The 121,896-nt window shown below is 42.8% G+C and overlaps 1 protein-coding gene across 1 annotated transcript; it reads left to right on the top strand.

Moving 5' to 3' along the window:
- The first annotated feature begins 816 nt into the window (after window positions 1–816).
- On the top strand, window positions 817–88,675 carry LOC124804174 (divergent protein kinase domain 2A). Its single transcript, XM_047264732.1, has 4 exons — window positions 817–1,710; window positions 24,018–24,318; window positions 62,928–63,055; window positions 87,800–88,675. The coding sequence occupies exons 1-4, from the start codon at window positions 1,102–1,104 to the stop codon at window positions 88,007–88,009; spliced, it is 1,248 nt and encodes a 415-aa protein (XP_047120688.1). The 5' UTR covers window positions 817–1,101; the 3' UTR covers window positions 88,010–88,675.
- The last annotated feature ends 33,221 nt before the right edge of the window (window positions 88,676–121,896 follow it).

Below are 121,896 nucleotides of genomic sequence, written 5' to 3'. Positions count from 1 at the left end.
TTTGTATGTGACCCTGTGATAGCTGGTATAGGTATTATTTACTTTGCTTCAGTTTGTCATCTACAATTTTAGTTCATTAAAGTTGCAATGAAAATCTGAACTCATTACCGTCGTCTTTCGTAGAACATCCGTTTCCTGGTTTCCATATTCGGAAGTCATTTTGTTGCTGACTGTGATTATTCTAACAGGGTATCAAATGCACTAGAAACAAAATCCGTTTCATATTGCATACCAGGTGTAAAATATTAAAATCGGAATGACGAATTTCCTATCAATGACAGTATGCATGCTGCGCTGAAACATATTACTTGGGTCACAAACTGGTGTTATGAAGAAGTTTGCAGTAGCTAAAGTAAGAAAAAAGTTGGGAAGTATTATTAATTTTTACGAGAATTTTGATTATTGTGCCTGTATCTTGGGCAAATTTGGCGATATAAGCTTTTACTATTGGCCTATGTTTCAGGACACAAACTGCAACTATATTTTTCCATTATCCAAAGGAAAGTCATTTTACCATAAACATACAATAACTAAAGCACAAGTGCAGCACACAGGAGACTACTGTACTACTGCTCAGTAAGTTTACGCTGTCTGCCACAGGAAAGCACTGCGAACCACAGTCTTATGTTAGACTGTGCTACGAACTGCAAATTCAAGGCCAGTCGAGAGCAACCGATCGCCTCACACGATCGGCACTAAGATTTGCTGTTCATAGGCACAAGTCCTTCTTTGGCGTCACATAAATAAACTTCATTGGGTGTCACTTTTTCATTTGCATGTTTACATTGATGTTTACTTTAAGTGAGCAATGTTTTGAATGAATATTTTTCTATTATTGACCTTGCTTAACATAATAGAGATCAAAATTTGTCTACAATAGATTCCAATCCGCACTAATGAAGTACCCCAATTAAAAAAAAACACGCTTTTGGGGTGCCAAAATCACCTTGGTATCTTGATACGCATAAACCAAACACGAAAGCAGCGTACCCAACAGTAACGTTCATTTACGAGTTTTGTGAGTTCTGTTTAATATGACATGCCCTGGAAAACTTTCATATAAAATATGTGTAATAAGACTAATGTGTCTGTTCCAACCGGATGCATGTGATGTATGTAACAGTCAGAAGGAAAAAATTGAAGTCATGTGTTTGTGTGATTGTGATACTTCTAATTTTCAGACTGATTGCTAGATATGTCCTCTCGAAGAATATCAGAGAACTTGCAGACCTAGGAAAGTGCCCTGCATGTTACGGGGTTGATTTGTGCCCGATTGTGTTGGGAGATGGCATTAAATTAATCAATTTTGATAGTCTAGCGTCGGTGATTAATATTATAGGATATAAGAACGTATGGTTTGGAACGTATAAAAACGCAAAGATTGTGGTTAAGAAGTTGGGTAGCGATTGGGAACTAGAACAACTTGATAATAAACTTTGTGGAAACGAGGGGCGTAATTGCAACGTCACTAGTTCCGTTTCTCATGTCACCAATCTATCAGTGATTGAAAATTATATGAAGAGGCTCACAAGTCGTGAGGGTTCAGTGAATGACGTTCTGTCAGGTGATTTTTATGTATGTCCAACAACATCTGGTGTTAACAGGCTGTTACAGCATGTAAAATTAAGGAATGAAGCTACAGATACAAAGACATTTCTACAAAATGTATGGACAATTATGCATATAAACCCAGAACCTCTCATCCTTCAGGTACGGTTGGCGTTCCAAGTACCTATTTTTACTAAGTAAACAGATAGTACGTTATACACTCAGTGCAAGAGGTGTTTTGCTGAATATAACATAAATCTATGATATGAATACACTTTTTATGAGTCATTTTCCTAGAAAATATGGTTTGTTGTGTTTGCATGGCAGTGCGAGTTAGAGTTGTATGGAAAAGTTACAAGGATACATACAATCAGACTTAGCTAAGTCTGCCTCCAGCAACATTGGAGTGTTAATGTAGGTACACTTATGAGCTTACTATACATAATGACCTGTCATAGAAAGTAACCACCGAGCTCAATGACTTGCAATGTAGGGCCAATTTAGAGATAAGCTTGTACAATATTGTAATTTTTGACACATTCTGGCAACTAAGATGATTTAGTTTCTTGGCCAGAATTGTGAATTGAGTGTACCTAGAGCTTGCTTTTTTCTTTTCTTTTTTTTTTTTTAATTTTAAGTGATGCCGGGAATAAGCATTATAAAATTATCTTTCATGATGAAGGACACTACTCGCTAGTTGGCAGACTCCACATTGTAACGAGATTTGCCTAGTATTAATGTAAACTGAGTCTGGTAATTTATGAACAGTTATCTTCCCATCTCACAGCAAGCAGCTCATCAAAGTAGTTTGTTGCGAACTTAATGTTGTCTCCAAATCAATTCTGAAAAAAAATTATGCATGTTTAATTTTGGAGCACACACAAATCTTTGAAGCCATGTTTCTCTTTCAGCAGAATAAGTTTTTCCATGATGTTGTCTGCTAATGATTGTCAGTTACTGAAGTGTGACTTTCTAATTGTTTTATTTTAATGTGTTAGCTGGAAGCCCTAGCTATTGCTACAACTGTCAGTTATCATAACAGAAGAAACTGCATGTCAAAATATATTTATGAATCATGTAGGTTTCTTTCTGTGTACTGTTGTTTTTTTGTATGTTATTTTCATAGGTTGAAAATGAAAACCCAGACTGTCACATAAATGTGAAAATCGTGTACAGTCACATAAAACCACACACTGACCGAATGTTGTTAATGTGGGGTCAACAGAAGCATCCGATTCCACTTGTCTGCATTGGCACATGACGTAATGGTGTGGTATGTGACGTCATTATGACAGGGAGTTTTTGAGTTGGTTTTGTTTGTAGATGCCGTATTGTATTTGATGGTGCCCTCTGATGGTGGATGTGGACATGCTGAGTAACATTTTTGATATTGGCTGTCCACACAATAAAAGATATAAGTGTGAAATACACTGCTGGCCATTAAAGTTGCAACACTATAAAAATCCAATGGAATGTACAAATGTCAGTGTACTACATGCTTTAGATGTGTAAGGGCAGTATTTCAGTGCAACTGCATGATGTAGGGAGGAGTAACATTGTGTACATTTTGTATACAAGGCATAGTGCCCTGAGCTTCTCATTCACAAATCACATTTGAATATTTGTTGCTTTTGAGAAGATCATGTGATTCTCATGCAAGAAGGAGAAATGCTTATTATCAAGTGTCCGAATTTGGAGTGAGGCAGCATTGTAGCCTATTAATACTGTGGTTTATCGTTACACAGTATTACTGCTCATATTGGCTAGGATCTCTTGACTATCGTGCAAGTATGGAAGCAGTGGGTTCAGCATCAAGCAGGACCTCAGTGGCTCTGTGTGCCTAGCACCTGGGTTGTCAGGCAGTTTGGATTGCAGGATCATACTTGAGTTTGCAACTGAGGTTCTTTTTAGCATGACAAATATACACACAGACTATGCGATGACATCTGAAGCACCATGAAATCTCAATGTGGCAATCATTGTTGTGGTTTCCCTTGTCATGGTAGGAGAGAGACATGCCAACAATGCTGTGCTCACTGATAACGCTGGATACAGAAGTGGCATCATGTCATCTTTCCAGCCAAGTCACAGTTCTGCATACAGTATCACAATTGTTGCATCTATGTATGGAGACTCTGAAGAGAATGAATGTTGATGGATTGCATTCATCATTGTCGTAAGGGCCTTGCATATGGTGTGATAGTACGGGCTGTCAGTGGATACACAACGTGATCAGTTCTGGTCCACACAGCCATTAATTTGGGCAGTAGACATTACATTTATGATATGTTAAGGCCAGGTGCTGTACCCTATTTCAATATCTCCATGACGTTATCTTTCAAAAAGGTAACGCAAGACTGCCTGTTGCCCTTGCTGTCTGTCCCACATTTATACAGAGAGAGTCTCCAAATTTTTCATCCAGTGAAAACATCTGGACACGGTTTACCAAGATATTGGCTTGCCACCACTTGGCAGACACTGTGATTGATAAACTGTGGCACAGAGTGGAATCAGCATGGAATGACATATCCATATCTTTTATCCAAGCTCAGTTCAACTCATGATCCACCATATTAGAACCACTGTTGCTGCCAGAATTGGCAGCTCTGTGTACCAAATTTCGCATAACCAAACCACCTACACATTTAAAAATGTATTCTTCGTACTATACTGTATGCACGTACAATTAAGGAAGTACCGTTTTTTACTATTCTTGTGTATATAAATGAAGAGGTGTAAGGAATCTGTACAAATATGAGATAGGATTTGCAATGCAGATGAAGTACCAGCCGTGAAGTAGAGATTCATATATAGGTGCTTACTTACAACACTATCATTTGATGTATACTCCCAAGAAGTTAATCAAGTAAGAAATAATTGTGACATTTGGGTGGAATGAAAATAATGGGAGATAGTGTATGCAAACCACATATTGTGGAGAACATGGCATTTATCGCTGATAGGTAAAGAGATCTAACAAATATCTGGTGGGAAAAGAGTCTATCCTTAATGTGGAGTATTGTCTTGAAGTAAATAAGGAAGATATCAAGATATCTGTAATGACTGGAATGAGACAAGTGCTGATATAGTTCCACATAGGGAATAGCTGCTCAATATGGATAATTCCAGATATCTTGAAAGCAATGTATGAGCAAAAGGGTACAGCCTGATACATGTGGCATGCAGAACAAATCATGTTAAGACAGCTACAAACAAAAAGTAATAGTCCTCTCGCCTCAAACATTGTCATCATCGGGATAAGGAAACAGTTTATTGAGATTTTTATATGGAGTCTGTTTTCTTTTATAAATGTGCACAACTGGAGCAGAGGGAAAGAGAAGAACCAGTGCTTTCAAGATGCAGTACTTCTGCCAGGTGCTTAGCATACAACATGGGCATGACCAGAGTTATTGATGAACAGCCTTTGGAAAACCAGTAAGGCAAGCTTACCTTTTGTGTGGATAGTATCCTTCAGCATGGGAGTCTATTACTGACCATATTAGAATGTTCTCTAGATGGCCCGTATACAAGTTGAAGACTGAAAATGATGTTTGGGGTGATTCTGTAAGGACTTTGAAATGTTTAAAATTCTTACAAACTTATTCTTATGTCTTACAGGACTACTCGTGAAATAATAGGAAAATAGATTCAGTTTTGACTCTTAATAAGCTAGTACATAACGCACTAGCAACAGTTAAAGCAGAGATGGCTGCCTTTACTGGTCCCACACTTGCTTGCTGCATGTTTGGTTTGATGAATCATAGTTTGTAATAAATGTGTGACATAATTTTCATACTAAGTATGGTAGAGATCTTCCCAGTAAGCCTACCATTTATGAATGGCAGAAATGTGTCATTGAGATCAGCTGCTCGGTAAGCCATAAAATTACTTATATCAATCAAATGGGTCTGATGACATTGTAGTGCAAGTAAGGCAAAGCTTTGTCAACAGTCCTACAAAATAGACCTAGAGTGCTGTCTGTGAGCTAGGCATTGCATGTGGGACTGTTTGGCATGAGCTACAAAGACCTTTGTATCTCATACCGTACAAATTAACAATAGTGCAAGAACTAAAGACACTGATAGGATAGGTCATAAGGATTTTTCAGATAGGTCATAAGGATTTTTCTGGGGAAACGTTACATCATTTGGATAAAGACAAAAATTTCACTGGAAACATTATCCTTAGTTTTGAGTTGACATTTAACTTAAGTAGTAAGTTAATAAACAAAACTGTAAGCCTTGAGGAGTAAAAATCCACAACAAAACATGGAAAATATTTGTGACAGCCAAAAATTTAGTGTCTTTTGTGCATTGAGCAAGAGCAAAGTCTATGGCCCTTTCTTTTCCAAGAAAAAAACAGTCAACAGAATAGTGTACTTAGACATGCTGGAAAACTTTTTAAGTGTGCTGACTGATGAGGCCAAGAACACCATGTACACTTCTTGCAAGATAAGGCACTGCTGCACTATTTCAGTGTCATCTGGGACTTTCTCATTAATTGCTTTCCAAATAAATGGGCTGTTTGAGGTACGCTGATTCCTTGGCCTCACGTTCACCAGACCTGACACCTCTTGTTCTATTTTTTCTTGTGGGAATTCATCAAAGATACTGTACTTGTACCACCCTTACCAGCTTGTGTAATAGATCTTGGGACAAGAATCTATGCTGCAACGAAACAAGTTATGCCTGACATGCTGCAGTAAATTTGGGAAGAAATTGACTACAGGTATGATATGTGCCGTATAATCAATGGAAGTGTCATTCAGTCTGTTTTGCAACAAGTTAAAAAAACTTAAATCATTGAAATATTGCTTTAAACCAAGAGATGTCCTTTATTAAACAGTGGGTGTCGAATGAGATGATGATGATGGTGATACATATATTACAAACTGGAAAATTTATGAACTTCCTAAAATAAGACAAACTATATAACTCACAATGTGTATTTAAAACAAATCCTAACAAAGAGATAGAGGGGCTGGCCAGTACTTACCTCAGCTCAGTACAGCCGATAGATACACAAAACAGAACTGAAAATTTACGTTCCTAGCTTTCGGAACTTTGTTCCTTCATCAGGGAGGAGAGAGGGGAAAGAAAGGGAAGAAGGGAAAGTGGATTCAGTTATTCGCAACCCAGGTTGTGAAGCAACAGGGAAAGGAAAACAGGTAGGGTAGCAAGGATGGAGGCATGGTTGTCAGAGGGAAGCCAAAGATATTCTGCTGTAAGTACTGTGCCAGCTTCAAACCAAAGAGGATGCATACAGAAGGAAAGAGGTATATAGTATAAAGATAAACACAACTATGTAGGATGAAAAAATGTGTGAATGGCTAAAGAGGAAAGGGAAAGAGGAGAAGACTGAAGAATAATGGGAGTGAGGTTGTTTAACGTAGGTTCAGTCCAGGGGGATGGCGGGATGAAAGGATGTGTTGGAGTGCAAGTTCCCATCTCTGCAGTTCCGAGGGACTGGTGTTGGGTGGGAGAAGCCAAATGGCACATACGGTGTAGCAGGTTCCTAGGTCCCTAGAATTATGCTGGAGGGCATGCTCTGCTACTGGGTATTGGACATCTCCTAGGCGGACAGTTCATCTGTGTCCGTTCATGTGCTCAGCCAATTTAGTTGTTGTCATACCGATGTACAAGTCTGTGCAGTGCAGGCATGTCAGCTGATAAATGACATGTGTCGTTTCACATGTGGCCCTGCCTTGAATTGTGTATATTTTACCAGTAGCGGGGCTGGAGTAGAGACATCTGTTCTATCAAAAGGCTTAACCTTTAGCCTCATGCCTAAATTCAACCGCACTGCCCTGGTTAAAGATCACCTCTCATTCACCCGGAACCTCAACTGGCTCCTCTCATTCACCTGGAACCTCAACTGGAAATATCACTTCACTACCCAAACACAGCCCCCAAATACTAGACCCAGTGTTGAACCCTGTCTAGAACAGCTCCGACCGCCTTCTCAAAGGGATCCTCCTCCCCTCCCCCAAAACCATCCCTTGCAGACATTTCAGGAATTCCTCAAATCCAGTGTTGCCTCCCAGTCCTTCTTGAAAAATATCCCGACAACCCCCAACATCACCCCAACTGAATCCCGTGCTATTAAGGAGCTGAAAACAGACCGCTCTATTGTCATCCTCCTGGCGGATAAAGCCTCCACAACTGTGGTACTTGACCGTGTGGAGTATGTGGCAGAAGGACTGCGTCAACTCTCCGACACCTCAACCTACAAAGCTGTTACCCAGGATCCCATTCCCTCCATCCAGACTGAGCTGCAGAAAATCCTAAAAATCCAAGGTCCCTCACAAGGCCTCACAGCGGCTTCCATAGACCTACTTGCTGCACCTGAGCCACGTACCCCTATCTTCTACCTATTACCCAAAATCCACAAAGAGAACCATCCTGGCCGTCCCATTGTAGCAGGCTTCAAAGCCCCAACAGTATGTATCTCAGCTCTGGTAGACCAACACCTCCAACCTATCGCCCGCAGACTCCCATCCTACATCAAAGACACAAACCACTTCCTAGAACGCCTCAAATCCATTCCCACTCCTCTCCCACCTGAAACCTTTCTTGTCACCATAGATGCTACATCCCTTTACACAAACATCCCATATACCCATGGTCTCTCTGCCCTTGAGCACTACCTGTCCCAACGCCCACTCGAAGATCTTCCAAAAACCTCATTCCTTATCACACTTACCAACTTCATCCTCACCCATAATTACTTCACTTTTGAAGGCCAGATCTACAAACAATTCAGGGGAATGGCCATGGGAACCAGGATGGCTCCGTCCTATGCCAACCTCTTCATGGGCTGCATGGAGGAGGCTTTCCTGAAGACCCAACAGCTGCTTCCCCTGCCCTGGTATAGGTTTATAGATGACATCTTTGTGGTCTGGACTCATGGTGAAGAAACACTCCTTAATTTCCTCCATAACCTCAACTCCTTTTCGAATCTGAATTTCACCTGGTCCTTCTCCAAAATCCAAGCCACCTTCCTGGATGTTGACCTTCATCTTGTTGAAGCTCACATCCACACCTCTGTCCATATCAAACCCACAAACAAACAACAGTACCTTCACTTTGATAGCTGCCATCCATTCCACATCAAACACTCCCTTCCCTACAGCCTAGGTATTCGTGGCAAACGTATCTGCTCCAGTGACGAATCCCTCAACAATTACACCAATAACCTGACCAGTGCTTTCCTCTCCCGCAACTATCCTGCAGACCTTGTCCACAAACAGATCTCCTGAGCAATACATTCCTCCCCGTCCAACAACAATGTTCCTACCCCCAGACCACACAGAAGCATCCCCCTTATCACCCAATATTATCCTGGCCTCGAATACATCAACAAATTACTCCGCCAGGGATATGACTTTCTCAAGTCACCCCTGAAATGAGATCATCCCTTGACAAAATTCTCCCCACACCACCCAGAGTTGCCTTTCGTGGCCCCCCTAACCTCCGTAACATCCTTGTCAAACCCTACAATATTCCCAGACTACCTTCTCTACCCAGCGATTCCTACCCCTGTAACTGACCCCGCTGCAAAACCTGCCCCATGCATCCCCCCACAACCACCTACTCCAGCCCCACTACTGGTAAAACATACACAATTCAAGGCAGGGCAACATGTGAAACAACACACGTCATTTATCAACTGACATGACTGCACTGCACAGCCTTTTACATTGGTATGACAACAACTAAACTGGCTGAGCACATGAACGGACACAGACGAACTGTCCGCCTAGGAGATGTCCAATACCCAGTAGCAGAGCATGCCCTCCAGCATAATTCTAGGGACCTAGGAACCTGCTACACTGTATATGCCATTTGGCTTCTCCCACCCAACACCAGTCCCTCGGAACTGCAGAGATGGGAACTTGCACTCCAACACATCCCTTCATCCCGCCATCCCCCTGGACTGAACCTACGTTAAACAACCTCACTCCCATTTACTCTTCAGTCTTCTCCTCTTTCCCTTTCCTCTTTAGCCATTCACACATCTTTTCATCCTACATAGTTGTGTTTATCTTTATACTATATACCTCTTTACTTCTGTATGCATCCTCTTTGGTTTGAAGCTGGCACAGTACTTACAGTAGAATATCTTTGGCTTCCTTCTGACAACCATGCCTCCATCCTTGCTACCCTACCTGTTTTCCTTTCCCTGTTGTGTCATAACCTGGGTTGTGAGTAACTGAATCCACTTTCCCTTCTTCCCTTTCTTTCCCGTCTCTCCTCCCTGATGAAGGAACAAAGTTCCGTAAGCTAGGAACGTAAATTTTCTGTTCTGTTCTGTGTATCTATCGGCTGTACTGAGCTGAGGTAAGTACTGGCCAGCCCCTCTATTTCTTTGTTAGTATATGTTTCACATCTTTATATGACATTTTCCATTAATCATTTTACTGTGTATTTAAACACACATTTATTTAAACTGGAGCAGTGATTTTGTGTTTATGAGTCTCCTCAAATATTACTAACCGAAAAAATCGTTTTGGGACATTATTTTAATTGCCAGAGATTCAAGAACTGGTATCTCTTAGCTTTTCTGCATTTGTTCATAGATCCCATGGGCTAGGGATGCTTGTTTTTCTCTACAGTTTGGAACTGACCAGCTGATCTTGTTAAATACACATAAAGTAGGTTTTCAGGAAGATTCACAATGTATGCTGAATGTTGATGCCAAAAGTCTACCAATCTTGTGTAAGTATTAGAGACTTCCTGGTGATGTGAAGTATTCCCCAGAAATATGAAATGAGAAATAATCTACATCTGTTGGTTCTCTAAACTTTCTCAATAGTCTTCCCCACATGTAGCATATCCATAATACTTGTGTGTTGGTTGAACATACTGGTAAGAGATCTAGCAGCACATCTTGGAACTGCTTCATTGTCTTCCTTTAATCTGGCCTGGTGGAGATCCCAAACATTTGAGCAGTAATCAAGAATAGGTGGCTTGAGTGTTCCATATGCGGTCTCCTTTATAGATAAGCTACTGTTTCACAGAATTCTTCCAGTTATCTGACGTCAATCAATTGTTTTCCCTCCAGCCGACTGTAAGTGCTCGTTCCATTTCATGTCACCTTGCTACATTATGCTTAGATAATAATCAACATGACTGTGTCGAACTACACACCACTAATACTGTATTTGCACATTGTAAGCTTGTTTTCTCCGTTCAGCTGAATTTATTTTGATTTTCCAACAAGCTGTCATTCACAACACCAAATAGAAATCCTGTCAGTGTCACCCTGTATTCTCCCACAGCCATTTAAAGACAACATTACCCTGTACACTACCTCATTACCAGCAAACAGCTGCAGAGTGATGTGTGATAATGTGAAAAGTGCTTCCAGGAGCCAATATTTATCACAGAAGAGCTGTGAGTGAGAAGAAGGGGAGGACCCAAGAGAATACCCATGTTTGAGTTAAAGGCCAGTCTTACTGCAGGGTTGATTCTCTAAAAGGCCTCTTTAAGCAGTTTTGAGAGTTGCATGGAACTCTCAAAAACTGGCAGTTAATTGGGTAATCCTCCCTGGTATTGGATATAGTAACATGTTTCTGTACTCTGAAGTTATTCTTCCACATTAATCAATGAAGTTATTCTTCCAGTACAAAAAAAAACTTAGAGATTCAGAAGGGTACTCCCTGCTGGGGTTCTTGTAAAATAAATCCCTTTTTAGTAGATGAATGTTGCAGCTTATTCAGTATGCATAGTGATTAGTCAATAAAACATTTGTATTAGACTGTGGAACTATGAGTTAGCTACAGGATCTGTTACTGGGAGGGACAAACTTGGTAACACAGTTTGGGTAAGTGAACTACTATACAATGAGATGACAGAAGTCATGGGATAGCAATATGCACGTACACTATGTGATCAAAGGTATCCGGACAGTTGGCTGAAAATGACTCACAAGTTCGTGGCGCCCTCCATCAGTAATTCTGGAATTCAGTATCGTGTTGGCTCACCCTTAGCTTTGATGACAGCTTCCACTCTCATAGGGATACGTTCAATCAGGTACTGGAAGGTTTCTTGGGGAATTGTAGCCCATTATTCACGGAGTGCTGCACTGAGGAGAGGTATCAATGTCAGTCGGCGAGGCCTGACGGGAAGTCGGCATTCCAAAACATCCCAAAGGTGATCTATAGAATTCAGGTCAGGACTCTGTGCAGGCCAGTCCATTACAGTGATGTTATTGTCATGTAACCACTCCTCCACAAGCTGTGCATTATGAACAGGTGCTCGATCATGTTGAAAGATCAATCGCCATCCCCGAATTGCCCTTCAGCAGTGGGAAGCAAGAAGGTGCTTAAAACATCAATGTAGGCCTGTGCTGTGATAGTGCCATGCAAAACAACAAGGGGTGCAAGCCCCCTCCATGGAAAACATGATCACACCACCGCCTCTGAATTTGTACTGTTGGCACTACACACGCTGGCAGATGATGTCCACCGGGCTTTTGCCATACCCACACCCTGCCATCGGATCTTCACATTGTGTAACGTGATTTGTCACTCCACACAAAGTTTTTCCACTGTTCAATCATCCAATGTTTACGCTCCTTACACCAAGTGAGGCATCGTTTGGCATTTGCCAGCATGATGTGCGGCTTATGAGCAACCACTCGATTATGAAATCCAAGTTTTCTCACCTCCCACCTAACTGTCATTGTACTTGCAGTGGATCCTGATGGAGTTTGGAATTCCTGTGTGATGGTCTGGATAGATGTCTGCCTATTACAAATTACGATCCTCTTCAACTGTCGGCGGTCTCTGTCAGTCAACAGACGAGGTCGGCCTGTACGCTTTAGTGCTGCCCGTGTTCCTTCAAGTTTCCACTTCGCTATCACATCGGAAACAGTGGACCTAGGGATGTTTAGGAGTGTGGAACTCTTGCGTACAGACGTATGACACAAGTGACACCCAATCACCTGACCATGTTCAAAGTCCGTGAGTTTCGCGGAGCACTACAATCTGCTCTCTCATGTTGTCTAATGACTACTGAGGTCGCTGACATGGAGTACCTGGCAGTAGGTGGCAGTACAATGCAGTTAATATAAAAAACTTATGTTTTTGCGAGTATCCAGATACTTTTGATCATATAGTGTATATAGATGGGGGTAGTATCGTGGCACACAAGGTATAAAAGGACAGTGCGCTGGCAGAGCTGTCATTTGTAATCAGGTGATTCATATGAAAATGTTTTTGACATGATTATGGCCGCATGACAGGAATTAACAGACTTTGAATGTGGAATGGTAGAATGAGCTAGACGCATGGAACGTTCCATTTTGGAAATCATTAGGGAACTCAATATTCTGCTGTGCACAGTGTCAAGAATGTGCCAAGAATACTAAATGTCAGGCATTACCTGCACCGTGGCAACACAGCAGCTTATGGCCTTCACTTAGTGACCAGGAGCATCAGTATTTGTGTAGAGTTTCCAGTGCTAACAGACAAGCAACACTGTGTGAAATAACTGCATGAATCAATGTGGAACATTTGACAAATGTATCAGTTAGGACTGTGCAGTGAAATTTGGTGTTAATGGGCTAGGCAGCTAATGACCGATGTGAGTACCTCTGCCAACTGTACGACATTGCCTCCAGTGCCTCTCCTGGGCTCATGACTAATATTGGTTGGACCCTTGATGACTGGAAAACCATGGCCTGGTCAGATGAGTCCTTATTTCATTTGGTAAGGGCTGATGGTAAGGCTTAAGTGTGGCAAAGACCCCACAAAGGCATGGACCCAAGCACTGTGCAAGCTGGTGGTGGCTCCATAATGGTGTGGGCTGTGTTTACCTGGAAAGAACTGGGTCCTTTGGTCCAACTGAACTGATTATTGACTGGAAATGTTTAAGTTCAGCTGCTTGGAGACCATTTGTAGCCATTAAAAGACATAATGGAATTTTTATTTATGACAATCTGCCATATCACCGTGCCACAATTGCTTGTGATTGATTTGAAGAACTTTCTGGACAATTTGAGTGAATAATTTGGCCATCCAGATTGCCTGACATGAATTCCATCAAATGCTTAAGGGATATAATTGAGAGTTCAGTTTGTGCACAAAATGCTGCACTGGCAACACTTGCAATTATGGATGGCTATAGAGGCAGTATGACTCAATATTTCTACAGAGGACTTCCAAAGACTTGTTGTGTCCATGCCACATCAAGTTGCTGCATTATGCCAGACAAAAGGAAGTCCCATTACTTTTGTCACCTTAGTATATTACTTAGGTCTAAGTAGACTGTTGTATATCCAAGCTTTGAAAACAAACAAAATGCTCATCATTCCACTAATATTTGCTTATTACAAACCATTTTTTGTCTTATTGTGCTATCATCAACTAGTGTCTACAAAAGACACTAGTATGCAGGGAACCACATCTTGGAAACTAAAGATATCACCAAAACACAATATTTTTTCATGCCGTAAGGTATAAAATGTCAAATGGAGTGGTCAGTTCTCATAATGGATATTATGAAATACCGGGTGATCAAAAAGTCAGTATAAATTTGAAAACTGAATAAATCACGGAATAATGTAGATAGAGAGGTACAAATTGACACACATGCTTGGAATGACATGGGGTTTTATTAGAACCAAAAAAAATACAAAAGTTCAAAAAATGTCCAACAGATGGCACTTCATCTGATCAGAATAGCAATAATTAGCATAACAAAGTAAGACAAAGCAAAGATGATGTTTTTTACAGGATATGCTCAATATGTCCACCATCATTCCTCAACAATAGCTGTAGTCGAGGAATAATGTTGTTAACAGCACTGTAAAGCATGTCCGGAGTTATGGTGAGGCATTGGCGTCAGATGTTGTCTTTCAGCATCCCTAGAGATGTCATTCGATCACGATACACTTGCGACTTCAGGTAACCCCAAAGCCAATAATCAAATGGACTGAGGTCTGGGGACCTGGGAGGCCAAGCACGATGAAAGGGGTGGCTAAGCACACGATCATCACCAAATGACGCACGCAAGAGATCTTTCACACATCTAGCAATATGGGGTGGAGTGCCATCCTGCTTAAACATCGTACGTTCCAGCAGGTGTTTATCAGCCAGGCTGGGGATGATGCGATTCTGTAACATATCGGCGTACCTCTCACCCATCATGGTAGCAGTCACTGACGTTTTGCTGTCCAGCACCATCTGTCAGACATTTTGTGAACATTTTTTTTTAAATAAAACCCCATGTAATTCCAAGCATGTGTGTCAATTTTTACCTCTCTATCTACATTATTCCGTGGTTTATTAAGTTTTCAAATTTATACTGACTTTTTGATCACCTGGTATGTTATGATAGTTAGTGGGTTAGTGTGGTACAGCTGCAATGTAAATAGTTGTCAAAGTATCTGTAACACATTTCAGTACAAATATCACAAGGGCTCTAATTGCTAATATTACATACACAAGAATTGTTATTGTTCTTTTATCATCATCCTGTGTAATATGTACCAATCTATATCTTCCCAGTGTAAAACAACATTGGTCCAATCTGAAATATCAGTGTCACTGGATATTCCCTCTATATGCAGAACATTTATACACAGAGCCACCCCACCCCCCCACCCCTTCCCCGTGCAGGTCCAGGGATAAGAATAGGCCCGAGGTATTCCTGCCTGTCATAAGAGGCGACTAAAAGGAGTCTCACATGTTTCGGCCTTTATGTGATGGTCTCCTGTAGGGTTTGACCTCCATTCTTCAAAATTTTTCCGAAGAGCAAGCCAGTTGGGGAAGGGTGCCTTACATGGCGCATCATGTCCATCATGCCTTGAGATCTGTAGCCCGCTTTCTCGTCATTGTATTGCAGTCCCGCTCATTCTCCATCTCTTGGGCGAGGACACCTTCCTGGGTGCGTTTTGTACCATGCACTATGCAGTGTCACTTTCTGTGCCGACGATGACCAAGGACTTGTTTGCACCTCATATCCAGCATGGTAGCCAGTCCGTTGTGGTGGGGCCGCTATGTAACCTGTTAGTTGTAGCCCCCTGACAACGCAGGGATTGCTCTGCTGATGACTGTGCCGTTAACTCCCCATGTATGCCAAGGAGTAGGTGCCTGTCACCCTGGGGCATTGGGACTCCCGGCAATGTCCATTCTGCCAGGTGGCCTTTGATGCGGTTTGGTGGCGCCCGTGGGGTCGGCCCCTGGTCAGTGTGGGTGACATCAGGGAAGATGACGTGCAATAAAGCATACCATGTCATCACTTGCTGGTGATCAAACACCAGCAGTCCTAAGTGTTCTAAGTCTTAGTACAATGCAAGGAAGTACGGCCCTAAATCATTCCCCTCCCTGGCCACACCATGGGAGGAACGCCAGGCTAAGGATGACAGTGAACCTTACTCACTCCGGTACCTCGTATGTACGAGAACTGTTGGGGACTCCTTTGTTTCGATGAAGCCACAGTTTTTTGTAGACCATTTAGAGGACAAGTTTGGGGAGGTGGAGGGCTTGTCCAAAATGCAGTCACGGTCACTCTTGATAAAAACAGCATCCTCTGCCCAGTCACAGGCATTACTCGCTTGTGACAATCTGGGGGATGTTTCCATAACCATCACGCCCCATAAGAGCTTAAATATGGTCCAGGGTATTATATTCTGCAGGGACCTTCTTTTGCAGTATGATGAGCTGCACGCCAGCTTAGAGCGACGAGGCGCATCCATCGGGGTCTGAGGAACATTCAGGTTGTTACTTGTGCCTTCATTTTGGCCTTCGAGGCTGACACATTGCCCAAAAAGGTCAAGGTGATGGTCTACCGCTGTGATGTAAAGCCATATATCCCTCCCTCTATGCGGTGCTTTAAGTGCTGGAAGTTCGGCCATACGTCTTCCCGCTGTACTTCCAGCATTACATGTCGAGATTGTGGACATCTGTGTCAACTGTGCAGAGCATAATTCCCCTGTTCCCCAGACTGCAGGATCTTACAGTGCGAAAGGAAAATCATGGGATACAAGACCATGGACCGACTGACCTACACTGAGGCTAAGTGGAAATATGAGGGTCTACATCCTGTGGCTATGACCTTCTCTTACACCGCCGCTACAAGAACACTTGTAGCCCCATCTGTCCTGCGAATTCCGGTCGGCTCTCCAAGCCAGAAGACTATACCTGTCCCCTTGATGGTGGGGGGGCACTTCCCTCCCTGTTGCTCCTGCACCACCTACCTTGGGAGCACTGTCCCCCCAACCATCGGGGACACCAGTCCCCACTTCTCAGCCAGAGAAGCATAAGTCTTCTTTGGCTCCTCTCGCTAGGAAGGGGTCCCTTTGGTCACTCTCTTCCCAGGTTTCTGCTGGTGGGAAAGATGACTCCCGCCAGTGGCTGAAGTGCCCAAAAGTAGCTGGTCGTAAGGCTTCATGATCATCCTCAGTCTCGCAGTCTCGGAGACTGAATCAGTTAAGCCCTTCCAGCCATAGTAACCCAAGGAGCACCAAGAGAAATCCAAAAAGAAGACCCCAAAACCAAGGGACCTTTGGTGGCACCCACACCACCACTACCTACAAGCTTTGCTTCTGAGGATGAGGTGCAGATTCTGGCATCTGCTGAGGACCTAGATCTTGCCGGATCCTCAGACACCATGGATACAGACTGCTCAGGAAATAAATTGGTGGTAGTAGGTGACTGTGAGGTGTAAACTGCCTCATTGGATGTTCCCTGCCTTCCCAGCCTCACGATCATGTCATCCTCCAGTGGAATTGCAGCGGTTTTTTCCACCACCTGGATGAGCTACAGCAACTTTGAGCTTTACACCTGCTTTATGCATTTGTCCTCCAGGAAACCTGGTTCCCGCCAATGCGGAACCCTGCCCTCTGCTGCTATAAGGCATATTACAGGAACCGTAGCGACTATAATCGAGTGCCAGGTGGATTTTGTGTCTATGTCCTGAACTCAGTATGCAGTGAACATGTGCCACTTCAAACTTCTCTTGAAGCTGTGGCTGTCAGGGGAAGGATGACACAGGAAATAACTGTCTGCAATGTATATCTTCCTCCAGATGGTGAATGCATTGGCTGCACTGTTTGACCACTCCCTAAACCTTTCCTACTTTTGGGGGATTTTAACGCCCATAACCCCTTATGGAGTGGCATCGTGCTTACTGGCCGAGGCAGAGATGTCGAAAATTTACTGTCACAACTTGACCTCTGCCTCTTAAAGACAGGTGCCCCTACACATTTCAGTGTGGCACATGGCACATATTTGGCCAGTGATCTTTCAGTTTGCAGTCCTGGCCTTCTCCCATCTATCCACTGGAGAGCAAATGACATCACTTCCCCTTCTTCCTGTCACTGCCCTGGCATCAGGCACATGGACGCCTCCCCAGATGGGCTTTAACCAAGGTGGACTGGGAACCCTTCACCTCTGCTGTCACCGTTGAATCTCCCCCACACGGTAACATCGATGTGTTGGTTGAGCAGGTGACTACAACTACCGTTTCTGTGGCAGAAAACGCAATCCCTCACTCTTTAGGGTGCCCACGGTGAAAGGCAGTCCCTTGGTGGTCACCGGAAGTCACTGAAGCAATTAAGGAATGTCAGCAAGCACTATAGTGGCACCCTTCCCTGGAGCACCTCATTGCCTTTAAGCGGCTCTGTGCCTGCGTTTGCCATCTTGTCAAACGACGGAAGCAGGAATGTTGGGAGAGATACGTCTTGACCATTGGGTGCCATACGTCACCTTCCCAAGTCTGGGCAAGGATCAAACGTTTTTTTGCGTACCAGATCCCAACAGGTGTCCCTGGTGTTAACATAAATGGCGTGTTACCTACTGACGAAAAAGGGATTGCTGAGCACTATGCTCGAGCCTCTGCATTCGAGAATTACTCCCCAGCCTTTCGCACTCTCAATTGGTGGCTGGAAGGGAAAGTGATTTCGTTCACTACAGGCCACAGTGACTCCTATAATGCCCCATTTACAGAGTGGGAGCTTCTCAGTGCCCTGGCACATTGCCCCGACACAGCTCCTGGGCCACATCGGATCCACAGTCAGATGATTAAACATCTCGCATCTGACTACAAGTGACATCTCTTCATCATCTTCAACTGGATCTGGTGTGACGGTGTCTTTCCATCGCAATGGTGGGAGAGCACCATCATTCCGGTGCTCAAACCTGATAAAAACACGCTTGATATGGATAGCTATTGGCCCATTAGCCTCACCAAAGTTCTTTGTATGCTGCTGGAATGTATGGTGTTTCAGCAGTTGGGTTGGCTCCATGTCAGGGCAGCTTCCGCCAGAGTCGTTCTACCACTGATAATCTTGTGACCCTCGAGTCTGCCATAAATGTCAACACCTGGTTGCCGTCTTTTAAGATTTACGAAAAGCGTATGACACGACCTGGGGACATCATATCCTTGCCACATTATACGAGTGGGGTCTCTGAGGCCCACTCCCAATTTTTATACAAAATTTCCTTTTGCTTCATACTTTCTGTGTCCAAGTTGGTGCCTCCCATAGTTCCATCCATATCCAGGAGAATGGAGTCCCGCAGGGCTCCGTACTGAGTGTCTCTCTCTATTGTTACTGGCCATTAATGGTCTAGCGGCAGCTGTAGGGCCATCTGTCTCGCCTTCTTTGTATGCGGATGACTTCTGCATTTCTTACTGCTCCTCCAGTACTGGTTTTGCTGAGCAGTGCGTACAGGGAACCATTCACAAGGTGGAGTCATGGGCTCTATCCCACGGCATCCAGCTTTCAGCTGTGAAGTCGTGTGTCATGCACTTCTGTCAGCATTGTACTGTTCATCCGGAACCAGAACTTTACCTTACTGGTGATCCATTCACTGTAGTGGAGGCATATTGATTCTTAGGATTGGTTTCTGATTCCCGATTGACTTGGCTTCCTCATCTTCGTCAGCTTAAGCGGAAATGCTGGCAGCATCTCAATGCCCTCTGCTGCCTGGGCAACACCAACCGGGGTGCAGATCACTCTATGCTACTGCAGCTCTACAGAGCCCTTGTTCAATCCTGCCTTGGCTATGGGAGTGTGGTTTATGGTTTGGCAACACTCTTGGTGTTGCGTTTACTTGACCCAGTGCACCAGTGTGGCATTCGCCTAGCAACAGGTTAACAGGTTGTCCTGGAATGAGCCTGGTGACCAGTGTCCTGGTGGAGGCTGGAGTCCCTCCATTGAATGTTAGGCATGCACAACTGCTTGCCAGGTCCATTGCACATGTTCATAGTTGTCCTTTCCCCAACTGTGGCAGCCCATCTCCCGCATTGGCGGCCCAGGTCAGGGCTAATGATTGCGGTTCGTGTGCGATCCCTTCTGTCTGAACTGGAGTGCTTCCCTTCACCACCTATACTTGAGGTCCATTCATGTACATGTCCATGGTGTACACCTAGGTCCCGACTTCGCCTGGACCTTTCACATGGCCCTCAGTTAACCCTGCGACTCTCTGCTGTCACTTCCTCTCGATTCTCGACATGTACTGGGACCATGAAGTGGTTTACACTGATGGTTCGAAGGTGTGATGGTCAGATTGGCTTTGCCTATGTTCATGGAGGACATATAGAACAGCACTCCTTGCCTGATGGCTGCACTGTTTTCACTGCAGAGCTGGTGACCATATTTCATGCTCGTGAGCAAATCCGCCCTTGCCCAGGTGAGTCATTTCTCCTGTGTACTGACTCTTTGAGCAGCCTACAAGCTATCAGTCAATGCTACCCTCATCATCCTTTGGTAGCAACCATCCAGGAGTTCATCTATGCCCTGGAATGGTCCAGTCGTTCACTGGTGTTTGTCTGGACCCCAGGTCACATCTGAATCCCAGGTAACGAACTTGCCGACAGGCTGGCCAAACAGGAGACATGGAAACCGCTTCTGGAGACGGGCATTTCTGGACCTAGCCTGTGTTCCGACTTATTCTGCAGGGTTTTTCGGCTTTGGGAGACGGAATGGCATAACAGTACGCACAACAAACTGTGTGTCATGAAGGAGATTACGAATGTATGGAAGTCTTCCATGCAGGCCTCTCGCAGGGAATTAGTTGTCCTCTGCTGGCTCCGCATTGGCCATGCTTGGGCAACCCACGGTTACCTCCTGCTCCTTGAAGACCCACGTCAGTGTCAGTGTGGCGCCACCCATGTCAGTGTCAGTGTGGCGCCCGGTTGACAGTGGCCCATCTTCTGGTGCACTGTCCCACTTTGACTGCCCAGCGATGGAATCTTGGGTTACCGGACTCGTTGCTGCTAAATTTATCTGACAACGCCTTATTGGCTGATTTAGTTTTACGTTTTATTCATGAGGGTGGGGTTTTTTATCATTTGATCTAAGTTTTAGCGCATGTCCTTTATCCTCCACCCTAAAAGCACTAGGGTGGAGGTTTTAATGTGTTGCAGAGTGGCTGACTTCTCCTTTTTATTCTCATAGTCAGCCAGCACCAGTCATCTGATTTGTTGTTTTACTCTCTTCATCCCATTTCTTGCGTTTCTGTGGTTTTCTTGTCCCCCTTTTGTCCATTTACACGTTTGAATTTTTTTTTCTTGGGTGAATTTGCATGATGCCACTCCATTGATTGCCTCTTCATTTCTGGTGAAAAGTGATGGAGCCATGTTTCATCACCTGTCACAATTTTACCAAGAAATTCATCTCCACAATTCTCATACTGTTGCAAAAGTTCGCTGCATAACATTTTTCTTGTTCCTTTGTGAGCTACTGTCAATATCCTGGGAACCCATCTGGCACAAACCTTTTTTAATGCCAACACTTACAGTATTCTGCAAACACTTTCTTCCCCTATCCCAACATAGCATGACAATTCGTTCACTGTGATGCATCTGTCAGCTGTCACCAATTTGTTAACTCTCAGCACATTGTCTGGAGTGTGAGCTGTACGAGGCCTGCTGCTACGAGGACAATCCTCAATATTGCCATGCCTGCTTTCATCACGTAACCTACTGGCCCACCGACTAACTGTACTGCGATCAACAGCAGCATCTCCATACATCTTTTTCAACCGCTTGTGGATGTTTCCCACTGTCTCATTTTCACAGCACAGGAATTCTATGACAGTACATTGCTGTTGAGGAATGTCAAGTGTAGCAGACATCTTGAAGACATGCTGTGATGGCGCCACTCGTGGGAACAGGTTGAACTAAGTTTGAAAACAAGCAGGAAGGATGTATCTACACACTGTAAAACTTTCACACATGCAGAATGAAAACTGTATTTTTACAAAAATAGTGTGCATTTGTTTTGGAGTGACCCTCGTAGTAAGCACAAAAACAGAGTTTTGTGTGAGAACCATTGCTTACCATAGCAACTGCATCAGATGCATATAAATCTAGAGGTTAAGCAGTCATGAAGAATAATACCTGTGATTAATCATCCAACCACATAATGTTTTTATACATATATAATTAATACCTAAACAAAGGTAACATGATAACTGCTACTTAGCACAGTTTTCTTCTCATCTAAATTTTTTATTTAGCATTTCATATGTAAGTGTAAAAACACATTTCATGTGTAGTACAGTATAAAAACATGCTGCAGTTGTTTAATCAGCCAAGACACATCACCCCTATTTTTTGGTAGTGGTTATATTGGGAGAACTGTTACTGATAAGTTTTCAACATGTGAGAGGGCATTGATACTTATGTAGGAGGTCAGGATGCTTATGTGGATTCCATAAGGTCAAGGCCACTGCTAAAAAAGAAATCAGTATATCCAAGTTTGTGTCTGTTCCTGGCAAAAATTTTCAGTTCCGATTTCAGAAGCAAAAAGATACAGTTACTGTGTTAATTAATGATTATTATGTAAATGTTTGATTCTGTGTGGTGTAAGTGGGTACTATGAGACCTCATATTTAATATTTTTTCTTTGAATATTTTGAGGCCAAACTGCTCTTCAGTTTGTGCAACTTGTTTGTTAAGGTTTTTGAAGCCAGTGCTACAAGGGAAAAATCAGAACACTGTGCTGATGAACTACAGGATATAAAGGCAATTACAATTAAACTTTCGCTACTTGAGGGACTGCCGCCCTGCCCCCCCCCCCTCCCCCCCCCCTCCACATGAAAAACAAGCAAGTGACCTTGGGACAATGAAACTTTGTATAAACATTTTTCAAGACATGCAAAAGAGAAATAATGAAAAGACCATTAAAAGAAACTAATTTTAATTTCCATATTTGTTAACGACATACCTTGTTTACGTACCAGTCTACAAATGTTGTTCATTGTGATGACCATCTGCATGACAGCTTGGAACTTCTCTAGAGATTACTCTACTGCTGCTGGAAACATCTCAGGTGGGATGTTGGCTACCTCCTTCGCCATGTTAATCTTCAACCTCCAATGTGTGTTAGTGCCCTTTTGGTAAAACCTGTCCTTCAGGTAAACCCGTAACCATTAAATCACACAGGTTCAAATCAGGTGATCTTGGTGTCTACACAGTTCGGAATGATCAGCCAGTGATGCAGTTTTCTCGACCTCATGTTTTATGGAGTAATTGAGTGACCTCACAAGCAATGTGGGGTGGAGCACCATTGTGCATCAAAACAGCTGAGTTCAAAGCACTCTCTCCATATAGCAGAGATAACATGTTGGTGAAGCAAATCACAGTAACATGTACAATTCATGCTGCTTGCCCTTGGTCCTTGGCCCAAGTTCCTCCTATGACACTGTACTATTACTGGTGCCTAACAGCAAGTCATGATACTAACACTACTAATGATGCAAATCCTACAGCACACATTCTAAACATAATTCCAAAAAGTTGGGTACCCATACAGTAAACAGTTTTCCATCTACATTGGTTCCATGAGTGAAAGTTTAGTTATAACCACACTGTTTTTAGTTCCATTTAAGCATTCATGTTATAGCTTCATAGCATATATACAAAATTAATTTATTTACATAAGACTGCTAGCAATACAAATTATTGATGTAAAAAATGTTCTGCATCTGTTAAATATTTTGCTATCTCCCAGAAATCCAAGAGCAAGAAAAGTTTGTTCAAAATTTGTGCAGAGAACTTCTGCTTTAAAGCATCATGTATACTGTGAACGACATTAATTGTTCACTTTATTTCTATCTACAGTTAGTTTCATTGCATCCTTCAAAATATAGCTTTGCTGATTTAAAGTTACAAGTTAAAAAACATTGTATGAATTCCTTATTCCATTTACAAATGGAAGATAGAAAGAATATAAACTTTTGATTCATGTGTAGGCCTGTAAGAGGTAGTGAATTGTCACAAGTTTAGTCTGTGGAATACTGCATCACAATCTTAACTTCTCTCTGAAAAATTAATTTTTAAAATTTTTATTTTTTTAGACGGTCAGTGTCTTGCTTTGAACACCTATAAATTGAGATCTTTTGACATTTCTGTAATTCACTTTTGTGAGCCAGGCTGGCCTTTTTTGTATGATCTTCAGATTTGTTCCAATAAATGGTTTTTCATTGCCTGTCTCTCTCATGCTTTCTGTTTCAGATCCTACCAAAGGAAGATGGTTGGCCAGTTCCATTTTATTATGGTGCCTGTGGCAGGCTCATAATAGAAGAATATGCTGGAGAAACATTAACAACATATTACACAAAACCGTGGTTAGAAAGGGCAAAACTTGCTCAAAAGCTTCTTGTTGCTGCCAAGAAGTTAACAAATGACCACCCAGGTTTCAGATTTTATCTGACAGATGTCTCACCTGACAACATTGCAGTAGATGCCAGTGGTAGTGTATACTTCATTGACTTGGAAGATGTAATCATTGTGGACAGGAATATTCCAGACCATGGTACGTACAGTACTGAACATTTCTTCTAGTGAATATTTATGATGCCACAAGTTAAATAATGTTACAATATTATGACAAGGGTAGATTACTACTGCTGTATAGAGGAGATATTGAGTTGCTGATGGGCACAACAGAAGGACTGTTGTGCTTGTCTGTGACTCAACATCTCCTCTATATGGCATGTATAAATCTATCCTTGTTATAATATTGTCATTAGTCCATCCGGGATTTTCCATTGTTTAAATAAAGTGAATAATTTAGAAGCAAGAGAGACCACCCATCCATTAGCAGAAGTGTTGAATTGTCAGCAGGCACACACACAAGGGAAAGAAAGCTCAAAAGCTTTCTGATTAAATCCTCTGATGAATCCCCCCCCCCCCCCCCCCCACACACACATAACACACATTTGACAAAATGAATTTTTTTTAATGGCGTCTATTTGGCCAAAGATAAGCCCAAAAATTTCACTGTTAAAAGAATAATAATCTTCACTTCAAGCATTAGGCCATTTTTTTGTCATTTGCATGTTATGGTACTCATCGCTTCCTTGGTCTTCCTTGACATCTTGACAACCAGCTTAAATGTTACTATCTGGAGTGGTAATCTTTCTCCACTCATTCTATTAAGATGTTCATTCCAATTTCTTCTACAGACATCAAAAAAAGTTTTGCATCACCTAGGTTCTGAGAGTTCCGGAACTTGTACAGAAAATTGGAATAGAGATCAACATAAACCTCATTTCTGCACTTTTTATTGCTCATGAAAACCACACATTGCATGTTGTACCACCATGCAGTGCGACCTTCAGAGGTGGTGGTCCAGATTGCTGTACACACTGGTACTTCTAATATGCACAGCATGTCCTCTTCCATTGATGCATGTATGTAATTGTCATGGCATACCATCCACAAGTTAATCAAAGCACAGTTGGTTCAGATTTTCCCACTCCTCAATGGCAATTCAGCATAGATCCCTCAGAGTGGTTTGTGGGTCACGTCATCCATAAACATCCCTTTTCAATCTATCCCAGGCATGTTTGATAGTCGAGTGATGTCATTATCCTGAAGGTAGTCATTCATGATGGAGGCGCAAATTGTTGTCCATGAAGACGGATGCCTCGCCAATATGCTGCTGATATGGTTGCACTATCAATCGGAGGACGGCACTCATGTATTGTACAGCCGTTACAGCGACTTCCATGACCGCCAGCGGCATTCGCTGGCCCCCACTTAATGCCACCCCAAAACAGCAGGGAACTTCCACCTTGCTCCACTGTCTAAGGCATTCAGCCTGCCCGGGTTGCTTCCAAACATGTCTCTGCCGATTGTCTGGTTGAAGGCATATGTGACACTCATCGGTGAAGAAAACGTGATGCCAATCCTGAGTGGTCCATTCGGCATGTTGTTGGGCCCATCTGTACTGCACTGCATGGTGTCGTGGTTGCAAAGATGGACGTCAGGAGTGAAGTTGCGCATCATATGTGGTGACGTTGCTGTCAGGGTTCCTCCAAGCCATAATGCTTAGGTAGCAGTCATCCACTGCAGTAGTAGCCCTTGGGCAACTTGAGTAAGGCATGTCATCGATAGTTCCTGTCTCTCTCTCTGTATCTCCTCCATGTACAAGCAACATTGCTTTGGTTCACTCCGAGACACCTGGACACTTCCCTTGTTGAGAGCCTTTCCTGGCACAAAGTAACAACGTAGATGCGATCAAACTGCAGTACTGACCGTCTAGTCATGGTTGAACTACAGACAACACGAGCCGTGTACCTCTTTCCTGGTGGAACGACTGGAACTGATCGGCTGTCAGACCTGCTCCGTCTAATAGGCGCTGCTCATGCATGGTTGTTTACATCTTTGGGTGGGTTTACTGACATCTCTGAACAGTCAGAGGGACTGTCTCTGTGATACAGTGTCCACAGTCAATGTCTATCTTCCCGAGTTCTGGGAACCGGGATAATGCAAAACTTTTTTGATGTGCGTATTTAGTTGGGGATGTTAAATATAGTCAGCTCTTCCATAATTTCCAAATTTCTAAATCTGTCAGCTCTTGTGCATCCCTTTACTGCTCCTAGAAACTTCATCTCTATTGCCCGTATGCAACTTTCTTGACATTTACTTATAATCCATGATTCACTTCCATAAAAAGCATTGGAACTGCAATTGTCTTATAAAATTTCAGTCTTCTTTCTTTCCTAATTTTATTTGTTAGAAATCTGTTTGTTGTTTCACATGTATTCCCATACTTTGCTAATTTCTTCCGTATGTCTTCATCATACTTATAAGTGATGTCACAACACACATAATTAAAATGTTTGACCTATTCTACTCTACTGTTGATCACAATTTTTATCTGTAGAGGATATTTCCCTTTGAAAGCCATTTAACTTTGTCTTCTGTTCTGAAAGCATCAAGTGGTATTCACGAACCTTACCTAATAAAATTATTCCCTTTGTGAGCCACCTTCATAATGTACCAGCAGTGTGGCATTGTTTTCTTATAAAAGACAATTCAAGTCGGAATTGCTATTAATCTTAATTCCCCTGTTAAAAATCTCCTTCCATTTCCGAATTGCATCATCTATTTAGATGTTAACAAGTGTCAGTGAAATGCTACACTCTCATCTTACTACTTTGTTAGTTGCTAGAGACTGTGTTTGAGTGACATTTATATCTAAAATTACAGTCGAATGTTTGTACAGGCTTTTTAAAATGTTTATTGTGTGTTGAAGATATCTTCTTTTCCACATAATTCTCAGCAGTTTCTGTTTATCAACATTATGGAATGCCTTAATAAAATCAATGAACACTAAACAGGTTTTTGAGTATTCATTTTATTATAAATATTGCATCTGTTGTCGATCTGCCCCACTGAAATCCCTTCATTCTTCACCTAATAAACTCTCAGCTATAATCTTTAACCTATTATTCACTATTCTTGCATAAACTTTGCATGCAGTGTCAAATAATCTGATTCCTCTATAGTTCTTACAGCTATTGCAGCTCCTTTTTCAAATAGTGGTATCACCTTTGCTTGTGACCAAGCTTTTGGAATCGCTCTCTTTCTCCAGCATGTATTAAATAAATGTAGTAATCTCTTTTGTAGTAAGATGCCTCCATATTTTAGTAATTCAGCATTTATACTGTCCATACCAGTAGCTTTTCTGTGTGCGTTTTTTTGAGTTGAGGGCTTCCCTTAATTCATTCATACATAAGTCGTTTATATGTCCTATTTCAAATTCATCTTCTATGTTCCCTGTGGAGTAATTTTCTTCATATCACAAGTTCTTGTAATATTCTATCCGTTTTGCTTGTTGGATGTTACTTATTTGAGCAACTTCTTTTTCTGTTTGATGTAGGATTTTCATTGTTTTATAACCTGTAATAGAGCTATAATAAGCTGTAATAGAACTAGATAATAATTGATTTTAAGAATCAACCACAATTTGACAATTAAAGGAAATACTATTGGTTAATAAACTAATCTTAAGCAACTGGGTTCAGTGGCCCATTGAAAAACGTGTAGAATGTGTACAACTATGACAGTACAACAAATGACACTGCAAGTTACGTAGATGGCAACAAGGTTCAATTCTGTGTGGTGATTATAACATATTGCATAAAACCATAACTCTGGTTATTTGAAAAATAATAAGTATTAGCCCCCCCCCCCCATGAACCATGGTGGGGAGGCTTGCGTGCCTCAGCGATACAGATGCCCGTACCGTAGATGCAACCACCACGGAGGGGTATCTGTTGAGAGGTCAGACAAACATGTGGTTCCTGAAGAGGGGCAGCAACCTTTTCAGTAGTTGCAGGGGCAACAGTCTGGATGATTGACTGATCTGGCCTTGCAACACTAACTAAAACGGCCTTGCTGTGCTGGTACTGTGAACGGCTGAAAGCAAGGGGAAACTACAGCCGTAATTTTTCCCGAGGGCATTCAGCTTTACTGTATGGTTTAATGATGATGGCATCCTCTTGGGTAAAATATTCTGGAGGTAAAATAGTCCCCCATTTGGATCTCTGGGTGGGGACTACTCAAGAGGACGTCGTTATCAGGAGAAAGAAAACTGGCGTTCTACGGATCGGAGTGTGGAATGTCAGATCCCTTAATCGGGCAGGTAGGTTAAAAAATTTAAAAAGGGAAATGGATAGGTTGAAGTTAGATATAGTGGGAATTAATGAAGTTCGGTGGCAGAAGGAACAAGACTTTTGGTCAGGTGAATACAGGGTTATAAATACAAAATCAAATAGGGGTAATGCAGGAGTAGGTTTAATAATGAATAAAAAAATTGGAGTGCGGGTAAGCTACTACCAACAGCATAGTGAATGCATTATTGTGGCCAAGATAGACACAAAGCCAATGCCTACTACAGTAGTACAAGTTTATATGCCAACTGTTGTTGTTGTTGTGGTCTTCAGTCCTGAGACTGGTTCGATGCAGCTCTCCATGCTACTCTATCCTGTGCAAGCTTTTTCATCTCCCAGTACCTGCTGCAACCTAGTCAGGTTGTGCCACAAACTTCTCTTCTCCCCAATCCTATTTAATACTTCATCATTAGTAATGTGATCTACCCATCTAATCTTCAGCATTCCTCTGTAGCACCACATTTTGAAAGCTTCTATTCTCTTCTTGTCCAAACTATTTATCGTCCATGTTTCACTTCCATACATGGCTACACTCCATACGAATACTTTCAGAAATGACTTCCTGACACTTAAATCAATACTGGATGTTAACAAATTTCTCTTCTTCAGAAACGCTTTCCTTGCCATTGCCAGCCTACATTTTATATCCTCTCTACTTCGACCATCATCAGTTTTTTTGCTCCCCAAATGGCAAAACTCCTTTACTACTTTAAGTGCCTCATTTCCTAATCTAATTCCCTCAGCATCACCCGACTTAATTAGACTACATTCCATTATCCTTGTTTTGCTTTTGTTGATGTTCATCTTATATCCTCCTTTCAAGACACTGTCCATTCCATTCAACTGCTCTTCCAAGTCCTTTGCTGTCTCTGACAGAATTACAATGTCATCGGCGAACCTCAAAGTTTTTATTTCTTCTCCCTGAATTTTAATACCTACTCCGAATTTTTCTTTTGTTTCCTTTACTGCTTGCTCAATATACAGATTGAACAACATCGGGGAGAGGCTACAACCCTGTCTTACTCCCTTCCCAACCACTGCTTCCCTTTCATGTCCCTCGACTCTTATAACTGCCATCTGGTTTCTGTACAAATTGTAAAAAGCCTTTCGCTCCCTGTATTTTACCCCTGCCACCTTTAGAATTTGAAAGAGAGTATTCCAGTCAACATTGTCAAAAGCTTTCTCTAAGTCTACAAATGCTAGAAACGTAGGTTTGCCTTTCCTTAATCTTTCTTCTAAGATAAGTCGTAGGGTCAGTATTGCCTCACGTGTTCCAGTGTTTCTACGGAATCCAAACTGATCTTCCCCGAGGTTGGCTTCTACTAGTTTTTCCATTCGTCTGTAAAGAATTCATGTTAGTATTTTGCAGCTGTGACTTATTAAGCTGATAGTTCGGTAATTTTCACATCTGTCAACACCTGCTTTCTTTGGGATTGGAATTATTATATTCTTCTTGAAGTCTGAGGGTATTTCGCCTGTTTCATACATCTTGCTCACCAGATGGTAGAGTTTTGTCAGGACTGGCTCTCCCACGGCCGTCAGTAGTTCCAATGGAATATTGTCTACTCCGGGGGCCTTGTTTCGACTCAGGTCTTTCAGTGCTCTGTCAAACTCTTCACGCAGTATCATATCTCCCATTTCATCTTCATCTACATCCTCTTCCATTTCCATAATATTGTCCTCAAGTACATCACCCTTGTATAGACCCTCTATATACTCCTTCGACCTTTCTGCTTTCCCTTCTTTGCTTAGAACTGGGTTTCCATCTGAGCTCTTGATATTCATACAAGTCGTTCTCTTATCTCCAAAGGTCTCTTTAATTTTCCTGTAGGCAGTATCTATCTTACCCCTAGTGAGATAGGCCTCTACATCCTTACATTTGTCCTCTAGCCATCCATGCTTAGCCATTTTGCACTTCCTGTCGATCTCATTTTTGAGACGTTTGTATTCCTTTTTGCCTGTTTCACTTACTGCATTTTTATATTTTCTCCTTTCATCAATTAAATTCAATATTTCTTCTGTTACCCAAGGATTTCTACTAGCCCTCGTCTTTCTACCTACTTGATCCTCTACTGCCTTCACTACTTCATCCCTCAAAGCTACTCATTCTTCTTCTACTGTATTTATTTCCCCCATTCCTGTCAATTGCTCCCTTATGCTCTCCCTGAATCTCTGTACAATCTCTGGTTCTTTTAGTTTATCCAGGTCCCATCTCCTTAAATTCCCACCTTTTTGCAGTTTCTTCAGTTTTAATCTACAGGTCATAACCAATAGATTGTGGTCAGAGTCCATATCTGCCCCTGGAAATGTCTTACAATTTAAAACCTGGTTCCTAAATCTCTGTCTTACCATTATATAATCTATCTGATACCTTTTAGTATCTCCAGGGTTCTTCCATGTATACAACCTTCTTTCATGATTCTTAAACCAAGTGTTAGTTATGATTATGTTGTGCTCTGTGCAAAATTCTACCAGGCGGCTTCCTCTTTCATTTCTGTCCCCCAATCCATATTCACCTACTATGTTTCCTTCTCTCCCTTTTCCTACACTCGAATTCCAGTCACCCATGACTATTAAATTTTCGTCTCCCTTCACAATCTGAATAATTTCTTTTATTTCATCATACATTTCTTCAATTTCTTCATCATCTGCAGAGCTAGTTGGCATATAAACTTGTACTACTGTAGTAGGTGTGAGCTTCGTATCTATCTTGGCCACAATAATGTGTTCACTATGCTGTTTGTAGTAGCTTACCCGCATTCCTATTTTCCTATTCATTATTAAACCTACTCCTGCATTACCCCTATTTGATTTTGTGTTTATAACCCTGTAGTCACCTGACCAGAAGTCTTGTTCCTCCTGCCACCGAACTTCACTAATTCCCACTATATCTAACTTCAACCTATCCATTTCCCTTTTTAAATTTTCTAACCTACCTGCCCGATTAAGGGATCTGACATTCCACGCTCCGATTCGTAGAACGCCAGTTTTCTTTCTCCTGATTACGACATCCTCTTGAGTAGTCCCCGCCCGGAGATCCGAATGGGGGACTATTTTACCTCCGGAATATTTTACCCAAGAGGACGCCATCATCATGTAATCATACAGTAAAGCTGCATGCCCTCGGGAAAAATTACGGCTGTAGTTTCCCCTTGCTTTCAGCCGTTCGCAGTACCAGCACAGCAAGGCCGTTTTGGTTATTGTTGCAAGGCCAGATCAGTCAATCATCCAGACTGTTGCCCTTGCAACTACTGAAAAGGCTGCTGCCCCTCTTCAGGAACCACACGTTTGTCTGTCCTCTCAACAGATACCCCTCCGTTGTGGTTGCACCTATGGTACGGCTATCTGTATCGCCGAGGCACGCAAGCCTCCCCACCAACGGCAAGGTCTGCAAATGATGAAGAAATTGATGAAATGTATGATGAGATAAAAGAAATTATTCAGGTAGTGAAGGGAGACGAAAATTTAATAGTCATGGGTGACTGGAATTCGAGAGTAGGAAAAGGGAGAGAATGAAACATAGTGGGTGAATATGGATTGGGGGAGAGAAATGAAAGAGGAAGCCATCTGGTAGAATTTTGCACAGAGCATAACTTAATCATAGCTAAAACTTGGTTCAAGAATCATAAAAGAAGGTTGTATACATGGAAGAATCCTGGAGATACTAGAAGGTATCAGATAGATTATATAATGGTAAGACAGAGATTTAGGAACCAGGTTTTAAATTGTAAGACATTTCCAGGGACAGATGTGGACTCTGACCACAATCTATTGGTTATGAACTGTAGATTAAATCTGAAGAAACTGCAAAAAGGTGGGAATTTAAGGAGATGGGACCTGGATAAACTGAAAGAACCAGAGGTTGTACAGAGTTTCAGGGAGAGCATAAGGGAACAATTGACAGGAATGGGGGAAAGAAATACAGTAGAAGAAGAATGGGTAGCTCTGAGGGATGAAGTAGTGAAGGCAGCAGAGGATCAAGTAGGTAAAAAGACGAGGGCTAGTAGAAATCCTTGGGTAACAGAAGAAATATTGATTTTTATTGACGAAAGGAGAAAATATAAAAATGCAGTAAATGAAGCAGGCAAAAAGGAATACAAAGTCTCAAAAATGAGATCGACAGGAAGTGCAAAATGGCTAAGCAGGGATGGCTAGAGGACAAATGTAAGGATGTAGAGGCTTATCTCACTAGGGGTAAGATAGATGCTGCCTACAGGAAAATTAAAGAGACCTTTGGATAAAAGAGAGCCACTTGTATGAATATCAAGAGCTCAGATGGAAACCCAGTCCTAAGCAAAGAAGGGAAAGCAGAAAGGTGGAAGGAGTATATAGAGGGTCTATAGAAGGACGATGTACTTGAGGACAATATTATGGAAATGGTAGAGGATGTAGATGAAGATGAAATGGGAGATACAATACTGCGTGAAGAGTTTGACAGAGCACTGAAATACTTGAGTCGAAACAAGGTCCCGGGAGTAGACAACATTCCATTGGAACTACTGACGGCCTTGAGAAAGCCAGTCCTGACAAAACTCTATCATCTGGTGAGCAAGATGTATGAGACAGGTGAAATACCCTCAGACTTCAAGAAGAACATAATAATTCCAATCCCAAAGAAAGCAGGTGTTGACAGATGTGAACATTATTGAACTATCAGTTTAATAAGTCACAGCTGCAAAATACTAACACAAATTCTTTACAGATGAATGGAAACACTGGTAGAAGCCGACCTCGGCGAAGATCAGTTTGGATTCCGCAGAAATGTTGGAACACGTGAGGCAATACTGACCCTACGACTTATCTTAGAAAATGGATTAAGGAAAGGCAAACCTACATTTCTAGCATTTGTAGACTTAGAGAAAGCTTTTGACAATGCTGACTGGAATACTCTCTTTCAAATTCTAAAGGTGGCAGGGGTAAAATACAGGGAGCGAAAGGCTATTTACAATTTGTACAGAAACCAGATGGCAGTTATAAGAGTCGAGGGGCATGAAAGGGAAGCAGAGGTTGGGAAGGGAGTGAGACAGGGTTGTAGCCTGTCCCCGATGTTATTCAATCTGTATACTGAGCAAGCAGTAAAGGAAACAAAAGAAAAATTCGGAGTAGGTATTAAAGTCCATGGAGAAGAAATAAAAACATTGTAATTCTGTCAGAGACAGCAAAGGACTTGGAAGAGCAGTTGAATGGAATGGACAGTGTCTTGAAAGGAGGATATAAGATGAACATCAACAAAAGCAAAACGAGGATAATGGAATGTAGTCGAATTAAGTCGGGTGATGCTGAGGGAATTAGATTAGGAAATGAGACACTTAAAGTAGTAAAGGAGTTTTGCTATTTGGGGTGCAAAATAACTGATGATGATCGAAGTAGAGAGGATATAAAATGTAGACTGGCAATGGCAAGAAAGGCGTTTCTGAAGAAGAAAAATTTGTTAACATCGAGTATAGATTTAAATGTCAGGAAGTCATTTGTGAAACTATTTGTATGGAGTGTAGCCATGTATGGAAGTGAAACATGGACAAAAAATAGTTTTGACAAGAAGAGAATAGAAGCTTTCAAAATGTGGTGCTACAGAAGAATGCTGAAGATTAGATGGGTAGATCACATAACTGATGAGGAGGTATTGAATAGAATTGGGGAGAAGAGGAGTTTGTGACATAACCTGACTAGAAGAAGGGATCGGTTGGTAGGACATGTTCTGAGGCATCAAGGGATCACAAATTTAGCATTGGAGGGCAGCGTGGAGGGTAAAATTCATAGAGGGACACCAAGAGATGAATACACTAAGCAGATTCAGAAGGATGTAGGTTGTAGTAAGTACTGGGAGATGAAGAAGCTTGCACAGGATAGAGTAGCATGGAGAGCTGCATCAAACCACTCTCAGAACTGAAGACAACAACAAACAACAAGTATTAGGTTTCATCAAACAACAATTACAGTCACTACTGTACCAATTTGGACCAGTGCCTATTACAAGGACATCCTGAAAAGTAATGTCTCTGAATATTTTATTCTATTCTCAATATTAGTTGAGGTATTATATGTCAAGCATATTACTTAGTAGACTTTCCTGCTTTGCTGACGTAAGTTGCAACCCTCTGCCTATAGAGGACTCTGAATTGTAGTGTGTATTGTGGTGGTGTATAACATAACTATGTTGGTGCATGAGAGACCCTCAGGAAACTGAAATCACGAACTCAAATAGTTCACCCACATATGGAGCACCCTCTCCTTTAGCATGAAAATGCCAGACCACACACGAGCTCTGCAACGGCTGCAACAATCCGAAAACTTGGCTTCACTGTCATTGATCATCCTCCATAAACTCACAACTTGGCTCAGTCCAATTTTTTGTCTGTTTCCAAAACTTAAAGAACACCTTTGAGGACTTCACTTTGATAATGATGTAGTGGTGCAACCAGCAGTGAGGTTGTGGCTCTGTAAACGAAGTCAGACATCTTATAGTGATTGTATATACAAACTGGTTTCTTTTTGGGAGAAATGTGTTTGTTTCCAAGGTAAACTATGTTGAGAAATAAATATGTAGACATGAAGAATAAAGATGTGGAATGTTAATAAACTTTGTTTTATTTAAAAAAAAAAACTTTAAAAGGTTAAACGTAAAAAATTCGAAGGCCTTACTTACCAGCACACTCATGTATATTGTGTCTGAGCATGCCACAACGCTAGCTATACTAAACTAGTGACACTTAAAAAACTCTTCAGACTGCAACAAGAAAATTTCCAATGAGTACCTCAGAATTATCATTATGTACAATAGCTGTATACCAACCCACACTGGGAAGATTAAAATTTTAGTTACCCAGAAAGCTAAATAATTTTAAATTGTACCCCATAAAGTTAGTGATGAACAGAATTCCACTTATTTTCTAACCTATCTTGGTTAGCCAATAAAAGAGAACAATATTCGAAACAGTAACAATTGCAAAACACTCCTTAAAAGACCTGGTGTTTCAAAATGAATATCGAGGTTTTAAGGCTATTTAGTATTTATTGCATTCAACTTAAAATTATAAATAATACATTAAATGAAAGAGCAACTCGAACAGTTTTGTTTGTGTACCTGTGTTCATGCACATGCACTGTTTCCCATGTTTTCCATGCCAACTTTGCAATTGTGATGTTGCTGCATGACAACGAGGATTATCTGGACCTTGTCAGCTTCAGTGATGAACTGACATTTCACGTAAATGGAAATGTGAATTCACATAATGTGCATGTCAGGAGTCAGCAAATCTCCATGAGAAGGTATAGTTGCAACCAGACTCCCTAAATTGAAGGTGTTTGTGCCATATCCCAGTAGGAAGTTCATGTGCCTTCCTTTTTCAGTGAAGCAACTGTAACTGCTGTTTCTTATCTTTATGTACTAGAACATGGCTCTTTCCTCAGATGGAAGAAACTTAACCTCAGAACTTTATTTGCCAGCAAGGTGGTGTGCCACCTCACTGACATAACTCAGTACACTATTGATTAAACAACATTGTAGCCAACCACAACATTGGCCGCAAGGGGATGGGTGACAACAAGTTCTGCATGACCTCCATGTTCACCTTATCTGATGACACATGATTTTTACCTTTGTTGATTCATAAAGTACCATGTGCTTGTGCCTCCACTGCCGGCTTATCTACCTGACTTAAGAAACAGAATTGAAGCAGTTGTTACAACAATTACTCCATACATGCTAATAAAGTTTTGGGAAGAACTCACCTTGACTTGATGTGAGTCGTGTAATGACTAGTCCTCACGCTGATAATTCGTAAGAAAAACTGTGAGTTGCTCTTTCATTTGATGTATTATTTATATTTGTAATTTGAATGTAATAAATGCTACTAAGCCTCAAAACTCTAATATTCATTTTGAAACACCGGTTACAAATATCAGTAAATACATTAAATATCATAGTTAAACTTATGTAGGTTAAAGACTTGTTAGTCTTGGTGACTTGCACATTAAGACCAACTACACACACTGATAAGATGTTCATAAATACAATTCAGACTGTTAAACTAATTGCATGAGTAACTGCCAATGAGAAAATGAAGATGTTGCCTGTATACTCTGTATCAATAACATTTTTAAATGAGTAATAGAATTCTCAAAGTAAATTCAAATGCGGTTACTGAAGTCATGAACTGGAGAAGACAGCACTCCAGTACTGTTTAGTTAAGTCAAGCACTTTAAGTCTCAGAAGAATCATAGCAATAAATTTCATGTTTCTTGTTCTGCCATAGCTTCATAAGGAAACATATCCACTCCTGGATGTTTAGCCATGCTGATGTAATCTATGATGGTATTGTATCCTTGTCAGTCAATGCTGGCTGGCAGTAGGGACTCATATCAGTGCTGCTGAACAACCAAGTCCTGGAACAGTATGCAGGTTGGAGCACAACTATGACACACTTCTTGTAGCCACCTCAGCTAACCCAGGATCACATCACAAGTGCTTGCAGAACCATGCTGCTCCGTGGCTCACAACATACTGCCTTCTCCCTACCTGCTCCTGACATCGCTTGTTCAATGGCCTACAGGTGGCATCACAGCCATGAGCCAAAGATCCTCATTGTAACTTGAGTGTGCCTACAGTTGGTACATACATCCCCCCCCCCTCCCCCTCCCAATCCTAGAGCTGTGGACCAGTAGCTATAGAAGTTCCCTTTTTTCAGTCTTAAGTCTTCTGCCATGATTGCCATATGCCAACCTTTTTATCTCAGAGTAGAACTACAACCTACATCGTCAATTATCTTCTGGATGTATTCCAGTCTTTGTCTTCCTTTACAGTTTTAATCCTCTACAGCTCCCTCTAGGAGCTAGATAGTAAAAAAAGAAATTTATACTAATTAACAAGTCTGTCACTCACTGGTTTTGACCTGGGTAAGGTGAAATCTCACAGTACACTTCCATTCAGAATCAAATAATAGTAAGCTGACAGGGGTCAGGAAAGCTACTACCTACTGCATTAAAACAGGGTAAAAGCTTCTTAATGGTTTTGTCAACAGTTTTATTTGTGACCCCCAGTGTATCTCCAACTTGATAAGTACTGGGCTGTTGGCCTCTGTTACATCTTGTATTTCATACCTATGAGCTTTCCTAGTATTATTTTTCACTTTTTTCCCTCTGGGCAACCAATTACTGTGACAATATCAATTCAGGCAACATGTTCTTGATGGAAACCATAAGTTACCCATTGGAGTCAGAACCTTAGAATCATAGAAGAGCTCTTTTCCTGTCAACAAAGGAAAATTAAGGGGAAAATATGTTGTAGTTACAAACTTTTTCATACTGCTATGTGGGAATACCCTTAACAATGAACTAAAACTCCTAACTGGTGGGGTGTGAGCATTGGCATAGTGGTGGGGGGAGGAGGGGGGGGGGGGGGGAGGGACATTCATTTGAAGAACAATATTTTGTGCCTTCCTCAAATAACTTGAAAACCATGGCTCCTAGTGAAGATATTTTGCAAAGTACAAAATTAAACTACATTAAATTTTCTATTTTTTCTGGAAGACCAATATTTTATACATTGCAGGAGATGGAAAACTCAAAGATTATGAAAAATATTGTTTTAATGGTATAAAATTAATGTTTATCTTTAAATGAAGTGGGTTAAAAATCAATATTAGCTGTGTATATCATGTAAAAATGCAGTAAAGCCATATTAAGGGATAAATTGTGTTCTGCGGGTGTAACAGGGTGAAGGGGGGGATTGTAGAGTAGAAGCACATGGTAAGGTAGGTCGTCAGATTGTATTCACGCACTTCCTTCCTTCATAGGTCTGAAAACTGAAGATTGAACCGATGATTCCCCATTTTATTTACCCCACTCTGTCACAAGAAGCAACTACAGGGTGTTTCACAGAGTTATACCAACCCTCCACTGCGTGCCATAGGAAGCACTGGAAATGCAGTGTGCCTGGGCATGGTCAATTCCCACAAAATGCATTAACACTACATGTAAGATAGATATACAAGGTATGACCTCAAAGTAAGTTCTGTTTGATTATATGAAACAAACAAACTACTTTTCTACATAGCTCCTGAAATTTTGTAGGCACTTGTCATAGCATGGCACAAGTTTTTGTATGCCTTCTTCATAGAAGGTTGCTGCCTGTGTATTCAACCATGTGGTAACATGTTCTTTCAGCTCGTCATTATCATTGAATTGTTGACCATCAAGGACAGATTTTAGATGTAAGAAGAAATGAAAGTTGCAAGGAGCGAGGTCCGTGCTGTACAGAGGATGATCAAACGTGTCCCAGTGAAATTCCCATAAGAGTTGTTTGATCATGTTCGTCGTGTGAGGTCGGGCATTGTCGTGAAAAAAAACAACACCTTTTGACATTAATCCTCGGCGCTTCTTCTGTATTGCGTGGCACAATTTCTTAATGGTCTCGCTGTAACCATGTGTATTGATTGTTTGGCCTTGTGGTAAGAAATCAATCAGCAAAATGCCTTTTCCGTCCCAAAAAAACAGTGCACATGACTTTTTGAAGTGTCAAGATTTGCTTAGGCTTAACCTTCATTGGGGATGAAGTATGCCTCCATTCCTTTGTTTGCCATTTTGTTTCAGGGGTGTCGTACGATACCCAAGTTTCATCCCCCATGACTATCTGAGAAAGAAAACCATTGCCTTCTGCAATGTAGCATGTCAAAAACGGAAGTGCACTGCCCATCTGTTGTTTTTTGTGTTGTTCAGTAAGAATTCTGGGTACCCAACACAAGCAAATTTTTCAAAATTTCAGATTTTCAGTAACAATTTCATGAATTGGTGATCGTGAGATTTGCAGAACTTCCATAGCAAGGGCACTAAGCGTAAATGTATGGTTGTGCTTAATCTTCTCTTCAGTTGTGTGAACCAGTTCATCAGTAACCCCAGACAGGCGTCCACTTCATTCTTCATCGTGCACTTGATCATGTCCTTCATTGAACAGTCTGACACATCTTCTAACTGTTGAATCACTCATAGCATTTTGTCCATAAACCTCGCAGATTTGTCGATGAATTTCCTTTGGTTTAACTTTCTTTGCATTTAGAAAACGAATCACAGATCTGATTTCACACACAGCGGCATTTTCAATTATGGCTAGCATTATAAAGAAGCACTACAAAGCACACATCAGCAGCAGCGATCTGAAAATAGAGTATATGTCTTCTCTAACGCTGCCACAAACACAAATAGAAATGGAACTTACTTTGTGGACGACCCTCGTATACTAATAATGCTAATACAGGTAACGCATATGGATAGAATCTGCATAAATCTCTGCACACAATTCTACCCCACCAGAGGGGAAATTTATTCTTAGTCATTCTGTATGACAGATATAGGAAACTCAACTCCATCCACTTTGAGTGCTGCTAGATTTTCAGTTTATGAGCAGATTATGCCTTCCTGGCATTTGCTTTCCAGTTCTCTTGTGTGAGTGTACAAAATAACTTCATTGTGCTTGTGTTTATATAGTGGAGTTATTTTCAGTTTATTGCATGAGTAATTTTTACAGGTGTTAAGTGAGATGATATGTAAAATATGTTCCCGTAAACAATAGCTGAGGAATGTTTAGTTTGGAAGTGTGATGCTGGTAGCAAGGACATCCTCAGTATATCTTCCAAGATGTGTGTGAACAAACCTGATGGAATGTTCAAGTCTAGAATGTTAATTTGCTGCCTTACTTATGTTGAAATATCTAAAGATCTATAAAAAAAATGTACTTGTCCTACCTCTGTTGGAGTGGCATGCAGTTTAAGCTGCTGGGTCTCTTTAGATGTTGGGAGAGTTAAGGCTGGGATGATGCTTTTGATACCCCTCACGCTGTGAAAAGTATTCCGGACAGTCGTAGTGGAGACAATGAAATTGGCATTGTTAAATACATTTGACAGCTTGTTACAGTTGGGACAGGCTCATCTGTGTGGTTTACAGCTGACTCTTCCAGCTGTTGAGCTTTTTTACATAATAGCTGTAGTAACACTGTTCAAGTTTACGTAGCACTTCACTTAGCATAGACCGGGGCTGTGTCCTAGGCATACCTGATGTTAACTGACTGGGCACGGCCCGTGCTGCCTGAGTTGTTGTTGTTGTTGTTGTTGTTGTTACACCGGCAGAGGTTGCGTCCGATTTCTCGCGTGCCCTCTTGTGGACGGGACTCTACTTGCGGCAACTACCGTCCATGACGCGCCGTGCTGATGTGCGCCTCCCGCGACCTTTCTGGTGGCTACTGCACTCCTCCTCCCCTCCTTCGGGAGGGGGGGGGGGTGAAGCCACTGCGATCCACTGCATTGGAAGGTGGAGCGTCGGGCAGGAGCGATGACCTCCAGATCCATTGGAAGGCCGGAGTTGAGGGGACCTGCCAACCCTCGAGCCGGAACCTTCGAATATGGCTGGAAGTGACCCACACGAAGAGGCCCCCATCGTCCCACCACCGGAGCCTGGGACAGAACGGGTGACAAGCTGTCGAACTCCGGATCCTGTTCCACCTCGGAAGGGGCAAGACCCAGTGGCAGGGACAATGGGGAAGGGACGACCACAGGTGAACCAGCCTCCTGAGAAACCGGGCCTGCGAGGGGGGCCGGCTCTCGCTGGGGCATCTCGAATGATGGCGATGCCGGTGCTGGAGCTACTGGAGGCTGCCAAGGCTGAGAACCATCGCAGTGCGGCAGAGTCACAGCGGGGAGAGGCGGTAATGGCCCCCTGAGAAATCAACACGGGTGCTGGCAATGGGGAAGCCGGTGTCCGAGAGGTCGGAGGGTGGGTGCCCAAACGTGGACGTAGCTGATTTTGGTGACGACGTACCACCCGCTCCCCCGCCTGCAAGGTATAGAGCCGGTGGCCATTTCGGCGCAGGACCACCGCCGGTATCCAACATGGATTGTGACCAAACCCACGGGCCCAGGCCAACATACCTAGTGGAAAGCCAGGTACTCCATTTTGCGAAGACTGGCGAGGACCAGGCTGGAGGAGGTGCAGCAGAGTCCTAGGTTGGCGCCCATGGAGGAGCTCTGCGGGGCTGCGTTCTCCCATTGGTGTGGTCCGGTATACCGTCAGGAAAAACGTCAATGCTTCCTCCACAGGAAATTCGTGCACATACTTTTTCATCTGTGTCTTAAATGTGCACACCATGCACTCGGCTTCCCCATTCGATTGTGGATGGAAGGGGGGAGAGCAAACGTGCTGAATACCGAAGCGCCTACAAAAATCCTGGAAGGTCTGCGAAATAAACTGCGGTCCATTATCTGAGACCAGGGTGATTGGCAGAGCTTCCACAGAAAAGATTTTTGCTAGTGCCTGGATTGCAACTTCTGAAGTGGTTGAGGAGCAGCGAACCACATATGGGAATCGGGAATAAGCGTCAATGACAATGAGCCAAAAGCCATTGAGAAACGGGCCCGCAAAATCAATGTGAACACGTTCCCATGCTTGGGTTGCCGGCGGCCATGAAGAGAATGCTGCCCTGGGAGATGCCTGTTGGCTCGCACACTGGGAACAGGCAGCCGCCAAGTGCTCAATTTCTCTGTCAATACCGGGCCAGTACACATGTCTCCAAGCCAAGGTTTTAGTACGGGAAACACCCAGTGCCCCGCATGTAATAACGTGAGGACCTCCCTTCATAAACTTGCAGGAACAACCACGCGAGGAGCTGTATCATCGGTAGCCAGAAGGAGAACTCCTTCCAAGACTGAGAGGCGGTCTCGTAGAATAAAATAATTACGAAGAGGGTCCGAGGCCTGGCCTGGATGGCGGGATGACCATCCCTGCTGAATGAGGCGAACTACTTACCGGAGAACTGGGTCAGCTGCCGTTTCCCTGGCGACTCGAGAACTAGTGATCGGGAAGCCATCAACCGCTCTCGATCAAACATAGGATCCGGGCCCACCGGAAGATGGGAAAGAGCGTCAGCGTTGGCATGCTGTCCGGCAGGGCGAAAATGAATGTCATAATGGTACTTAGAGAGGAACAAGGCCCAGTGCTGCAGTCTGTGGGCCGCCCTATCCGGAATCTGAGAGGCAGGGCCAAATAACAATATTAACGGCTTATGGTCAGTGATTAACTGAAACTTCGTGCCATACAAGAAAGGGTGAAACTTGGTAACAGTGTAGACAATGGCCAAAGCCTCTCTTTCCACTTGGGAGTAATGGGTCTGCGCTGGACTAAGAGTTTTGGACGCAAACGCCAGTGGTTGCTCAGAACCATCTGCGCTGCGATGGGCCAGGACCGCCTCCACCCCATACTGCGAAGCATCTGTAGCCAGGACCAATGGCTTATGGGGGTCAAAAGTAGCCAAACAAGGCGCTGACGTGAGGAGGCCCTTCAACGAGGTGAATGCTCGCTCGCATGCAGGCGACCAATCAAAAGGAACACCCTTGCACAGAAGGCAGTACAGGGAGCGGGCTATGGTGGAAGCCCTGGGAATGAACTGGTGGTAATAGGCTATCTTGCCTAAAAAAGCTTGTAACTCTTTCAGCGAAGTGGGCCAAGGAAGGTCAACGATATCTTGGACCAAACTTCCTAGTGGCTGGATGCCGTGCTGAGAGATGGTGTAGCCCACATACTCAATGGACGGTTGGAAGAAGTTTGACTTATGCAGGTTGCAACACAAGCCCACAGACCTGAATTTGAGAAAAAGGGTGCGAAGGTTGTGCAAGTGTTCCTTCATGCTATGGCATGTGACAATTATGTCATCCAGGTAATTAATAAAATGAGGGATTGTCGACGTGACGTGCTCAAGATAACGCTGGAATATCGCCGGGGCACTGGATATTCCGAAGGCCAACCGCTGGTATTGGTAAAGGCCAAACGGGGTGTTGATGACCGCCAGCCGTTTGGAGTCCTCCTCAAGTGGTATCTGATGATAAGCCTCCGAAAGATCGATTTTCGAAAAATATTGGCCTCCTGCCACGGAAGAGAACAATTCATCAGCACGAGGCAAAGGATAGGTGTCCACCACCAATTGGGAATTAATGGTGGCCTTGAAATCGCCACAAAGACGTAATTTTCCCGAGGGCTTCCTTACAATAACGAGGGGTGAAGCCCACTCACTAGAAGAAATGGGAAGAACGACCCCTAGCGCTGTCAGCCGGTCTAGCTCTTCCTTTACCTGAGGGTGGATAGCCAAGGGGATCTGCCTCACGCGTAGAAAACGCGGGCAGGCCGACGCCTTCAACGTTAAGTGAGCTTCAAAATCTGAAACACGCCCCAGGCCCTCCTCAAAGATATCTGGAAAGTCTGAGATCAAAGATTCCAATGATTGATAGGGAACATCTTCGGAGACCAACTGTATGGTGTCTGCGATAGAAAAACTGAAAGCTTGAAAGGCATCCAGGCGAAAAAGGTTAGCGGAGCTTGCATCACTGACAACAATAAAAGTAATACGCCGAGTGACTGATTTGTAAGTCATGTCGGTAGTGAATTGACCCAATAGGGGAATGAACTGTTTACCATAACCACGTAGACGCAGGTAAACTGGCGCCAATGGGGGAAATCCAAGGTCGGAATAAGTTTGTGCATTCAACAACGAAACTGCCATGCCCATATCTACTTGCAGTTGTAACCGGCGTGACCGAACGAACACATCGATAAAGAGTTTGCATGCCGATGCGTCGGGAGCCTGGCCCGATGAAACTTCCTGAATGTCAACTTCCATGTCCTCTGTACCTGCTTCCTTCGATTCTTTTGAGGCTGAGTGGCAAACTTTAGCAATGTGACCTTTTTTTATTACATTTGCGACAAACGGCCCAATGCTGGGGGCACTCTGACTGATCATGATGTTTATAGCACGATGCACAGGATGGAAACAGGGGCCGGCGGCTGGAATTCTGTTTATGCGCCATGCGGGAGCGGCCGTAACGGCCGGATTGTACCGCTCGCACGTCGTCCACCCCGGACACAGTGGACGCGGATGCGCCGCCCTGAACCGCCGCGACGTTGCACCACGCTTCCAGCTGTTGACCTGCGGCGTGAGAGACTTCATACGATTGAGCAATGGACAGGACTTTCTCAAGGGAAGGGTCTTCTAACTGCAGGGCCTGTTGCCGAACCTCCCTATCAGGGGCCGAACGAACAATGACGTTGCGTACCATAACGTGGGCATACGACTCTCGCGAATGCTCCGTGACAAAATGACACTAAGACTAAGACCGTGCAGGGTAGCGGCCCACGCCCAGTAAGACTGATGGGGCTGTTTCTTGCATTGATAGAACTCGACCCTAGCTGCCACAACATGCGTGCGGCGGCGATAATATGAAGACAGCAATGAACACAATGCGTCGAAAGACAAGGACGAGGGTTCCTGCAATGGCACTAGCTGCCGCAAAACTTGATACAGCGAGGGAGATATCCAAGACAAGAAGAGAGCATGACATACCTCCGCATTGGCAACATGAAACGCCTGGAAATGCTGCTGAAGGCAATGTTCATATGCGTCCCAATCCTCTGCCGTCTCGTCATACGGGGGAAAGGGAGGAGGGCATGGCGCTGGAGCAGACTGCGTGGAGAGCAACGCCGGAAGCACTTGTTTCATGGTGGTCATGAGCTCCTTCTGCTGCTCAACCAAAACTCGCACTAAATCCTCCATGCCGTGGAGAAGCTGCGAAACCGGAACAACGACGCAACACGCAAAAGAATGACCCTACTCGTCGCAAGTTGTGTAGTAACACTGTTCAAGTTTACGTAGCACTTCACTTAGCATAGACAGGGACTGTGTCCTAGGCATGCCCGATGTTAACTGACGGGGCCCGTGCTGCATGAGTTGTTGTTGTTGTTGTTACGTCAGCAGAGGTCACGTCCGAATTCTCGCATGCCCTCTGGTGGACCAGACTCTACTTGTGGCAACTACCGTCCGTGACGCGCCGTGCTGATGTGCACCTCCCGTGATCTTTCTGGTGGCTACTGCAATAGCTTACTTCATAAACTGAAAGAAACTCAACTATATGACCATAAATTCAGTGAAATTATTTTGTCTATTCACATAAGAGAAATGGACAGGAAATTTTGGGAAGTATAGTCTGTCTTCAAAACAAAAAGCAAGCAGCACTCAAGGGGGAGGAATTTTCCATTCCCGGAAGAATGCTACAGAAGCCTTACAGTGTAGAGCAGGATGCAGAGATTAATGAGATTCTGTGCACATGCATTTCTTGTGTTAGTGTTATTAGTAATTCATGCGTGTGTTCCATATAGTGCTAATGCATTTAGTGGAAAATCCCGTAAGTGTGTCTGTGCACTGTGTCACCAGTGATTAATAAGGTGCACCATGGGGACACCCTATAGTTGTTTCTTGTGATGTAGCGGGATAAATAAAATGGTGAATCACCTGCTTGAACTTCAGTCTGCAGACCAATGCAGGAGGGAAGTGGACGAACACAATCCAGAACTGTACTTCACATTGTTTTTCTAACCCACACATGGCCCCTTTCATCCTGTAACATCTGTGGAACATAATTTATCCATCAATATGGCTCTGCTGCACTTAGATGTGGTACACACCTTTCATATTTGCTTTTAACCCACTTCATTTAAAGATGAAAATTAATTTTATGCCATTAAAACAATATTTGTAATAATTTGCAATTTTTCTGTCCCCTGCAAGATGAAAACTATTAGTCCCAGAGAAAAAAATAAATAGGATCTTTTTTGTAGGAAATTTAATGTACTTTTAATTTCATACTTGACAAATTCCTGTTGGGAGCAGCGGTTTTTGAATTATTTAGAAAAAAAGAAAAACAAAAATAAAAAGTTATTTAAATACTCCACACCCTCCAACACTCACACCCCACCGGTCTGGATTTGTATGTGTTCTTCAGGACACCCTCTCTTAGCACTGTGCAAAAAATTTGCAGCTACATGATTCCCCCTCCCATCAACATCTTTAGGTCTTCGTTGAGTGGACTACGCAGCAGACATGAATTGGTGACTTTCATGTCTTGCTGTGTTGAAGGCTAAAATCAACCATGTTTACTAGACTTTTTTGCTTTGAATGGTCATTTCCCTCATATGCATGGCTATTGACCATTCCTCCTGGAACATCCTACTGAAACCCTTGCTAGGTCTTGACAGCAGTATTTGAGTGGGAAGCTATGTTTTATCCCTTTTGTGATACTTAAACAACCTCTAATTACAACATCCAAGTCAGGTACCATAACCAACAACCATCAAAGTCAGTTAAGTGACACAACAATTGCTGCTTGCAAGGCTTAAGGTTATATGTGTGTCCCAACATACTTAGAAATGTGACCCTGGTCAACTTCATATAAGCTGAGTACAAACAACTAAATACAACAGGTGAGCTACTTTAACCAATGTAAGTTATATCGGGCTCTAGGCCCACTACAATTCAGAACTGTCTTAAGGCCCTGAAACATGAATTACAAATAACAATGACTGACAGGCTACAAAAGAAAAACAATCACAGCAACACTAACAATACAGCAGTTGTCATCTCCAGCTGGATACCCCAGTGGCTGCCCTACTGAACAACTTCAAAAGCCAGTGTCCCGCCAGGTAAACCGAATCTGGAGACCCACTGAAGCACAAACAATTGCTCAAACTTAGTGATAAAACAAAAAAAATATGAGCACCAACACCTAGCAATGTATTACAAAACATTGTTGAACCAGGCCCATTCAGTTCCAGACATGCTGCAATATAACTAAAAGCAACTTCACCCTATTACTATCCAAGACTTGATTCAAATTGTCCCAATGTTCCTCCACAGTCTCACTATACACAACCAGGTCATCAAGTCAGAGTCCTAGAATTCTTAAGTAAGGGGATCTGATAATAATCTGATTCAAGTCAGTTACTGTTAACACCATAGCACCCTTGAGCCAAGCAAAACACAAATGGAGATCAGGAACTGGAACAGATCCAAAAATTAACTTCCTGTAATCTACAACAGGTGTTGAGTCTGCTTCTGGCTTAGGAGCTAAAAATATCGGTGCTGTTGAAGTTGATTTTGACAGTGTATATCTTGTTATAACATCTTACCAATGTGCACCTATTAAAGTAATTTTCTCTAAGTGGTGATAATCAATACAAGGCAATCCTAACAGAAACTTAAATCTGTAAGCTCTATTTTATATATCGAAAGCAAAGTGATTCCTATTCTGCGGTCAATACATCACTAAAGTGTATGCATAGTTTAAGAATTTGAAGCCTCTGCTGATTACTCAAATGCTCCAAGTCCTTCAGTGACAAATCACTTATTGATGTTGGCCCCATCCACCTCTGGAATATTTCCTTTCATCAGCTTATTTTCACCACCATCATTTTCACACAGTGGAAACCTGAGATTCTGAGCAAACCTGAAATAATTACTAACTGATCTTCCTTATAACATCCAAACCAATAATAAAGGGAGTTGACAAATTAGTTATTACCCTACTTTAAACTTCCATGAAAAGTGTTGTATTCTCAAAGAGACAAGCAACAGCCATCTGATTTCAATCTGTGTGTCGTTAGGTACTTCTTTGTACCTTGATTCATTTTTGCTTTTTTTCCATTTCCAACTACTACTGTTTCTGCTACTCCACCCCTGATCCAACATCTTTACGATGCTGCCAGAATCCACTAACCCACAAGCTGGCTCAGGTGAAGCTATTTAAGCTGCCTCCACTTCATGGTTGTAATTGACCCAGTTCTAGGCACAAGACACTCTCACCCTGGTTAACTCTATCTGTTAGAAGATAAACTGCTCTTGAAGACCTTGCTCATATCCATAATGCAAATGGATGAGCTCCTGCATGGCTTTATGTGGTATGGGTCCCTTGCATATCCTCTAATGAAAATTGTGCAGTGTTTCACCTTGGATAATGGCATTTTGCTCCTTTCCCAGCAAGCCACCATTTACCTCGTGTTTCCTAGTTGTAACAACACTTCTTGTATAATGTTTAAGGCTGCATCCTTGTCTTCCAGTTTATCCAAAAAATATAGAAACTTAACTGACTTTGGAATGGATCCTATTAAAAACTCACCCACTACCTGTAAAGAAGCTTGAAGCAGGTCCGATAATTTACTGAAGTGACCAGTCCCAGTACTCCAAACTGTTTTTTCTACTGAAACCTCCTTATCTTTGGTGCCTAAATTAGAAGTAGCGAACCACAAGGACTATGTAAAACACTTCTCTTGCACCTCCACCAACTGTGATCTAATAGATGTAGTAGCACTGGTCACTAACAACAAATCCTTAATTTGGTTCATACAATGTTCCAGCTTTGCACCAAGGTTTCAAACTTGACATGCAGACGGCACACTATTAACCAAAAGATTCTTTCAAATATAAAACTCTTCTATTGCCTTATCTATGATAGGAAGTGCAGATTTGATCTCTTTTTCCTTCTTGGGCAAAGTTAGCGGTAGCTTTGATCCGACTTCCTTCATCTGCTCCAACTCTGAGACAGTTCCCTGGGGCTTCACCACTTTAATCCTCTAATCCTCCTGATGGAGATAACTAGGGCACCAAAGAATCTTGGTCATATATCTTGTAAATCTGACTGACTTGATACATTATACAAAACTATTCAATTGTAGCATCTAGGCATAACACTGATAACCCAGTAAGCACACTCTGCTTTGTAACATTTGAAACCTCTGCTTGGTCCTATGAGCAATACTTGAGTGGAAGGTTGTGATACTTAAACAACCTCTAGTTACAACATCCAAGTCAGGTACTATAGCCAACAACCATCTAAGGCATTTAAGCAACACACCAATTGCTGCTTGCATGGCTTAATCTTATATGTGTTTCCCAACATACTCAGAAATGTAACCCTGGTCAACTTCGTATAAGCTGAGGACCAACTAAATATAACGAGTGAGCTGCTTCAACCAATGTATGTTATATCGGGCCTTAGCTCCATTACGATTCAGAAATGCCTCAGGCCCCTAAACATGAACTGCAAATAACAACCACTGACAGGTTAAAAGAGAGAAACAATCACAGCAACTCTAATACTACAACAGACTTCATCTCCAGCTGGATACCCCAGTGGCTGTCATACTTAACAACTTCAAAAGCCAGTGACCCCCAGATAAACCTAATCTGGAGACACACTGAAGCACAAACATCTCTCAAACTCAGTGATAAAACAAAAAATATGAGGACCAAAGCCTAGCGATGTATTACAAAACTTTGATGAACTAACCCCACTCAGTGTCAGATGTGCTGCAATATAACCAAAAGCAGTGTCACCCTTTTACTATTTACTAACACACAACTTGCGGAAGTACTTGCAACCAAAGAGAAGCCCCTTCAGTGGACATGCTTATCTGTAAATCGAACCTGTTCCTTATGAATATTACCAACAATAGACTAGTACACTGTAAAATGACAAGGATATGTAACCAGAACACCAGACACCAAACTTAATAAATGTCAAGCTAACCAGCACAGCACTTAAAACCACATAAATATTTAAATAACAAGTAGGGCAATGCTAACCACAGGTCATCAAATGAATTCCTCTCAAGGAGAAATATGCAACCACAACAACATACTGCCAAGAGCGAAAGATTTGCAGTCCCTGCTCATATTCCTTAACAACAGCTAACACCAGCAAAAAAAAAAAAAAAAAAAATACAACATCATTGAACTTGCAACAATTGACAGGTGGAAGCTAATGAAGTAATCGATGATTCTAACTATGCAGTTCTTCAAAGGACATTGACCAACAAAGAACATAAAAAAATGAAAGCATTCATAGCGGGTCTCAAAGCTAACAATGTGTCGGTGGTCCACTACATACACTACTGAAAATTCTATGTCCGACTCACTGCCTGCTTGCCGGGCTGCTGCCAGCACTGCCCTGGCTAATACTGGAGGATACTGCTCACTTTCCTGGTATTGCACCCACAGTGTGTCTTTTAAATTACACTCTGTGAAGCCAAAAGAAAAACTTATGGGAAGTGCATATGGCACACTGTATGTTGGGAAATCATCATTAGAGTTGGGGGGAGGTTCAAGGAAATTCAGTATCACACCCAACTAAAACAGCCAAGCAAAGAAGCTGCCTGTGATGTAATCAAATGAGGTATGGCAAGTCTAATGCTCATCACAGGGGTGTAACAGGCAATACAAGTTGCAGTCAGCTGTAAAAAGATGTGTGATACCTTAAAGTCAGATTGCCCACAAAGATTACTGCTTGGCGCACCTGAGGTGGGCAACTAAGTCAGTCATTGATAAAATCTTGTTGGGTTGACAGCCAAGTCAATCTGCCGTTCTCCAATAATGTTTCAGCAAATTTCTTACTTGCAATCTTCAGGCAAAGTGTCGGTTCATGTCTCATCCGGGTCTTTATAGCCACTAGATCATCCTCGGTGCTGGTTGGGCCAATCAGGCTTGAGTGGAATTGGTGAAGTAGCACATGGCGGGGAAGAGCTGCAGGTGCCGGGTCTGGGCATCTTGTTTCGGTGTGGCCTTTTTATTTCATCAGCTGCCACCGTTCTGCCTCCATTGGTACATTCTTGTTGTATTCTTGCTAATGTTGTGTCCGACGCGGTGCTGATATGGAAGCTGCTAACCCGGTTGACCAGGTTATCATTGACTTGTATCTCCACTGCCTGTTTAATTATAGAGTCCCAGAAATCTTTTGCTCTACACAGCATCTTGGTTCGTTCAGATTGAAACACGTGTTCTTCACTGAGGCTGGCTCCGCTACCACGGATTTTTCCTTTTGTCCGAGGCAAATGCTTCTCACATGTTCAGAGATGCATTGTGTGCTGCAATGCTGCCTCTGTCTGATATATTGTTTTCCACATTCACAGAAAATGCTGTAGACACCTGATGTTCTTAGACCCAAGTTGTCCTTCGTTGAGGGCAGCATATTCTTGATTTTTGCTGGAGGATGGAAGATGATTTTGATCTCGTTCTTCTCCAATACTCTGGCAATCTTTGCCTTAGGCGGCCCCATGTGTGGGAGGATCACCAGGCCCTTGTTGTCCTCTTCTTTCTGAAGGTCCTCCTCCTTCTTCTTGCTCATCTTGAGAGTGTGTCTAATCTGCCTTTCAATGTAGCTATTCTTCTGGAATGTTTTCATCAGATGCTGCATCTCATCAGGTGCTGCATCTCAGTAGGTAGACCATTCTTGTTGCATATGTCACGAGCTCTGTGGATAAGGGTACTAAGGACGGGTTTCTGTTTTTCTGGATGACGGAAGCTGTTGGCGGTGAGGTATAGGTCTGTGTGTGTTTACTTTCGGTAGACTGAGTGTCCCAGGGTGCCGTCCATTTCTGTCTTAATTAGGATATTGAGGAAGGTTAGGCACCCATTTTCTTCTAATTGCATTGCAAACTTGATGTTCTCACGTATGCCGTTCAGTCGGTTGAGAAATTCTTTTAGGATGTCCTCACTGTTTGGTCAGACCTCGAAAGTATTGTCCAAGACCAATAAAAGACCTTCAGTTTAAGGCGTGCTTTTTCCAAGACGATATCAAAGTATTCAGTGTACAGGTCGGGATACGTGGTGCGAGTGAGGATCCCGTAGCGATTCTGTCCATCTCTTGATAAAACTTGCCCCCGCACTGGAAATACGTGGTCGTGAGGGCACAGTAGAATAATTCCACTGTGTCTTCATCAAAATGATTCTCGAGTAGTTTCGAGGAGCCCTCCAGCGGTACCCTTGTGAAGAGAGATGTGACGCCAAAGCTGACTGTAATATCATTGTTTGGGGAGAAGGACCCTACAACAGCTGTGACTAGGAAGACCAATTGGTCTTCTCAAGAACTCAGGTCTGGACCAGGACCTGGTAAAAAGGTTTTACCCCAGAGCTCGGGTTCCACCACGTTTATACTGGCTGCCCAAGATACACCAGAGGAAGGTACCACTACGCCTGATAGTATACACAATAATTCTCCTACATATGGTATAGCCAAACACCTGGCACAACTACTCAAACTTCTTGTGGGTGAATCTCCTCACCACATCAAGAATTCCACGGAGTTTGTTAAGACATTCGAGGAGTGATGTTTTTGATGTCACATCCCTTTTCATGAGGGTACCAGTACAGGACTCTTTGAAACTACTTGAGAATCATTTTAATGAAGACACAGTGGAATTATTCCTCCGTGGACTCACAACTATGTATTTCCAGTGTTACCGACAGGTTGATGGAATCGCTACGGGATCCCCACTGGTGCCACGTATGACCGATGTGTACACGGAATACTTCAAAGACATTGCTTTGGAAACAGTGTGCTTTAAACCAGAGGTCCTTTATAGGTATGTGGATGATACTTTCTCAGCCTGGTTACACAGGGAGGAGCCCTAAAAAAATTTCTCAACTATCTGAACAGCATACACCAGAACATCAAGTTCACAATGTAATCAGAAGAAAATGGGTGCTTACCCTTCCTCGACATCCTAATAAAGAAGAAAATGGATGACACACAGAGACTTGTACCTCAATATCAATAGCTGCAATCACCCAGCCCAATGGAAATCCGTGCCCACTACCCTTGTCCACAGAGCTCACGATATATGCGACAAGGACAGTCTAGCTACTGAGATGCAGCAACTGAAGAAAACCTTCCAGAAGAATGGCTACACTCAAACACAGACCAGAAGCACTCTCAAGAGGAGCAAGAAGAAGGAGGACCTTCAGGAAGAAGAGGATGACAATGCCCTGGCATTCCTCCCGTACACGGAGCCACCCGTGGCAAAGATTGTCAGGGTACCGGAGATGAACAAAATCAAAGCCATCTTCTGTCTTCGAGCAAAAACCAGGAATACGTTGCACTCGATGAAGGGCAGCTTGGGTCTAAGCACATCAGGTGTCTACAGCATTTCCTATGAATGTGGAAAACAATATATTGGGCAGATGCAGTGTTGCATCACACAATATGTCTCTGAACACTTGAGAAGCCTTTGCCTCAGACAAAAGGAAAAATCCGTGGTAGCAGAGCACAGCCTCAGTGAAGAACACACGTTTCAATTTGAACGAACCAAGACGCTATATATAGCGAAAGGTTTCTCAGACTCTATTATTAAACAGACATTGGAGCTATGAGCCAATGATAATCTGGTCAACCGGGTTAGCAGCTTCCAACTCAGCACCACATGGGACACGACATTAGCAAGAATACGATGAGAGCACACTGATGGAGGCAGGATGCCGAGATCTGGCACCTGCGGCTGCCCCCTACAATGCGCCGCCATGCTGATTCTGCTCACGCCTGAGTGGCCCAACCAGTGCCAATGATACAGAGAAGCCCGTGGTCCAGCAGCTATAAAGGCCTAGTTGAGATGTGAACTGGACACTTCGCCTGAAGATGGCAAGTAAGAAACTTGCAGAAACATTGCTGGAGAATGACGCATTGACTCGGCAGTCAACCCAAGAGATTTTATCATCAGGATTTGCTGAGAAACACTGCCTTCTCATATAATTATGTCAGTCATTAAAATATGCTGTACAAAATATAATTTTTAACTTTCCTAGAATCCCAGGAACATATCATCAAAATGTGTTATGGTTTTCTTGATTCATTTCTGAAATACAGCTTTTCCCCTTGTTACCCAAATATCCATCCTACATTTAATATTTCTTAATTTCTTTTCATACTTACTATTTCCAGATTTTTTAAATTTTTTTCATGAAACATATTGTAGTAACTGTGTGTTGATGCGCACACGTTATCAACTGCGGTACTAGTAACCACTTCATCTCCTTCCAGTGAAACATTTATCCATCTGGTTAAGAGCTGCCTACAAGGAGAAAAGTATTGCTTCTTAGTCTGGGAGTAAATAATATGTTATTTTGCTAATTTCTTCATATGTGGGTACACATTCTCAATGTAATTTCTGAATAGTGGAACCATTGGGAAAAAAGCCAATGGAGCCAAGTTCTGTTTGCAAGATGATATTTATTGCACCACGTATGTATATGACATTACTGGCAAGTTTCGACTGTGACAATCACACTACACACATCAACAGTGCAAATGCATTTGAAAATGGCCACAGTAAATTCATCTCGTGTAGTAGAATTTGTCAGCCTAAGATGGTTTTTCTAAAAATGGTTGTTCACTGAGAAATTTTATTTTGCATTTTTTGACTGCTACAGAAAGATGTGGCACGACTGTTGTTTTGAAATGGTTGGTCTGGTAATCCCATTGGACATACTAATAGATCAATCAACATGATTATATGTATGTCGGGAATTATGCATTCATTCGTTGAGGTCACTAGGTGTGTTGGGGATGGGTAGGTCTGCAGCCAGCAGGTCACACAGCAAAACACTGGGCTGCCATGGACTGCCATGGCTCTCACTTCTCACCATCAACCAGTGTTTACAGCAAACTCTCTGGTGTGTCTATTCATGATGCTGCTCTACATGGTTTCCTCCTTGACTGTGATTTGGTCGTGTTACCTACTGTCTACATTTTGACTAGCATACAGACTTGCTTGTCAGACTAATGCAGTACTGTCTTCACTCATTGCTCAATTGAAGCTGCGCTTTCAGTGAATGGACCCGAGAGTCTGATTCATCTTTGAGTGCTTTCCAGTCTAATCTACAAACAGTGTTCTCCTGCACTGACATGTGAATCATTCAGTAAACTTCCAGAGTACTGTATCAGCCAAGAGTAGAAAATGCAAGATTATGTTTTGTTGTGGAAAATCGTATGCAGAAACAGTAATCTGTGAAATGGTGATTAGAGTACCACTCAACAGGGAAGTGTGTGTTCAAGCATTACAGCAATCAGATCCTTCTTTAACTGAAGTTTTGCATGTTACTAGGGTGTTCAAGAGTTCTCAAGCAGCTCAGGCTTCCATTTTCACAGACTGAGAGATATCAGAACTATTATCTTGATCGGCAACTACGGCTCCCTCTCAATTGACCAAGACTCAAACCCAGTGTTTAATGGCTTTTCCAGCCGGCCTCAGTAAAAATGTTGGAGATTGCTCAGTTGTCCAGATTGTTTTTCATTACATGCTGGATGTAATTGTACCCATTATAACGATGTCTGTCAACAATGTTTTCACCATTGTTGAATCGGAGATGTTTGTCAGAGCTGGCCGTGTATTTGAGGGTGCCAATGCAAATAAACAACACCCAAGAGTCAAGGGGAGGATCTCACCATCTTATACTATCAGCATCGGCTTGATTATTAAATGGAGGGCGTCTCTATCCTTAAAACCAGGTAGTTCTGGAATCAATCTCTAACCAAGTGACTAGCACCATTCCTTTCATTGTGGTGGCAGAACCCCTAGTGGAAAATAGATGCATGTACAGCCTTCGAATTTTCTGTCCAGTACTTGATCCAGGGAATTCAGAATGCTATTCCAAAGTGGAGTCCTTGTGTCTCCAGGATGCTCCCTTTTTCACTCCAGAACAGACAATAAGTTTTAATTTTTTCACCCACTTTACATTAGAAGAGTCAGCAGTACTGAAATTTTTCAAAGCCTGTACTTTTATGGATGGATGGCCTTAAGCCAATGTCAAATAATGTGGCAACAATTTTCCATATTTCTGTACCAATGGATGTCAAGAACAAGCTGGTTTTTATGGACAAGGTTATATATTATTCTGAATTTAACTGCCAAATTGCAACGATAGCCCACCCACTGAATCGGTCGCGGAGAAAAGGAGAATTCGCTATTGAAGGAGCCATATGAACTCTTCTCACTGATAATGGACCACATTTTGCATCCACTGATTTTCAGTGATTTTGCACCTGGAATGGAAGTTTCACCTCCCTTTAGTCAAACATTTTATGTGAACATTTAAAGCACAGATGGAAAAACCATTGACATTAATTTTTCCTCTTATCAGGTGGCACTAATCCATTATTGAATCCCAGGGGAAGTTTTGTATGGATGCTCTCATCATTCATTGTTATATCTGCTGCAGCCACCATCAGTGCAAGAAGAAGAAGAAGAAGAAGAAGAAGAAGAAGAAGCTAAATCTTTTAAGTTTGGTATCCCCATCTGGGCATGCACATTTGGGCATATGAGGCATCCTTCACTGGCACTGGAAGAATGATGTCCCAGGCAGTGAGGACCAGGCTTTCCTGGTTCTCCAACTGTGCCCATCACCCCTATTGATCTGGATCTGGATCAGTTTGCACTGAGTCTGATGTCCCACCCACCAGGCATTAGAGTGGCCTCTCTACAGTTGCCAGCACCCAAAGCCACACCCTAGCCTTCACAGTAGGCTACACTGTGGACATTTCATCATCCCAAGCTCTGATCAGGATAGTTCTGGGGGAGGGATCTTGTAAAGCCACCAGAAATATTGATTGATATACTTATGGCAATGGCAAACCACCTCCGCTAGGACCTTGCCTAGTTGGTGGTGTGTGTCTCCCGCATCGTCCCCTACGCTCCTCAGAGTATGGGACCTCATCATCATGATCATGCATACATCTGACGAGATTGCTAGGCATGCCATGAAAGGATACATCCACCACCACCACCAGAGCAATGCCAGAATACCCATAGTAGGTTTAAGGGCTCTCACGGATTGTCGTGGCTCTCACTTATCACATACAGCTGATATTTACCACAAGCTCTCTGGTTTAGCTATTGATGATGACCACATGCAGTGTGGTTTTTTCCTGGACTTATTGTTACAGACCATCAATGTTTTGGTTAGTTGACAAACTTGCCTGTCCACCTAATGTCGTACTCCTTCACTAATTGCATGACCAAAAGTTGTTTTTTCAGTGAAGAGAGCAATGTAACTTGAATACACTGATTGCTTGGTTTCTATCCAAGTGCTTCCTAGTGCTCTTCTGGACTAACATGTGAGTCATTGAACAAACAGCCAGAGTACTGCATTGACCAAAAGGTATCCACCTCTAAAAGTCTTTGGTTGGTTGGTTGACTGATTGGAGGAGGGGACCAAATAGGAAGGTCATCAGTCCCATGATCTAAGGTGGCAGAAACCAAGGTAGCAACAACACAAATAGCACAGTTCAGTCAAGGAAAAGGAAAAATGTCCAAATAAAGAAGTAAAAGGAACTTTGGAGCAGCAGGAAGAGGAAAGAACAGGAGGGGGTGGGGGGGGGGGGGTGGGGAAAACAGTGAGAATAAGGGCACCCCAGAAACACTACACATGTTGGGACACCAGTACCACCACACCATAGCATGATCATGACACAACGGGGACAACACCAGGGAAAGAAGACGTAAGAAAAGGGTAAACAAAATGGCACAAAAGACCAGACAAAATGTTGGGTAAAAGGGGGGGAGGGGATTACGCAGCCAGTGAGGAGGCAGGGGTAAGGCCTCCATAACCAATGTCAACACTAACTGAGGGGTTTCAATTCCAGAGGGAAATTCAAGGACTTAAACCTGGGAGGCCAAACCACTTTCGCAAAGAAAACCAAGAACAGACATAACCATGCACAGATCATCTGTTAACACCTGGGAAAAGGAAGATGGGAGTGCATATTTAGTAAGAAGGGCCAAAAGGCGGGGGCAGTCCCGCAAAATATGAATCACTGTGGGAGGGGCCTGCAACTACAAAGGGGCGCAGCTCATTGCAGAGTGAAAAACGATAGGTCAACCTAGTATGGCTGATGCAAAGATGGCAGAGGATGGCAGATTCACACTGGGAGAGGCAGAAGGAAGAACATCACATGGTGGGAGACTCCTTCATTGTGTGAAGTTTATTAGATGGGGGTAGCATCCCAAGAGTTGACCCATGATTGAGCAAACAGGGATTTGACATAAAGCCGCAAATCTGCACCTGCAGGGGTCGTGGAGAACCTTGGGTAGGTAGTAGCCCCCCAGCCCCAGCCAGATGATCAGCAAGTTCATGAGATGCCTACGTGGCCAGGAACCTATAGGAAATCAACCAAATAAGCAGCATTGCCAAGACTGGTGAGTAGGTCATGGCTAGCAGAGACTGAGGGATAGCAGAAGAAACACCAAGTGACTCATTGAGTCTGTACATAACAAAACTCTGTGAAGCGGAGGGCCCAATAGATGGCCATCAGTTCTGCAGGTAACATCCCACACATGGAGGCAAGAGGTGGTGTTCTGTGTCAGCATAAGACATGAAGGTATATCCCTCATGATCATCGGATTTAGAGTTGTTGCTGTAAAAAGGCAATTGCATCCTGAAACTCCTGTAAGAGTGGGCAGAACAAACAAGAGAACCCAATTGGAGCGATAGAGCCTTTCAGACCGTGGAAGAGATCTGGGGTCAGGGAATTAACCTACTGGGGGTGGTTGGGAGAGAACATGTGGAAGAGGCGGAAATCATGGTGGAGAGACACGAGGTGGAGCCCAACCAGTAAATTCACCCGAGGATGGGCAGCGTGCTGGCAACATCCTGAAGCCCTGAAAAGAATAGAATGAGAGGGGTGAGCAGGGGAATAGTGGATAGTGAAGGCATAGGAATCCATGAGCTAAGACTGCCAAACTGATAGGAGAGGGATCACACTGTCAACCAGAAGACTATCAACAAGGCTAGTGCAAAAGGCACCAGTGGCTGAATGGATACCTTGACGGTGAACCGGGTCCAAAGGAGCAGCATGAAACTTGACAACCATAGTCTATATGGGACAGTACTAATGCCTGATAAAGGCAGAGAAGTGTTGAATGACCCATGCTCCAAGGTTTGGACAAGGAAGCAGACATTGAGTTTATGAAAACTACCAACCTTCAGATGATGGATATGGGGCAATCAAGTAAGCTTATAGTCAAAAAGAAGATGTGAGAAACGGAACTGGGGGACCATGGTCAGTTATTGGGCATAGAGGTAAAGCTGCAGATCAGGATGCACCGTGGTAATTGAAAACTGTGTGAGAGTTTCCACATGGAAGTTCGCTGGATGACTCCCTGCAGCTGTTGTTCCACAGAGGCCACCAAGTGGGAGCTAACCCATATACAGAAATCATCTACATGCAGAGGCCACAAGTCTGTTAATAGGGATGAGAAAAAGTACGTCTTAATACAGAGCCCTGTGGAATGTCATTCTCATTGGTCTGTGGGGGCTGACAACAGTGCCAACCTGAACTCTGAACGACCAGTGGGACAGGAGCTGGCTAATAAAGATGGGGAGGGGGGAAATAGTACATCCAGGGGCACTGGAGGGGGGGGGGGGGGCTTTTCCTGGGACTTGTGTTTCTTCTTCTTTTCTTTCATAGGTCAAGGAGGGCAGGGCATGGAGGGAGAGCAGGCTTTTGCAAGACCCGGAACTGAAAGAGAGTGGGTGATCTTGGGGCACATGGACTGTGGGTCTCATGACCAAGTTGTGGTAGCAGAGTTTCACCATGGGAAACACCTTGGGGAGCCCCATCACTGGTGGGTGCTGAGAGGGACACTACTCCGGCAGGGAGGGGGGGGGGGGAGGCGGCAGCACTTGAAGGCAAGGGCGTGGGAACCACAGGGGAGGGGAAGAGGAGAGGGGAATGGGACTGGGGTAAGGAGAAGGGAGGAGGGGCAGAGGATGTAACAGAGGCAAAGTTAGATGTCATCGACACAGGGTGAAGTCTATCATATCTCAGATGAGCCTCGTTGTAGAATAAACAATCAAAGGCCTTATACTGCTGTGTCTTCTTTTCTTTCTTATAAAGCAGGCAATCTGTCGAGCATGGAGAGTGACAGTCATGACAATTGACACACACAGAAAACAGGGACTCCGCTCATGGAGTGGATGTACACATTCACCAGATAGAGAGTCCACCGCACAATGGGAAGACATAAATCCAAAATGCAAGCACCGAAAACGTCTATTCGGTGGTGGAACATGCAGCTTCACATCACACTGATAACTCATAACCTTGACCATCTCCAGGAGTGTGACTCCCTCAGATGCCAATCTAAAGGTGCTGGTATCGGTGCGACTGTCCTTACAACTTTTCTGGACATTCCGAACAAAATGCTTCTTCGTTCCAGATTGGCTTGGACTTCCTCATCAGCTTGAAGGATGAGATCCCTATGAAAAATGACTCTGAACCATATTCAAAGACTGATGAGGAGTAATGGTCACTGGGACATTGCCAAGATGGTCACAAGCATGAAGGGCTGCAGATTGGGTAGCAGGAGCAGTTTTGATCATCAGTGAATCCTATGGCATCTTACTTACTCTACTCTGCCAAACTTGTCTTCAATATTTTTCACAAAAAAATAATGGCTTGGTGGCAGTGAAAGTGTCCCTGTGAGCCTTGTGAAGACCAAGTAGCAGGGAAAGTGTTTCATCTGAAGCCGGTGAGCCTGGCTCTCCCCTCGGAGCGTAGCCAGGGAAGGGAAGGCTGCAGCATTATAAAAAGCAGCACGATCCATTACCGGCTGAAGAGATGGCCGTAGAAGAATGGCCAGTGTTTTGGAGATTAATATGTTTCATAGGCTCAGCATCCATCTTATTATACCACCAGTTTGATAAGGGGCTCTCCTCATGGGTGCCTCTAAGCCATAGCAAGGGCCGTTTGGCACGACGGCCATTGCCAGGATTTCCAACATCTCCGAATGACAAGCAATCACTCCTAGGCATACATGAAGAGGCAACAGCTCAAGTACCAGAAGTGTGATCTCTATGTTGTCAGGGGGCTCAGCCAGATGGGTGCATATCGGCCCCACTACATAGACTGGTTACATGTGCTGGTGACCTAGCAGGGTGGAAGGGGCCGATGATGGCTAAGAAAGAGGGGAAGGAGGGGGGTGGGGGGTGGTGGAGGAATCCGCACTGTAGATGCCAGGGAGGTCTTCTTTGAATGGATGACACTAAGGGGAGAAAATTTAGAAGTGGAATTCAAATCCCAATGGAGGAACAAAACCCCAAAAAGGAAGGATGAAAAGTATAAGGCTAGGGGAATGAAACCAGAAGCAATACAAGAAACCAGGTGGATAGCCAAGTCGACATATCTACATCTACATCTACGTGGATACTCTGCAAATCTCATTTAAGTGCCTGGCAGAGGGTTCATCAAACCACCTTCACAATTCTTTATTATCCAATCTCATATAGGGCGCAGAGAGAACAAATACCCATATCTTATGGTGATCACTTCTCCCTATGTAGGTCAGTGTCAACAAAATATTTTTGCATTTGGGGGAGAAAGTTGGTGATTGGAATTTCTTGAGAAGATTTTGTCACAACGAAAAATGCCTTTCTCTTAATGATGTTCAGCCCGAATCCTGTATCATTTCAGTGACACTCTTTCCATATTTCGCGATAATACAAAACATGCTGCCCTTCTTTGAACTTTTCCAATGTACTTCACCAGTCCTATATGGTAAGGATCCCACACCATGCAGCAATATTCTAAAAGAGGATGGACAAACGTAGCGTAGGCAGTCTTCTCAGTAGATCTGTTACACTAAGTGTTCTGCCAATAAAACGAAGCCTTTGGTTAGCCTTCCCCACAACATTTTCTTTGTGTTCCTTCCAATTTGAGTTGTTCGTAATTGTAATTTCTAGGTATTTAGTTGAATTTACGGCCTTTAGATTTGACTGCTTTATCGACATAAGTAAGAACACCGTAGAGAGGATGGAGGGGGCATAGGGAAGGAAAAAGGAAAGGAAGGAAGGGGCACGGGGAAGGAAATGCAGCCCGAGAAGGAAGAATTGGTGGGCTGCAATAGCTTGGGGACCCGTGAGCATCATGCATGAATTCACATAAAACCGTGAGACCCCTGGGGGGAGAAGTCTCTCGTTTTGCATATTTCCGCAAGAGTCAGGAACTATCACTGTTTGTGATTTATTTTGATATGATTTGTGTTTAATAAAATGTGTATTGTTAAAGAAGCAAACTTGCAGCAGGTGGATTATTACAAGACCAGCTGTAAAATTGAATGTTTGTGTATGGAAACATTTTTTGCAGAAAGGGTCTTGTGACTAAATAGTGTGCATCTGTAGAGTGTAATCCTGCCTGCTGTGATACTTGTAATAGAATATTAAAATGTTGTACGTGATTGAAAGCTGCTCCCCCCCTCCCCCCCTTTAGCTAACTTGTAAACAGCCATTTAGTTGAGACATATTTCCTGGCAGACTTGAATGTGTAGTAGCATTACCCATCTATTCACAAACCCGTCTGTAAACCAAGTTAAAGTAAGCATATCACTTATAACTGAAGAACCATTTCCCATCTTTCAGTCCTCTTTTTTTTATGAGTACTTGTTAACAATGACCAAACAAAGGCAGACAAAAATGTGTAAATACCATGCAACAGAAGATTTACAGCCACCACTAAGCTGACAGTCTCACTAGCTTTTGGTGTCAGGTGTTCCTTTGTCCACTGAAAGAGAGAAGAAATGTGCTCCTTTGTCCATTGAAAGAGAGAGAAAAGGGTTAAGACGAATTGGAGCATCACTGTGAAAGTTTTGAGAATTTATAAGGTTGTCACTTGTGGTTGCAGTTCCAAGAAACATATACAGTAGCAGCATCCAGAATAACCGTGATGCAGTTTCCACAATTTTGTCATTTTTTGAATTAGTTGGTAAACACATTTATTGGAAAAATTAAATAAAAGTTTAACATATAGTAATTGAAGCAGTCTGTCTTCTTTTACAGAAAAGCCAATTTCTTGGACATCTCAACATGTGAGTGAACTGTATGAATGCGCAAGTTGTTTCACTTTTTCACGGAGTGAAATTTGCAACCATCATATCAGTGATCATAATTTGTATGCTGTTTGCCAGGTAAGGTATATTAAATAATATGTTCTTTCTATTCATTTGTGATATGTGAAAAGTGATTTTACTGTGTTTCATTAATTATGGAAATAATAGTATTTTGTATATGGATGAGTTTATCTGTTGAGTATACTGTGCTTTGGAGTAGAAGTCACAGTGGATTTAAGCCTCCTGTAATCCACATTTATCTGTACTGAGATTAGTGCATTCTATTTTCAAATAGAAGTGACATTAGATGTAAGCATCATGTTTTTATTATAGTATAGCTATAATATGGAGCATTAGAAGCCAGAATTCACAACATGATTCAACATTGGAAAACACAAGTTGTTAACAGTGTTTCACTGAGCTGGTGTTACAAATTATTATAGTATAGCTATAATATGGAGCATTAGAAGCCAGAATTCACAACATGATTCAACATTGGAAAACACAAGTTGTTAACAGTGTTTCACTGAGCTGGTGTTACAAATATGCATAAAGACAAGATGGCTAACATGTTAAGCTGAAGTTCAGAGTATAAAGAACCTGTATGAGTTATGATCTAAATCAAGCATTGAATATATTGCAATAAAATATATGGCGCTGGAAAGAAGAAAAGCCACAGTGACATCAAAGTCATTAGAGACAGACCACTGCTTCAGTTGGACAAGTATGAGGAAGATGTAGTATCTACAGTCCTGTTGCAAATAACAAAGTACACATAACAGTGACTGGGCACTGGAGAGTATGCTCACGTGGAGAGAAACAATGGGGGAAACATTGTGCAAGGACCTTCATATGCAACATACCCCAGTGGCCATGGTGTAAGTGAGCAAGAATGGGACCAGAGATACAAGAAGCCCAGAGTTGTCTGAGTTGGTACTAAGGAGAAGAGTGCTGTTGACTACCACCAGCAGATGACAGAGGAGGAAAGAGCTACTGAGCTAACTAGACTCCATGGTGGGCACGTGCAGAGGCCAATCATTGCACACAGAATCAACCACTTGTTGGAGCCTGGGATCTTGACGGATGGCCTACACGACATGATGAGTTGTCACAGGAAGCTTATCCACAGTGTACTGCAAGTGAGGATTGATCTGGAAATGACAACTTTAGCTTCTTCAAAGGATGGGTTGGATCGTACGGCTGACAATGGTAAAGGTGGATGGATGGATGGATGGTGTACATGATGACTAAAGGCTTGTTTTTATCTGAGACTAAGTGAGTTGAGTGGCTGTCTACATTTTGGAGTCATAGGGAGAGGCTGTTCAGTGTTTCTGTGAGCTAAGACAACTCAAAGCCCATATTAAGAAGCATCAATTGCCAGAACAAGATGTTTGCTTGATGTGAAGATATTGAGGTACTGCAGTGACTTTAGCGACACCTTTATGTGGGCAGACACTCTGTTGCAGGGTGCTCATCAAACATAAGAAACATCCTTTTTTTTCACAACTCATTCAAAATATGAGTTATGTCCACTGTGTTAGGAAGAAATTTTAAATAAAACTGACTTTGTCCAGAAATGATTGGAGTTCCTTCAGGTTATGCAGTTTAGGGAGGTTATTGATTGTTGCTGCATGGTTCTTCATAGGATTGATGCTATCCTTCAAAAGAAGGTGGCCAAAATATTTAGTTTCTGTCTGAAGAACTTTTAGTTTTGCAGACTGCATATAAGGCCTGGCAATTGCAATAATCTGAAGGTTAGTGATATGTTGTTGCCATGAGGAATCCTTGACAATGATGTTATCAAGATGGTTTGCTCAGTATTAACTGTTCCAAAAATCTCTAGAAAGTGGTGCATGCACTTGCAGTGCCAAACAACAGCTGTGTATAATGGTACAACCCAAAGTGTGTGTTGATGACCGTTACTGTTTGAGGATTGAGAGCGGAAGTTGCAGGTGTGCCTCTGCCAAGTCAGTTTTTGACAAACACTTACCACTTACCAAATGCTTGAGTATTTCTTCTGGGTAGGGAATGTGGTAGATATCCACCACTGACTGGATGTTAATGGTAGACGTAAAATTCTTGCACAAACAAAGTGTCCCCATAGGCTTTCAGATAACAACCAGAGACATAGCCCACTGTTTGTAAGGAACAGCTTCAACAATACCCAGGCCAACCACCTACCCAATTGTTCCTAAACACTGGCCGAGAGAACAAACAGAATAGGCTGAGCATGACAAATTTGGGGACAGCTGTTGGTTTAAGGGTGATGATTGCCTCGTAGTCCTTCATGTGGGCCTTGTAGCCCTTTACAGCACCCAATACAGGTGTAAACAAGACCCAGTCTGATGGCAGATGTCATCTAATGCCTAGAATGGTATGGAGTCAGAAATAAGATGCAGAGCATTCTGAATTTGACATCTGAAAACTGTGAGTCCATCAATATCAAAATATGTTTTCAGATATCACACTTACGGTGGCCAGAATATGTAACTGCCCACACAACATGCTCATACTCAACATTGATTGTGAACTGGCCTTGAACAAGAATCAGCTGATTGCTGTAACTGATCAAATGATGAACAGTGGAGGGGAGAGAATGGTGACCCCAGTACTGATCAGAAAATGGAATGGCTGTTTCCAAATTGGCAGTGTAATATAAATCTTGCTGGGAACTCTGGGCTCCTAGATGAGCACCAGTATGACACTATGAACCTCCAAGTACTCCATGACCAAGGACTCGCCATGTGGGAAGCCATGACAGACAAACATCACATGGCTTTGTTTATGGCAAGTGGCACACCACACACACCAATGTGGGTAGCGACAATGGGTGTTTGTTTGGAAACAATCAGGATATCAGAGAAAACTATGTTGGGAAGAGCCACAATCCCACAGTGAATGGTGCAAACAGAAGGAAACAGCAAGGGTGTTTGATGAATTATACTGTTGCTGTGGTACCGAACACATCGCTGCTACTCCCACTATGTCCACAACCTGTTTAGTTGCAGTCTGTGACACTTTGAACACCTGAGTGAAAGTTAGGATCTTCTTGCTGTGGGGTCATGCAAACATAATGCCTCCCAATGCATCTCTTTGTTTGGAGCAGAACAGGCAAAGATGTTGCATATCAGAGTGTCAGCATAGTACTTAACAATGAGCACACCTAAATCTGCGCTTCTGACTTAACCTTGGACATCGGCTTCCCATGCCAGACATAATAGCCCAGTTTCTGTTGTCATAGTGAATGTCCATTTGGGTTCAAAATGGTTCAAATGGCTGTGAGCACTATGGGACTTAACATCTGAGGTCATCAGTCCCTTAGAACTTGGAACTACTTAAACCTAATTAACCTAAGGACATCACACACATCCATGCCCGAGGCAGGATTCGAACCTGCGACCGTAGCAGTCACGCGGTTCCGGACTGAAGCGCCTAGAGCCGCTCGGCCACTGCGGCTGGCCTGTCCATTTGGGAAGTCACATTGTGGATTTGCTTATGGTAATAATCATCGAGCAACTCACACATTTCAGAAAATGACAATACCTCAAGATCTGTTAATAGAGTGAGTTTGTGAAGCAAATGAAGTGCTTCATACTCAGTGCAAGACAAGAAAGTTGTATCCTCTACCTGAAATGGCACATAATCTGCTGCAAATGCCACTTGTACAGGTCTCCTTCTTCCTTCACCTCTTGGAATGATGAAGAAGGTGGGGCATTGGTGATTGTCCCAAGGGTAGATGCAGAAGGACTGTGGCACTCTGCAAAGACGCAAGCAACTGACAGAGCATGCTATTGTCACCATTCAAGTTGCTGCTTTTGTAACAACTGAACCAATGCCAGACCCAGTGTACTTATGTAACATGCTAGAAACAAAATGACCTTATCACCAGAAACTGTAGTACATACAGTCTTATTGCATATAAAAAAAGTACACAGTGAATATAACTGCAGTGATTGAGCACCAGAGACTACACACACATGGACAGAAACAGTGGGAAAAACAGTCCGAGCCAAGTCTGGTAACAAGCAAGTTCATTATAACATATCACTGAACAATCCTAACTGGCATGTAGAACCTTTACAGAGTGTGAAAAATGTAAGAGAGGGCGGGCCATATTACTGGTGTGCGGCCATCCCTGCTCGGCCAGTGTTCGTGCTCGTAGCAAGTGATGCAGACAGACCTTTCATTTTGTTCTCTCACTATTGGCACTACATGTGAACTCTGTGGGTGTGATGGCTGCAGCATAAGTGGACGCACCACAGAAGAAAACCAGTATTTCCTTTACTGAAGGTACTATCTCAGCACGTTTCAGAAGTCATTCGGGATAGCAGGGCAAATCTGTATCAAGTTATTTGGCTGGCGATTGGAAAACCAATCCTCTCAGATATAATTTAAGTGTATTAACTATTTTTTTTGTTCAATATGTCTTGCAGCCTTTGTGTAGTTGATAAATGACATTATGAAGAAGAACAGGCCGGTCGGAGTGGCCGAGCGGTTCTAGGCGCTTCAGTCTGGAGCCACGTGACTGCTACGGTCGTAAATTCAAATCCTGCCCTGGGCATGGTTGTGTGTGATGTCCTTAGGTTAGTTAGGTTTAAGTAGTTTTAAGTTCTAGGGGACTGATGACCTCAGATGTTAAGTCCCATAGAGCTCAGAGCTATTTTGAAGAAGGACATGGCTGCTTGCTTCTTATATTTGTATTTCTCTTAACTATTATTGAGGTACACACTCATTGTAAGTAATCATACATTTTATTTTTATGCTTTAATAGAATTTTTATGGAAAGTTCTGATAATTTAATCTGCTTTCCAGCATGTCTTCGTATTGGTGTGAATGAGGCTAATTGTGTTTTATAATAGCCTCATTCATAGCAAAATGATGATGTACATAGCACAATTAACCTCATTCATACCAATATGAGGACATTCTGGAAAGCAGATAAAATTAAAAGACCGTCTCCATAAACATAGGCAAAAATCTGTGTAAGCATAGAACTGAAAGACAAGACCACTGACGACGAGTAGTAGCCTTATACCAGTCTGGACAAATAAAAATATAGAAAGCGAGCAGCATTATCATTGTCTATGTATAAAAATAATGCTATTTATTAACTGTTGTGCCACTTCACTTTGAATGGCTTTTGGAAATCTGAAGAAGTCTTTGACCTTGTGGTGAGGATGATCTATTGATGAAAGTTGGTGGTTGTATGGATATAACTCAACAACTCATCTCAAATGACCAAGACTGTTTGTGAGGTTACTACTCTCTCTCTCTCTCTCTCTCTCTCTCTCTCTCTCTCTCTCTCTCTCTCTCTCTCAGCTGCCCAACACACAGTATGGTGGCATGTGTAGCATTGCTGTCAAGCATTGTATACAGAGGAGCATGGGCAGGAGCACACATCTATGCATTATGCTATTCAAGTAGCTATACAGTGTACAACATGTACATTATCCAAAATTTTTTTTTTAACATGGTTTATGTTGACAGATGTAAAAAAAAAAAAAAAAAAAAAAAAGTTTCATTCCCTACTTAACCTCTTAGATGTTGAGTGATTTTTACTTTCTAAAGTAACTTGTGTTTTTTCTCATTATTTCCATAACAAAAATCATCGAAATTGCTTCAGCAGTTTAGTCGTGAAAATGTAACAGACAGAGTTACTATTGCATTTATAATATTAGTATTGATGATAAAACTTTAAATTACAATATGTTTTTTGGTGATCCAATTTTCATGAAATAAAGCCTATATGTTGCCCCCTAAGATATGTTCAATTTACTCATGAAAACCCCATGAAAATTCTTCCAGTAGTTTCTGAGATTTGTGAGTTCAGATGGTTGTGATGGTGTTAGATTAACCTGTAAATCATATCTTTATGTCTGTGATCTGATTTTGATGAAGTAAAGCCTGAAATTGCCATAAGCTACACCACAGTTGCCTGTGAATACCCTATGAAAATTTGTCTAGTAGTTTTGGAGATAAGCACTTTCAGACAGACAGACATGACGGTTCTACATAAAATTTAAGTCTTGATATATTGTTTTTCCATAATTTAATTTTAATTAAATGAAGCCTATACAGTGCCTCAAGCTATGCTCAAGTTAACTGTGAAGCCAGTGGAAATTTATATTGTAGTTTTAGAGATTAGCGTGATCAGACAGAAGACACGAGGATTTTACAGTTTTATTGTTAGTATAGATACAGGGTGACAATTATTGAACTATATGGGAAAAAATGTAAATTAGTTACAAATTACAGTGTAAACACACTTGATTCAACATGTAAACATCACTGCAGATATTCAGATTTAGGTTATGACATGTTCGATATGCCTGCCATCCTTGGTGATGATGTGGCACAGACAAATAGTGAAATTCTGCATGACCCACTGAAGTGTCAGAACATCAGTGCTGTCAATGACATCCTGTATTGCTGTTTTCAGCTCAGCAGTGGTTTTGGCGTTATTGCTATACATTTTGTTGTTAATATAAACCCACAAAAAGGAGTCACATGTATTCAGATCTGGAGAATATGGCAGCCAATCGAGGTCCATGCCAGTGGCCTCTGGGTACCCCAGAGCCAGAATGTGGTCTCAAAAGTGTTCCTCCAGGACATCAAATACTCTCCTGCTTCAATGGGATCAAGTGCTGTCTTGCATGAACCACATCTTGTGGGAATCAGGGCCATTTTGGATAATGGGGATGAAATCATTTTCCAAAACCTTCACATACCTTTCAGTTGTCAACGTGCCATCAAGGTTTATTGCACAGATTATTCTGTGACTGGACATTGCACACTACACAGTCACCTGTTGAGGGTGAAGAACTTCTTTATCATGAAATGTGGATTCTCAGATCCCCAAATGAGCCAGTTTTGCGTATTGACAAACCCTTCCAAATGAAAGTGGGTTTTGTTGCTAAACTGAACCATATTCAAATCAAAGTACTGTTCGTCAGTTCTGTGAACAGTAGTGTTGGTGAAACACAACCTCTGTTCCATGGCCATGGGACTGAATGGCTGATGGGTTTGAATTTTGTATGGGTAGAGATGCGGATCTTCAACGGCAATTTGTTGCAGTGTCTCCCAGTTGATTTACACCAGTTGTGCAGCTCATCTTATCAATTTCTTGGGGCCAGTTTGAAACAAAGCATGTGTCTTCTTGATGTTTCCAGGCATTTTCACCGTCTTTGGATGACCAACACATTCATCACAAACACTACCCATTCTCTCAAACTTGCAAATGAAATTCTTGATTGTTAGCACATTTGTACCAATTGTCTTCAGCTTGAACTCACTCACAAAATTCCTCTTAGCCACAGTTGGACTGTTATTGCTCACATAGTAGGTCTTCATACTCAGCTGAGCTGTGCCATGACATTATCACGTGCAAATGGCTGACAACAACAAGGTGCGTGTGCATGTGCAGACTAATTCTGAGCATGTCCCATGGCCAACCATGAAGTTCGAACATCCTAACACAAACTGTTCAGAAGTTATGACGCTTTTATTTCGTATAGTTCAATAATTGCCATGCTTTATCAAAGTGGATCAGATGTTTCAGTAGTGGTTAGAATGAAGTGAAGGCAGGAAATAATATTAAACAGCAATATATTCTCCAATCAGATTGTGATACAAGTGCATTGTGCTGTTAACAAGCATTTACAGTTTAGGGAAAGAATTCATTGCAGAGTTCTTGCCATACACATAAAGCAAATCAGTTATACCACAAAGTAAATGATGTACAGCATTTTCAAACAGCAGCTTTCCTAAGGCTTCAGACTAACAAAATTTATCTGGAACCAGGCACCTGCTTCACTTATCCCTCCAGCCATAAGAAGGAATAAACAGCGGCAGTCACAAGATACTGGGTAAAGTTACTAGAAAACTATTGACAATTTGACAGATTACGACTATATACCAGACAATGACTCAGGTTTATATATTTACCTTTGATAGCAGTCACTCCCCATTCTTTGAAAGTATCTATTCCTACAGCAGAAGGTGGAAACTGTAGGAATGAATGCTAGCAGATTGATATCACAAAGTTGTGAGGAATGCTTAGATGAGTCAGTTGATGAGGCATTACCTGTGAATGCAAAGATTCTCGTGAAATCTCTGCCTGATACACAAATTGATCTGTAAGAGGGCTTAATATCAGCAAACATTATATTATGAGAGAAGTTTTAATACAACATTATTGTGATTTCATACTTTTTGAACTGATTGTATTATGATTCTTCAGTTTCTCCTGGCGTATTTGTCTCTCGAACAGTCCACGGGTATACTGCCGGTTCATAGTGTCCAACGGGCACAATATTTCGGCAATCAGATATGTTGCCATCATCAGGTGCACTGACGAACTGAACTCCTGAGGGTGGGGAGCTGATTTAAATCCCCTCCCCCCCGCGGGCCGCCCTCTCTGCTGTCCACGCCTGCGCCTGTGCGCCAGTGGTCGTGAAGACGTGGGCATTGAAATCTGTCATAGCGTCGATGTGCTTGCTACGTCCGCCCTGGTTGCCAGTTCGTACTTCTTGCTGAGAGTCTTCTTAATTAAATTCAATGCCGGGTCCCGAGTGTTGCTGAGATTGTAGCCGCAATCTCAGTTGTATTGTTGTTGCAATGCAGATACACATTATGTGCCACCCAAATAATGACACACTGTATAATTTTTTAACAAAAATTTTAATTGCAAAATTTAAAAAAGCATTTTTCCATCATTAATTCACTTCTCTAATCCTTGTATTTAACCTCATTTGACTTGAATCAGTGTTCAGCAATATTATAGGCTTACTGAGAAATTCATTGAGTAGTTGCTGGTTATAGTGAGTGATACGCCAGACAACATAGCTCTCTGTATGCAGAAATATAGTTTTCTTTTAGAATCACTGCAATGAAACAACTGTGATCAGAGTACATATGTAATGGATGCATCACTTTACTTTGTCTCCATTTGTCATGTTTCATAATCTGATTCTACACATAAATGGTAACTTTATGGTCTACAGTGTGTATTTAATGCCTCCCCAACATTGCTATTCATTCCTTCTTTAATTCATACCTGCATGATACTATTTCATAGCTTTTTTGTTAAAGCAGTGCCATAATTATCACTTGTGAGGACATATGAATTTTTGTCTGGCTCGCTTCCACACCATTTCACTGGAATTACCCATTCTTAACAACATTGTATCATAGAATAAAATGTTACCGCCCCAAGATTCTGCATTCTTACAAAACTTGTATCATAGATTATAAGGGAAGGAAGAAAGGAAGATTAGAGTTTGAAAACCCATTGATGATGAAGTCATTAGAGATGAGCATAGACATTGTTAACGACTACACACCGCTGGTTCCCAACCTGAGAGTAATTATCCACTGTAGGGTAAAATTAAGTGTTCTGAGGGATTAAAAAAAGGGAGTTTGGTTGTGTTTTGATCATGAAAGTGTACTTGTTTTTAAAGATTTTTGCTATCACAGTTTCATAATGCTGTAATAGTGTTTATATAAGTTGTAATAACTAAACATGGAAATTCCAGGATGGAATAATGACACTGTTGTGAAAAAGATAGAGTGCTACTCACCATATGGTGGAGATGTTGCATCACAGACAGGCACAACAAAAAGAAGCTAAACAAGTAAGCTTTCAGCCAAAAGGCCATATTCTGAATTAGACAACACACACACACACACACACACACACACACACACACACACACACACACACACACACACACACACACACACATGTATATAGTTGCATCTCACACTCACATAACCACTGTCTCTGGCAGCCGAGGCCAGACCTGCGCATGATGAGAGAAGCAGTTTTGGTGAAGTGGATAAGGAGGATGCTGGGTTGGGGGGAGAGAGGGATAGCAGGGTAGGGATGGAGAACAGTAAAGTGCTGCTTGTGGGAGCATACAGAGATGAGGTGTACAGGAGTTAGGGCAGCTAGGTGCAGTCATGAGGTTAGACAGAGGGTGGGGGAAGGGGGGGGGGAGTGGAAAAGGAGAGAAGTAAAAAGACTGTGCATTAGTGGAATAGAAGGCTGTGTAGTCCTGGAATGGGAGCAGGGAATGGGATAGGTGGGTGAAGGACAATGACAATGAAGGTTGAGACTAGGAGGTTTACTGGAATGTAGGATATGTTGCAGGGAGAGTTCCCACCTGCACAATTCGAAAAAGCTGGTGTTGGTAGGAAGGATCCAGAAATGAAGTATGTTACGTTGAGCTGTGTGCTCAGCAACTGGGAGGTCCAGCTATTTCTTGGCTACAGTTTGTCAGTGATCATTCATGTGGGCAGACATTTTGTTGGTTGTCATGCCCACATAGATTGCAGCACAATGGTTGCAGCTTAGCTTGTAGATCACATGACTGGTTTCACAAATAGCCCTGCCTTTGATGGGATAGGTGATGCTTGTGACAAGACTGCAGTAGATAGTGGTGGAAGATACGTGGGACAGGTCTATTACAGGGGTATGAGCCATGAGGCAAAGGAGTTGGGCAGGATATTCTGTAGTTCAGTGGGTGGTGGAATACCCCTGTGTAGGGGGGAAGAAGTATAATGGGTAGGATGTTCTTCATTTCAGGGCCCAAAAAGAGATAGTCGAAACCCTGGCAGAGAATGTGGTTCATTTACTCCAATGCTGGGTTACTGAGTCATGAGCAGAATGCTATTTTGTGGCTGGACAGTGTCACTTTGGAAGGCGGTGGGTGACTGTAGAGTTAAGGCACAGGAGATTTGCTTCTGTACAAGGTTGGGAGAGTAAGTACAGTCCATGAAAGCCTCAGTGAGAACCTTGGTATATTTCAAGAGGGACTGCATATTGCAACAGATGCGATGGCCACAGGTGGCTAGGCTGTATGGAAAGGACTTCTCGATATAGGATGAGTGGTACAGTAGCTGTCAAAGAGGAGGTATTGCTGTTGGTTGGTAGGTTTGCTATGAAGGGAGGTAATGACGTAGCCAACTTTGAAGTGGAGATTAGTGTGGAGCGAGGTGGCTTGTTTTGTTGAGGAGGACCGGGTGAAGTGAATGGGGAGAAGGTGTTGAAGTTCTGGAGGAATGTGGATAGGGTGTCCTCACCCTTGAACCAGGTTGCAAAGACGTCATCAATGAATCTGAATCAATTGAGGGGTTAGGATTCTGGATGTATAGGAAGGATTCCTGTCGATGGCCCATGAATAGGTTGGCAAAGGATGAGGCCATTCAGGGGCCAATAGCCTTACTTTGAATTTGTTTGTAGACACTGCCTTCAAAGGAGAAGTAATTGTGGGTGAGGATATAGTTGGTCATGGTGACCAGGAAGGAGGTTGTAGGTTTGGAAGCTGTCTGGCATTGGGAAAGGTGGTGTTCAAGAGTGGCAAGACTGTGGGCTTTAGGGATGCTAGTGGAAATGGAAATGGTATCAGTGGTGGTGAGCAGGACACCACGTGGTAAAGGAACACGAACGGCTGAGGGTCAGTGGAAGAAATGATGGGTAGGTTGCGAGTGACAGATTGAAGGTGTTCTTCTACAAGAGCAGAGATTCTCTCAATGGTAGCACATAACCAGCCACAATGAGGCATCCTGGGTGGTTGGGTTATGGACTTAGGAAGCATGTAGAGAGTAGGAGTGCGGGGCGTGGTAGGGGTGAGGAGAGAAAGAGACTCCAGGGAGAGTTTCTGAGATGGGCCTAAGGATTTGAGGAGAGACTGCAGAATCGGTTGCCTACTGCCAGCCTAGCAGGAGAGTTTTAAACTCAGTTTACTTTGGGTCAAAACAGATCTGGTCTTACTTATCTGCCAGTGAATCAACTACGTAGCACCTTGGGGGTGTGTGATGTCCTTAAAGAACAAGATAAATGGGAAGTCTATGTGGCACAAGTGTGAGCCAGTTGTGACGTAACCATCATGTAGCAAATTTGATCATGAGTGCAGGTAATTACTAATACTATACGAAGATGGGTGGTGGAATTTCGAGAAAACTTCTCAAGTGGCTTGTGAGCCATAAAGTGAAATCAGTCACAAGCCATGTATTAGTTGGTTTGGAGGTGGGGCATCTCGTTGCCCGGGACTACGAAAATCGCATAGCCTTGACAGTAGGAAGTGTTAGTGTGGGACGACAGTGTCAAATATCCGGGGCTGCTAGTGTGTGAGTGTATGTTTGTGTTGTTGGTTGAAAAACACCTCTGCTTAACTCCTATGCCAGGGAAAAGTAGAGGGAAGCAGTGCTGTATAGCAATTCTGCTTAACCCAGGGAAAAGTAGGGAGGGAGCCGTGTTGCTGCAGTTGTATGATGATACTGATTCGACCTCGGATTGGAATTGGTGGATAGCCTAAGGGCAGGCAGGGTGCAGGATGAGTGCTGCTAGAGGAGTGCAGCCACAGGCTGAATGTGACGATAACAGAGGGTTTCCAACTGTAGTAGCCATATTGGAATATAAAAGGTATGCTTCCCCCTCCCTCTGGGGGGAGGCAATGGTGCATAGATAAAAGAGAAAGTGAAAACTGAAAGACTAAACCAATCAGCTGGGCACTCTGTGGGTGCTAACCGCAACGTGTAAGGCACACGGCCATGGAGGACAGTGGTACAAAGTAATGGTCGCTGTTGGAACAAATAGATGAGCGACTGAGAGCAATGGTAGTGACCCAGTGCAATGCATAGGCGAGGAAGACATAGGGCGACTACGTCTCGTGGGGGTTAAGTACTAAATAATTCCCAAAATCCCTGAAGTAACAAGGTGCGCTACCAAAAAAAAAAAAAAAAAAAAAAAAATGGGGGGGGGGGGGGCATGAACTAATGTGACATTGTACCATAAAACTTTTATTCATTAGGGTGGAAATCTCTTGCTAACTTTCTAGCAAGATAGCGCGTTACTACACTTGGGAGATGACGTCACATCATGGTTGCTAATCATCAACAATCTACTGCTTAGTTCAGCGGGTGCTTCAATCTTGTTACATCATGGATGTGTTTGAATAAACAAATGGGTGTCTCTCACTTCCCAAACACACGGTGGGGCACTGTACCCAAATGGTAGCAGTGTCGATTTCTATGCTCACTTGCAACATCTTTACTTCGACAATAAATTACTTCATAAGAAGTCAGGTGAACACCAATGAAACCTGTATTCGTCTGGGTGAACTCTTAAATGTGCAACACACACTTGGGGTGCTAAATTCTATTCTTCATTTACTTGGGTGAAACTTAATTACTTCTATCCTACCACAAAATCTATCTTGCTTACCGTTCTACAGCGAGAGGGTAGCGCACTTCTTCTCAACTTCAGGGGCGCATTCAACTCTTCTCTAATCGGTATTTTATATAACTCGGGTGCTGCAGACTCCTCTAAACATACCAGTCAGGCTCTGGGCACGAACATGTTACATAATAGGATTCCAGAATCGCTAACTCATAAAGTCGCGTATCACGACTGAAGGGGAGTCTTAGGTAATGGAAATGTTGCTGTAGTGCAACATATCTAAAATCCAGGGCTGTGGTGGGCCTTTACCTACCGGAGTCATAAATATAAAATACAAGTGCATATTATACAACACCAATGGCATAAATTATAAAAATTCATGAATGAAATAACACACATGATATAGCAAGGGTGTTGCTGCGCAGCAGAATGATTATGAAATGCTTAAACCTAACATAAAACCATAAGGGGAGAAAAATACAGTGTATTGGTACCAATTATTAATTAGCTATCAACTGGTAACGCATGTGGGCCAGACATCGCTCAACACCACTAATCATACAAAAGGTGCCTAACACTGAGTGGTAAAACACTTTATCAAACTTGATACTTGGTGAGGCTGGTAGTGTTATGAAACTGGCGAGAGGCATAAATGGATAGAGGTGACAGAGGCAGGTTTCAAGTTAGTGCTGAGATTGCAGAGCAGCAGTGCAGGGTGTGGAGGGCTGAGATAGTGGAACAGCTGTGCGGTGCGTGTAACACTGAGATCAGCAGCGCATGTCCTCAGTGAGTGACGTCTTGGGGTGTTGTAACGAACGATTTACAAAACGCAGTCCATGTAAATTAGTAACATTAGAAGGGATTTAGTGATTATTGTGAAGAGTATTCCAACTCCTTTCATGAATGAATCGATAAATATGAGTTGAATGGGCCATGATGGGCATATAATGGTGAAGCCATTTACAAATTTGGGAAAGGAACAGGTAGTCGGTTATTAAGGTGTGTCAACTAGATAGGAGGTGGTAGGGTGGTACTATACTTCGGGGGAGGCTCGGAAATGCAAAATGCCACCAAACTAAATGGTGGTGGAGAAAAACACCCCATAACGGTGTGCTTCGTTATTGCAATGCTTTTCCATTTCGCATTCCATCAGCCGGAGATCGCTTGCTTCTAAACTCCCCTTGGAGTTATAGTCTGATCAGCGGACATGTTAAGAGCTTAGGTGTGCAAATAAATTTATGGGTGGGTTTTCAAGTGGTTGAAGTCACCCGGGCATTGAGATGGAAGAATGTAAGAAATCACAGTTAAAATAGGTATTGCGTAAAAAATATGGGCCTTTCTGTGTTAAGTTGGTGTGCATGGATTGATAGCAATGATAGTTCTAATATACATGTGATCCCTTTAACAGCGACAGGCAGCAGCAAGTATGGTGCGGGAGAGAGGGGAAGGAAGGAGGGAGGTTGACTCAGGTGGCGACAGCTGGTGTGGCTGGTGGGACGGCATGGGTTGGGGAGGGACGGAGCGGAGGGGGTAACCGCAGTGTCAGGTGATTGAAATGACTGTGCCTCATGCGAAATGGCCACTGTACATGCGACTCCCGCTTGACAGCTGACTCTGACAGATGGAGCGCACTTGTTTACAACTTCGCTGTATCAGGGTTCAAACGGGAAAATTACCTAATGCAATCACTTCTTCATACAATATTCTTATTTAGAATTAACTATATTGGTATTGAACATAGTACTGCTGTCCGACCACTAGGCGTGTCATAACACATAAATAAAAATTACATAAGTAAAATACTGGTTAGAACTAGGAACTAAGTAGCCTAGACCAGCATTGCAGAATAGGCTGGGTGGGTAGAGCTCTGATAATCTCCTTCAGAGAGGGAGGCTAGGGTGACATCTTAGTTATCACAGCATGGGAGCATAAAATACATATTGTATGTGTAGGGTGTTCATCTGCAAAGGAAAATAATAAGGTGGTTACTTGAGACTTGTTACTTTTTCTTTTGGCTGATATAACTGGGAGGTAAGAAGAAGTACCTGGGTGTTTAGATCTCAGAGCATATCTAGGGTGAGCTGGGGGTGGTGGAACTTTCCTTTTCTCCACTTCACAGGGGGAAGAGAACCTGCTGTAGGTCCAGCGCTTGTCTTAGAAGGTGGAGGGAGAGGCATAGTTCCTGAATAGGGTTTTAGCCTATCAATATGGACGATCACTTTGTGGCCAGGCAGTTGTAATTCTGCATTAATGGGAGAGGTGTGCTGAACAATTGAATGTGGTCTGTCATACAGGGGGTTAAGTTTCTTCACTCTTCCTTTCTTTACACAAGGTTTTTTTAGTAAAACCAGATCACCAGGTTTATGAGCGGGAAGGATGGCATTTTTATTGCTTCTTTCTATCTGCTTCCTGGTTGCCTTGCAGTTGCTTCCTTGTACCTTCTTCCAAATGGCCTTAAGGTGGCGAGCTAGCCCCTTAACGGCTGTGTGATCAATTCCTGGAGGTAATTTATCGATCTCAAAGGGGGATTCCACAGGGTGGCCAAAGACTATCTCGTAAGGGGTATGTTCAGTGGCTTCGTGGAAATGGCTATTGTATGCACTTGCCACGTGTGAAATGTATCTTTGCCAGTCACTGTGGGCTGAGTTGAGTAATAGGAAAGCATTTATTTCACAGTGCAATGGACACGTTCAATGTGGCCATTTGCCTGGAGCTGAAAAGGGATGGTTCTCCATATTTTAATTCTCAGCAATTTGCAAACTTGGACAAATAAGGTGGACATAAAATTGGTTCCTTGATTGGTTACAATGGCTTCAGGGCTACCGAGAGCAAGGACAAAATGATCTACAAAAGCTCATACTATAGTTTCAGCTGACATGTCAGTGATGGGTATCAAAATAAGATATTGGGAAAAGTAATCTATAATAGATAGAATATATTTACTTCCTTGTGTACTTATGGGAAGTGGCCCAACTATGTCCAAAGCTACAAACTGAATGGGTTTTGATGCTCAGGAAGAGGTTTTAAGGGAATTTTGATTGGTGGGGGTGGTGCTCTTTGGGCACATGGTAGGCTGTTTTTTATATACTTGACAACATCTCACCATCTGTTGTCCCACCAATAATTCATGGACATGCGGCCATTTGTGGCTCTTCATCCACTATGGCAAGCTTGGATGCTCTTGTGGCACTGAGCTATAATTATTGATTGCAAGTCTTTAGATATTACTATACGCTTACCCAGGGGGGGTCTTGCGGTATAGAATTCCATCCTCTGTAACAAAATCTGGATGGGAGCGATACTGGCAGCATTTTCATTCATTTTCCAAGGAGTTTTTTAATTCGTCAATTAGCACACCATCTGTTTGATCTACTCTCACTTTTCTATTAAGGGTGTCAGTGTTCTGGTGCAACCTTCCAGCTTTTTGTTGCACTTGGTAGTCATACTCACTCAGTTTCAGGGCATAAACTTAATAGCCACTGAAGTGTTGCATGATCTGTTACTATTGTAGATTTTCTCCCATAAAGATAACATCTAAAGTAGTTAACTCCAAACATTGACACCAGTAACTCTTTCTTCGTAGTGCTGTAATTAATTTCTGCCTGGCTCAGCTGACGGGATGTGTAACCAATTGGTCTTTCCTCACCGTCTAATAATATGGCCTAGTTACTGTACTTGACTCTCAGCAAAGGAACATTTCTCTGTCTTCAAATTTAGATTAGCACTTCTTAGTCTAGACAAAACATTTCTTAACCTGGTAACATGCTCATCTATGGTCCTGGAAAAAACAATGATATCATCTAGATAAACTAGGTACATTGTAGGTTTCAATCCTCTTAACAGTAAGTTGGCAAATTGTTGGAAAGTGGCTGGTGCATTGTTCAGCCCACATGGCATTATCAGAAATAGACCAGAGGGAACTACAAATGCTGTTTTTGGCCTGTCTGGTGGTGCAATCGGTATTTGGTGGTACCCACTCTTCATATCAAAGGTAGTGAAGCATTTGAAATTTCCTAACCTGTCCAGCGTTTCGTCGAAACGGGGGAGAGGGTAAGTATCAGGAGTGGTTTCCTTATTTACTGCTCTCATATTGACGCAGAGACGGTAGGTCTTCCCTCCATTGGTTGATTTCTTGGGGATCACAATGATTGGGGATAACCAGGGTCTGGCGGAGGGTTGTATTATCCCTGCCTCTAGCTGCTGTTGGATAGTTTCCTCCACAACAGGCTGGAGTTGATACAGCATTCTATACAGTTTCTCCACAGTGGGCCACGCATCTCTGGTGGGAATTTCATGGTAAACAAGGTCAGTAGCCAGCAAATAACACCTTTCCTCAAATAACCAGGAGTGTTCTTGCAAGACGGAGTGCAATTTGTTTTTGTCAGCCACAGGCAGATGAGCTAACTTATCCTCAAATTTGTCTTTGAGCATGGGAGCAATATGACATATGTTACATTCTACTTCTCTTGTACGGGGTTGTTTTCTTCAATCTCATGGTTGCTAGCTGTAATGTTACCACTAGTAATTTCTACCTTCTTCATTCCAAAATTATCCAAACAGACAGGAATGTAAAATTTCTTCCCCTGCACTTCCGCTGTTGTTAAACCACATTTTACACTGACCTTTAATCTGTTAAGGACATCGTTTTGATGGAGAGGATCCACCAATACGGCTGTTCTCGGCAGTTCGCAGGATTTGACACCAAGCCAGAGAATGCGTCCCGTGCCACTGCTGATTCTAACAGAAGTAGTTGTATGTAATGCCCATGTCTGCGCAGAAGGAACCTGTGGAAGCAGCCGCATTTCAGAAGTACCTTGCGACGGAATGTCGTGGGATGCTAAAATGGTGGGTTTGCTCACCAAGACAAACGGTTTGTGTTCTGTAATCTACTACACTCTGATAGTGGTGGAGGAAATCACTCCCCAGGATGACACTGAAATCTTGCCTTCGTTTTTGAATTATATCCATGTCAAAAGGGTAGTGGCTGGTTCCGATTTTGAACTTAACTTGGCGATACCCAGCGGGTATGATTATCTCATCGCTCAGACTGTTAATGTGGTGATGTGGTGGTTTTAACAATTGTCTATCCCTGTGTCCTATGAATAACACACTAGTTTGTGCTCCCGTGTCAATAAGCACTCTTACCTTCTTTCACCGAACTTTATGATTGAGGAGGATACTTGCCACCTCATTTACGACACTGTGGCAGACATGATGCATAAATTTTACAGGGGGCCTGGTCTGGCGGCATGACTTGCCCCTCAACTGTTTCCTGGTTGTCTTTGGGGTCTGGGTGGATTTTTGGTGAATTGTTCCCTCTGCTGGTTGTATGAGGGGTCCCCGTTTCGCGGATTCTGCGAGCAGTTTTTACTCATATGCCCTTGGACATGGCTGTTTGTCCAGGTGTGCATAATTGGCTATAAAATGTGCTACCTCCTCCAGCAACATCGCGAGTCATGTGGCATCATGCAATGAGGTGCGTGAGACTATTTTGACCTCCCCTCAACACACAGGTTGATTCCACATATAAATATGTCAATTGAGCGGGTTTCCGCTTGCTCGATTAACACCTCGTTATGGATGGGATCCGAACCCAGCATGTAAGTGTGGCAAGCCACAGCGCGGATTCGGTCAGCAAATGCCTCTACATCCTCCCTTTGCTTCTGGTGGAGGGTGGATAACTTGTCCCTGTAATAGCTGGCGTCACGTCTGTCAGAATCTCTCTCTTTCAACCCAGCTTCTAACGTGGCAAAGGAGGTAGTGTCCCTAAGGGTGTGAACTGATTTGATGTATGTACGGGCATCACCTGACAGTTTAAAGTGGAGACCGCTTAACAGGAAATCATCTGACCAAGCACAAGTGCGGCCTACATCTCAGACAGTTTGTAGGAAGGAATGTATTTGCTCATTGGTTTTCCTGGAAAATGTCTGGATAAAGTTGACTACAGGGAAATTGTTAGCCAAATTTGCAATGTATGGCTGGGGTACAGTGCTACTGGAGGTGCTTGCAGCCGTCATTTGCAGTGCAGCAGGTCATGTTTCTGGGGTACTTGGACTGGCAGACTGGGTTTGAGCCAATTTTTGGCATTCTTCTGTCAATTCTATTTTTCACAATAATAACTTATCTACTTTTGCTTGAAGAGTGGCTACTGGGTCTGGTGTTTCTGTAGGTGTGGAATTCCCCTCGCCAGCTGTGGTACCATGCGTGTGAGGCACGAGAAGGAAAAAAAGGGCCTATACTTGACACGATGACAGCGTAGCTGGCAGCAAGGATGCAACAGCAAGTAGGAATGAAGCGCTGAACTTACAAAAGTTGCGGCAGTGGTGCATTGGACGATGGCAGCAGGAAACGGTGGTGAAGGTGATGTCAGCAGTGTTGATGGCTGGGCGCCATGCCTCAGCTAGTCGGACGGAACATGCAACCATGCTGCGGAGCGGCGTGGAAGGCGGCTTCCCACAGCGTGGCATAGCATCGGACTGCCTGGAGGTGGCAGCAGCGTAGCAGCTGCCTGTGTGGTGTGGCGAGTTGCCTGGCCATGCGGCCTGGTGTTCGCTGTGGCAGCTGTTTGGAAGAAACACTGAAATGGTGGAACACTGCATGGCGAAGCACAAATGCAAGTGCTTGTTATTGTTCAAATGTGTGTGAAATCATACGGGACTTAACTGCTAAGGTCATCAGTCCCTAAGCTTACACACTACTTAACCTAATTATCCTAAGGACAAACACACACACCCATGCCCGAGGGAGGACTCGAACCTCCGCCAGGACCAGCCGCACAGGCTTGTTATTGCACGGCACATCAAATGTGAAATATTACTGACAGCTTCATTAGGTATGGCTGGTTAAACTTCAAATAAGAGGGCCTAACAGGGAGCAATCCCATTTCCGACACCAGATGTTAATGCGTTAGGATTGGACAGGAGGGAAGAGCAGTAGGCAACCATTGAGGTTTAAAATCAAACATATTTTTAACTGCATGAATGTTTAATGCCATAAAAAGGAAATGCAGGCTTAGAGGAGCTGCTGAGACTGAATGCTGCCCAAGAGATCATGAGAGGAGAATGTCTGGTTGGGTCAGAAGCTGCCAGCAGAAGAGACCAGACGGCGTGTCTGCTCCCAGCGGCTGACCGCGGTGCCAACCCCACTTGACCACCTTCAAGCTTCCCTATTGGTTGGCCAAATCGAAGACACGCAGTTTGGTAGCATTACCTCATCAGCAACACATGAATTCAGCTGCTGATGGTTCAACAAGTGAGTTTCAAAGTGGTTATGTTTGGTTCTGGGCAACGTGACTGAGACGCTGCAACTAGCTGCCAGGCAGAAGGCACTGACGAACAAGTGAAAAATAAAAATCAAATTTTAATACTAATAAATCCATTCAGTAACAGCCCCCACTGTACAATTTTCACCACCAACCCCATCAATGTGACTCAACCAAAGGCCAACATTGAATGTTGCCTGACTCTGTTCACTCTTCCATTTGATCGTGATCCACACCTATTGCCCACAAATCACCCCATCACTTTCCAAAATTCCTTACACTTAAACTATATGGTTAGTAACAACCTATCCTTTTTCATAATATTGTAGTTATAATAATTACATTCTTCCCCAGATCCCTCAACATGCAACCTAACGTTACATCTGAAGTGAGAACCACAATCCACCATTTAAAAACTGATCCCCACCTACCTGCTGACAAAGGCTCCATCACTGTGGTTTTGAATCGTGAGGATTAATTGGTGGAAGGACTGCACCAGTTGTCAGGTTCGTCCACCCACAAACTCTGTCACAATGATTCCATTCCAGAAATCTTGCAGGATCTCCAATCTCTCATCGACTCTTTAGGCCCATCCCAGAACCTCTCCCTGTAGTCTATCTCTCTCCTCAGCCCTGCCACTCCTTGCACTCCTATCTTCTACATGCTTCATAAAGTCCATAAACCCAACCACCCAACATGCCCCGTTGTAGCTGGCTACTGTGCCCCACTGAGAGAATCTCTGCTCTCATAGACCAACACCTTCAACTTACTACTTGCAACATATCCACCTGTATAAAAAGACACCAACCATTTCCTCCAGTGATTCTCCACAGTTCCCATTGCTTTACCACATGGTGCCCTGCTAGTCGCTATTGATGCCACTTCCCATTATACTACTTTCCCAATGCAAATGTACAATCTCCTTCCTGGTCACCATACCAACTGTATCCTCACCCACAATTACTATCTCCTTTGAAGGCATAAACTACAAAAATTCACTGTAAGGCAATGGGCACTTGCGTGACACCATTGTGTGTCAACCTACCTGTGGGCCATCTAGAGGAATCCTTTCTAAACACCTAGAATCTCAAATCCCTCTCCTAATTCATGTTCACTGATGACATCATTGTTATTTGGATTGAGAGTGAGGACACATTATCCACATTTCTCCAGAGCCTCAACACTTTCTCCCCCATTTGCTTCACCTGGTCCTCCTCAACACAACACGTGACCTTCCTCGAGGTTGACCTCCACCTCAAAAATGGCTACATCAATACCTCTGTCCATATCAGACCTACCAACTACCAGCAATACCTCCACTTCAACAACTGTCATCCATTCCATACTGAGAAATCCCTTCCTCACAGCCTAGCCACCCATGGCCATCACATCTGTAGTGACAAACAATCCCTCTTGAAATATACCAAGGGTCTCACTGAGGCTTTCACAAACTGTAATTACCTTCCCAACCTTGTACAGAAACAGATCTTCCATGCCTTACCTCTCCAGTCGCCCAGCATCTCCCAAAGACCAATGTCCAGCCCCAGAGGAGCATTCCCCTCATGTCTCAGTTCCACCCTGGACTGGAGCAACTGAATCACGTTCTTTGCCAGGATTTTGACTACCTCTCATTGTGCCCTGAAATGAGAGATGTACTATCTGCTATCCTTCCCACCCTCGTATACTGCCTCCCACCATATCCTTGTTCATCCCTACTCAACCCCTCCTCCCAACCCCTTGCCTCAGGGCTCATATGCCTGTGATAGACCTTGATAGACCTGTCCCATACATCCTCCCACCACCACCTACTATAGTCAGGTCACAAGCATCATCTATCCCATCAAAGGCTAGGCTATCTGAGAAACCAGTAATGTGTCACTGTCCTTGACCCACCTATCCCATTCCCTGTTCCCACTCTAGCACCACGCAGCCTTCTATTCCACTAATGCACAGACTTTTTACTTCTCTCCTTTTCCATTCTCTCCCTCGCCCCCATACACTCCACCTAACCTCCTGACTGCACCTAGCTGTCCAACCTTCTCCCCATTTTGTCCCTGTATGCTCCCACAAGCAGCACTTCAACACCCCACTCCTACCCTGTCATCTCTCCCCCTCCCCACCCTAACTTCCTCCTGACTCCTCACCACCCAGATTGCTTTTCCCATCACGCACAGCTGCTTGCAGTGAGCCCTCGACAGCCAGAGACAGTTGTCATATGTGTCAGAACTGCGTTTGCATGAATGTGTGTGAGTATGTTGTCTAATTCAGAAGAAAGCCTTTTGGCTGAGAGCTTACTTGTTTTGCATCTTTCTGTTGTTCTTGTCTGCGACTCAACATCTCCCCCATATGGTTAGTAGCAATCTATCCTTTTTCATAATATTGTAGTTATAATAAGTACATTTTTCGAATACAAGTATAACTTGTGGCACAATGTGGTGAAGGTTACTGCTTGAGAAATGAATGTAAGAACATCATGTTCCTCACATAGTCCACCCACTACACACATACTTTGTATGAAGCATCTATGGCAGTAAAATAGAAACACATATGTCACATCTCCTGAAAATACCTTCTCTAAATTGTAGGTAGTTCCTCCAGTAAACCAGAAGTTACTTCATTATTCACTTCACAACAAATAAACAAACTAATTGACTGTACAGCACATGATTACTACATTGCTGTAGCATCTATATTGTATTGTTATTATGATGAGCATTGGCAATGCTTGGGCACAGTTCAAAAGTAAGGAGTCCAGCAGCAAGTGTTCTATAAAGAATATGTATAGTATGCACATTTTAACTGGGTTGATTTTAAGTGGAGGTGCAGAGTGTGGATGAAGCAAGTGTCACTAGGGAGATGAGTGGTGCAAAGGACACATGTTTTGTAACAAGTGTCTGTCCTCAGTGTGGATAGTTATCTGTCTTTTCTGAGATGGATAGGTAGCACTTGTTATGTCCTGAGTATTGCTTCATAATTCTACAAATAATGGTTGTTAGAAATGAGTGGTTTCAATTGTTACATTGATTCAGTAGACTGTGGTTTAATAAAATACTACAAAAAGTAAGTATCACTTACCTTTTGTATTTTAAAAATAATAATGTGCAAAGAAAATTCTTATTTATTCTAAAGATTAATTGGGTAATGATGTTGATGATGTTAAGGCAGTGGGGGGCTATTATCTAATATCTGATTGCACTTAGGGTTAATGATCTCAGAAAGTTTGGGAACCACTGCTGTGTATAAACAGTAGACAGCTGTTAGGAAAGGTAATGCTGTATTCATGTTGCAGTTTATATGTTCACTTACAGTGTAGCTGTCTTATGTCACCTAACAAATAGGGAATGCACATTTTTTTGTAGTTGTGTTGCTGTAGCTTTCTATATTATTCAGGTTACTGACAGGATTTAAGAATGGAAATGACAGCTGGGAATCCGGATGTGTATCTGTTAACTATAGTGCTTACTTCTTGTCACTGTCAGTCAGATGGGACACAAGTTACTATGGGTCATCATAACAAAATCAATCAGTGGAAAATCCAGGATAGAATTTAACAATTTATGAAAAGGGTAGTTGCTATTTACCATATAGTGGAGGTGCCTGAGTCACAGATAGACACAATGAAAAGACTTTTGGGAAGTGAGCTTTTGGCCAACAACGCCTATTGTTTCAAAGTATAGACACATGAAATTTTGTCATATTTTGCAGCTTTTTCTCTTTGCTTTCATTGCCATTACTGCAAATTTTGCAAGAACTGATAAAGTTTTCATTCTACGTAAATGAGTATGATGTCAGTGTCTGTCGTTAGTAATCAGGCATTCCACAGCAGCCTTACTGAATAAATATTTGTGAATTAGATGTGTTACATTCTTATGGAAGTCATTAAAAAGAAATGTCAAAAGAAACCACCAACATAATACAGAGTTTATTTTGTATTAATGCATGTACTGCTTGTATATTTATTATTCATAACTCTCATTGTTTATACCTATCAAGTTGATGTTTCTTTTCAGCTACAGCTCTGTCAGCAGATTCTGTGTATGGTGCACAGGGGAGTCGTAACTTGAAATAAAAATATTGCCTTGTTAATCATAAATTGGGTGCAACGTATTTATATATTAATCATAAATTATTGACACATATATTTCTCTTTCTTTGAACTATTTCACACATTTTTGCTCACTTTCTCTTTTTCCATTTTCATTTTTTACATTATGAGATGTACGATATGACTCTTTTCATTGACACACATTTGTAATGGTTGGAATGTTATGTCTGTACAGCATATTGTTGGCATAAGAAATGCAAACTGTTGACGTTAATTTTAAACTGAGTAATTATGTTCTTAATTTCCATGCCTATTACTTGCTTTGTTTGTTCACAGCATTTGCTATCACCAAAAGCAGTGCCTGGTATAATGCCAGGAGGACTTCTCCACAGCACTCCACATCTTGTGTTAGAGAATTATCCAGACCTCCCATTGATTCTGACTCAGTGTGGAGAATCAGCAGCACCATTTGGGAGATTTAAAGCAGCAAATCAACTGTTGCATCTACTTGCTAACATTACAGAAACTCACAAAACTATAAATTAGTATCTACATTGATTTATACACTGTCAATTTTTTGCTTGCTGACTGGATCTGTGATACATTATGACTAAATGGTACTGTTAATGAATTAGTTACATTGTGCACAGTGGTTTTGTAGATGAATGGATAAGATAATGAATATTTTATAAAATCATTGTTTCATTGCAGAGAAATGCAGGTGCGGAAAGTTACTATTACTTGCTGCCAGAAATCATATCTAAAAATTATTCTAATCATCTATACAGTCAAATAATGACAGCAACTTTGACATTTACGGTCTAGACAAAAAAATTGACATAGAAAAGAGCTCAATATATTGTAGTGATCTTATAATCTGATTAGATCGAAGGAAACATTTTGAAAGAACTATACTGTAAAAAAGACCTAACGTAATCCTTGTGATGTTTGGAAGAATGTGTACTGGTGCAGTGAAGCAGTAACTGAATCCTCACATGATAATCAGAACCAATGCTTGATTTGTGATGGCATGCATCGATACTCCATACTGGTGCCTCTGATGAAAGAAAATTAAAAATGCAGGTTTTGAGATGTGGTACAATAGAACTTTTGCTGTGGTTGAAGCAATTTGTAGCAAATGTTGTATTCACAATTTAAAATGCTCAGAAAAGCATTAAAATAATGTTTTAAGAAATATAAGTTCCAAAAACACCCCTGGAATGTTGCAATATCAGAACTACTTCAGTTTTCAAATCAAGCACAGATTGGTACCATAAACTTTCAAAATATGACAGTTAAATCAAAACCTTTTATTTCACTGAACACTTATTTCTGACCACAAATGATGAACACACACATATGCCATTCCCTTTCTCATCTACTTATCACTCTGGTTACTTTTATGACTTCAAGCACTCACCCTACTTCACTTGATTCATTAGCTTCCACTCAACCCTCAACACAACCCAAAGAGCTCCAAAAGACATAGACATCTTACTGTTGTAACTATATAATTAACACCACAGATGACCAGGATTAGCAATGTTTGAATAAAAATAGTGTTTGCACTTAAACGCAGTTACATCAAAATAATTCCTTTAAGGAATGAATATTTACAAAGTACATCAAAGTCCTGATGGTGGACAATATTTTGTTCATAAAGGAGCTGCATTCAACCTCTTACAGGGGTCATGAACAGGTGTTTCAATTCTGAAAAATTCAGGTATTTCAGAGGAAATGATGTCACCCCTAGAATTTTTGTGAATGCATTGAGTCCTACTGCAGATGAAATTAAGTATACCAGGCGTGGACAAATTACTGCTTTGTTTCTATTTGTTATTTATTTGATTGTCAAGTTCTTGACCTTTTCTATGCTATATGGTCTTTAGCTGATTGAATCCATGTTGTTCTTGCATTTTTTTTTAGGCAACCTACCCACCTTCCTTTAGATGATCGTCATGGCTGTTTTTTAATCTCTTGGAGTACATTAAGAATTTGCTAGCTCCTTCTCTCATCCATTCACCTGGCTACACGTCTCTCCCATTCAATTTAATTTTTAAAACAGTCATAATTACAGCTTCTCTTCCACACTGTTCCTTGATTTTTTTCCCCCACTCTCCTTGTAAATCCTAATGTGCATCTCTACATTGCTTATTGAGCATCTGTCAGTTTTAGAATATTTGCCATAAGTCAAAACTTATTGTAAACTTTCCTTTTCAGATGTATCAGAAACTTAATTTTGGAAATTCGAGTAATTTTTACCCGTCTTTTTATTTCTTTTGGAGTTCATCCATCTGATTTCTTCAACTGCCCAGAATATAAAATCTAAACATTTGATTCAGTGATTTAATTGTTCACTACTGTATGTGATTTTCGTATGTTTTTTGGTTATAATTAATTTTCAGACATAAATGAAAATTGATCAAATATATTATTTCACTGTTGTTGAAGTTCATCTGCAATGGAGGCTAACAGTACAGCGTCATCAGCAAACAGAGAAATTTGGATATGCTTCACTAATAGATACTTCTTCATTTGAACAGTTGAAAAATTTCCTCTGGGATTTCTGAGAATGGTTTTGATGATGAGGAATCACATTACTTGACTCTTTTTTTACAATTCTGATTTTCTCATGATTCTGATTAAGTCCAATTGAGCACCTTTTTTGGAAAAAATGGGTCAAAACTGCCTACAGGACACCAGTTAAGGTGTTACAGAATGGAAGGAACCAGGTAGACTATTCATGAGGAGAATGAGTTGGCAATAGGTGTCTATTTTGTTATGTATAAGGGGCGTTCAAAGTGAAATGAACCTGAGGCATAATTACAGAAACCAGTACCTGTATGTTAGAAGTATTGATCCTGGCTGTTGAGACAATTGTCCTACTGTGACACAAGGTGGTGAATCGCTGTCCCATAAAATTGCTGGGGCTGCGATGTTAACCAGTTCCGCATGTACAGCCAGACATTGTCATCCGAGGTGAATCGTTCGCCCCTCAGAGCCTTTTTAAGGAGACCAAAAATGGCCCCCTTCTGATTCACTTCCTGCAGCACAGGACAACAGTGAATGCTCACCATTACTCATAAACCTTGACCACCTTTTGCCAAGTGATCAAATCAAAACGAGCAGGCAATCTCACCTATGGGGTCATTCTGCTCCACGACAATGCAAAGCCTCATATGGCCAACACAGTCGTGGCACTCCTGCAGAAATTCAAATGGGAGGTTCTTCATACATTGTGTCATTTGGCATTGTCGGGCGCCATGTTGACGCCAAATAATGTGGCGTCAGGGTCTCCTTAGAGTTGGCACGACTTGGTGGTGATGGTTGTCCCAGTCAGTATGACGTGGAATGGCATCAGTCACTCACGACAACGGCACCCTGTCACTAATAGAAACACACAAACTCCTCACGTGGTTTGGTCATATTTCAGATATCATCTTTCGTGATTAATGTCATTATTTCAATAGAGCAGTGCATCAGAATGTGTCAGCCACTCTTGTTTCTTCACTGATAAACGTGGCAATTGCACCACTTGATGATGCGATGACTCCTTTTACCTAATGATGACCAACAGTTCTCTTTTGTTGTGAGTGCGCGATAGACTTTTCAGCTTGTATGAACTGGCTAACTGTAGTTATTCTTTTTATTATGCCTGGTTAGATAATGGATGTTGAATACTAATAATATAAAGTTGTGAATCTTCAATCCATCATCCAAGTGATGGCTACAATATGGAATTGCGAGGACGTGAAGTTGATAAATTGTTATTCCATCGTCAAGACGTCGCTTCGTCGCGTGTTCAATAATTACACGATGTAATTCCAGTGATAACATATACTTAAGGAATGTTCAGAATGCATCATAATCTTGGGACAAATCAATGACCGTTCACTGTTAAATAACCGTGAATTCACTTTTCATTTCATAATAGTCTAATAGTCAATTAATTTTCACTAATACACATGAAAATGTCTCTTCAATTATGCAGGCAACACGAAGATTTAGTTTGAATCCATTTTTATTGTTCCTTGTAATTAACTGTCCCTACACTGAGCATGCACACCGATTTCTCACTGAGGGAATTGCTTCCGTTTGCATCAGTAATCCTCTCGTTGATGACAACTTCTGACAACTCGGCGCAATTGTACGTTCTTCGTGTTTGCATTTGTTTGTTACCTACTCGAGACTAATAATTGTTTTTTTTATTTTGTCGGCGATCTTTCTTTTACAATGTCCTTGAATGTTTGTGCATATTCAGTAACACAAAGGCTAAGTCCCATCACAAATCTCACACGATTTAACTTCATCACGAATCTCTGTATCCCGTTATCTTGCTAATGGTAAAGATGACTTTGCTTTAGTATGACTTCTGAATAATACTTCAGTTTAAATCACAAAACTTTCAAATTTCCAATTAGCTTAAATCAATCTAGTAGCGCTTACATGTGTGCTACTATCGCAATAGTACTATAGAGCGACTAGACAGCAACTGAAGCTAACATTTCCATTTCTGAGTTACATTGTAGTCACATCGAACTTCCTTTTTGATGCAGCTACAACTCTCTTCTGTGGTAAATGTTACCTTTGGCCAGTATACCATCTGGGCTTTAACCTTCATTATTAATTATATTGCAATTCTTTCTCTGATGATTTTGTTGTGAATCCTATAATATTCTTTTATTCAGTCTCTATTTCATGATAAATATTACTATTCACATGACATTCTTGTTGATCAAATTAACACAAGTGTAAATTTTGTCGTCAGTAGTTGCCATTACTGTCAGGATGACTAATTTTCCTACTTCCTTTACAACAAAGGGTTGTTTATTAGGGTTTCTGTAATTGGGGTGTTACAAAATGTACTCACATTATTGAAGTTTGCATTGAGTTCTACCATTGTCAAAAGTGGCCACAACAGTCATACAGAGCTTGGGTAGTGAAACTTCACGGGCGTAGCCATCACTGCCAGTTTGTTACTGAAGCCCACCAGGACTCAAACTGATTCACTGTTTCATGATGTTACAAAACACATGGCCCCCGATAAAGAAATTTGTGAACCTGCTTTAAAGTATGAGAATCCCTCTCTCACAGAGAGAGAGATAAGCAGGAAATCAGATAGAAGCTTGGTGTGAAGTAGCAGCCCTTGCATCTCTTCCTCAGCTGTTGTTGATTAGCTCATGGGGGCAAGATGTTCTCGTGGCCATGCAATCATAATTTCCACATCACATGGGGTAGTGCTATGCTAAGCAGCAGTCAACATCACAATAATGGTTGCATGGTCCTCATCATTGTGCCTCTGCTGCATTGATAAACATGAGTGGTCCATGTGCAAAAGCATTGAGTAGTGTGCAATCTTTATAAAAAAAGAAAACAAAATAAAAATACCCATATTGGGTAATTTCCTGCTTCTGTATTGCATAAAGCAGTTGTTCACCCTTTGACCTTTCTAGTGGTAGAAGATGCCAATGCTGAAAACTTATTTGGATTAGACACTTTCAAAATTTTTGGATTCTCTATTTCTAATGAAGTGCATCTGGTATCAGATCAAGTTCCATACAAAATTGTTGGGCTGCAGACCTGTGTCTTGACTGGGTGTTGACAGTGAAATCATGCATGTTGTGTCAGCCTGCCCACAGTGTGTCATCCAGCAGTGGACCCATGAGCCTCTCTCCCCCTGTAGCCCACCATCCTGTACCCCTGGGAGCATATTCATGCTGATTTTGCTGATCCCTTCCTTAACTCCTTTGGCTTGTAGTTTACGCTTTCTCAAAATTTCAATATAAGGTTCATTGCATGTCCACATCCTTGGAAGGATTACCGTACACACTTGTGATGGACAATCGCCCACGATGTGTCTCAAGATTTTGAAGAATTTTTGAATAATTTGTGCAGTTTTTCCATTTCACCCCAATAAAACGGCCTGTACTCTGAAAATTCAGATGAAAAAATATGTCACACAGTCTTCTCCCAAGGAGAAGACAGGATGACATATTTTTTCATCTGAGCCCTTGATAGGTTCTCAAGTTCTTATAGGTTCACTCCGATGGGTGATCGTAGCCCAACAGAGCTGCTTCAACAGCTGCCAACCCTGAATATTGCTTCAGCTGCTCTGGCCAACTCCCGGCCATCCACCAGCAGCCACCTCACCGTGGTTCCATCCAGGCTCTGTCATCTGGGCCCATGGGTTTGGACGGAGCCGTAATTGGACACTGGTGGTCATCAGTCACTGCAGAGGTCACTGCCTCTGTGTCGTGCGCACCTCCGATACTAGACCAGCTGTGCCCACATGTGACTGACCATTTGCTGGAGATCCCACCACTCTTGCAGCTGCTGTGGCTGCTACACTGTGGTCGATACCCCCCTCCATCTCCTGCGTGACCTTCATTCTGGGTGCCCCTGGCACTGGGTAATGTAGTTAGTGCCGGGCTGCCTCCATTTCTGTGGACCATTTTGCTGCTGCTGCCACCATTGCTGCCTTTGTCTTCTCTCCTGCCACTGCACCGAATGCCTGCACAGATGTGGACATGGATATGATACCTCCATCACCACTGCTCCCTTACAGGCTCTCATTGGGGAGTGGGTGCCACACATCCTCATGCCTATCTTATTTCAGATTGTATTTTCCTGCGATGGCATGACACCTATTCCAGCAGTCATCTCCTTCCAATGAAGACATGAACATCTCCATGGTGATCAGTTTTCCCAAAATGGAGAAGGAGCATTGTAACCGTATACAGTGAGTGCACATAATTAAACAGTGCATGCTCCTACAGCCGGCCTAAACAGGCTCCCTCACTTGGCACAGATGGCTAAGCAAGCGTTATGCTGAGTGCAAACAGCTGTATATAAGCCAGTACGCTAGGCTCTTGGCTGCTCTAATGTTTTGTGACTAGGAACACTTCACTGTTAGACTGTGCATGAATGTAACCCATGATTTTGTGTGCTTGTTATCATTGTGTGCTTGTTCTTATTGCAATACCCTCTCTGAACTGTATTTTCCTGTACATGGAAATGAATTAAAAGTTGGCTGTGGCAATTCTAATATTGTACTTGTGTAACATTAAAGTAGTATCTATTTGAAATAAGTCTCAAGCTTTCCTTGACTGTTCAGCAACTGTATCATCTGTCACACCTCACAAATGGCGTTGGAGCACCATCAGTCACTGGCAATATGTTTGAATATTCAGGGAAATTTTTGGGGCAATGAAATTAATAAGTGTTGTGAACTGAAAATTTTTGCCAGATCGGGAATGGAACCCAGATGCTATGCCTGTCTAGAATGGTTGCCTTAACTGCCTCAGCCATCTGGAAACTCTCCAGCCACCTCAGAGTCGCAACTCGTCATGCAACAAAGAAGACATGAACATCCCCACTGTGATAAGTTTTCCCACAATGGGAAAGGAGTGTTGTAACCCTATATAGTGAGTGCACATGTACCTCTCTCTCGGAGCATGTGACACCACATTCATATATGTGTAACATGTTTGAGTAATTGGTTTGTTTTTACTTTCTTTTTATAAGGCACAGAACCTTTACTCTGTTGTAAATGATTTAATGGCATGTACTCTGTACTGAAATGTAACCAATTTCGTAGTTGTTTGATACTATGAATTGCAGAAAACAGAACTTGTAAAGTATTTGAATGAATGAATGGGTATAAATGTAATGCTATTGCAGTCAAATCTAAGGAAAGTTGTTTTCTTAATATATATTTTACATTTAAAGATTTGCTGTCTTCTACTTTGATATAGAGTACCTGCACATCTAGTGCAACGAGTAGAGAGTGAGGCACCACCTAGTTATGCCTGTATAATTCAATGTTATTTTCCTTACACATAATATGACAATGTATGTTGCATATGCTTTGTTTTCCAAATGCTGCCTTTGATGTGTAGATGTGAAATACATATATTTTGATTTGTACTTCACATCATATGTAAATAGAACTGGTGAACTTTTTATGCATATTAAAACAGTGTTTGTCTACTATTGCTACTTTCTCATCTGAAATTGCCCAATGTGTGGTCGAAACCTATTGTGACAGTGTCTTAAAAAAATAAATAAATAAAAAAATAAATGTATAATATATCAGTCACTCTTCTCCAAGATCAAAGTCTTGTAATTTTTTTTTTTTTTTTTTTTTTTTTTTTTTTTTTTTTTTTTTTTTTTTTTTTTTTTTTTTTTTTCAAAACCTAATGATGGTGTTACAAAACACAGGATTACATTGTATGTTGGAGAAACATAAATTCCTTCAACATTGTGTGGATTATATGGGACACAATTTGGATAAAGATGAAATCTTATCTGTTTCACATCATGTGGAAGCAGCAGATAAGCTAAACATCAATGCATTTAAAAGAGCTTTTCTTTTTCTTTCAAAGCTAAATTGCACTTGCTGATGAAATCAAATAAGCTTCACATGTTGAGATGCAATGTTGTTTCATTTAAGTGTTTATGAAATCAAGTTAAATGAACAAAAAAATTAACAATAATGATGTGCTCAGCTGTGTGTTGCACTCCCTAGATCCTAGCTACACGCACAGATTCAGTTGGGAAAGATGTCATGCAGCCTGTTCCTAGATAAGTTGTATCTGTGACACCTGATGGTATGTAACACAGTTGTGATTCTCCAAAACATTGGCATAATGTGCTCTCTCCCCTCGACATTGCCGAACTTGCAGATGATACTCATCCAAATTAGTGCAGAATTGAGATTCATCACTGAAAATGATTCAGCTCCACTTGTCAGCAGTCCATGCTCCTCAGCTACAACACTACTTTGAAGACTGCCATCTGTGCTGTAGTGTTAAATGGCAAACCACTGGTCAGATTGCAGAGGAGTAGCCCAGCTTCTACCAGAGATCAAGATCACACAGGATGTTGTAGTGAGTCCATTACTTGTACCCTGTTGGGAGACAGATGTGAAGGTTACATTGTGCTTGGTGTGCAATATGACAATCATCCCTTGGTGTGGTCAGATTTTGTCAACAGAATTTTGCCAATTTGTGTTTTATTCTAATTCCATTCAATCTGACATACAACCACTGACAAATCGTAACGCCTCTAATACCTGAGTATTGCATGACTTGACCAGATGGCCACTGCCGACCAATGATGTGCTTTTAAAACTCTGTCACTAATGTTATCTCACATAAGTGTGCAGCATTGTCAGAGGTTCTTTACATTGCTCACAAATTATCCGATGCAACTCACACCAATTATGGTATATACCCTGTCAAGCTAGGTGATATGTTGTGGCAGTACTGATGCATTCTGCTGGCCATTCTAGCCATTTTAAAAGACCATTGCAACCATAGTCATTTACGTACCATCAGATAGTATGTCTGTATGTAAAACTCTGTATACTTTGGACCATTCTTTCCAGGTGCTTTTTTTCAGTCACAGTACATGCCAAGTTTATTCCTAGGCACCCTCCCATTATGCATCTTTACAAGAAGGAAATTCTGTTTCCCCATTCCTAGGTATGTGAGCTAGCTTTCTCTAAGCCATAAAAAAATCTCTGTATTTGGCTACATTCTCTCTTGACAAACATTTGGTGTTCACCATCGATGCCTCACAGTAAGTAATTGGCTCATTTCTTGTACATAAAAATGCAAGCAACACAAAAGTACCAGTCATGTTCACATAAAAAGTGTTAGTGAACTTTTGTTGTAAAGATACGCAACATTTTATTTTTGCTGTGTGCCAGAAATGCAAGCCTCAATGAATTGAAATAGAAAGTAACACTGCTAAGCTTGCCATACAGTTATAGGTGTCTACACAGATCCACTAATGCTATAGTGAGATATGCTCACAGTTATTACCAGAGGGAAAATGAAATTGGAGAAATGGAACAGAATCCACTGTTTGCACTTGTGTGCATATAGTTCACTTCACCTTGGTATGACTGGCACATTTTGCGGAAATTTGTACTTACATAGGGTATGGGTATTATCAAGTTGTATATGACTGTTGGAGGTGAAGTGATATATCAGAGCATTGACTTATGGTGTGTGTCACCAGCTGGCCTCGCTCATATGGTTTTCCTCTGACATCCAAGAGATTAACATCTCAGTCCATATTCTGCCTACCTCCAATACACAATGCTGTTGGAGCTGAGATCTCTGTTTAAGATTACTCCTTCCCACTTTCATCTAAATTACAGAATATCCTTAACTGTAATAATATTGAGTCTGTTGCTGTCCCTCTCGGAAGAAAGTTTTGACAGTGGCTTCTAGTTAAACATTTGCCACATGTAATATTCTTTATTCTAAAATGAAAGTTAGCCTTTCCCTTTACTTTTTTATTTTATCCATCACTTTGCAATACAAACATCTTTCAGGAGGACCTAATCTATCGATCCAACTGCATCTACTATACGCAAAAGTTGAAGTGCGAAAAAGCAAATTGTGAGCTATTTCCTGAATTCTTGTTCCTTTCAGGTAATGATACTCCAGGAACATACAACAGAAAGAGTTACAGACAAAGTTCTGCATTTCTGTACATCCATTCATTATCCTTTTTGATATACAGGAGTTTTCTGTTATCAAGTCCAGTTACACAGGACTGTTCATTGCAGGAGTGATTGTTGATAAATGTGAGCTAGTTTAAGGGGCTAATTTGTTATCATATTCAGTGTAAAATGTGTAAGGGATTCTGTTTAATTTGAGTAGTCTTGATATTTGGTTCTGGTACTGGTAGTGCTTAAGTCAATACAACCATTGTGAGCTTGTACTGTGGTCAGTTGACCATATAGCAGCAGAGTCCTCATATGTGAATACATTTTAGATGTAGAATTTTATATTTTAGTGTTCTGTCTGCTGCCTTCAGTTCCAACACTAGATTGATAGAAGAGAGACAGGATGAAATATTCTGAACCTTTGTCTTAACATAAAGCAGAACTCCTTTAGAGTTTCTGATAGATATTCAAGGAAATTGCCATAAGATGCAAGAGTTGCTGTTATTGTACTAGAACTGGCTTAAAAATTATATAAACACTCACGTTGGGTGCTTCCCCGTACTCATCCTAGCTAGTTGCACAAGTCGTTACACAACCTACATGACCTGCCCCATACACACTGCACTGTCATGGAGAGTAGATGAATTTAAACATGTTTTGTCTATCAGCTAGGTAAGACATCACTTTCACAGATGAATTGGTTCTCACAATATCACAACATTGAACCTCTGTGTCCTTACTGACGAGATGTGAGAAATCTTCCCATGTTGGCCACACCATGGCAGAAACATCTTTATTTTGGTGCTTACCTGTGTAACCCAAACAGTGGCTGATTCACTTCCCACTTGTCCTGCATTTAGGCTTGCCAACTACTCAGCTTTGGAACTTGGGTTTTTGTCAGTGTATACCTGTGCCTATACCTACACAGCTTTCAGCAATATTTAGTCAGTGTTGTTTTCAAAGTTGGTAATTCATTCTGAAATGCAGCTGTAGCATCGATAGTTCACATCAACCTTAGACAACATTAATCTTTGGGACTCAGGTCACTCATCCAAGCCGCCATGTTAATTCAGTCTGTTCTTATACCTTGTACTGTGTGCATGTGTATGATAATTGTCAAAATATATGCATGTGCAGATGTTAGTGGGGACAGTTTATTCTGTATACTGCTATTCGTATTCTGTTCCCATATTGGTGACCCCGAAGTTTCTACGTCTTACGCGACTTCCGTGCCGGGTGTTGTAAATCAACAGGTTATGCGCACGCCGCCATGGCCACCTCACCCAACTCTTTGATCGAAGATTTGGGAGCCCAACTAAGACCGCCGGGCCCCTTCAATCCTTTGTTGAAGGCTGGCTCTCCATTAATCCATAGTGATTCACAATCTCCAAACACGTTAACCTCAAACTTCGTTGTTCTGCAACAGTTGACAGCTACACCGTTAACTGAAACAATGGACTTGGGTTTTGTGTTGCCAGGCTGTGCTTGCCAACATGTGAAGAGTGAAGTGGATAATATTCAGAACTGTGTACCTACCGAACGATCGTATAATGTTCAAAGCGATCTACATTCGCACACATACTTTGACTCTCAATGGGAGGCACCAACTGTTACTGTCATGCCATTTGCAACGCCGCCATTTGTACAAAACGCACCCGGCCACTATCAGTTGCAACCAGTTCTGGTTTTGCCTCATTTGCAGACTAACAATGGACATTTTCATGCACAAAATTCTCCTTGCTCACCCCCTGATACCTGTTGCTCAACTTTTCGACCACGTGGGTTTGAGTACATCTTTTGGCGTTTTGCCTTCTGGGGGTGTCTTACCACACCACGGTGATCTTCTGCAAGTTCCACCAGTAATTTATAGTCTGACCCCACAGAGCGTGTTTTCAATGCGTGCAGAAAACTCACATTTTTGTTACACAAGTTACCAACCCATTCCCCCCTGCCCCCCCCCCCCTCCCCACACTCGCAGGGGGCCCTGGTTCCGACCGCTCAGCTGCTTGTCTCTCCCACAGCTCCACCTGTGTCTGCCGCACCAGGCTTCTGCGTTATTTCCGAGGTGCGAAGATTCAAATCAGTACCTGTAACCTACGGTCCAGTTTATGGGACTCCTACATGTATCGCACAACTGCTCATTCCCAGGGTACCGACTGTGCCAGCCACATCATGTTTTAGGGACATGTCAAGGACAATGGAACCCACTGTTGCTACAGAAGTTCTTGCCAGTAACACACCCACGCCTACTGTGCCGGCCTGCTGTATGGCCTCACCTGCCATGGACCAGCCAGTTTCCCAAGGGACACCGAAGCTGCCTTCGTCCCCTCCCCCAGATCGTCTGCCAAAGCTGCCACCTTTATATGAAGACAACCCTGCATCATGGTTTGCGCTTGTCGAGCATCTTTTCGAGTTGCATCACATGTCCGACGACAACTCTAAATTCCTGTGTCTCATCACGCACCTCCTCACTCAGACTTAATTTGTGTTCTACTCCTCTTGGCACTGCCTCCACCAAAGTACGAGTTCGCGAAGAAAACTATCATGGAATGACTTGCCTGCTCACCACAAGAATTAATCATCAAGATCGTCTACGAGGTACACCTGGGGAACCGAACTCCATCACAACTCTGGCACCGCCTTCGGTTACTTGTGAGTGAGCATACCATGCCGGTTGTCACTCTGTGGGTGGTATGGTCTACCAAATTGCCTACCGACCTACAGATCCACCTGCTACTGCACTCCTTCGAATCAATTGGCTTTTGTCTCTGCATCACAGACCAACTGTATTCATTGCTATGACAACATCAATCAGCTCACCACTCACTGCTTGTGCTTTCTGGCCGTCTGCTGGCAGAGGCAGGGTTCACTCCATCTCCATGCCTTCTACATCACCTGGCAGTATCTGCTTGCTCTCTCCACCATCCGAACACTCCAAGATCGCCCACGCACCATACGTGCCGATACACACGCTGGAACAAATAAATGAGGACAAGCCTCCTCCGTCGCCACAGTCATCACCACAAACTCATCCGGCTCATCTATACTGCTGGTACCACAAGATTTTCGGCGCTAATGCCAAGAAGTGCTGATTACCGTGCCAGCACCCAAACGCCACCTGCTGGACCTAAAAGATACCAAGTTCTGTGGGGAACCTCACAGGCGTCCTCATACATTGCACTCTGTCCACTCATCTGCCCGGCTGAGTGGTCGTTTGTACGTGACTGACATTTCGTCACGACTCGTTTTCCTAATCAACACGGGTGCTGATGTGTCTTCGTACCTATATTGATGGCTCCCCCTGTCTTTTCACTGGCGAAGTCACTTCTACGAGCTGTCAACTCATCAGCATTACAAACCTCAGGCTATGTCGAAGTTACAGTGCACCTATCTCCTTCTCTGTGTTTTCCGTGGACTTTCTACATTGCCGACATCGATGAACCAATTCTCGGTATGGATTTTTTGTCCCTTTACAAACTCTCTCCGAACGTAGTTCAGGGCTCAGTGCTACACCATCCCACTAACACTCAGATACTGTGCTCCTGCACATGTTCCACGTTATTTCTCTCACGACATGTGAGTTGGTACACGAGTGCTCTGCCCTCGCATGCGACATCGTGACCTGCATAACGAACCTATTCCCAGAATATGACTTGGCAGCCCAACTCTGCCGGGAAAATGATGAGTTGAAACAATGAATAACACACACTTACAACAAGCTTGTCATGGCTCGTACCTTGCTGCTGAAACTGCAGTCCATCCACAGTCCCGCCACCTAATTGTGTTTCTCCAGCAGAGACCAGCTCAGACACTCATCAGCTTAGTCCAAAAACATTAATTGCATGTGACGATTCGCATCCAGTAGACTCCGCATCCCCGATGTGCTCGCCACTTTCACTACCATGTATGTGTCAGACAGTGCTTCTAATAACAGTCACGCATGCAATACGACCATGCCCACCATCTGGGTAGCCACACCGCATGTTGATAAACATTCCCTCCTCTCTCGTGCACCAGCCACGTGACTCGGCGGCCATCGCTGTTCCACACACGACGGCAACGCCGCTGTCGCCTGCACCGGGTACCAAGTGCAAGGTTGACAGCAGACAGTTGCCGCGCATTCTGACCCACTCCACGCTGTGTGCGCAACCGCCCTCTGCAAACAAGCGCACGCCGTGCTCACATACTAGACATGTGACTTTCATGCTGCCTTTTTCCACTCACACTAACGGCTATGCCTCATCGCACCCTACCCATCCAAAAACTTTCTGGACATTGATCAGTCTCGTGTGCAGTTCTCAGTTTCTGCCGTCACTAACAGAACAATACACAAAATAGTTACCACTACCAGCCCTCCTATTAGGCACAAGTGTAGATGCCTCAACCCTATTAAGTTGTGCACAGCCCAGCAACAAATTAATGAATTTTGGAGGCAGGTATCCTGCAACCATCAGACAGCAATTGGTCCTCACTGATCCACCTCGTCCTCAAACATAATGGTTCTTTCCAAATATGCAGTGACTACAGACGTTTAAATACTCATACTGTCATGGACAATTACCCTGTGCCTAACATAAATGATTTCACTCATATGTTATCGGGCACTACAATCTTCAGTTTTATTGACTGCAAACGTGCCTACCACCAGATTCCTGTAGCACCAGATGACATCCCTAAAACAGCTATTATCACGCCGCTTGTTTTGTTCCAATACAACTTCATGACATTCAGCCTACAAAACGCGGCACAAACGTGGCAGCGTTTCATTGACTCCGTCTTATTTCAGTTCGAGTTTTGCTTCGCATATCTGGATGACATACTGATTTTCAGCAAGTCAGCTGAGGAACATGAAAATCATTTATCTATGTCCTCCAGATGGCATCGAGGTCAACAAAGAAAAATTCCAGTTGCGTCAGCTTTCTGTCACTTTCTTGGGTTACACCGTCTCCACTGACGGAATACAGCCTCCCAAATCTCGCGTACACGCTATCACTTCACTGCCGCCCCAGCTACTTACAAAGAACTCCAACGTTTCATGGGCACAATAAATTACTACCGTCGTCAGCTGCCTTGTGCCGCCACTGTGCAGGCCCCGCTGACAGACTCACTGTCAGATAAACAGACTTCAGGACTGCCCCTGTGCTGGAGGCTTTCAATGCATTAAAGACTTCTGTAGCTCATGCTGTGACACTCGCCCACCCTGACCCCTCGACCGAGTTGTTCATCACTACGGACACCAGTGACATCGCAGTGGGAGTGGTACTCAGAAGAAACACTCCACTTTCAATAGAGGACTCCCTGTGGTCTTCGAGGTCGTCAAACATTTCCACCCCAATGTGGAGGGTCACTCGTTCTTCATCCTCACGGATCATCACAAACCACTCACTGACACTTTCTGCAACCCCCCCCCCTCGACAACCCACCCCCTCAGCATTTCCGTCACTTTCATCTAGTCTCCCAATTCACAACCGACGTTCGCTACATCAAAGGTGTGGACACATGGACATCATCACCACAGATTTTTTCCAGATCAATACTGTTTCACGCATCATTGACTTATCCAACCTGGCCACCCTACAAGCCTCCCCCGAGGAATCTCAAGCTCTCCTCACAGACCCTCAAACATCCCTTGTGTTTACTAAAGCTAAATTCCCCAGCATTGTGGACTCTTCTACCGGTAGCTTACGCCAATTACTCCCACGCCCCCTCCACCGGCAGGCCTTGGACGCTCTGCATAACCTCGCTCACCCTGGTGTCCATACCACTACACGGCTTGTCTCCAACCTTTTCGTTTGGAAAAATATAAAACGGGACTGTCAGACCCGGGCATGCAGCTGCGTCCCCTGCCAATGCAACAAAATCGGCCACCACACCACTCCACCACTGGGCAAGTTTGACATCCCTCCAGGACGATTTCATCATGTACATATCGATTTTACTGGTCCTCTTCCACCGTCGAAGGGCCACAGATGCATTCAATCCACAATTGACTGCACGTCCCTCTGGGTAGAGGCAGTCCCCTTACCTAACATCACTTCCAAGACTGTGGCCAAGGGTTTTATTTCCTCATTGCTATTGCTAGGTTCGGTTGTCCGACCACCACCACCACCACCACCACCACCACCACCACCACCACCACCAACCAGGGTCGGCAGTTTGACTCTTCCCTGTTCACCATTTTAATTCACACCACAGCCTACCACCCACAAAGCAACGGGTTAGTGGAACGGTGGCACTGCACTCTAAAAACGGTGCTCAGGTGCCACAACTGCCTCTGGTCCAAAGCACTTCCATGGGTATTGCTCGGCCTCCGTTCAACTTTCAAGCCTGACTTACAGGGAACTATCTCAGAATTCGTTTTCGGGGAGAACCCCGTCCTACCAGAGGAGCTCATTCAGCCTCAAGTACCTGAAGATTTCCACCCCCCCCCCCCCCCCTCCCTGGATTTCATAAGTTGCATGTGCACCCACTTCAAACATGCACGCCTGCACCCACCTATCAGCCACTCCCCACTGGACACTTACGTGCCAACCGCTCTCAACACTTGTTCCCATGTAATGCTGAGAGACAATTCGGTCCGACAACCTCTGCAACCACCTTATCTCGGCCCCTTTAAAGTCCTCCGGCAGGGTGATACAACTTTCGACATCATCGTCAAAGATAGTCCGCAAACTGTTTCGTTACACTGACTCAAACCAGCATTTGTAGACCACGATGTCCCTATGCTGGCTCAGTCTGATTCTCCTAACGACTCTCCCGCCAGTCTCCCTCCCGCCGTGCAGTCTGTCAATGTTTTTCCTCGGGCCACCATTCCATTTTGTTCACCTGATGCCCCCCGTCGTCTTTCGTGGGCTTCTCAGACACATCACCCTACACCCCTTGTGCGGGTTTCATTCGCTGCTTTCTCATTGACTACAGAGATATCCTCTCCCATAGTCACCCTGCTCTGCAACGTACCCCCACTCCGTGTGGACGACATTTCAGTCATCAATCTCGACAACCGAGTTCTCATTCTACGCACAGACACTGCAGCCCCACCACCCAACGACCAGTTAAACGTCAGTGTTGTGCATAGCCTCACTGTCCCTTGTGAGTGTGACCTGACGACAATTCACATCTTCATCTCGCTGAACGGCTCGATTAGCATCTGGGCTTGCCACACCTATACCCCACCATCTGCCGGCAACCCGCTTGCTCCGCCTCCACACCCCACCCCGGTCTGGGTGGAGGTCCCAGTCATGCATCTACCAGCTTGTATGACCACCAACAGCATTGATACTCACATGGCCTTCCCTCAAGACTCACATGCAATACTCCATAGTGTGTGTGTGTGTGGGGGGGGGGGCTGTGTGGCATCGATAGGTCATATCGACCTTAGACAACATTAATCTTTGGGACTCGGGTCGCTCATCTGAGCCGCCATGTTAATTCAGTCTGTTCTTATACCCTGTACTGTGTGCACGTGTATGATAATTGTCAAAATATATGTGTGTGTAGATATTAGTGGGGACAGTTTATTCCATATACTGCTATTCGCATCCTGTTCCCATACAGCTATCTCATGCACATGTACATCCACAGTATTCTACAAATGCATAACCTGACCCTTTTCAGTTTTCTGCTCTGTGGCAATGTAGTGCATTTCACACCTACTTCTAAGTAGGCTCAGCCCTTGAGCCGCCTCCTGATATGTGCTGTGATATGACCTTGAGCAGCAAACTATTTCACAGGCGAACAAAGTCAGATTTCCCTTGTTCTCCAGAGTGGCAAGTTACTTATTTAGCTTTTCTGGTGTTTTCCTAGTAGTATATTTCTTAAATTTTGTGTGTGATTTTTTAAATAAGAAGTTTAATCTCATGCTTTTAACTGTAAATGTAAATTCAAGCAGTTTGTAGCACAGTTTTTTTTTCTTGTGAATAGCCAACTACACAGCTCATCAAGGCATCAGCGTCCTTTGGTGACACATCAGGACTATAGTAAGTTGCATATCTAGATTTCTGTCTGCTTTTATAATCCACTTCTTCAGTTAGTTTTGCTAGGATGGGTAGGATGTGTGCGTACTATATGCATATGCAGGATAAGCTGGCTGCAATTTACAAACAGCTCAATGTGCTTTTGGCTATAATCAGCTGCCTTCAGGCTGCTGCCTCAGGGTGTAGCAGTGATGGAGATTCTGGCACATTGCATGGGACACCTCAAGTATTGCTTGTTTTGCCTGTGGGATCTGCTACCGAGGCACCTCCCAATGCATGTGACGCATTGGATTTGCCCCCACTGTAGGGTGAGTGGTGGATGGTAACATGTCCTTGTCACTTGAGGTGGAGTGCCAATGTGGAGGCGGGCCATCTGGCCTCACTTATGCACCTTGTGAATGAACAGGTGGCTGTTCCTCAAGCAGGGTCCGAGCAGGCACACATGGGCATGAGTTTGCTAACTATTGGGAGGTCCAATGTTAGGTGCATTTTGGAGTCCCGTAGGAAGATAGTTTCAGAACTGTAAAGAAAGCCAATGGGCACTCAGTATGTCTGCTGGGTGGCCTTATCAAAGATGTGGAGGTAGCCTTGCCTGTGGCTGTTGGATGTGCAGGGTGCAGTTGTGGTTCGTGTTGGTACCAGTGACACCTGTCTCTGGTGTTCTGAGGCCATCTTTGGTTCATACAGATGACTGGCAGAGGTGGTGAAGGCTGCTGGTCTTGTGCACAGATTGCAAGCAGTGCTTGCAATTTGCTACATTGTTCCAAGAGCTAATTGGGGTCCTTTGGTCTGGAGCCAAGTGGAAGGTTTCAGTAGAAGACTTCATCAACTCTGTAACTGTCTTGGCTTCAGATTGATGGACCTGTGTTATCAGGTGTGGAATTGTGTGCAGTGGTACAATACACAAAGGAAGCAGTTATTCTGGCATCAGAGTACTTGTGGAGTGCACACTTGTTTTTTTTTTTTTTTTTTGCTAGGCTGCAGTTTGAGGTACTCCAAAGAACACTCACCAGTCGATATGGAGGTAGTGAAATCAGACCACCATCAGAGTAAAAGCACTTTGACTGTCAAAATTTTGCCAGTAAATTGTCAAAGTATTTGTAACAAAGTTCCCAAATTTACCACACTCGAGGAAAGTTCTTGCACACAAATATTCTTGGGACCAAAAGCTGGCAGAAACCAAAGTAGAAAGGTCTGAGGTATTTTACAAGTCATGTAACATATATCAGAGAGACTGTTTAGATACCATAGGAGGGGGAGTGTTGCAGTTGACAGAAATAATGTCTCTATTGAGGTCAAAATTGAGTATGACTGTAAGGTTATATGGTCACATATAACAGGTCTAGGTGGATTCAAGTTAATTGTTGAATGATTTTACCAGTCATGTGATTCCACTATGACATTTCTAGAATCATAAAAAAAATCTACAGTCAGTAGCGCAAAAATACCCATATTATACAAGGGTGATTTGAAAAGTTTTCGGTACGGAATAGAAAAAAAAAGTACTTACATCACTGAAACTTTTTTTATTTTTCAATGTAATCTCCTTGTAGATTAATGCACTTCATTAAACTATGTTCCAGTGCCTTGAACGCATCTTGAAAATCAATTTCCTCCAGGCCTGCAAAATAGTTGTCAAACTCGGGCTATCAGTTCTTCGTTTAAAGTGAATCTTCATCCACCAAGAAAAATTTTCAGTTTTGGGAAGAGACGGAAGTCTGACAGAGCCATATCAGGTGAATAAGGTGGGTGTGGCCACAATTCATACCTTAGTTCATGCAATCTTGCCTGGTGACAGCACATGTGTGCAGGTGCGTATTGTCTTGATGGAAGATGACTTTCTTCCTTGCTAAACCTGGCCTTTTTGTTGCAATTTGTCCAGTTGGTTAGCAAAGCATTCTCCAGTAATTGTTTGCTCAGTGGGGAGATAACCTACAAACAGAATCCTCTTCGCATCCCAGAACAATGATGTCATGACGTTTCCCACCGAAGAAATTGTTGTTGCTTTCTTTGGTGGCGGGGAATCAGCATGTTTCCACTGCTTTGACTGTTACTTTGTCTCTGGAATATAGTAGTGCACCCAAGTTTCATCTGTGGTCACAAATTGGTGCAAAAAATCTTGTTTGTTTTTCCTAAAATGGGCCAAACATTGTTCTGCTATGTCCATTGTCATGCGTTTTTGATTCAGCGTCAAGAGTCATGGCACCGATCTTGCAGATAATTTTATCATTTCTAATTTTTCAGTTAATATACCCTTTCAGAAGACATCTGGCAAGTGTGAGCAATTTCATGCACTTCCAAATGGTGGTCCTCCATGACCATTTTGTGCACTTTTGCAATTATTTCCGGATTAGTGACACATCTTGGCCGACCACTGCGCGGATCATCATATAAGCTTTCCCGACAAAATTTAAATTCATTTGTCCATTTGGAAACAGTTGAATATGAAGCAGCAGAGTCCCCCAGTGTATTCTGGAAATTAGCATGAATGTCCTTTGCTTTCATACCTTTATTTACAAAGTACTTAATCTCAATTTTTTACATCTTTGCAAATCACTACACGGGAACAACAACAGTGCCACATAAACCACACAGCTGTCTTCCAAGAGCACTGATGTGGCACGTGTTTACAGGCAACAGTCCAATGAATATCACATGAACAACTCATTGCACTAGCACTGACATCTCATGGTGAGTCTGAGAACTTTTCAAACCAGCCTCATACAATATTAGTTGGGGGTGACTTTAATCAACCATGTATAAACAGGGATGACTGTGAATTCATTTGCGGGGGTGCAGTCAGTCAGTTTTGCGAAATACTTTTAAACACATTTCCCGAAAACTACCTACACAATTTATAGTTAATGTGATGAATGCCAGCTAGCTCTGAATGTAGGAAAATGTAGGTTAAAGCAGATAAGTAGGAAAAACAAACCTGTAATGTTGAGATACAGCATTAGTAGTCTCCTGTATGACAAAGTCACGTTGTTTAAATATTTGGGCATAATGTTGCAAAGCGATATGAAATGGAAAGAGCTTGTCCAGATTGTGGTAGGGAAGGCGAATGATCGACTTCGGTTTATTGGGAGAATTTTGGGAAAGCGTGATTTGTCTGTGAATGAGATTGCATATAGGATGCTAGTGCTACCTGTTCTTGAGTACTGCTCTACTGCTGGGGATCTGGATCAGGTCAGATTAAAGGCAGACATCAATGCAAGCAGAGGCGAGCTGTAGATCTGATCGCAATAGGTTCAAACTGTTATAACCTTTAATCACCAATAATTGCGTGGATATTCAAACACACTCACTTAGAAACAATAGCTGGTTACATGATAACAACTCAGTATCTCTCATTCGACTGCCGTACCGTGACATGCGGCCAGTGCTGTTCGTAGCTAGGTGGCGCTTCCGCGCTCAGCCGAGTTGCAGAGCGCCTCTATCGCCATTTGCGCGTATGTCGTGGCGGCACTTAAATGTCGTGGCACTGTCACAACACTTTTCCCCCCTTGAAAAAAAAAAAAAAAAAAAAACCCTCACTTCCTTCGAGACATGGACAGTGCGGAGACATCCATGGCCTCTTGTGAGGCCCCAAGAAGATCCCACGGAGAGACACGAGAGTATGGTCGAAAATGTCCAGGACGGAAGCTCGTGCATGGAATGTGCCTCCTGGACGAGATGATGGGTGAAAACTCCAGAGCAGAATCCATAGGTGTCATGGACCCGGGGGTGTGCTCCAGCGAGATGGGTCCCGGAGAAGGCGGCGTCGCGACTGGGGCCAGTTCCGGCGTACTCGGAAGTGGTAGCGACGTCGGCTGCATCAACACATATGGTAGATCGGCAGCAGCGACAGGACTGGCTTCTCGGGCTGGTGGAGGCGAAGGAAGAGGCGGTGGCACCGGCGTGGCCACCACTCGTGGGCGCATATGGTCGTAATGGCAAACAACCACGCCATCGTCCGTACGTATTTCACAAAGCCGGCGGCCGCAAAGAGCCTTGACCACCCCTGGAATCCATTTAGGGCGAGATCTATACCCTCGTGCCGACACGTCGGCGCCCACCGAGTATTTTCCCGCACTAGGGGACACAGCACAAGGCCTGACAGGGTGAAGCAGGTGCAGTAGAGTGCGCGGTTGGCGGCCGTGCAAGAGTTCAGCAGGGCTGCGATCACCCAGAGGTGTGAAGTGATAAGAACTCAGAAATTGCAGCAGAGTGTCATCTGTGGAAAAATCACTAAGGAATTTTTTCATCTGGCTTTTGAAAGTGCAGACAAGGCGCTCGACCTCCCCATTTGATTGCGGATCGAAGGGCAGTGCTGTAACATGATGAATCCCTTGTCCAGTACAAAAATCATGGAAGGCCTGTGAAGAGAACTGAGGGCCATTGTCCGTGATGATCGTGGATGTAAGACCTTCTAGCGCAAAGATTTTGGACAAAGCCAGCGTCGTCGCCGCAGTGGTGGGCGACGGACATCAAACAACAAACAGAAACTTCGAGAAGGCATCAATCAACAGTACCCAATAAGTACCGAGGAAGGGGCCGGCAAATTCAGCGTGCACCTGTTCCCATGGCTGCGCTGGATCAGGCCACGGAGAGGGCATTGTACGAAGTGCAGCCAGTTGTTGAGCACACTGACCACATGCAGCAACCATGTGGGCAATGTCCAAATCAATACCGGGCCAATAAACTTGCCTGCGGGCCAGGGACTTAGTCCAAGAAATCCTCCAATGGCCTTCATGCAACAGTTTGAGAACATCTTTGTGAAGAGAGGCTGGCACCACGACCCGTGGAGATGCGCCATCCATGGCCAGAAGAACAACACCATCACGAACAGACAGACGAAGATGCAAGGCATGGTAGTTGTGAAGGGGATCTGATGCCCGGCCCTTGGTCCTGTCCGGCCAACCCCATTGAACAAAACCGATCACCTGACGCAGGACCGGGTCCCACACAGTAGCCAATGCGACCTGCGAACCTGTAAGTGGAAAACCCTCGACCGCATGACATTCTTCCTCATCAATGTGGATACAGAGTAGTTCATCACGATCGAAAACCGGGTCGGGGCCCATCGGCAATCGCGACAATGCGTCAGCATTGGCGTGCTGGGCTGTGGGGCGATAGTGAATCTCATAGTGAAAACGAGACAAGTATAAGGCCCAACGTTGCAGGCGGTGAGCTGCCTTATCCGGAAGCGACGCCGATGGGCTGAACAGAGAGACCAGCAGCTTGTGGTTGTTGATGAGGTGAAACTTAGAACCATACAAAAAAACGCTGAACTTTTTAGAGCATAAATGATAATGAGTGCCTCCTTTTCGATTTGAGAGTAACGCCGTTGCGCATCGTTGAGGGTCTTGGAAGCATAGGCGATGGGTCATTCCGACCCATCCTCATACCAATGGGCGAGAACAGCCCCTAGGCCATACTGTGACGTGTCAGTCACCAGAACCAAGTGCTGACCCGGACGGAATGTGGCAAGACAAGGCGCCGACTGCAAATGAGCCTTCAGGTGGACAAAAGCCTGCTCACACTCGTCGGACCAACAGAAAGGGACGTTTTTGCGTAACAGCTGATGCAGAGGATGAGCTACCGCCGCCGCGGATGGAATGAATTTGTGATAATAAGCAATCTTGCCTAGAAATGCCTGAAGTTCTTTGACCGTAGACGGCCGGGGTAGAGTGTTAATGGCCGCAATGTGCTGACGTAGAGGACGTATACCCTCACGGGACAAGTGGAAACCAAGATACACAATGGAGTGTTGGAAGAACTGTGACTTGTCCAGATTGCACTTCAACCCAGCCAAATGCAAAACCTGAAACAGTGAACGCAAATTGCGAAGGTGCTCCTCAGTGGAGGCCCCCGTGACAACAATGTCATCCAGATAGTTTATGCAGCTGGGAACAGAAGCTGTGAGCTGTTCCAAAAACCGCTGAAAAATGGCCGGCGCGCTAGCGACGCCAAATGGTAACCACTGGTACTGATACAACCCACAAGGAAACCACCATGATTGGCGGTCCCCATTTGCTGGAGGTAACAGGAAGGAGAATCCCTGAAGCTGTTAACCTGTCTATCTCAGCCTTGACAGATGCACGCAACGCCACCGGAATAGGGCGTGCCCGGAAAAACTTAGGGTGAGCTGTAGGTTTAAGAGTAATGTGGGTTTCAAAATCCTTTGCACGACCCAGACTAGCAGAGAACACGGACGAAAATTCAGAACACAATCCATCCTGCTGTTGATACGGAATATCCTCAGATATGAGGTGCACATCATCATCAATGGAGAACCCGAACAACTGGAAAGCATCATAACTGAACAGGTTTTCAGTGCCCGCATGATCCACCACATAAAACGTGAGGGGCCTAACAACAGACTTGTAGGCAGTGGAAGCATCAAACTGGCCAATGATAGGAATTTTCTGTTTATTATAAGTTCTCAGATTTCGTGTAACTGGAGGCAAGGGAGGGCAGCCCAACTCCAAATATGTGTGAGAATTAATGAGAGTTACTGCAGAGCCAGTGTCCACTTGCATGCAATGGCTTTATCCAAAACATGAACAGTAACAAACAACTTATTTGTTTGAGAAAGCACACAGTTAACATCCACGTCCGATGCCTCGTCCTCGTCGACAGGAACTGTAGGGGACTGACACACAGAAGCAATGTGGCCTTTTTTCCTACATGAATTACACGTGGCCCAACGTTTTGGACACCCGGCCCTGTCATGCTGTATGAAACAACGTGGACAAGAAGGAAGTGCGGAACGAACCTGCTTGTGTGGTTGCTGTTTCCGCTGCGAGCGTTGCGGCCCAACGCGACGTTGTTTACGTGAGTGAACCACTGCCACATCTTCGTTCTCCTGTGAAACAGGCAAATTGTCCACGTCGAAAGTTGACTGTACAGTGCCTACATCACACCACACATCTATTTGCGCACCAGCAACGTGAGACACTTCAAAGGATTGCGCGATGCTTAGAACTTCTGACAACAACGGGTTTGGCAGTTGTAGGGCACGTTGCCGAACTTCTTTATCAGGAGCAAGCCGTAGAATAACATCCCTAACCATTGAATCAGCATAAGACTCATGATGAGTGTCCATGACAAACTGACATTTCCTACTCAGACCGTGTAGTTCCGCTGCCCAAGCCCGGCAAGATTGATGGGGCTGTTTACGACACCAGTAGAACGCCACACAGGCGGCAACGACATGGGTGTTTTTGCGGTAATAGTTAGACAATAAGTCACACATTTCTTGGAAGGACAGGGAGGCAGGTTCCCACAGAGGGGCTAACTGAGATAGCAGCTGATAGATCCGTGGGGAAATCCAAGACAGAAATAACGACTTACACATAGGAGTGTCGACAACGCCGAAAGCCAAGAAGTGTTGCCACAAATGCTTCTCATAATCCTCCCAGTCTTCAGCGGCCTCGTCGTAAGGAGGGAATGGAGGCGGAGAAGAGGAAGACAGACGATGAGTAAGCGACATCGACAACACCTGAATAGCAGCCATCAGCTGTGTTTGTTGTTAAATGAGCGCTTGCATAAGCTGTTCCATGTCTGCCCCGTCACGAACACACAAATCCACAACGCAGTGAAAATATCCCATCCTTGTCGCCAAAAAGTGTTATAACCTTTAATCACCAATAATTGCGTAGATATTCAGACACACTCACTTAGAAACAATAGCTGGTTACATGATAACAACTCAGTATCTCTCATTAGACTGCCGTGCCATGACATGTGGCAGGCGCCATTCGTAGCTAGGTGGCGCTCCCGTGCTCAGCCGAGTTGCGGAGCGCCTCTATCGCTGTTTGCACGTACTGTCGTGGAGGCACTGTTAAATGTCGTGGCACTATCACAACACAAACAACATGCAAGTATTATGGAGATGCTTCTGGAACTGAAATGGGAATCCCTGGAGGGAAGACAATATTCTTCTTGAGGAACACTACTGGAAAAATTTAGAGAACCGGCATTTGAAGCTGCCAGCAGAACAAATCTACTGCCATGAACATACATTCCGCATTAGAGCCACAAAGATGAAATTTGAGAAATTAGTGCTCATATATGAATCTAAATCTACATGGATACCCTGCAAATCACACTTGAGTGCCCGGCAGAGGTTTCATCAAACCATATGGAGCTATATAGATAGTTATTTTCCCCTTGCTCTATTTGCAAGTGGAACAGGAAAGGAAATGACTAGTAGTAGTACTAGTAGTAGTAGTAGTAGTACAGGGTATCCACCACCATGCACTGTATAGTGGCTTGCGGAGTTGTATGGAGATGTAAATGAAATGTGCTGGAATATTAAAACTCTGTGTCACACCGGGATTTGACTCAAAGACCTTTGCGTTTTGTGGGCAAATGCTCTGCCGACTGATCTACCGAAGTGTAACTCATGACCCATCCTCACAGCTTTATTTCTGCCAGTACCACAACTGATTCTGTTTCAGAGTTGATAATCAATTAATGTTTGGAAACTTATCAGGAGGACAGTGGAACCGTATATGGTCATACGATAAACTGTGGCATGCTGACTGCCGAAAGTTCTTGAGCTTGGTTATGTGCAGTTACCTAGAATTATAAAGATGTAATGTAATTGCTGAACTGACTTCAGGCAAAAAATGGCGAATTAATCTTCAGTAGGACTGCTTATTTTCACAAACAAGACCATAAACTACTACTGCTGAGTGTTTAATTGTGGGTGCAGCTACTAATAATTACACTTTTGTTTTTGTGGAGGTGTATCTGTAATGTTTCCAGTCTTGATTTAATAAATTTGCAAGTTTCAAGATAATGTTCAATCTGATCCAATTTTTGCCTACATTTAACACAAGTGTGTTGAAAAATATCCTTAAGTTCAAATTTGAAGTATAGAAATTAACGCCCCAGAATGGGCATCTATAAGTAATGCAAAGTCTACTCACAATATCTCATACTGCTGCCAATGCTTTTAAGTCCACAAGACAACTGGGATTCAGGCTAAATTCAATTGAAATGTATACCTTCAAACACTACTCACCCTTGTGTATCTCCACTCAGCCCTTACACAGGTATTACTACATCACTATGTTTGGCCACTGTTCCCTCTCTCACTACACCATTAAGCATTTTAGTTTACTACTGTTAAAATATAAAAGCTACATTAAACAGTGGAAATGCCAGGTAGGAATATCAACAGTGTAGAAAAAGATAGATTGGTACTTACCATAAAGAAGACATGTTAAGTAGCAAACAGGCACAATAGAAAGACACTTACAGAAATGTTTTGGCCACAGACTTCATCAGCAAAAGATGATGAAGGTTGCCCCAGAAAGTTTTTATGTAAGTGTCTTTTAATTGTGCCTGTCTTCTTTACAGTAAGCACCAATCTGTCTTTTCCTATGTTTTTGATAAAGCTACACTAAAACTAAATATACAGAATTGAAAATGCCTTTTTGCTGATCAAAATGGTAGCCATAATGTAATTCTTATGAGATATTCAAGTAGTGTTCTGTTGTAATGTCTAATTTAGCATATTTTATTCCATTAAGACAAACTGTCCAGTGGGCAGGCATACAGTATAGTATTCTGAAAGTATTTTTCATTAACATTCTTGTATCTACCTTGTACCATTTGCCTATTAATTAAGATAATTAGCACAATAACATTTCTAATCCATCATCTAGGGGTATATCATTGACTAGTAGTCAAAGCATCCTGATCTCAGATTTGAATGAAGCTACTGCTTAAATTCTGAATAAAAATCATCACCACTGGTGATCAAAGGTTCCAGTATAAGTAATCACCTTCATTCTCCCAAAGGAACAGAGAAGCTGACAGAGTTTCAGGGCAAGCTCTTTGCAGAGGGGTGGGATACTGGCCCTAAAATGTATAATAATCAGCAATAATAGTGACATGAAGATACAGAAGGCAATGGAAACAACTGTGTTAAAGACATAATGTACCAATACAAGAGAAGGAAAGTTGCTACTCACCAGAAAGCGGAGATGCTGAGCTGCGATAGTCACAATAAAAAGATTCACACAATCATAGCTTTCGGCAATTAAGGCCTTTGTCAGCAGTAGACACACACACACACACACACACACACACACACACACACACACACACACACACACAAGCACAACTTGCACACACATCTGCAGTCTCAGTCTCAGAGAGCTGAAACTACACTTTTATTGTGCCTATTGCAGCTCAGCATCTCCGCTATATGGTGAGTAGCAACTTTCCTTCTCTCGCATTGTTACATTCCATTCCTGGATTTTCCATTGTTTGACATAATGTACAGGGTGATTATAATTAAAGTTAAACTTCCAAACCGCTGTAGAAATAACACCACCAGTCAGAATGACATCAGATTACAACAGAATATTATCAGAGAAGGGGAAAGCATATGGCAGTTACAAAATACAGCAATAGATGGCACTGTAAGCATCACAATTTAATAGTAGTTGACTACAAATGACAAATGAATTGTACAACACTGCCTAAGGTGTACATTTGATGTTAAACAAACTGTACTACTCAGTGTGCATGGGTGTACAGGAGTGATACTGTTAGTCACGTAAGTCCACCCACCTTGGCAAGGTCATATTACATCAGATGGGAAAAATTGGTTTTGTCCTGAGGCCAAAAACCCCATAAAAACATCAATCACACAAGTTTTTAATTGTCCTGAGACCAAAAACTGCATAAAAAGCATGAGTCAAAATCAAATCAGATTATTAATTTCCATGTGACTGGCGCAAAACATGTTCAGTATGCTGTCCACCATTTTCTGCAGCAAACTGAAATAAAAAAAAAAAAAAAAAAAAAAAAAAACAGCATGTTCCACTACTGATACAAGTGTTTCTGGGGTTATTTTCAGAATGTGTTGCACAATGCGTGCTGTCAGTGCATCTAAGTTTGCAATCAGAACACTAGAACACTGAACACAATATCTTTCAGATAGCCCCACAGCCAGAAGTCACACAGATTAAGATCAGGTGATCGGGACAGCCAGGCTGTAGGGAAATGACACTTGATAATTCTAGCATTTTCAAAATGGCACTTCAACAGCTGCTTAACTGGATTTTCAGTGTTCAGAGGTGCGTCATCTTGCATAAAAATGATCCCCTCCACACACCCACACTGTTGGAAAGGTGGAATGACGTGGTGGCACAAAAGACACTCATAGTGCTTATCAGTGATGGTACAGCTAACAGGACTGGTAGCACCTGTCTCTTTGAAAAAATATGGCCATATGATAAATGATACCGTAAACCGGCACCACACAGTGACCTTTTTGGGATGAAGTAGTATCGATTGATTTGTGTGCGGATTTTCCATTGCCCATATTCGACAATTCTGTGTATTGACATATCCTGTCAGATGGAAGTGGGCTTTGTCTGTCCACAAAATCTTCCAAGGCCAATCATTGTCCACTTCAATGTGGGCAAGAAATTCTAAAGCATAGGTCTCTCTTACTGGCTGGTCAACAGGAAGCAACTTCTGCACATGGGTAATTTTGAACGGATAGCAAAGAAGGATGTTTCGTAGGATTTTACGCACCGTGCTCAAGGGTATGTCAAATGTTCAGGCAATTCTCCATGCATTACATGTTTGCACACCACCACTCATCTCCTCCTGCATTGCTGTGGCCACTGCTTCCACTGACGTTGAATCAATTCATTTCCTCCCTCTACCAGGTTGCACACCAAAAGAAACGGTCTTTTCAAATTTCCAAATTATTTTCTCCAGACCCATTGCAGTCATAGTACCAATGCCTTTTTTGAAACCCTTCAGTGTCCGTAACTTCTGCATAGTGACATGTGGACAGTCATCATTCTTGTAATACAGCTTTACAAGCAGAGTACGATTCTGCATTGAGACAGTTACGGTGAACATCGCAGGTGCAAAAGGAGGAAAATCCGTGTACCCGGCATGTTTATACCAACCTCAGTGGGCCATGTGCATGACAGGTGTTTTCATTTACATATTCTGACACTACAGTGCCATCTATTGATCAATTTTCACACTATTTTTTTTTCTTCTGCCATATGTTTTCCCCCTTCTTAGATAATATTCCATTGCAATTTGATGTAATTCTGACCAGTGGTGTTATTTCTACAGCGTTTTGAAAACTTAACTTTAATTATAATCACCCTGTATATGCACAGGACATGTGGCCTCTAATTTAAAAAGTGTCATGATGATCTCTTCTTTGGCCAGAGAAAAAGACTAAATAACCAATGAATATTCAACACTGTATGAGGCAGACCATGTGAAGTCAGAAGTTTGAGCATTGTAGGGAAGCTAGAAAATCCGAAAAGGGAAATGCAAATGCACAATCTAGATATAGTGGGGATCAGTGAAGTGAAATGGAAAGAAGAAAAGGATTTCTGGTCAGATGAATAAGTCATTATCAACAGCAGCAGAAAATGGTGTAACAGGAGGTGTGCTCATGTGAAGCTGAGGGCTATGCCAGCTGTAGTGCAGCTATTGGCAATGTCCTTAGTATCAGAAGCTCTTAGTGGATGAAACAGATGAAGTATAGTCTTTCCCCGACTCCCTAGGCACCCAGCAGAAGGTGTGATGTGATCCATGCCAAGGTGTGTGTGGCACATGGGAACATGTGTTGTGAACAGAACCTCAGGAATACCAGGTCACCTCCCTAAGTAATTACCGGTAGCTTCGCACAGTGTGGGGCTCTACTGGTGCTGACTGATAAATCCCCATTTCTCATGATACCAAAATGGAGAACACAGAAAACAACACAAGAACTGAGGTACTTGATGAGACCTCAATTATCCGAGAATGTATTTGGAAAGTTGCAGTTTCTGCAACTTGGTCAGAAGGTAAACCAGTCCAAGAAGTGGAAAACATCACTGAAAAGTTGGACCAGATCGAGATCAAATCCTTGTCTGGGGTTCAGAGGAGAAAACTTCTCAGACAACAAAAAGAAAAAGAAAGGAAGGCAAAGATTGGCATAAACAAAAATGGAGAGAATTAAAAGGTGTCAGACCAAATACCTCCAAAGAAGGACTGTCGGAGGGTTAATGGGTGTATAAACCTTTCTGCTTCCAACATAGGGAACAAGAACAGACTTATAGGACTTAAGTCTCAGTTTTTAAGACAGTGGCTGACATCACCTTACAGTAGCTATTTCAGATGGCTTTCTCTGAGAAAACTGGGCTCCAAATTGAGAAGGGTCTATCTGGATAAGGTGCTCTAATCTTTCTCTGTGAGGTTATGGAAATAGTGGATTGGCTTAAGGAGGTGGTGCCCAAGATGTCTCCAAGGAAGGAGGTGAAGTTGCTGGCCAGGGCAACACCGGAATTCTCCAAGACCACAAATGTATCAATTTGGGCACCGAAACTTTTTATGGATACTGCTCCAAAGATTTTGTTCAAGAAAGTATGGTTGCAAAACCAGAAGTTCTCAACAAGGGCTAGAGGGTCTTGAACCAGAAGGTTGTTTCTGATGGCTTCATCCTTATGTGGGAAGTCAGTGAAGAATACTTGAGGGCAAAGCAGGAAAAGGACCTGAAAATGTATTTAGGGTTCTTGAGGGTTACTGTCAGGGTAATTAAGGACATGAGAAGTGACTATGATGACAAGTTGGCAGCTGCAAATGTTGCAGATAATCCTGGAATACAGTAAGAGGGTAACTGCCACATGGAGTCATCTTCTGGGAAGAGAGGAGGCAGACATGACCCTGATACATAAACCCTGTTTATTTAAAAGCAGCATATCAGGTCTTGGAGGAACTGCAGGTAAGTTGATTTATGCAAAAAATCTAAAAAAATCTTCAAAAATGTATTTATGTCAAGAATGGAATTTCATTCACATTGATGGCAAACTTTTGTTCCAGCAAATTAGTGACCATCAGGATGAAACAGCAAAAGGAATGCAGCATGAGGAAATTTGTATTGGCTCCTCCTTCCAGGAAACAAGGAGACTGGTAGATGGTTGCTCACAGCTGAATGCACAACTGTTGGTGGCTTGTGATGCCAATGCCCATAAACTAGCTTGGGGAAGCAGTGACACCAACAACAGAGGTGAGTACCTATCTGAATATCTATTCAAGAGCAATTTAAAGATCTTGGTTAGTGTAGGGAACCTAACTCCAGGAGTAGGAGGGAAAAAGTAATTAATATAACTTTTGGGTCCATTTTAATGGATAATTACATCAGACAATGCCATACGGTGTTGGAGCCATCCTTATCCAACCATGTTTATATTAAGTTTGAGGTTGAAATGGGTCTAAGGAAAGAGGGTGGCAGGTATACAAAGACACCACAAGAGATGCTGGATGCATCCCAAAGACTCACTGCTCTCAGTCCACTCTGACTGGTAACACAGATAAAAGTTCAGCCCCTGGGAGGTATGGTTTTACAGGTAACCAAATGGAGAACTGGGAATATGGCATAGAATGTGTTGATTTCAACAAGCCCAGTGGATGGTGGGAACATTTCAGCCATTCAATCACCAGGTCCCAATGGAATCTTTCTGGTTGTACTGCAACAAGCAAGAGAAGGATTAATCAGATTTGTACACAGACTGTTCAAAGTCAGCCTAGTAACAGGAGTCATTCCTAATGCTTGGAGGACAGTGAAGGTTGTTTTCATTCCTAAGCCAGGGAGAACTGATCGTACTAAGGCTAAGGAAATGGGACTGCTTAGTCTGTCCTCCTTTCCCATAAAGACAATAGAAAAACTGGTTAATGTGCCCTTTAGGGAAAGGAAATCAATTGAGGTTTCTGTTCTTGGAAATCAGCAAGCATACAACTAGACAAATCATGTGAACCAGCATTTCACCAACTTGTTGGCAACATGGAAAAATTTCTACATTTTAAGGAAACTGCTCTCTGCATCTCCCTGCATATTGAGAGTGCTTTTAGCAACACAACTTTTGAATCTATAACTAGAGCTGCAGAAGAGCATGGCATTAAGACCACTATATGCATTAGGATTATGAAGAGCATGTTGAGTAGATGAAAGGAGAAGCCACCATGATGAATGAGAAAATGGTGATCAAAACCACTAGAGAGTGACCACAAGGAGGGGTTCCATCTCCACTACTGTGAAACTTAGTGATACTCATGGAAGAGTTAAATACTAGTGGTTATTTTACCAAGGATATTCTGATGATTTTTGACAACTTTGCAAGTACCCTTAGAACAATGGCACAGTGTGCTCTGAACATTGTGCGAAACTGATGCAGGAAACAGGATCTAAGTGTCAGTCCAGGAAAATTGTTGTTGTCTTATTCATGAGGAGGCATATCCAGAACATGAACTGGAACCTAAAGCTTTTCAACAAAATTCTATCAGCAGAAGGGGCAGTGTAGTAGCTAGGTGTAATCCTATATACAAAACTTATGATGGACACATCACATAAAGTATATGCGTGTTCCTTTCGCTTTGGAACACGTATGCACCAGAAGGGGCTCTGGTAAAATTTGGGGTTTAAGTCCTAGGAGTATGTACTCGATGTATAGTAATAAGACCTATGATAATGTACGGGACTACAATATTGTGGAATACAGAATATCATTAACATCAGTCTGCTGCACACTTCTTGAACATATTCTTAATTTGAATATAATAAATTTCCTCTACCCAGAAAAACTACTGTCCACAATTCACCACGGATTTAAAAAAGCATCTCTAATGTGAAACGCAGCTTGCACTATCCTCACATGACATCCTATGAACCACTGATACAGGATAACAGGCAGATTCCATATTCTCAGATTTACAGAAAGCATTTGACACAGTGCCCCACTGCAGACTGTTAATGAAGATATGAGCATACAGAATAGGTTCCTAGATATGTGACTGGCTTGAAGACTTCTTAAGTAAGAGAACCCAGTGCATTGTTCTTGATGGTGAGTTTTCATCAGAGACAAGGGTACCATCAGGAATGCCCCAGGGAAGTGTGCCGGGACTTATCTTATTCTCTATAAACATAAATGATCTGAGAGATGGGGTGATCAGCAATCTGCAGTTGTTTGTTGATG

Source organism: Schistocerca piceifrons, chromosome 1 (genome assembly GCF_021461385.2).
Source record: "Schistocerca piceifrons isolate TAMUIC-IGC-003096 chromosome 1, iqSchPice1.1, whole genome shotgun sequence".
NCBI lineage: Eukaryota > Metazoa > Arthropoda > Insecta > Orthoptera > Acrididae > Schistocerca > Schistocerca piceifrons.
This window is presented reverse-complemented; position numbering and strand designations above follow the sequence as displayed.

What these genes read in the sequence shown, in the direction of transcription:
- LOC124804174 (XM_047264732.1), top strand. Translation starts at nt 1,102, where the DNA reads ATGCATGTGATGTATGTAACAGTCAGAAGGAAAAAATTGAAGTCATGT. An exon ending in CAGAACCTCTCATCCTTCAG is followed by an intron (nt 1,711 to 24,017) that starts GTACGGTTGGCG and finishes TTTCTGTTTCAG; the next exon opens with ATCCTACCAAAGGAAGATGG. An exon ending in CAGGAATATTCCAGACCATG is followed by an intron (nt 24,319 to 62,927) that starts GTACGTACAGTA and finishes CTTCTTTTACAG; the next exon opens with AAAAGCCAATTTCTTGGACA.